Source organism: Somniosus microcephalus, chromosome 7 (assembly GCF_052327205.1).
Source record: "Somniosus microcephalus isolate GS21.2 chromosome 7, FLI_Smic_1.0, whole genome shotgun sequence".
Classification (NCBI taxonomy): domain Eukaryota; kingdom Metazoa; phylum Chordata; class Chondrichthyes; order Squaliformes; family Somniosidae; genus Somniosus; species Somniosus microcephalus.
Window position 1 is genome coordinate 165,963,841 of NC_140993.1, and position 144,179 is coordinate 166,108,019.

The 144,179-nt window shown below is 47.2% G+C and overlaps 1 protein-coding gene across 1 annotated transcript; it reads left to right on the forward strand.

The window, feature by feature from the left end:
* The first annotated feature begins 15,224 nt into the window (after window positions 1–15,224).
* Window positions 15,225–96,875, forward strand: LOC147114992 (peptidase inhibitor 15-like). The gene is made up of 5 exons (XM_085993186.1): window positions 15,225–15,504; window positions 71,558–71,676; window positions 75,984–76,116; window positions 76,217–76,332; window positions 90,895–96,875. Exons 1-5 carry the CDS (start codon window positions 15,235–15,237, stop codon window positions 91,028–91,030), a joined length of 774 nt encoding a protein of 257 aa, XP_085849312.1. The 5' UTR covers window positions 15,225–15,234; the 3' UTR covers window positions 91,031–96,875.
* The last annotated feature ends 47,304 nt before the right edge of the window (window positions 96,876–144,179 follow it).

Genomic DNA, 144,179 nt, shown 5'->3' on the forward strand with positions numbered 1-144,179 from the left:
TGACTTGGACGCCTACCCATTGCCACGCATTGATGATATGGTTAATAAACTGGCCGAATACAAAGTGTTCTCAACTTACGATTTAAAAAGTGCCTATCATCAGGTACCCTTGAAGGTCTCAGATAAGCAGTACACGGCCTTTGAGGCTAATGGACGGCTGTACCAATTTCGTCGCCTCCCATTCGGGGTTACGAATGGAGTGGCTGTCTTCCAACGGGCAATGGATGGCCTGGTTAAGCAGGAAAACTTAAGGGACACTTTTCCCTATCTTGATAACATTACTATTGCAGGTCACGATCAACAGGAACACGACGTCAACCTCCAAAAATTTCGGCATGCTCTCCATCACCGTAACTTAACTTTGAATGAATCTAAATCTGTTGAGTCGCAACCGACCATCAACATCCTTGGCTACTGCGTAAGCAATGGTATCATTAAGCCAGACCCAGAAAGACTTCGCCCGCTCCAAGAGCTCCCGTCACCTAAGAATCCGGCTTCTTTACGTCGGGCTCTCGGTCTGTTTGCATACTACGCTAAATGGATTCCTCATTTTTCAGACAAAATCCAACCCTTGCTGCATGCTAGATCATTTCCATTGGAAACAGCGGCTGTTGCAGCCTTTAACCTTCTCAAAAAACAGTTGGAGAAAGCGGCTCTTCACTCCATCGATGAGAATCTCCCTTTCATAGTCGAATATGATGCCTCGGAGGTGGCGATCTCGGCTACTCTAAATCAGGAAGGTCGTCCTGTAGCATTTATGTCCAGGACCTTACAAGGTGCCGAGCTACATTATCCTCTGGTTGAGAAGGAAGCCACAGCCATCATAGAGGCGGCACGGAAGTGGAACCATTTCCTAGCTCGCCAGCACTTTACGTTAATCACGGACCAGCGATCAGTCGCCTTCATGCTCGATAATCGAAAACGAACCAAAATTAAGAATAATAAAATACAGCTTTGGAGGATGGAACTGGCCTCTTTTGGTTACACCATTCACTATCGACCTGGCAAGGAGAATGTGGCCCCGGATACCCTCACACGAGCATTCTGCTCCACTATGTCGTCCTCTACTCTCATAGATGTCCATAATGGATTGTGTCATCCTGGCGTTACGCGCATGCTACATTTCGTACGATCACGGAATCTCCCTTTTTCTACTGGAGATGTAAAGAAAATGTGCTCAGAATGCCGGCTTTGTGCAGAATTAAAACCTCAGTTCTTCCGCCCCTCAGATGGTATGCTCATACACGCAACCCAACCGATGCAACGACTTAGCATCGATTTTAAGGGCCCAGTGCCCTCTTCAACTCGGAACACATATTTGCTCACCATGATTGATGAATATTCACGTTTTCCGTTTGCCTTCCCCTGCTCCAATATGCTGGCGTCCACAGTAATCTGCTGCCTTGAGCAGGTATTTTCTCTCTGTGGCATGGCGGCTTACATTCATTCGGATCGGGGTCCATCCTTTATGTCAAGGGAACTCAAGGACTACCTCTCAGAACAGGGAATTGCTACAAGCAAAACGACGCCATATCATCCCATCGGAAATGGGCAGGTAGAGAGGTATAACGGTATCATCTGGAATTCCATACATCTTGCTTTAAGATCTTGGGGCCTACCAAACCAGCAATGGGAAGCAGTGCTTCCGGATGCATTGCACTCTATACGGTCCCTTCTTTCTACAGCCACAAATACTACACCTCATGAGCTGTTCTTTGGATTCCAGCGTCGCTCATCTTATGGGACATCCCTCCCGTCATGGCTAACTACTCCTGGACCTGTACTACTCCGAAGATACGTTCAGACGTCTAAAAATGACCCTCTCGTAGACGAGGTCGAACTAACCGATGCCAACCCCACCTATGCATACATACGATATCCCGACGGCCGAGAATCTACCGTATCATTACGGGATCTGGCTCCCTGCCCACCAGGACCTAGTGGGACATCGAGTGATGGTATTTTACCAGGAGCCTCTTGGAACCTACCGGGTACCCCTCTCCAGGATCCTGATCTGACACCAACTAGCTTGGTGCCGGTAGAACCCCGTACTCAAAGTTGCGACCCTCCCAGTACCGCGCACCAAAGTACTGATCCGCCACAGACCAGCTGTGCACCTCCCTCTGAACAGAGACAGACCGACTCTGCACCTATTGGGGCTCGTACACGAAGCCATGATCTCCCCGACCCTTCACAGGGTAATCCAGGCCACACAGACTCTGACCAATGGCCAACAGCATGTAAGCGGACCAGTGACCCTCTACGGCGGGAACCCAAACGGGTGCGACTCTTCCTCATTCGGCGGCTGCGGAATAAAAGGAAGACCACAGCCTTCTAATTTCGCAGGAGGGAAGAATGTAATAATAATAAATAACTTCCGGTTGAAGTTATGTGCACATCATTTCCTGTGAACTGTGAACTGTGAACTATGAACTCTGTGCATACCTCACTTCCTGTGCATACGTCACTTCCTGTGTTTGGACTAGTATAAATACTGAACTGCTCAGTATGTAAAAGGGCTTCTCCTAGAGGCATGGTGAAGACCGCTCTTGTATATAGGATAATTATAAGTTGCTTAAAGCTTACTTTAAAGTTCCTTGATGTGTGAGACTTTTTATTACATCACTGTTTTTGCCACCAAAGTGGATAACCTCACATTTATCCACATTATAATGCATTTGCCATGTTTCTGCCCAATCACCCAACCTGTCCAAATCGTGCTGGAGTTTCACGACATCCTCCTCACAGCATACCCTCCCCCCCAGCTTTGTGTCATCTGCAAATTTGGAGATATTACATCCAATTCCCTCGTCCAGATCATTAATATATATTGTGAACAGCTGGGGTCCTAGGACCGATCCTTGCGGTACCCCACTAGTCACTGCCTGCCACTCAGAAAATGACCCGTTTATGCCAACTCTTTGCTTTCTGTCCGCCAACCAGTTCTCTATCCAAGTCAATACCTTGCCCCCAATCCCATGTGCCTTAATTTTGCACGCTAATCTCTTATGCGGGACCTTATCGAAAGCCTTCTGAAAGTCCAAATACACCACATCCACTGGTTCTCCCTTATCTATTTTACCAGTTACATCCTCAAAAAATTCCAGTAGATTAGTCAAGCATGATTTACCTTTTGTAAATCCATGTTGACTTTGTCCGATCCAGTCACTGCTTTCCAAGTGCTCTGCTATTACATCTTTTATAATGGACTCTAGCATTTTCCCCACTACCGATGTCAAGCTTACCGGTCTATAATTCCCCGCCTTTTCTCTACCACCTTTTTTGAATAGTGGGGTAACATTAGCTACCCGCCAATCCATGGGTTCTGTTCCAGAGTCTATCGAGTTCTGGAAGATGACCAGCAATGCATCTACTATTTCTAGGACCACTTCCTTAAGTACCCTGGGATGTAGATTATCAGGCCCTGGGGATTTATCGGCCTTCAGTCCCATCAATTTTCCTAACACCATTTCCCTACAAATACTGATTTCTTTCAGTTCCACCCTTTCATCAGACCCTATGTTCCCCGGCATCTCTGGGAGGTTATTTGTGTCCTCCTTTGTGAAGACAGAACCAAAATATGTATTTAGTTGGTATGCCATTTCTTTGTTCCCCATTATAAATTCCCCCGATTCTGACTGCAAGGGACCTACGCTTGACTTCACCAATCTTTTTCTCTTCACATATCTATAAAAGCTTTTACAGTCAGTTTTTATGTTCTCTGCAGCATCTCACTGTCAAGCCACTTACAACTTCACTTGGAAGAAGATGGCAGTGTAAACATATGGCTGAGCCTCAGCAAAGGGAGAGAGCCCGCAGATTTCCGAGGGGGCTCTTGAGGCACTGGTCATGGCCGTAGAGATGAGGTGGGCTGTCCTCCTCTGGCAGACTGGCAGGAAGCCCTCGCCACACACATCTCGAAGGCTCTGGCAGGAGATAGCCGCCTATGTGACAGCCAGCATTGTGGTCCACAGGTCGGCCATCCAGTGCTGAAAGAAGTTTAATGACATCACACAGCAGATCAAGGTGAGTGAAGGTTTCAGCAACTGCACCCCAAGCCTCGCACACTGCTCAATGCACCACACCCCCAGCACTCACCTACCAACAATCTCTACCTATCACCACTCCCACCTCGCAATCATAGCTTTACTTCACCCTCATAATCTTACCACTACAGCAACACTCACACCCACATCTCACACCTTGCACACACTGACAGCTATTCAACAATGACAGGCACATCACTCAAACACATTGCAGCACACACACTGACACACTTCCCTTTCTCTTGCAGGCCAAGATTGCACAAACCAGGAGGGAGCAGCGGCAGACAGGTGGGAGGCAAGCTGCCATAACAGGAGGGAGCAGCGGGAGACAGGCGGGGGTCAAGCTGCCATCCAGGACCTCACTGACCTGGAGGAGCGAGTGCTGCAGATCATTAGGCAGCGGATCGTGGAGGCCGTAGCAACTGGCAAGGTTGAAGCCCTTGGGGACAACATTCCTAATCCTTCTTTATACATCCCACTTCCCCCTCATCCCACAATCTCTTCTCACTTTCAAGCTGCTGATGCTGTATGCATGCCTCTCTTTCTCCCCCCACTGCTCCTCATAATCCGACTCTTGTACCTTTCTGCTTTCAGCTAATCCAGACCAAGCACCCAAGCAGCCTGATCCCAAGATGATGCAGGAGAGCGAGGGGGAAGAAGAAGAAGAAGATGCAGTGTCACTGCAGCTGTCACTCGCAGACACCAGCTCAGAAACTGGCACTGGGCGTACTTTAGCGTAGAAGCGGGATCTGCACAGGGTGAAGCACCAGGCATGAGTGGGCTGCAGCAAGGCGGGGGGAAAGGGTAACTTGGGGGCCAGCTCCCCAGAGGGCGAGTTCATGCACAAGTTCTGCTGCACAGGACTCAGATGAGAACCTTGATGGGGTGGCCTTCAGAAGAAGGGTGATGGGCAATGGAAAGCCTGCTAGCGAGCCTCTTGGCAATGTCAAGGAGCATGGAGGAGTCCGCCTCCAACATTGCACGGGGCTCTATGAGGAGCTTGGAGCCTAGAATTTCCAGGCTGGAAATGATGGAGAACTCCCGAAGAGAACATGTTGACCCAGCCATGATGCTGCGTGTAATGGACGATATCACGGCTGCCATTGCAGCACAGGTGGACGTGACCCAATGTCTTAGTGCTGCAGTGGAAGTGCAGACCGTTCTCATGCAGGCTCAGCTTGATGCCACCCAAGCTCAGACTGCTGCCATCGTGGCTGGGTTTACCAGTGTTGATCGGGGCTTGCAGGGTGTCGCAGCAGCCCAGCAATTTGTGCTCTAACAGATTGCTAGGAATGCTGAGGCACTGTCCCAGTGGAAATGGCAGTGGGTCAGTGGAACAGAACCCTGCTGTCCTTTCTCAGGATGACAGAGCGCCTGTTCCCACCACTGCCACTCCGCCATTGCCCTTGCCGCTGCCTGTCAGTCGGCCAGCCCAGACTGCTGTTGCCCATGCTGAGGTGGTGCAGTCTACAGCTGGGCCTTCTAGGGCCAGAGCTGCTCGAGGTCATCCTGCAAGGCCATTTGAAGTCTCTCCCATGGAAACTCAGCAGCCTTCTACCAGTCTTGCTGCAGCCACTGGGGGAGCACTTCAGAGGAGCACTAGTAGGGCAGGAAAGGGCACCTGAAAGACAGGTACTAAGGGATTGCACAAGAGTGATTAGTTCATATCGTAAGTGTAAATATGTGTTAATTGATTTTTGATAAATGTATTAATTTTGTTTGGAATCTTTTGTGGTTGGCCTCATTTCAGCTTTGTGCCCAGGAGGATGCTGTGATATTCCATGTTAGAGGGATGGTATGATGGGAATGTGGTGAGCAACGGGGATCTGGGGTTTCATTCATTGGAATCAGAGTCTGATGAGGTGTTTTTGGGCAGCCCATCTGGAAAGGGGATTGGCTGCTTGCCTCCTCCCTTCCTCCTCCTCCTCTCCCTCCTCCTCCTCCTGAGGTCATCCCGCAATCCCTGGTGGCAAGGGCTGGGCCCTCATGATGGCCAAGTTGTGGAGCATGCAACAGACCACCATAAAATGGGACACCCGCTCCGCCGAGTACTGGGGGGCTCCTCCCGAGCAGTCAAGGCACTGGAACCGTTGCTTCAGTAGCCCGATCGTCTGCTCAATGATGTTCCTGGTGGAAGCATGGCTCTCATCATAGGAGTGCTGGGCATGAGTGGTGGGGTTGCGGAGGGGAGTCGTGAGCCAGGTGCAGAGTGGATAGCCCTTGTCTCCGAGCAGCCACCCTCAAGTTTCATGTGGTGGCACACCAGATGAATCCAGGATGAAGGCATCATGGCTGCTGCCAGGATAGCGGGCATTGACCATTAGGAAGCGTTGGGTGTGGTTGCACACCAACTGCACATTAAGTGAGTGGTAGCTTTTGCAGTTACAGAAGACCTGAGGATTGTTATGCGGCGCCCACAAAGCCATCTGTGTCTGGTCAATGGCGCCCTGCACCATGGGGAAACCCGCTATCCTGGCAAAGTCACATGCACATTTGTCCTGCTTCTCTCTGTTCAGAGAGAAGACAATGTAGTCCCTTCTCCTGGAGTACAGAGCCTCAGTGACCTCCCAGATGCAGCGATGGATGGCAAACTGTGAGATGTTAGCTATGTCTCCTGCTGCAGACTGGAACGATCCGCTGGCGAAGAAATTGAGGGCCACGGTGACCTTGACTGCCACTGGCAGAGCTCATGTTCACTGTGCTCCAAGGCTGGAGATCTGGTTGCAGGAGGTGGCAGAGCTCTGTGACCACCTCCTTGGTGAAGCAGAGCCTCCTAATATACTGCTCCTCGCTTAAGTGGATATAAGAGAAGTGTTCTCGCAAGAACCCAGGTGGGTAAGAGCTCATGTTGTGAGCCCTCCTGGCACTCCTCCTCCTCCCTCTATGCACATCTTCTTGCCTTCTTTGCTGCCTCCGCTCCCTCTCCCTAAGATACTCAAGTGCGAGGGGGACTGCCAGTAGAGCCCCCATGACTGTGAGCAAGTGTTGTGAGCAGAAACCTTTGAATAAGAATGAAGACGTTCTCCAGTTGCCCCAACACCCCCTGTTACCTTAGAACCTTGAAAGAAGTTAATAAAGCTGCAGAAAGCTGCACAGAGCCAGTCAAACGACAGAAACAAGTCAGCTGCAAGTTGTTGCTGATGACCCCTTTAAATAACGCTGCTGGAGCCTCCTTCCTGCTTGTCAATGCTTGGTCAGCTTATTGCATTTAAGGCATGCCAGTAAGTGGAGCGCCAAAGTCGAATCTCACAGATTGGGCATCAAGTGAGTGTTGCACACTCACTGATGTCATGATCCACATAATCTACATATCCCTAGCGAGCGCAGACATCGGCAGCGCTGCCCGCCATCTGAAAATGGCAGCCACCGCGGGACCTGCTGGCAGCGGGTGGAAGGTCGGCGGCTACCATTTTTCCCTTGAACCTGGCGGTAACGCGTAGTGCTAAAACCCCGAATTTCTAGGCCACTATGTATTATCCCACGACACTGTGTCACCCATACTCTGACTGTGTGGCCTTCATTAGGATTCGTTTTGTACCTATGATGATTATGAACAGGGTTGAACCCTATTATTTTACTTGAAGACTTGAAATCTATTCAGTTTTAAAAATATCTGGGATTATTTGAATTTCCACAAAGTTATAGATTCATCAAAAATTAGAACCCATGGCACTATTTGAACAATAGTAGGGGATTTCTCCCAGTGTGCTGGCCAACACTTATCCCTCAGTCAACACCGCCAAAAACAAAGGCCTAGACATTGAATCATGCCTGAATTCGGTCACACTCTGGGTGGAGCTGCTGCTGTGCCTATAAAGGCCGGCGGGAGGACCACGCAAACTTACTCCGTGGCCTCATTTGTTTATTGCCACCAGCCGTGGCCCAAGAGGCAGCTCGCCAATCATGGGGAGCAAAACCGATCGACTGGGTCACCAGCCAAGGGCAGCAGGTAAGTTCGGGGGAGGAGCTGGCAAGGCAACGAGAAGGGGTATGAGTGTGGGTCGGCAGTGGATCACTGTTTTAATGTGGAGCACTTCTGCTCCTTCTGGCTCCACATTCGGGTAAGTATAAATATTTTTACTTACCCTGTTGGTGGCAGCCTGCGACGGTCCCGTTAGGGACGCCTGGTTTGGCTGCTGTATGCCTGTGAAAATTGACCACAACATGCATGGTGTAAGCTGTGCTCAGTCATGACTCAATTTTGGAAAGGAACCTGAAGCAGGCATTAAGTGCCCAATTTTCCAATTTCAGCCAGGCTCCCTGGGCGACAACAGAGTGCCGTAACCAATGTAATGTGCAGCGCACTTCCGGCGTGGACTAAGCCGGCTCACGCCGTATACCATATCAGATCCCCAAGCACCCATTTCACGCCCGGTGCGCAATCAAATTTCTAGGCCAGATTATCTGATCACTTATCTCATTGCTTTTTGCGGGATCTTACTGTGCGCAAATTAGCTGTTGCCTTTCCCTACATCATGAGAGTGACTATACTTCAAAAGTATTCCATTGGCTGTGACGTCATAATGAGATGGAAGGCGCTTTATAAATGTAAGGGGGGAGAATTTCCCTGGGTACTTTAGGCGCGAAAGAGCCTCTGAGGTGGTCAAGATGGGGTCTTAAGATGCAACGCCAGTTTAGCTTGCCTTTAGCGCAAGGCACTGTCTTGGTAAAAGAGTTAAGCGCGTGTTAGGAACGGCAAGCCGGAGGATCATTAAGGGGCTGTTTGACAATTAAATTGCCTGCTAGCACTCATTAAAGAGGCTACATGGCATTTTGGTGGGTAACGCTGCAATTAAAGACCCCTCCTAACAGTGACCAGCTGAACAGGAGTAAACAAGTCATTGCTGAGTATTTCGAGCGTTACTTAAAGCCATGCTCAGCTTTAACTGTTCGCTTGCTGACTGAGATCGACTGACTACACTGTGTTTGAAGAGGACTTGTGAGACACATTGGAAGACTTTCTGGGACTCTTTGTCAAGACTTCACCAACACCCGATCAACATTTTTCCCAGAAATTCTCTCAGAACCTCAGCTAAAAACAGTGAGCGCTGTGCTATCCTACCTTATTGGACACCTTATGGGAGTCACCAGGATTAAGGGGGTGCTTGGTCATGGGCATCTTGGTAAGGGTTCCCCTTGGTCTGGACGAGGGATGGTAGGAGGAGATGAGACACCAGCTGCTGCAGGAAGAGGGCCAGGAGGGCCAGGAGGGCCAGGAGTGCTCTCAGCAGGAGGCCCTATCCACTCAGGGTCTTCAGCAATGTTCCCGCTAAGCTGCGCAGCCGTGGTTTGGAGGTTCCGCGCAGGCCACTCACTGGTTTTTATATGGGAAAAAGCTCGCATGCGAGAACATTTGAATGGGTCGCGCAGCCAGTTCAAGGGCTCACACACCAAAAAAAGGGAACATTGGTCTTCAGAGAGCACTACTCCTACATTCACATGACCCAAAACCAGTGCATGAGGAGGCTGCACTTTGCCAAGGAGATCATCACAGAAATCTGTGGCCTTGTGGAAGGAAGACTCAGCCCTCACAGCACAGCCAGGACTGCATTGCCTCTGGCGGTCAAGGCCACAGTAGCACTTAACTTTTATGGAACCTTCCAGGCTGCCATTGGTGATATAAGTCACATATCACAATCCTCTGTGCACTTTTGCATAAGGGAGGACACTGGGGCTCTATATGCTTTCGGGAATGACTATATATCATTCCGTATTGCCAGAGAAGACCAGAGACAGAGAACTCTAGGATTCAACGGGATTGCAGGATTCCCCATGATCTAGGACCATTTACTGCAAACGTGGCCATGTGAGGCCCTCATTTAAACTCAGAGGTGTTCAGGAACAGGAAGGGATTCCATTTGCTCAATGTGCAGCTTGCCTGTGACCACCGGCAGCATATCATGCAGGTGAGTGCCTGCTATCCAGGGAGCTGTCACGATGCATTTATAATGAGACAGTCATCCACCCCACAGATCTATGAGCCCCAACGCAATGTGCATGGCTGGCTACTAGGTGACAAGGGATACCCTCTGATACCGTGGCTCATCACTCCCCTGAGAAAGCCCCAGACACCAGCTGAGCACTCATACAATGAGAGACACTCAGCCACCAGGAATATCATTGAGCAGACCATTGGAGTCCTCAAGCAGAGGTTTGGATGCCTTGACTGGTCACAAGGTCGGCCGAAAGGTCTCCAGATTTGTAGTGATTTGCTGCAGGCTCCATAATCTGGTGATCATGAGAGACCAGCCACTGCCACCAGCAATTGTGCCAGAGGGTAAAGCTCAGGAGCCACAAGAGGAGGAGGAGGAAGAGGAGTAGGAGGGGGACCAGGAGGAGGGTTCCAGGTAGACAGCATGCACCTGGGAGGGACACTCACTGCCATCTAATTGAGTGCTTTTAAGAGACCATCAGACTCCGGAGCACTGTTGCCACATGATGCACCTTCCATGACTGAGGATCCATCAGGAAGTCCATCATCTGCACTCAATCCTTTCCATCCCTTGCCCATGAAACCACAATAAAAAAGATGACCAAATCCACCACTACCCAATTACCATAATCAATCTTTATCTGCAGCACAATCAAACAATGGAAACATCACACAACTAACAAATATTACATTATTCACCCTGGTGCTTACCCTTACTGGTGATCTTGAAGTGCTCTTGTGTAATCTGGTGCTTCTATGAAGTGCAACCCAAGTGGCAATAGTAGGCGAGGTGGAGGCTGCTGAGATTCTGAAGAGGGCAGTTCAGATGTCCTCCTGCAATGTCCTCGAGAGGCTGTGGGCCGTGAAGACCCACCTCAGAATGCACCATCTCAGCATGGGCTTCAGCAGTCTGGGCCACTTGGCTGACAGGCAGCTGCAAGGGCAATGGTGGAGTGGCGGGGGAGGGAGCAGCAATGCTGGCATCCAGAGAGAAGCCAGTGGGTTCCTGCACCATGATTCACACGCTGCTACCTCGGGGCCTCTGCACAGCCCACCCAGTGACTTTGTCATTCCATGCAAGCTGTAATGACTGCATTGGAAGCTGCAGCCTCAGGCATCAGCCGTTGCATAATGTTGGGCTCCAGAGGTCTCTGGCTGGAATTGGTCAGCCTCTACATGCTGGAGAGGATGGGTTCCAGGCTCTGTGTCAAGCCATAGACCAAGGTAGAGGTGGACTCCTCCATCCCTCTAGCCATGATCTGTAAGCTTTCAGGCAGGCTCTCCATTGCACGAAGCATTTGGTTTGTCAAACCCATCAGCCTTCTTCTGAAGCTTGGACCTGTGAGGTCCTCATCTGACTCCTGTACAGCAGAACTAGTATGCGACCTTGCCCCCTGGAAAGGTGGCACCTGTGGTGTCCCTTCCACCTGGCATGCCTGCAGTCCACAAGTGCCCCCTTCTAACCTCGCCTCTAAGTTACATGTGATGCCAGTCTCTGAGCTGGTGCCTGTGACAGTGGTAGCGATTGATGCAGTGCCATCTTCCTCACTTTCCTCCTCCTCTTCCTCCGGGGTGGGGGTGTGGGAGGTGGCTGTTGCTCATCTTGCACTTGCTCGGGGGGGGGGGTGGTTGAGGGGAAGGGGGAGGTGAATTTTCTCCTGGGAGCCTGCAATGATAAAGCTGGAAGGATTAGGGTGCAGCGTGTGTAGCCACTATAGGAGGATGTGTGTGATGAGACCATATGGATCTTGGGAGTGAGGATAGCTTTGGAGGACTAGGGCTCAGGAATGTTTATGCATTGGTAAGGAAGCTGGAGTGACCACATACCTCTAGGTGATATGCACCCTGCTCTGCCTCTGGCCATGGTGCCTCCCACTCCCCTTCCAACCTCGGCCAGCATTGCCTCCTCAAGAGGAGTGATGTCATGCAGTCGTGGTTGACCTCCCCTGGTCAGGTCCTGCTGGTGCCTGTTATGTGCAACCTTGTCATGGAAGAGAAAGAGTGGTGATTGTGAATGAGTGTATTAACAGGTGTGTTTGTGTGTGTGATGCTTCATATGGTTGAAGAGCTGTGAGATGTGTTTGAGGTATGAGTAGTGCCTATGAAGGATGCAATAGTGTGGGGTATGTGCATGTTAATGTATAGTTAGATGGTGTGGATGCAATGTGTTAAAGTTGTGATGCTGGTGGTGGTGCAGTTATTGAGCAGTGGGTTTGTGAGATTGGCTCTTACCATGACCACTCGTGTCAAGTCATTAATTTTTTTGTGGCACTGGAGCCATGTCCTGGGGCCAGGGCTCCTGACTGTCACCTCCCCGGCGACCTCATTCCATCTGCTCGCATTAGCTGCCTCTGTGGTCTCCTTCCCCCATACGGGTAGAGGATATCTCTCTTACTCACTACCTCCTCCATCAGGACCTCTAGTGCCACATCCGAGAACCTGGGCACCCTCTCCCTCAGTCCCTGAGCCAGCATTCCACATTGGCTTCTCTCCCAACCAGCGTACTCCACACCCAAAAACTCCCATTCCTACTGGGAGAGGAGAGAAGCTGTATAACACTGGCGGCACACTATGTTACAGCTTGCCATGAACAGAGGGACAACCAGTAAACTAAGAAAAGAATATATATAAACAATGCGAATGTATATTTATACACTCAGGGATATACCTGTTTATACACTGTATGAATAGAACTGCGTTTATGTGCTAAACCATAAATGTATTTTGATGCTTTGGCAACATAAGATGTAACTTATCATGCCAATAAAGCGATTTGAATTGTGAATTGTGAATTGAGTGTGGCTACATATACACTGCTTGAGTGTTAAACCAGCAAATGTTGATTGCAGTGCCTGCAGGTATGTTCAAATCATGATAATCATCAATTAGCCCGAAAATTGCGTGCTAAATCCGCACTTTCAAACAGGTATTTCTTATTAGCACATTTAGTGCCTGTTTTCACCTTTTGGCCAAAATTGCCCCGTGTTTCTTTTTTATCGACACGACAGAGATCTGATCCCCTCACGTGTTTTTTTTTGACAATTTCAATCTTTCAACCAAAGTTTGAAAGACTGAGGTTTTCAATTACTAATATTTTAGGGAGTGACCAAAATCGACGCTCTGATCTCCAACGGTTGTCTAAAATGTTCTAGATTTTAATCATTTTTTATTGAGGTGGCGAATTAGGAGTCAAGAAAAACCTTGATTTGGAAATGTATTAATTGATCCCAAAAATTCAAGCAACACAATCGGAACAAAAGGTTCAGTGGTTTATTTGGACGAGTTTCAAAACTGGGGCTCTTGGATTTGGATAATGTGCAAGTTTACTAAACTTGTTCTATCCTGTGCAAGACTACGGGGAAAGAGCGGGGGAGTGGGACTAATTGGATAGCTCTTTGAAAGAGCCGGCACAGGCACGATGGGCCGAATGGCCTCCTGTACTGTATCATTCTATTCCTTTGCTGACTTTACTCAGCGAGTGCGAACATGAACATATGGAACATTTCCTGTGTGAAAATATAGTTTCTCAACTGCGCTTCGTGCGTCACTTTGCTCTTAGGGTTTTTTTTTATCTGACTTACAGCATGAAATATGACCCGCTTGAAGCTGTCGTTCTTTGGCAAAAATCAAAACTTGTAAACTGTGCGGTGAGCTGACAGTTACAGATCTAGCGCGCTTCTTAAATCGGAACGCTGCAAACCCTGGACCTTGGTTAGTTTGGCGAGTAATGTAATGTACATTCATGTGCATATTCACTCTTCTCCTGTGTGTGTGAAACACTGGATTTCATCCGGAACATGGGCTGGGAGTCTCCCACCGAGGCTTCAAAGCGCCTGTAAATGTAGATCTGTATTAAAAGTTTGTCATTCTTTTGTTGTTCCCGGAAATCCCTTGTATTGTTGCCGGAGTGATATATTACAGCGCACAACACATGTGGCATAAAGGGGGACGTGGGAAGTCGATGCAGAATTATTTTATACTCCGCGTGGTTTAAACTGTCATTTTAAAGAAAGATAAGAACTTTGTGCCCCGTTTTGCAACGCGGTTTGGTTTTGGCATCTCTTAACCTTCCACAGCACATCATTCAAAAACATTCGAGTAAAGACATCAGTCTAGCAGTCCGTTTCCTGTCACATCTGAAACCATCCAAAGCAGGTGCTGTCAAAGATGGACTTGTTTTCTATAAGTAATGAATGCGTTAAACGCAAACTTTGGAAATCGGGTTTCACCATCATTCTCCAGAGGAACTGTGCCAATCATTATTTAATTTCCAAAGATTTTAATTAAACATGGTTTTAATGCGTACGGATGAGTTTTGTGTGCGTTTAGACTTTCTATAAGACTTCTGCCGAATTCCCCCTCCCTCAAAACTGTATGCACTAGTTTGGACAATTTCCAAATTATCTGTGTTTAAAATATTGTTCAATGTGTCTGTAATCTGGAAAAAGGGAGGATCCTCGAAAATGGTATACGGTTCACGCTTTGTACTGACACCGAGTCCCGTGTCCTCCTCCCCCGCCAGCTCTCCAAATTACACACATATGTGGTTTGGAAAAGCTTATGATGACAGTCTGGCAACAGTGAAAAGAGCAACAACGAAGGCATTGGGTTTCCAAATGATAATGTACTGATTCAGGGGCCGTGAAGAGTTAAAGAGACACCATCATCAAGGAGAATGAGTTTGCCTTCCTGAAACGTTTTGCCGAATATAAAAGCCCAATAACTGTGACCTCAGACCAGCAGAAACCCCTCTCTCTTATAGGGTTCCTTCCACGCCACATCCCACATTACTGCAGGTCTTACCTCACTCCCATCGCAAGAGTAAAATACTTTTCAAGAATCCTTCCAGACGGACTTTGAAATTTGGAAGGACTCGACCTACATTTTTGCCAGTGACTGAATGCAAGAGGTGAGCTAAATTTATCGTTAGACTAAATATATTTCTAACACCAGAATAAGGGATTCGAAGAGCAGCCGTGTTTATCGAAATATGCATTGACCAGCAAGGAAATACGAATTAATCAGGTTATTTTAAAAGTGTTAAACAGTTATCTGAATGTTTCCATGTATTTGCTTTTGAAGAATAATATTGGAATGATATATAGTTAATGTATTCACTAATATAGGATGCGGGGTCCCCCCCCCCCCGCCCCGAATTGGGAGTTTGGAAGTTGCACCTTAATGTTAAACATTGTTCTTTATTCAGTATAACATCTGGTTTGCAGCGCACCGCTCTTCAAACTTCAACCGGGAATCATGAGGCTCTGCTCCACATTGAGTCTGATCAGATTACTGTGCGCTCTGCATGGAACAAGTGCATTTGTTTCAGCAAATGTCACCGAAACGCTCCTATCATCTAACTTCAGCGAGAAAGAATCGTCTTGGAGAAAATATCTGGGACCTGGGAATGTCCCTAAAGCCAGACGGAGGCGATATATCTCCCAGAATGACATGTCGGTTATTGTCGATTACCACAATAAGGTTCGCGGTCAAGTCAACCCACCTGCTGCAAATATGGAGTACATGGTGAGTTCATTGTCCCGTTTCTGAACATAATTCCCCCCCCCCCCCGCTGGAATGCATGTTCGCCAATCAGCAGTCATAGGCTGGTTTTAGTCAGAGGAGATGGTAACTAACACTTTTCTAACACAGATTCATAAATGTCTCAGCAGCTTCACACCCCCTACCGGAGAAACACGTTAAATAGCCAGAATATACAAGAAATGCAGAGTACTTCTTACTCTTCAGCGGTTTATTTAAAATTCCAAGGAATATGTCAAAAAGCGGAAGCTAAAGATTCACTGCAATACGGAAAATGAATTACTTTAATGCTCAAACTGGTTGGCCTAAGAATTCCGTTCGCTTCAATTAGTTCTATAAGGAGTTCTATATGAATGCAAATAAAATATTATTTGAAAAAAGAAACAATATTCCTACAGAAGGGCTTTTCAGGTCGAACGTTCTGAGGCTGCATACACTAACTTGGCCATTTTGTGGGATAAGGGATGCAGGAGATGCTTTTCTTGAAAAGTTATTCTAATATTTCACAGTACATCTGTCAGCTTGTCTCTAGGGCCACGGGCGGGCAGCAGTGACAGACTAACACCATTTAATATCACCTTGTAGAATGTAAGCTGTACTGATCAAAACAATATGAAGTGTTGGAAAATATAAACAGCCAACTCAAGCACTAAAACCTTTCTATTACCATTAATCACCTACTTTTCACTTTCAAATATATGCAATGTTGAGGAGATTAGTGGATCTGTATTCATGTTTCCCACAATATCAGTGGGTGATGTCCATTTTTGTTTGTCCTACAAAAAATAAGTAAAATGTATCTTCACTATAATTATCAATTTGAAAGGCACACCAATTGATGAAAAAGTGCTTTTTATTTCTTTTGAAGCACACATGGTAAGGTAAATCATGTTAAGAGAGATGCAAGAACTATAGAGTAGTGATAATGGGGGACTTCAACCATCCTAATATAGACTGGAATAGTAATAGTGTAAAGGGCAGGGAGGGTGAAGAATTTCTGAAGTGTGTTCAGGAGAGGTTTCTTGGTCAGTATGTTTCCAGCCCAATGAGGAAGGAGGCATTGCTGGATCTCGTTCTGGGGAATGAGGTAGGTCAAGTGGAGCAAGTGTCAGTCAGTAGGTAAGCATTTAGGGAACAGTGATCATAGTATCATAAGGTTTAGATTAGCCATGGAAAAGGACAGGGAGCAATCCAGAGTAAAAATACTTAATTGGAGGAAGGCCAATTTCAGTGGGATGAGAATGGATCTGGCCCGGGTAAATTGGAATCAAAGATTGGCAGGCAAAACTGTAGTGGAACAATGGGCTTTCTTTAAAGAGGAAATAGTTCAGGTACAGTCAAGGTACATTCCCACTAGGGGGAAAGGTAGGGCAACTAAAGCCAGAGTTCCCTGGATGACGAAAGAGATAGAGAGTATGATGAAGCAGAAAAAGAGTACATATGCCCGATATCAGGTTGAGAATACATCTGAGAATCAGGCTAAATATAGAAAGTTCAGAGGAGAAGTGAAAAAGAAAATAAGAGGGGCAAAGAGAGGGTATGAGAACAGAAAGGCAGCTAACACAAAAGGTAATTCAAAAGTCTTCTATAGGCATATAAATAGTAAAATGGTAGTAAGAGAAGGGGTAGGGCTGATTAATGACCAAAAAGGAGACCTGCGCATGGAGGCAGAGGGTATGGCTGAGGTACTAAATGAGTACTTCACCAAGTCTTCACTAAGGAAGAAGATGCTGCCATAGACATAGTGAAGGAGGAGGTAGAGGAGATACTGGATGGGATAAAAATTGATAAAGACAGGTACTAGAAAGGCTGGCTGTACTTAAAGTAGATAAGTCACCAGAACCAGATGCGATGCATCCTGGGACACTGAGGAAAGTGAAGGAAGAAATCGCGGAGGTACTGGCCATAATCTTCCAATCCTCCTTAGAAATGGGGGTGGGGCCAGAGGACTGGAGAATTGAAAATGTTACACCCTTGTTCAAAAAAGGGTGTAAAGATAAACCCAGCAACTACAGGCCAGTCAGTTTAACCTCGGTAGTGGGGAAGCTTTTAGAAACAATGATCAGGGAAAAAGTTAACAGTCACTTGGACAAGTGTGGATTAATTAAGGAAAGCCAGCATGGATTTGTTAAAGGCAAATTGGGTTTAACCAACTGGAACAAGTTTTTTGATGAGGTAACAGCAAGGGTTGATAAGGGCAATGCGGTTGATGTGGTGTACATGGTTTTCCAAAAGGCGTTCGACAAAGTGCCACATAATAGGCTTGCCAGCAAAGTTGATGCCCATGGAATAAAAGGGACAGTGGCAGCATGGATACGAAATTGGCTAAGTGATAGGAAACAGAGAGTAGTGGCGAACAGTTGTTTTTCGGACTGGAGGAAGGTATACAGGGGTGTTCCCCAGGGGTCGGTACTAGGACCACTGCTTTTCTTGATATATATTAATGACTTGGACGTGGGTGTACAGGACACAATTAAAACATTTGCAGATGACAAAAAAACTTGGAAGTATAGTGAACAGTGAGGAAGATAGTGATAGACCTCAAGATGACATAGATAGGCTGCTGGAATGGGCAGACATGTGGCAGATGAAATTTAACGCAGAAAAATGCGAAGTGATATGTTTTGGTAGAAAGAATGAGGAGAGGAAATATAAACTAAAGGGAACAATCCTAAAGTGGGTGCATGAACAGAGAGTCCAAGGGGTATATGTGCACAAATCGTTGAAGGTGGCAGGGCAGATTGAGAAGGCAGTTAAAAAAGCTTACAGGATTCTGGGCTTCATGAATAGAGATATAGGGCTGGATTTTGTCAATGGGGAGCTTTCTGAGGCGGGACTCCCACTTGTTGGGTTTTAGTCCCACCTCCATCGACCTGTGGCCAACCTATGCTATTTTCCCTTGATTGACCTTGTTAAGCCCGCCCAGCGGGCTTAGCAGGCCAATTAAGGGAAAGCCAGTTACAGGTGACATCAGTGAGTGCCGTTTTATCTGTCAAGAGCTTTTGACAGATGAAATGTCATCATTTGACACCTTTGTAAAGCTGTCAAACACTGACAATCTGTCTTCTAAGTTGTTTCTTTACTCAAGATTCAATTAGAAAGCCTTCCTGACCAGAAAGCAGAAGGCTGCAGCTTTTGACAGTTCAGCGGCCATTCTGCTTTCTGTGCCGGTGAGCTGAGGGACTCCCGAGACCTGAAGGGAGGAAGCCTGCAGGAAGAAATATAGGTAAGTAAAACTTATTAAAACACTTTACACACACCTCACACACTTACCTCTGCACAGATGCACCCATTACTCACCTGCACACCGGACATCTCGGCCCCTCCAACCCCCACAGACCGACGGCCCACCTCACTGACCCTGGTGAGGTTCGGAGCTGTCGGGAAGCCCACACTTCAGGGCTCAAAATAGGTATTGGCCAAAAAACTGCCTGTTAACTACCAATTAACAGGCAGTTAATTGGCATTAATCCCCTTCCCGCCTCGAGAAGGCGGGACCCGACGCGGGTCAGCTACCCGCCTCCTGGCAAATTCTGCCATTTTCCTGGCAGTCCCGCCTCCAAACTCGCCTCCCCAGGGCTGGCAAAATCCAGCCCAGTGAGTACAAAAGCATGGAAATTATGATGAACCTGTATAAAACACTGGTTTGGCCTCAACTGGAGTATTGTGTCCAATTCTGGGCACCGCGCTCCAGGAAGGATGTGAGGGCCTTAGAGAGGGTGCAGAAAAGATTTACGAGAATGATCCAGGGATGTTGAACTTCAGTTATGTGGATAGACTGGAGAAGCTGGGGTTGTTCTCCTTGGAACAGAGAAGATTGAGAGGAGATTTGATAGAGGTGTTCGAAATCATGAGGGGTCTGGACAGAGTAGATAGGTAGTTCCCATTGGCAGAGGGGTCACGAGACAGAGGTCACAGATTTAAGGTGATTGGCCACAGAACAAAAGGCGACTTAAGAAAAAACTTTTTTACTCAGCGAGTGGTTAGGACCTGGAATGCACTGCCTGAAAGGGTGGTGGAGGCAGACTCAATTACGGCTTTCAAAAGGGAGTTGGATAAGTACCTGAAAGAAAACATTTTGCAGGGCTATGGGGAAAGGGCGGGGGAGTGGGACTAGCTGAAGTGCCCTTGCAGAGAGCCGGCACAGACTCAATGGGTCAACTGGCCTTCTTCTGTGCTGTAATGATTCTATGATTCTATGATTCTAAAGTATATCATCGTGTCACTTACACTTGAATCATGATAGATGCAAAATGATAGCTGGTTCCTTTGGTTCATTATCCTTCCGAACACAAAAGAGTTTCCAACAGTTTCATGAAAATGGTGTGATTTTAAAATCAACCAAATAAAACAAATTAAGATTAGGGGAATAGGAGGTTGGCACACTTTCCTTTCATCTCTGGGACCTGGCTTCAGATCCAATCTAGACTGATGGGACGAAACTCTCCTGTCTCTGCTGGCTCTAAGGAACCTGTTTGAAATGGGTTTAGACAATCTCAACCCAATTCCGATTGGACAAAACTGATTCAAATTCAGCATACATTGGCAGCAAATTCACAATTTAGTCAGAAAGGCCATAATAAGAATTTGTGTTAGAATATTCAAATCCATACTGGTGGGGGTACTGGCCATTCTATGCCTAGCCAACAAGTACTTGAAATTCACACTGAGTGCTGAAATGGAAATTGTTCTGATCTCCAGCAGTAACGTTCCTCACTTTGAACACACCATTTAATTGAAAGAAAAGCATCAACTTTAACAATAACTTTTATTTTCTGCTGGAAGAGTGAACACTGATGACATCATAAATGAAGAGGAGAAGTTTCTGAGCAAGATGGGATGAGGGGCCAGACCTGTAACTGAAGCATCCTGGGCTTTTAAAGTTAATGAAGCACTCTTGCACCTCCAATCAGTCAATTCTGCAATCTGGTAGCCTACTACTGCAACAGCATGATTTTTTCCTATAAATTTATCATCCTTGCGGCCTCTCTAAGAAAGATTGCTGAATTGTGGGAAGTTCTGCATTGTCAGAGGTCATGGTTCACATTGGGACCAATGACATGGGTAGGAAGAGGGATGAGGTCCTGCAGCAAGAATTTAGGGAGCTAGGCAGCAGACTAAAGAGCAGGACCTCAAAGGTTGTAATCTCTGGATTACTCCTGGTGCCACGTGCTAGTGAGTATAGGAATAGGAGGATAGAGCAGATGAATGCGTGGCTAAAGAGTTGGTGCAGGAGGGAGGGTTTTAGTTTCCTTGATCACTGGGCCTGCTTCTGGGGAAGGTGGGACTTGTACAAGTCGGACGGGTTGCACCTGAACCAGAATGGGACAAATATCCTTGCGGGGAGGTTTGCTAGCACTGTTCGGGGGGGGTTTAAACTAACTTGGCAGGGGGATGGGATACAGAGTGGAGCTATAATAGGGGGTGATGTACAGCCAAATATAGAGGAAAAAATAAGTCAGACTGGAAGGCAGAGCAAATATGTAACAGCACAAGGGAGTAGGGCAAGGCTGGATGGCATTTATTTTAACGCAAGGAGTCTTACGAATAAGGTGGATGAACTGAAGTTGTTGATGAACACATGGGAGTATGATATTGTTGCTATCACGGAGGCATGGTTGAGGGAGGGGCAAGACTGGCAGCTCAATATTCTGGGGTATAGAATCTTCAGGCGAGACGGGGGGGGTAAAAGAGGAGGGGGTGTCGCAATATTAATTAAGGAGAAAATTACTGCTGTAAGGAGGGATGATATATTAACAGATTCCTCTAATGAGGCCATATGGGTTAAACTTAAAAACAAAAAGGGGGCCAGCACTTTGCTGGGAGTGTACTATAGGCTCCCAAACAGGCAGGGGGAGATAGAGGAACAGATATGTAGGCAAATCTCAGAGAAGTGTGCAAATAATAGGGTAATTATAGTGGGGGATTTCCACTTCCCCAATATTAACTGGGATAGTCAGAGTGTGAAAGGCTTAGAGGGTGCAGAATTCTTAAAGTGCATCCAGGAGAGCTTTTTGAGCCAGCATGTAGAAAGTCCTACAAGAGAGGGGGCGGTGCTGGACCTAATTCTAGGGAATGTGGCCGAGCAAGTGGTAGAAGTGTTAGTAGGTGAGCACTTTGGTGACAGTGACCATAATTCGGTGAGATTTAAGGTAGTCATGGAAAAGGACAAGGATGGACCGGAAATAAAGGTTCTAAATTGGGGGAAGGCCGATTTTAATATGATAAGGCAGGATCTGGCCAATGTGGGCTGGGATCAGCTACTTGAAGGAAAATCCACATCGGAGCAATGGGAGTCTTTCAGAAAGGAAATTGAGAGAGTACAATGGCAACATGTTCCCGTAAAGGTCAAGGGTGGGACCAACAAGCCCAGGGAACCTTGGATGTCAAGGGGTATACGAGGATGGATTAGGAAAAAAAGGGGGGCTTTTGGCAGATACAAAGGACTAAAGACAGAGGAAGCTCTAGAGGAGTATAAAAAATGCAGGGGGATACTTAAAAAAAGAAATTAGGAGAGCGAGGAGGGGCCATGAAATAACACTGGCGAGCAAAATAAAGGAAAATCCTAAGGTGTTTTATAAGTATATTAAGGGCAAGAGGATAACTAGGGAAAGAGTAGGGCCCATTAGGGACCAAAGTGGCAAACTGTGTAGAGCCAGAGGATGTAGGTGGGGTTTTAAATGAATTTTTTGCATCTGTGTTCACTATGGAGAAGGACGATGTGGACATAGAAATAGGGCAGGGGGACTGTGATATACTTGAACATATTAGCATCGAGAGGGAGGAGGTACTAGCGATTTTAGCAGGCTTAAAAGTGGATAAATCCCCAGGCCCGGACGAGATGTATCCCAGGCTACTATGTGAGGCAAAGGAGGAGATTGCAGGGGCTCTGACACAAATTTTCAGAACCTCTCTGGCCACAGGGGATGTGCCAGAGGACTGGAGAACAGCTAATGTAGTACCATTATTCAAAAAGGGTAGTAGGGATAAACCAGGCAATTACAGGCCAGTGAGCCTAACATCAGTGGTAGGGAAATTATTGGAAATAATTCTGAGGGACAGAATTGGTCTCTACTTGGAGAGGCAGCGATTAATTAGAAATAGCCAGCATGGCTTTGTCAAGGGAAGATCATGTCTGACCAATTTGATTGAATTTTTTGAGGGGGTGACTAGGTGTGTGGATGAGGGTAGTGCAGTGGATGTGGTTTACATGGATTTCAGTAAGGCTTTTGATAAAGTCCTGCATAGGAGATTGGTCAGGAAGGTAAGAGCCCATGGGATCCAGGGTGCCTTGGCACATTGGATCCAAAACTGGTTTAGTGGCAGAAGGCAGAGGGTGATGGTGGAAGGTTTTTTTTGTGACTGGAAGCCTGTGTCCAGTGGGGTACTGCAGGGATCGGTGCTGGGTCCCTTGCAGTTTGTGGTCTACATTAATGATTTGGATGTGAATGTAAAAGGTATGATCAGTAAGTTCGCAGATGACACGAAAATTGGTGGGGTGGTAAATAGCGAGGCGGGAAGTCTCAGGCTACAGGACGATATAGATGGGTTGGTCAGATGGGCGTAACAGTGGCAAATGGAATTTAACCCTGAAAAGTGTGAGGTGATGCATTTTAGACAGACTAACAAGGCAAGGGAATACACAATGAATGGTAAGACCCTAGGAAAGACAGAGGATCAGAGGGACCTTGGTGTGCATGTACATAGACCCCTGAAGGCAGCACAACAGGTGGATAAGGTGGTTAAAAAGGCATATGGGATACTTGCCTTCATTAGCCGAGGCATAGAATATAAGAGCAGGGAGGTTATGATGGAGCTGTACAAAACGCTGGTAAGGCCACAGCTGGAGTACTATGTGCAGTTCTGGTCGCCACACTATAGGAAGGATGTGATTGCTTTGGAGAGGGTGCAGAGGAGATGCACCAGGATGTTACCTGAGCTGGAGCGCTTCAGCTATGAAGAAAGACTGGACAGGCTGGGGTTGTTTTCCTTGGAGCAGAGAAGGCTGAGGGGGGACCTGATTGAGGTGTACAAAATTATGAGGGGCATAGATAGGGTGGATAGAAAGGAACTTTTCCCCTTAGTAGAGGGGTCAATAACAAGGGGGCATAGATTCAAGGTAAGGGGCAGGAGGTTTAGAGAGGATTTGAGGAAGAACTTTTTCACCCAGAGGGTGGTTGGAATCTGGAACTCACTGCCTGAAAGGGTGGTAGATACAGGAACCCTCACAACATTCAAGAAGCATTTGGATGAGCACTTGAAATGCCATAGCTTACAAGGCTACGGACCAAATGCTGGAAAATGGGATTAGATTAGATAGGGCTTGATGGCCGGCGCGGACGCGATGGACCGAAGGGCCTCTTTCTGTGCTGTATAACTCTATGACTCTATGTTTCCACCTTCTGGAACTGAACTGAAGCTTCCCGAACCCATTTCACATAGGACTCTTACAGCTGTCAGAGATCAGGCTTTTATCCAATCACTTTGTACTGGAGTCAAATCCAGATTGTAGAAGTGAAAGAATAGTATCCTAATCCATTGGGCCACCCAATTCTCCCAGGATACACTGATCCAACAATATTGACTCCTCTGTATTTTTCCCATTTTCATGTGCCCTGAATTTCCTCGAAGTTTGTCGCACCGTTGTTGCACCATAAAGTTACACCGCTTACCAGAAGAGGGGGTTGCATGCAAGTTTCCTGGATAAGTTAATTTACGATGCTGCTGTTGTATGCTCATTTTTATATGATGTGGTGCAAGTTTAGAGAAATTGCATTCGAAAAGTGTAGTGAGCAGTCTAGGCACCAGAAAACGTGAGTGTAAAGCAGCAGAGCCTCTGTAAAGACTTGGTGACAGGAAGGGGAGGCTGCAGAAATTGTTTCCTTGCTCCTTTGCATTTCATCCACTTAGGGCATCGCCGCCCCCCCCCCCTCATCTGAAGTGCCTTGTGCCAGAACAAAGGCCAGCAGTGCGCACAGGACATCACGACAGGGCAACATCTCTCTAAAGGACTGTGAATATTTCACAGGAAGACCTGCAAGCTCTCCTGGAAGAGGTGGAAGACAGGAGGGACAGACTGGGTGTGCCAGGCAGCAAGCCATCCAGGAGTGTTAGCCTTGGTGCTTGGAGGGATGTAGCTCAGTGTCAATGCCTTCGGTCTCGCCTCCACACACTGCTGGTCCTCCTCCATTAACATAAGAACATAACAAATAGGAGCAGGGTAGACCATTAGGCTCTTTGAGTCTGCTCCACCATTCAGTAAGATCATGGCTGATCTTCTACCTCAACTCCACTTTCCCACACTATCCCCATATCCCTTGATTCTCTTAGTATCCAAAATTCTATCAACCTCTGTCTTGAATATACTCAATGACTGAGCTTCCACTGTTTTCTGGGGTAAAGCACTCCAAAGATTCACAACCCTTTGTGTGAAGAAATTGCTCCTCATCTCAGTTATAAATGGCCGTCCCCTTATTCTGAGACTGTGACCCCTGGTTCTGGATTCCACAGCCAGGGCAAACATCCTCCCTGCATCTACCCTGCCAAGCTCCTTAATAATTTTATATGTTTCAATGAGATCACCTCTCATTCTTCTAAACTCTAGAGAATATAGGCCTAGTCTACTCAATCTCTCCTCATAGGACAATCCCCTCATACCAGGAATCAGTCTAGTGAACCTTTGTTGCCTTCCCATGAAGGCAAGTATATCCTTCCTTAGGTAAGGAGAACAAAACTCTACACAGTCGTCCAGGTGTGGTCTCACCAAGGTCCTATATAATTGTAATAAGACTTCTTTACTCTTATACTCCAATCCCTTTGTAATAAAGGCTAACATAACATGTGTTTTCCTAATTGCTTGCTGCACCTGCATGTTAACTTTTTGTCATTCATGTACAAGGACACCCAGGTCCCTGTAAATATCAACATTTCCCAATCTCTCACCATTTAAAAATATTCTGCTTTCTGTTTTTCCTACCAAAGTGGATAACTTCACAATTCTCCACATTATACTCCATCTGCCATGTTCTTGCCCACTCACATAACCTGTCTATATCCCTTTGCAGCCTCTTTGCATCCTCCTCAGAACTTACTTTCCCATCTAATTTTGTATCAGATGACATAGAGTTGTATGCCATGGGGGAATGCTTTGGTTCGGTGGGATGTTAAAATATTAAGAATCTGAATTCTGATCTCAACCCGCCTTCAACCCATCCACTTCCGGTTTAAAGTAGGCGGGATGTGGGGGGTGGGGGCTGGCGGGCAACCAATCTGCTCCCAGGAGGCGGGTTGGAAATTTAAATACTATAATGAGGCTGCATGCCTCATATTTATCCACCATTTTAAATTTAACCCTGGTCGGCCAAGTTTTCCAGGCCTCGGGAAACCTGGCAGATAAAGGGAGACGAGGACTGTTGGATCCAGGAGGTAAGTGCCTTTCTACTTACCTGAATCCAGACTTCCTGCTTCACCCACCCCTCGTGATCGGACACTCCACTGACCTATCCAATCTCCCCCCCGCCACCCCGACCCTTCCGTCTCCTCCACGTGGCCTCCAATCTCCCTGACCCTGGACTCAGATATTGTTTCTGGCCTCCGATCTGCCCCCACCCCAAACATGGATCCCAATCTTTCCTCTGGTCTCCGATCTTCCTCACCCCCTCCAGCCTTTCCGATCCCTCTTTCCCTCCTCTCCGCTCCCCGGCTGCGGCCTGGTGCCAAAGGCCTACCCACTTGACAGCCAAGCAGCCTTTCAATCTGGCTGGCTGTGGCTGGGAAATGGAGATAAAAATTGCCATTAAATTTGGCAGGACCTTCGGGAAACCCATTCTTCCAGGTTTCCCGACCTCAAAGCAGTCCCCACTCTCTCCCTGCCTTTGTATTAATATTTAGCCCCTTGTTTTGTTTATCTATTGCTCTCGCCTTTCCTGCCTTCCCTCCCGTCATTTTGTGATTCTGGAATAAATATAGTGGGATGAGTGTCTTTGGATCACCCCAATTCCTTAGAGTTAGTCCAGTGTGTTACATTTACATTCTAAGACTGCCAACACAAATTATGTTTCTTTAGAAACGAATGGACAACGAGATTGTTGAGGGAATCAGCTCAATTAATCAGTACAGATAGGCGTTCATTTTCTTTAAACCATTTTTTTGTACAAATCTGTATGTGGATGGAGGTGGGGGGATGGAACACTTTCTATCTTACATCCCAGTGTCAGCAGGGCTCATGTGATTTTCAAAGCTGTAGATATGTATAATGCTGGATTTTTCTTATATTCAGTTTCAGAAAGCAATGCAGTTCTACTGCTTAAATGTGGCCAGAACAGGTCTATTCTTAAGGAGGATGCAAATTCTATAATTCTTTTGCTTTTGATAAGCTTCATATAGCACTGGATTTTCTAAGTCTACTTGTTGGAACAGACTTGTTCTCCTATTGGATTGTAATATAAAATTAGAAATAACTGTTGTACATATTGGTGGATGAATGTTTCATGACATTCCTCTGCCCACTATTTTAATTGAGATAATTAACTCATTTAAAACAAACAGGTTAAAATAATGTACAAATAAATGTCCTATGCTAATATCACCAATGGTAATTACTAGCCTATAGTCTACAAATAACAATCTTTAACTCCTTATGTTAATGGAAAACAGGAGAATTGGAAATGTACAATGAGTATTAGTTGAATGAAAAGTAGTAACTGTGAAATATAAGCTGTTTGGTTTTGATTGGATTGGTTGAAGATTTCTAAGCATCATGCCATTGCCAATGATGACCATTCAACAGCAGCTGGCTTGCAGCTTTAGAAAATTACAGACCACCAACAAACGGATGGTGAAAAGGATGTCAGCCTTTCACCAGCATCATTTATAACCATTTCTAGCAGAGGTTTGAATGTTTACACAGGGAAGAGAAAACAGACTTTAGAGGTGACTGAGTGGAAAAGGTCACAGGAACAAGGAGAGAAATAGAAAGGGCAAAACATCAGATGCAAAGGAGGCAATAACTATTGAAATACAGAGATTTAAATAGCTACTGCTCCCATATCAATAAACACTGACCTATATATCAAGGATGATGATAACTACTGACTCTTCATTGTGAAAGCTAAGTTACAAAATGGTTTGTCCATTTAAGTCAAGATGGCTTTTAACTTTAACAGTAATAAAGGAGATTTTTTGTTTTTGTAACCATAGCATAACAGTGACAGTATTCTGAGTGTTTACATAATGATGAGATAGGTTTGTGCACTAATGAGTAAATTTATAGGGGGAGAAAATTGTGTGTTTAGCGCCACACATTAGTGGCATGAGATGGGTTAGGGTTACCGCTCTACCGCCAACTGATGGCAGTTCCAGTGGTGCACGTCATATCTGTGTTGCCGATAGTGCTGCCGCTAAACCCAATCACCGGGGACATTGCGACCATGGAGATCATGACGTCAATGAGTGTGCAATGCTCACTTGACGTCCGATCCCCCAATTTCGTTTTGGCCGTTGCAGTTACTGGCTAGAGAAAGCAACGACAGGTAAAGGTGGCATGCAGCAGCAGGAAGATGGCTGCAGCAACAATATTTAAAGGGATCATCACCAATCATTTGCACTTGACAGGGTTTTGCAGTTTGAGTGGCTATGCGCTACTTCCTGCAACTGCAAGAGTTTTCTATAGTTATTTCAAGGTTAGCTGGTATCAGGGAGTGTTTTGGCAAGTACAAAACTCCCTAATCATTTTTGACACGCTTCAAACTACAACAATTGCTAAAAGTCATGGGGGCTGTACTGGCAGTCGACTTCGCCCTCCAGGATCTATGGCGGAGGGAGCAGAGGCAGCAAGAAAGATAGGAACATGTGCACAGAGGGCAGAGGAGGGCCATCATGGCTCTCAACAGGAGGCCTTACCCACCTAGGGCCTTCCGACAGCTCTTCTCCTACCTTGAAGACCAGTGTATTAGGAGGCTCCACTTCACCAAGGAGGTGGTCACAGAACTCTGCCATCTCCTGCAACGAGACCTGCAGCCTCAGACCAGGGCAACCATGGCTCTCCCAGTGGCAGTCAAGGTCACCGTGGCCCTTAATTTCTTTGCCAGCAGATCCTTCCAGTCTGCAGCAGGAGATACATCTAACATCGTACAGTTCGCCCTCCATCACTGCATCCGGGAGGCCACAGAGGCTCTCTACACCAGGAGAAGGGACTACATTGGCTTCCCAATCACCAGAGAGAATCAGGATGAGCGTGCATGTGGCTTTGCCATGATAGCGTGCTTCCCCATGGTGCAGGATACCATCGACTGCATCCACGTGGCTTTGCAGGCACCACATAACAATCCTGAGATCTTCCATAACTGCAAAGGCAACCACTCACTTAATGTGCAGTTGGTGTGTGACTACACACAAAGAATCCTCAATGTCAATGCCCGCTATCATTGCAGCAGCCACGATGCCTTCATCCCGGTTTGCCAGCACTCTTCCAGCCACCATGTCAAGCTCGAGGGTGGCTGCTCGGAGACAAGGGCTATCCCCTCTCCACCTGGCTCATGACTTCCCTCTGCAACCCCAACACTCGTGCCCAACACTCATATAATGAGAGCCATGCCGCCATCAGGAACATTATCGAGCAGACCATTGGCCTACTGAAGCAATTCGGGAGGAGCTCTCCAGTACTCGGCTGAGCAGGTGTCCCATATTGTGGTGGTCTGGTTGGCTGCGGGTGGGAAACAGAGGTTTCAAATGCAAATCAGGCCCTGCCGTTAACTTCGGCAGGGCCTGTGGGAAACCTGTTCTCCTGGGTTTCCCGACCGCTTCCGAGCCCAACCACTCCCAACCTGCCAAAGTATTAAAATTCAGGCAAATATTATGAGAGGAGAAGGAAAAGCTATAAGAGAATGAGGATATTTAAAAATGTTAAGTAAGAAAACCAGGAAAATTAATAAGGGTCAACATAATCACGGTCAATGTAAGAATAGAAGAAGATAATGGAAAGTCAAGCGTGCTACACTGGAAAAGAGCAAAGTTTAGTGTGATGAAAGGGGAGCTGGCACAGACACAATGGACCAAATGGCCTCCTTCACTGCTACAAACTTCTATGGTTGTGTGGTTCTAAATTTACAATGCCCACTACTAGAGAGAAAGGCTTCCCAGTGGAAATATGAAGTTGGAAAATTACCCATGAAACATTCTGCTTCTTTTTCTCTCAGAAACTCCATTCTTCCTCCTCTTTTCCTTGGTGTGAAGAATTACAGGAAGAAAAAAAAATCATAAAATAATGACGCTTACTGAGCACCTATCTCCAAGTCTCACAATTATTGCCATGTCTTGCTTCCTCAGCAGCAGCCTCTTCACAAACTCTAGCTCCACCACACAGCTACTGACTTCAAACCTGCCTTTAAAAACATAATGGCCCACACAGAGAGCTCCCAGCATGCTCTGCTTCCACTTCTGCCTTTTCACTCTGTCCAACCCAAGGCTATCTGACCTGTATCTCAATACCTTCCTGACTGCAGCCATTCAGCGTGTTCCTGGACTGCCTAGCCTCAACTTCTTTACCCCTCTGTGCCCAACATGACCTGATTTGACCTATACTCATTCGCCTACCCATGGCTCTTGTCTGCAGAGCAGCTGTGTGGCCGATGCCCAAGTTTGATGCAGTCAAGAAATAAAAGTCTGTAAAAAATTCCAGGAAAGTATTTTCTTTGACTAAATTGGAACAACACAAGTTTAAATGTCAGGATTTTTCATTTAAAAATAATTAGAGTCTTTAAAAAGTAGATTGGCATATTTAGGATTCAATTCCATTACAAATACTTACTGTCAGATTCAGAACATAGAGTTTAATGATGCTTTAGAAAATAATTTGGTGAAAGATCTCAGATAATTCTTTATACTTAAATTACTTAATTGTTAAAGTATGAGTTTCAGGCTTAAAGGAACATGAGGCTTTTTTTGTTGAGAGACTAGAGAGAGGGCAAAGGCCCTGCTGAGTGTGAGAAGAGAAGGGATGTTGCTAAATGGTGGAAGAGAAGGACAGAGAATCTGTTGAGGGGGGTGGAGAGGGAGAGCTAAAGACACCTTGACAGGAGAAGGAGAGATAGCTTGTTGAAGGGGGAGAAAGACAAAAACAGACCTTGACTTAGAAAAGGGAGAACTCAGTGAGAGGAGGAAGGGAGGCCTTGCTGAGCAAGAATTGGGCGGGGGGTTGGGGGGTGGCGGTGGTGTGTGGGGGGAGTGGTGGGGTGGGGGGGGATGGTTGGGGGGGATGGTGTCGGGGGTGGGTGGTGCTGGGGGGTGGTGGGGTTGGGGGGTGGTGGTGGTGTGGGGGGGAGTGGTGGGGTGGGGTGTGATGGTTGGGGGGGATGGTGTCAGGGGTGGGTGGTGATGGGGGGTGGTGGGGTGGGGGGAGGGATGGTGGGGGTGTGTGGGGGGCTGGTGCGTGGGATAGGAGAGATTCTTTTGGATGAGAGACACCATGCTGAGCAGGGTAGAGACCATGTTGTGGGGAAGGGGCAGATGGTATTACTTTTTCCCCCCTTATGCCCATGAAAGAGAGAGAAAGGCCCTGTTGCAAAGGGGAGATTTTGAGAGAAACCCCGTTAAACAGCATTAAAGATGGCGAGAGTGGCCCTGTTCAATGGTTGGGAAAGAGGAAAGGGAGTGGATTGGGTGAGACGGGAAGTGACAGAGAACCTGTTCAAGGACAGAGAGAGATATCTTGTTGTGGGAGGCTAGAGTGATAAAGCCTCTTGCTGGGGAAGGAGGAGGAGAGAGAGATAACTGGTTGAAGGGGTGAGTGAGAGGGAGACCCTAAAACTGAAAGCACAATAGAAACAAAGCAATTGAATTGCTCAGGGGTTTCTGGGGCTTCTGTGGCTCTTCCACTGAAGTTAAGATAGACGATCAGAAGAACCTCTGTGGAAATTCACCCCATAGAGTTTCCATTACCCTCTGGTAATTGTGGTGCTAATTGGATGGACAGTAGCCAGAAATGGGTTGGACGTCTGTAGCGCTGGACCATCACCTACTTTAGCACCTGCCCAATTTTCCATCAACATTTCAGGTAGATGGTGGAAGCGCCTTCCCAATTACTAAGTTTTTTGGGGGCAAACTTATGTTTCTTAATAGATTTTGTATAATTTTAAGATGTTGTGAATGTGGGTTGTTCATGAGCTGCTCTATTGCAAAAAAATGTGGTATCAGGTGCTCATATTTTGCTGAATACTGATGAGCATTCAATGGGAGCTGTGTATCTGCAACTGTTTTTTTCTGTAAAGTTCCTTTATGAATATGTCTTTATACATCAGTATACACCACAGGCAGTAGACCAAGAGAGGCGACTACAAGAAAAGGTACTTCAGGATGTGAGCCACCTTTCTCGGTTAGGCCAGAATCTCAAGTGATGTGTAGGTAAATGTTAAACAAGCACAAAGTGTTGGATGTGTGTGAAAATTCAAAATGTGATTTTGTGAACAGCACCGGCTACACAATCCTAGTACATCGAATAGACTTTTATAACTCTGTGAGCCTCAGTGGGAGATATGGCAGTTAAAGGTCAGGCACCTATATTCTAGTTTGCAACACAAGAAACATTTGCTTTCGTTATGACAACAAATTCATCTATTTTTGAAGGACTCCCACAGCAGCACTGTGAGGTGGGGTATTAGTTTTTCCAAATCCAAGATTTTTGTAGTGTCCACGTGGAAAATGTATGGCTCTCAGATGACCTACTGACGAGGGACAGATCTTCAGGAATACGATGTGTTTCTAATCCATGGCCATACCAGAGCCTGTGAGGCCAAGTGTACAATTACTGGTGTAGTTGTGAACTTTCCAGGGTTTTCTTATGACTCATAGGAATACTCTCTGGCCAAATCTACATTGGCAGACAGATTTAACACACCCTCTTTTGGAGTCCACCCATCATCTTTTTTTAGCTACTCACTTCTGGCACTGTAAATGTGAAGCTGAAGCAGAGTGGGATGTGAGACTTTTCCATTGCTGTTGAACAGCATTTAGATGAATCTAGTCTTTTGCTTTGGATGCTCGTTTCCTTTGCCCCAATTCAGATGATTCAAATCTGGTTCAGTGAGAAAAACTGTTAGTTCCCCCAGTGGCTATGTTGGCAAGTGTATTACTGAGAATCATAGGGCTGGATTTTCATTGAGGAGGTGGGTAGGAGGCGGGACTACAACTTTTGGGGTTGTAGTCCCGCCTCCATCGAGTTCTAGCCAACCCACGTGATTTTGACTTGATTTGACCTTGTTGAGCCTGCCCAGCGGGCTCAGCAGGCCAATTAAGGGCCACCCGGCAACAGGTGACGTCACAGATTGAAATTTCATCTGTCAAGACCTTTTGACAGATGAAATATTAGTGTTTCACAGCTGTTTGAAGCTGTCAAGCACTGACAATCTGTATTCCAGGTTAATTCCTTCCTCTCGGGATGATTTAGATGTCTCCCCAGAACAGAAAGCAGAGGCTGCAGATTTTGACAGCTGGTGGCCATTCTGCTTTCTGTGCCGGTGAGATGAGGGACTCCCGAGACCTGAAGGAAGGAAGGCTGCAAAGATAAGTAAAACTTCTTTAAACACTTTAAACAGACCAAACACACTTACCTCTGCACTCATGCACCCATCACTCACCTGAACACCGGACATCTCCAACCCTCCAAGCCCTTCATCCTGACGGCCCACCTCGCTAACTTGGTGTGGTCTGGAGCCGTCAGGAATCCCACATTTCAACAATGAAAATAGGAATTAGGCTAAAAACTGCCTGTTAACTACCTGTTAACAGACAGTTAATTGACACTAATCCCCTTCCCGCCTAGGGGAGGCGGGTCCCAGTGCAGGGCGGGAACCCGCCTCCTTTGAAACTGGCATGGAGGCGGGTTGGGGGGGGTGGGATGGGGTCAGGACTCCCGATTTCGGGATTTTAAACCCCTACATGCCTCCAATCCTGACTCCATGGCCTAATGAAAATCCAGCCCAAATAATCTGACAGCACAGAAGGAGGCCGTTCGGCCAATCATACCCATGCCAGCTCTTTGAAAGAGCTGCCCAATTTAGTCCCACACCCCAGCTTTTTCCCATAACCCTGTAAATTAGTCCCCATCAAGTACATGTCCAATTGCCTTTGAAAAGTTCCTATGGAATCTGTTTCCACCACCCTATCAGGCAGTATGTTCCTGTTCTTAACATAAGATGCTAACATAAAAGGGAATCCAAATTCTATAGGCATTTTAACAGTAAAAGGGTTGACAGAGGAGCAGTGGGGCTGATTAGGGACTAAAATGGAGATCTATTGGTGGAGGCAGAAGGCATGACTGGGGTACTAAATGGTAATTTGCATCAGTGTTTTCCAAGAAAGAGGACTTTGTCAAAGCTATGGTAAACGAGGAGGTTGCCGGGATACTGGATGAGATAAAAATAGATAAAGAGAAGGTATTGGAAAGGCTGGCAGTACTTAAAGTGAATAATTCACCCGGTCTGGATGGGATGCATCCTAGGTTGCTGAGGGAAGTAAGGGTAGAAATTGCGGAGGTGCTGGTCACAATCTCCCAATTCTTCTTAGATACAGGGTGGTGCTAAAGGACTGGAGGATTGCAAATGTTACACACTTGTTCAAAAAAGGGGAGAAGGATAAACCTGGCAATTATAGGCAAGTCAGTTTAATGTCGGTGTTGGGGAAGCTGTTAGAAACAAAAATCTGAGAGAAAATTAACAGCCACTTGGACAAGCATGGACTAATAAAGGAGAGCCAGCATGGATTTGTTAAGGCAAATCATGTTTGAGTCGCTTGATTGCGTTTTTGATGAGGTAACAGAGATCCTTCCTAAAGTGTGCTGCCCAGAATTGCACACATTTCTCCAGCTGAGGCCTAACCTGTGATTTGCAAAGGTTTAGTATGACTCCCTTGTTTTTGTATTCAATGCCCTTATTTACAAAGCCAAGTATCCCATATGCTTTCTTAACCACCTTATCAACTTACCCTGCCACCATCAAAGATTTGTGAACATACCCGCTTGGTCCCTCTGCTCTTGCACCCCCTCAAAATAGTACCATTTAGATTATACTGCTTCTCCTTGTTGTTCCTCCCAAGGTGCATCACTTCACATTTTTCTGCATTAAATTGCATCTGCCTTGTGTCTTCCCATTTCACCAGTCTGTCTCTGCCCTCCTGAAGTCTGCTACTATCCTCCTCACTATTTACTATGTTGTCAAGTTTTGTATCATCCGCAAACTTCAAAATTGTACTCCCTATACTCAAGTCCAGGTCATTTATATATGATCAGAAAAGCAATGATCCTAATGTGGCCCCAGGGGGATCCTTCTGCATACTTCTCTCCAATTAATAAACCTTCTTTGTCTGTTTTATTTTAACCTCTGTTTCCTTTGTCAACCAGGGAGCTCTAGCTTTGGATGCCTCATCTTTCCTCCTTATGGGAATATAATTGGTTTGTAGCCAAACTATCTCCGCTTTGAAGGCCTGCCATTGCTCATTTACTGTTATCTTGGCCAATCTTTGTTTCCAGTCCACCTGTGCTAGATCCCTTCTCAAATCACTGAAATTTTCTCTCTTCCAGTTGGGTATTTTCACCTTTGGTTTTTCTTTGTCCCTTTCTGTAACTACTTTAAACCTAATTATATATCATCACTATTATCCAGACTTTCTCCCACTGAAACACACTCCACTTGCCCCACTTCATTCCCCAAAAGTAGATCCAGTGTGGTACTAAGTTGTACAGGTCAGGAAGGACACAGGTTTGGGCTGATTTAACTGATTTTAGTCAGAGCAGTGGTAGGCACTCTAGAATTCACTTCATTACGCCGGATTAGAGAAGGAAAACCAGGGTGAGCCAATAAATGTGGGTCCCTTACAGGCTGAGACAGGAGAAATTATAATGGGGAATAAGGAAATGGCAGAGAAATTAAACAAATACTTTGGTCTCGATTTTAATAGCCCTGAGGAGGTGGGTTTGGAGGCGGGCCTGTTGCGAAAATCGAGAAAAATGGCTTCAGCCACCCAACCCGCCTCCATCCTGCCCCCACCCGACTTTCGTGAGTGTCTGTTCAGCCGCTCCTAAACTGACCCAGCTGGAACCGGTGGGACAGGTAGTTAATAGTTATTTTGATAGTGGTTTCCCATTTTTGTGCTTCTGGCTCCTGTTTCCCATCTTGTCAGAAACAGGCCAGGTCCAAGGAGACGAGTTGCTGGAGGACATGAGTTGTAGTCATTGGTGGTGCACTTTGAAAGCATCCCTGAAACATGGCTGACATTCAAATGCAACATCTTTGCTGTTGTAGGTATGGGATAAGATTTTGCACATCTACTGACCTTGTGACTGTTCAAGGTGACACCCATCTGTAGTGTGGCATGAATGGAATAATTTCAGCTCACTTCGACTGTGTGCTTGCAAGCTTGTTGCCTCAAATGAAATCTATAGCAATTGGATGTGAAAAATTTATGTCCTCTCATCCTGGTCCTCATAATCGGAGGAGCAGCAGCCACGTGGCTCAGAGCAGATCTTCCTGGGAAGAGGAGGAGGAGGAGGATGAGGGGTGCCTTGCGGGCCCAATTGTGACCAATGCAGCATCCCACCAGTTCACTGTTGCCCGTCAACCAGGGTATGCACACTGCCATGCCACATTCTCATAAGCTTACTCTTCAACCATAGGTGGCTACCATATGGCTCTGTAATTGTAGGCGACATTAGTCCACCGTCATACATAATCTCTGCTATACCCGGTTATTTCCTATAACTTTCACCATCAGCATTACAAAACCAAGTCGGCCTAAGCCCTCAATGCACATTTGCCATTTCCCAGAACACATAGGCCACACAATCAACTGTTTGTCATAATTTTTCTTTACCACATGACAAAAGCATCACAAACCAATAACAGTCAGAAAAAAAATGAAACACCCATGTGAGTCCCCTTATGACTATATGGCATAGAAATTTGGTTGGTTGCGCCAGCGATTAGCGCCTAAAGAGACCGAGATTTGGGGTGTTACCCAACTTTCGGACGTGCGCAGTGATCCTAGCGCATCCTGCCATATTGAGTAGCCTGTTAGCGCCGGCGCGAAGTCTTTGCGCCCGCAAGTGGGCGCAGCCAGATAATGACGTCATTTCATTGTGCAACGCCTTTTTGGCGCCCCGTACCGGAAATTCAGTGGCGCCCCCCTCCGTTCCGCCTGGCGCTATTAGTGACAGTTTGATGGAACGTTACCAGGTCCTTCTCAGACTCGGGGGGCACTCTTTAAAGGGGACAGCACTAGTATAAAACCGGCAGCCATTTGGCCTGGCCATACTGCTCGCTGCTGGAGAGAGTTGCAGACCTTCAGTTACACAGTCTTGTTCTTATTGAGCCAGAGGAGCCTTGGGACCTTCAGCCCTGTCCAGAACAGTTGGATCCAGAAAGCTGACTGCGTCTTACTCGTCGGCCAGAATAATGGGAGCTGCTTTGGAGGGGAACATCATCCTGGCTGAACAACTGGCAAGGGCACAGAGATGGAGGGAGAGAGGGCCGGGATTGGCCAGAAGGAGGAGGGCCAATGGACGTCGCCAAATCCGACCATATGCTGCCAGGGTTTTCAGGCAGCAGGTCTCCTACCTTACCATGTCGGAGGAGCAGTGTCTGCGAAGGCTCAGATTTGGTAAGGATGTTGTCACTGAGCTGTGCCACCTGCTTGCTGGGGATCTGCAGCCGCGGATACGGTGCAGGACCTCTCTGTCGGTGGCCGTGAAAGTCACTGTTGCGCTCAACTTTTACGCCAGCGGATCGTTTCAGGCAGCAGCTGGGGACATATCAAATATCTTGTGGCGACACGCCACCATTGGACATAATCCGCTCACGGCGGCACGGACAGTTTACGCAGGCGCACTGCCGGCAGCAGCCGCCCCCAGCCGGGGGCCCTTTCCTCCGGCAACTTGTTTCCCGCAGGGACAGGCTGCCGGGAGCACTTCCTGTCTGGGGAGTATTTAAGTGGTTGCGCGGGCTTTTCAAGCTCTCTCTTTGCCATGATGTGAATTAAAGCAGTTGTGTTCCATCAGCTCTGGTCTCGACTCCCACGTTTGCCATGGTATCTCAACACTGGTGACCCCGACGCTCAGGACGAATCCTAAGCTAGCATGGCGGATACAAACGCAGTCACGGTTAAACTACCGGACTTTTGGGAGAACCTGGCCGAGGCCTGGTTCGTTCAAGCCGAGTCCAGATTCCGGCTGAGAAGCATCACAGTCGATGCCACGAAGTACGACTACCTAGTCGCCTTTCTCACCTACGCCACAGTCCCCAAGGTTTGGGCAGCGCTGCAGGATCCACCAGAGGAAGGCAAGTACGAACATCTGAAGGCCGCGCTTCTTAAAAAATTTCAGGCGCCCTCTTACCAGCGCAACTGCCAACTCCTCGACCTCCCAAGCCTTGGTGACGCTTCACCATCAGACCTGCTTTCCCACATGCTGTCCCTCTCGGACGACAAAAGCCCCGGCGCCCTCTTTCGCATGCTTTTCATTCGGCAGCTCCCCGCCAGCATCCGCCCGCTCATTGTGGAGTCTGGCTCCACGGACCTGAATGAGATAGCCGAAAAGGCCAACCGGCTGCTCTCCGCGCAGACCGCCCGCAACGTCGCGCCCGACCTCACAGCAACGACCACGCGGTCACCCCGGCCCACTAGGCCCGACCGCCCTTCCACTCCGGGTCACTGCTACTACCACACCCGTTTTGGCACTAGGGCCCAACGCTGCACGCCACCGTGCACTTTCAAATCCCCCCCCCGCACCGGCCCCCACGGTGGCCGCGGGGCAAAAGGGGCCCCTACTGTACGTCACCGATGACAGCACCAACCGCCGATTCCTGTGCGACACAGGAGCCCAGCACAGCATCACCCCTGCCTCCGCCCTCGAAATCCAACGCGGCGCACGGGGCATCACGCTGGCCGCAGCCAATGGCTCTGACATCCGCACATACGGCACCCGCATGGTCACGCTCGACCTCGCAGGCCGCCGCTACCGCTGGGAGTTCCTCACAGCCAAGGTCCTCTGCCCACTCATCGGCGCCGACTTCCTACGCACCCACGGCCTCCTTGTCGACATTCTGAGGCACCGCCTCGTCGACATCAACACTATGGCCCCCATCCCTGGCACATTCACCCCGGCCCGTTCGGCCGGCCTGACGACCGACTGCCTCGCCAGAGCCACGGACGACTACTCGGCACTACTAGCCAAGTTTCCCGCCCTCACTAACCCGACCTTTTCGGCCAAAGCCACCAAACACGGTGTGGAGCACTATATCCCCACCACCGGCCCCCCGTTCTCTGCCCACGCCCGCAGACTCAACCCGGCCAAGCTGGAAATCGCGCGGGCCGAGTTCACCACCATGGAGCAACTCGGCATCATCCGCCGCTCCAGCAGCCCTTGGGCCTCGCCCCTCCACATCGCCCCCAAGCCCGGCGGAGGCTGGCGCCCCTGCGGGGACTACCGCCGCCTCAACGACGCCACCACCCCCGACCGATACCCGGTGCCGCACATCCAGGACTTCTCGGCCCGACTGGCCGGACGAACCGTCTTCTCCAAGGTCGACCTGGTGCGCGGTTACCACCAAGTCCCCGTACACCCCGTGGACATCCCCAAAACGGCCGTCATCACACCATTCGGCCTGTTCGAGTTCCTGAGGATGCCCTTCGGCCTCAAGAATGCAGCCCAGGCTTTCCAGCGCCTTATGGACTCAGTCCTCCGGGACCTGAACTTCCTATTCGTCTATCTAGACGACATTCTCGTGGCCAGCTCCTCCAAACAGGAACACCTCGAACACCTTCGCATCCTGTTCGGGCGCCTAGCCCAACACGGGCTCATCCTCAGCCCGGCGAAGTGCCAAATCGGCCTAGCCGAGATCGATTTTCTCGGCCACCACATCACCCCTGCTGGGGCCATCCCCCTGCCCAACAAGGTGCAGGCCGTCCAGCAATTCTCCCGCCCCAAAACCATCAAGGGCCTCCAGGAGTTCCTCGGGATGGTGAACTTCTACAACAGGTTCATCCCCAGAGCTGCAGCCCTCATGAAGCCCCTATACGACTCCCTCCGAGGTAAATCCGGCAAGATGGCAGTAGCCTGGAACGCTGACACGTCAGCCGCCTTCGACGCCACCAAAAATGCGCTCGCCGACGCCGCCCTGCTCGCGCACCCGAGGGCCGATGCCCGGGTCGCGCTCACCACCGACGCCTCCGACCATGCGGTCGGAGCCGTGTTCGAGCAGTGGGTCAATGGCGCGTGGCAGCCACTTGCCTTCTACAGCCGCCAACTGCGCCCCCCGGAGGTCAAATACTCTACTTTCAACCGCGAGCTCCTTGCGCTCCACCTGTCGGTCCGCCATTTCAGGTTCCTCCTGGAGGGCCGCCCCTTTACCGCGTACGTGGACCACAAGCTGCTCACATACGCGATGGCCAAGAACACCGAACCCTGGTCCGCTAGGCAGCAACGCCAGCTCGCGGCCGTGTCCGAGTTTACCACGGACATCCAGCACGTCTTTGGTAGAGACAACGTTGTCGCCGACTGCCTTTCCCGTCCCGCCATCTGCGCGAATCACCTAGCGGTCGACTACGCGCAACTAGCAGCGGCCCAGCTCACGGACCCAGACCTCCTCTCGGCGGCTACCAGCCTGCCAGGGCTACGCCTAGCCAAGGTCACGCACGGGCCCGAAGCCACGGCAGTCACTTGCGACGTCTCACTCGGCCAACCCAGGCCGGTCGTCCCTGCAACCTGGCGCCGCCGCATCTTCGACGCGCTCCACGGGCTCTCCCATCCGGGTTCCCGCGCGTCCGTCAAACTCCTCTCCCAGCGCTTCGTCTGGCGCGGCCTCAGCAAAGATGTTCGGACTTGGGCCACCTCCTGCCTCGCCTGCCAACGGGCTAAGGTACAGCTCCACACAAAAGCACCCCTGGGAGACTTCGAGGTACCCAGCCGTCGCTTCGACCACGTACACGTCGACATCGTCGGTCCTCTGCCGCCATCGCAAGGCCAAACTTATCTCCTCACGATGGTCGACCGCTACACACGCTAGCCTGAGGCAGTGCCGCTGACCTCCACCACCACAGCCGACATCGCCAGGGCGTTCGTTAACACCTGGGTCGCGAGGTTCAGCGTACCGGCCGACATAACCTCCGACAAAGGCGCCCAGTTCACCTCCGAACTCTGGACGGCCACAGCACGCAACCTCGGGGTGACGCTCCACCGAACCACGGCGTACCACCCGCAGGCCAACGGGCTGTGTGAACACTTCCACAGGTCACTCAAGGCCTCACTCCACGCCAGCCTGCAGGACAGTACCTGGACTGACCGCCTACCGTGGGTGCTACTAGGCCTACGCACCGCGGTCAAGGAAGACCTCCAGTCCTCAGCAGCGGAGTTAGTCTACGGACAACCGCTGCGCATACCAGGCAAATTCTTCCCGGAGGCTACCACGCCTTGGTCGGCCGAACAGCAGCGGCTCAACTCTTTCTCTTCCGCTCAACAGTTCGCCCCACTTCTGGTCAACCGACACGGCGAACTCGCACCTCACGTCCCGCCAAACTTACAGCAGGCACGCTTCGTCTTCGTGCGACACGACGCGCACCGCGGACCCCTGCGACCCCCGTACGACGGACCGTATGAGGTACTACAAACCGGGGACAAGGTCTTCAAGCTGCGACTCGGCGACAGGGTCAAAAAAATCTCCATCGACCGACTCAAACCAGCACACACAGAACCAGGGGAACAGGTCCCCGTGGCCCGACCTCCAACTAGAGGCCGTCCCGCCAGCAAGCCAGCACAGCCGGCGGCGAACCGCCCGGTCCCACCAACTAGACCGGCGGCCACTCAGAGCCGCTCCGGCAGAACCATTAGACCACTGTCACGACTCATCCACTCCTCCTAAGCGGATTCTGGGGGGAGCTCTGTGGCTACACGCCACCATTGGACATAATCCGCTCACGGCAGCACGGACAGTTTACGCAGGCGCACTGCCGGCAGCAGCCGCCCCCAGCCGGGGACCCTTTCCTCCGGCAACTTGTTTCCCGCAGGGACAGGCTGCCGGGAGCACTTCCTGTCTGGGGAGTATTTAAGTGGTTGCGCGGGCTTTTCAAGCTCTCTCTTTGCCATGATGTGAATTAAAGCAGTTGTGTTCCATCAACTCTGGTCTTGACTCCCACGTTTGCCGCGGTATCTCAACAATCTCTCAATTTGCTGTGCATTGCTGCATCCGGCAAGTGACAGCTGCCCTCTACAAAAGGAGGTGCGAATTAATCACCTTCCCTGTGACCCTGGAGAAGCAGGGGGAGCGCGCACAGGGCTTCGCAGCTATTGCGGACTTCCCCATGGTGCAGGGGGCCATTGATTGCACACACATGGCTTTGCGGGCGCCATTACAGAATCCGGAGGAGTTCCGTAACCGAAAGGGGTTCCACTCCCTTAATGTGCAGCTGGTCTGTGATCACCGGCAGATGATCATGGCAGTGAACGCACAATTCCCTGGCAGCAGCCATGATGCATTCATCCTGCGGCAGACCTCAGTGGCTGACCTTTTTGAGGCCCCGGCTCACCCACGAGCCTGGCTTCTGGGCGACAAGGGCTATCCTCTCTGCCCATGGCTCATGACCCCGCTCCGTTTGCCCAGCACCCCGGCAGAAGAGCATTACAACAACAGCCATCAGGCCACCAGGAACATTGTGGAGCACACAATTGATGTGCTGAAGCAGCGTTTCCGTTGTCTAGACCATTCGGGGGGGCACCCTACAGTACTCGCCGGAGCATGTGGCGCGCATCGTTGTTGTCTGCTGCATGCTCCACAACCTGGCCATTCGACGCACCCAGCCAATGCCAGCCGACCCTCAAGGTCCAGCAGAGCAGGCGGACGAGGAGGAGGAGGAGGAGGAGCATGCGGGTGAGGAGGATTAGGAGGAGGAGGAGGAGGAAGATGGGAGGGCTCCAGAAACTGGAAGGGCCGTTCGTCAGAGGCTCATAAGGGCTCGGTTCTAGGCCCTTTGGACGGAATGGTGGCTGTGATTCGAACAGTGCCCTCCGGTTCGCTGTAAGCCTATGAAGGCCTCGATGATTGTAAATAGTGTACAGTTCGATTGTAAATAAAAAGTTTTCCTTATTTTAAAACAAGTGCTTCCTTCCAGCATGACAACGTCATGGTAACAGAAATCATAACTAACAAACTAACAGATAACTGTCTGGCAACCCGGCGAAACTAACCAAACCATAACAAACAAACACAGCAGGTGTGGACGACCTTAAATCCGGAAAAAGAGACGTCTTAGCACCTCCCTCTACTGGTGACCCCTTGATGGAGACCGACTCCTCTTACGAGGTCGGCCCCTTCCCTCCCTGCAGCTCCTCCGTAATTGGACCCCAGTGGCTGCGTCAAGGCTGGGGGACGCCTGCTGAGTGTCTGGAAGCGCTGAAGCCCCTGAGGGACGGCCTGGACGACCTCTGGGCTTGGAGGTCCCGCAAGCAGGCTGCTCCAACTGGGCATGTCTGCTAGCAGTCTGCCGCGCAGGTGGTGGCAGCTGCTCTGCTGATGTGCCAGCGGTGGCATCAGGACTGCTCACATGCAGAGAGAGGACAGCTGCACCGTGGTCAGCCGAAACACTAGCACTCTGACAGGGCCGCACAGGACCATACGCCACAATCGACTGCTCCACAGATTCATGGCCTGCTGTGGTGCTGCAAGGGCCTTGGGTGATCCTGCCTGATGCAGCTAGGGTGGCAGCAGAGAGTGTTCGTGTGGCCTCAATTTGCGTGTGGACGAGGCCAGCAAGTGACTGCGTGGCAGCAGTGAGGACCTGCGTGGCAGGTGCCAGTGCTTCAGAAAAGCCATGGACAGTCCTTTCCACTGCTTCGGACAAGGCCAGAACAGTCCTTTCCACTGCCTCGGACAAGGCCTGGACAGACCTTTCCACTGCCTCGGGCAAGGCCTGGACAGACCTTTCCACTGCCTCGGACAAGCCCTGGACAGACCTTTCCACTGCCTCAGACAAGCCCTGGACAGACCTTTCCATTGCTGGGCCGAAGCCCTGGACAGACCTTTCCATTGCTGGGCCGAAGCCCTGGACAGTCCTTTCCATTGCTGCCCCAAAGTCCAGTACACTCTTTGCCAGTGTGCCGATCGACTCAGGCATCCTCCCCAATGCAGCCATCAGCTCAGTGTGCCTGAGCCGAGCCTGGGCACTCATCTCGGCAAGGCTACGCACCTCCTCTGCACTCTGTGCAGCAGTCATGGTGGCCTGCCTCGCCCTCCGGGGAGACGGCCCCCGAGCGTCCCTAACCCCCGCGCGTTGCTGCTGGCCACTGGTTCCTGCAACTGGCTCCTCATCAGAGCTCACCCCCCCATCCCCTCAAGGAAACTACTATCCCCAGTCTCCAGATGCGGTGGCTCCCCTGAGGCTGGCATGGATGGTCCGGCTTCCTCCTGGTCGTCGCCTCCGGAGGCACTGGCACTGGCAGCTTGAGGGGCCGGCTCCCGAGCTGGTGATGCAGCATCTGAAAGCAGGGAGGCTGAAGAGTGGCTTTAGCAAAAGGACAGTTTGGCAGCAAGGGATGCAACAGTGCGGCAATGCTATGACATGGCTCCACATTGAGAAAGCATGCTGGCGGGGGAAACAACTGGAAGATGACAGCTCTAATAGTAGAGAACCTTACCATCGCTGTGGACAATGGGGTCGGCAGCTGCAGTGGTGACAGGGCCACTCAGGTGTCCTCCCACAATCTGGTGGACTCTCTCCTCGAGATCCGTCAGAGGCTCCAGTTGAGGACGGCCTCCTCCGGTGCGAAGCTGCACCTTGCGGTTTCTCGCCAGCTTGGCCTGCAGGGCAAAGGACGGGAAGTGATGTTACATGATGCCCTGAATTATGATCTCATGCCCCCATGGTGGAACAGCCCTTACATGATGCCCTGAGTCAAATGTGCATGTGTGTGACCAGAAAGGGCCATGGGTGCTTGCTGACAGATGGCCAGAGGGGGATAGCGCACCCTGTAGCCATAAAGTCAGGTGCTAATGGAGGGATGCATAAGTTTACATTAACTCCACTCACCCTCACGACCTGAGTGAGGTCGTTGAATTTCTTCCTGCACTGCACAGGGCTCCTGGTCACCATACTGCTGGAGTTGACCCTCTGAGAAACATCCCACCAAGCTCATCGGTAGTCCTTATGATTAGGCCTCCTGCCATTGTCGGGGTAGAGGACATCTTGCCGGCGCTCCACTGCGGCCACCAATTCCACCAGAGACTCATTGGTGAAGCGCTCTGCTCTCTGCCTCACCCTTTCCATATGCTCCAAGTTTTTTGCGCCAGAGAAGGGCCTGCGCCGATTTGCAGGCCCACAAGGTGCAGACTGTGGATGCTGGAGCTGCCTGACCCACCCCTTTAAGAGCTGGCTGGCGCCTGGAAGTCTCGTGGTCATGGGTAATTGAGAGCACCTGCGCTGCGGCTGGACACCCCGATATTGGGTTGCGCCGGCATGTTCGTGCCTTAGGTGCCCCGTGTAACGCCTGAACTCGCGCCTCAATCACCTTTGGGGCGCTGCAACCCAATATCGCACGAGGTGTCGATAAGTTACGTCTGGCTATAAAATTTGCGCTCCACCAATTCTAACGCCCCAAGCGGGGCTATACCCAATTTCTAGGCCTATGTGCTTAATCTTTCTCTTACGCGTGCTTCTACGTGGTGCTACCCCTGTGGCTTCAGCAGATGTAGAGGCACCTTGCTGACTAGGATACTGCGCCTGCTTACACGCCTTTGGCGGGCGTCCCCTGGGTTTGGGAGCCTGGGAGGGCTCTTCAGCAGTCTGCTCTTCCTGCAGCGGTGCGGGGGCTGAAATGGCCATCTCAGTTGTCTCTGCAAAGTGGGTCTCTGACCAAGGGCTCCGCAGTGGTATGGTCGTGTGAGCGCTTTGAGAAAAGCCCATGCTTCCTTCTGTCCTGCCAACAACATCCCTCTCATGGGTCAGCTGCACCTCAGTGCTGGCAAGTGGCCGGAGAACACCTTGCTACACATCAGGGGGGCCATGAGGACCCGTATCTGCACTGGCAGTCCTCATCAAAAGGATGTCCATGAAGCTCTGGTCTCTCTGCTCAATAGCTGCCCATCTCTCCTCCAGAGATGACAATCTATTTTGAACAGTCACCATGTTTTCCTGACTCTGGCGACTTATTTCCTCCATGGCGGTTGACATCCTATCCACGGAGGTTGCCACCCTATCCATGGTGGTGTGCCATGTGCCATTACCTCCACCACGGCAGTGCTGATGTTACAGATGGACTCTTCCATTATATCCACACTCGCATTAGCCCTGGAGGCAAACCCTTCCAGAGACTCCTGCACTTGTTCCTGTATTTCCCGTGATGCTCTTTTTCTGGATGGCCCCAGAGGCACAGCATCTACATGCAGCTCAGCAGAGTTAGGAAATTGCTGCTACCTCCACCGAGGACTCTCCACTGCTGTCACTGTCTCCACCATCTGCTGATGCTCACTTGTGCACTGTGATAGATCAGGTGGCAACACTACTCTAACTCGCAAGGGCCCCACCGAGGTGTGCATTGCTGCGCTGGTGCTGGGTGCGCTGAGTCCTGGTGATGCTGCTCCCTCAGAGGCTTCGGGTTCCTCTGAGGAGTTTTCCGGCTCTTCGTCCTGGATCATGGGGAGGGGGGTGCTCGATGGTCCTGTGGGAGAGTACAGGCATGATTTAGACATCTGATATTGATGTAGCAGACACAGCCTTTTGTGCACATGATACAAATTGATTCTCTATGAACATCATATGCCATTGCAGTCAATCACTAAATGTCAATGAGAGGGATGAAACTCTATTATGTCACCAGCTTCCTCAAGTGTGCCCGTCTCTCCACTTCCAGGTCCTTGCAACCTCCAACAATCTCGTGTGCAGCCTCCTCAGCACTTGTCAACATTGGTAGGGTTGATGTACCTCCTCCAGTCAGTGCTCTCTCCCTCTTATTGTGGGCTATCTTTTCCTGCAAGGAGGGACACAAGTGGTGTTTCAGCCACAGTGATGGAGTGAGTGTGAATAATCCCTACCATAGAACCTTTGAGGGAGACGAGGATGGGGTAAGGTGCCAAGAGGAAGCTAGCTCCCTGTGCGTTGTAAGTTGTTGTCACTGCATGACAGTGAGAGCGAGTCTAAGGGGTGCATAGGCAGGATGCTGAAATGATTCAGTGCAGAGACAGAGATGGATAGGTAAGGGTGCAAGGGAAGTAAGGGTAAGGTGGTATGTAGAGGAGGAGGCTTACAACGCAGAGTGCTGGTGATGAGAAGAGAAGGGAAGCAGATTGAAGGTAAGTGTGATGGGATACTCACTTTTGATGTTCGCACAAGATCATTAAACTCTTTTCGGCACTGGATCCATGAGCGTGAATAAATGGAACTTGCGTTGACCTCCTCAGCAATGCGCAGCCAGGCTGCCTTGGTCTGCTGAGGAGGCTTCCTCCGGCCATCAGGAGGGAAGAGAATTTCCCTGCACCCTCTGACAGCATACACAAGAGCATGGAGGGAGTCATCATTAAATCGAGGAGCTGCCTTGCCTCTGGAAGAAGTCATTGTGGTTGGAGCAATATCACTGAGTATCAGAATGCAGAAGAGAAAGGCTTAGGCTGAATGGCAGCTTTAAAACCAACTGCTATGATGACATCATCAGAGGCAGCCAGCTGACCCGATCACACTCATTGGACCGGCCAGCCCGCCTCATTGAAAACAACAAGCTGATTAAATTAGCATTAGCAGCTGATCCCGCCAGAAGCGGCTCTGGAACCTGCCCACCACGCAACCCGACTCCAACCTGCCTCGGAAATGAAAATCGAGCTCTTTGTGTCTGTCTTCATGGAAGAATATGCAGAAAACTTCCCAGAAATAGTGGAGAACCAAGGGTCTAGCGAGAATGAGGAACTGAAAGAAATTAGTATTGGTAAAAAAGTAGTACTGGAGAAATTAATGGGACTGAAAGCTGATAAATCCCCTGGACCTGATGGCCTACATCCTAGGGTTTTGAAAGAGGTGGCTATAGAGATAGTGGAAATGGTTGTCATTTTCCAAAATTCCATAGATTCTAGAACGGTTCTTGCGGATTGGAAGGTAGCAAATGTAACCTCACTATTTAAGAAAGGAGGGAGAGAACAGGGAACTACAGATCAGTTAGCCTGACATCAGTAGTAGGGAAAATGCTAGAATCTATTATTAAGGATGTGGTAACAGGGCAATTAGAAAATAATAATAGAATTGGGCAGAGTCAACATGGATTTATGAAAGGGAAATCGTGTTTGACAAATCTGTTAGAGTTCTTTGAGGTTGTAACTAGCGGAATAGATAAGGGGAAACCAGTGGATGTGGTGTATTTGGATTTTCAGAAGGCATTCGATAAGGTGCCATACAAGAGGTTATTAAACAAAATTAGGGCTCATGGGATTGGGGGTAATATACTAGCATGGATTGAGGATTGGTTAATGGACAGAAAACAAGTGAGTAGGAATAAACGGGTCATTTTCAGGTTGGCAGGCTGTAACTAGTGGGGTACCGCAAGGATCAGTGCTTGGGCCTCAGCTATTCACAATCTACATCAATGATTTGGATGAGGGGACCAAATGTAATATATCCAAGTTTGCTGATGATACAAAGCTGGGTGGGAATATAAGTTGTGAGGAGGATGCAAGGAGGCTTCAAGGGGATATAGACAGGCTAAGTGAATGGGCAAGAACATGGCAAATGGAATACAGTGTTTCTCCAATGTGAAGTTATCCACCTCAGTAGGAAAAATAGAAAAGCAGAGTATTTTTTAAATGGTGAGAGATTGGGAAATGTTGGTGTTCAGAGGGACCTGGGTGTCCTTGTACACAAATCACTGAAAGTTAACATGCAGGTACAGCAAGCACTTAGGAAAGCAAATGGTATGTTGGCCCATATTACAAAAGGATTTGAGTATAAGAGTAAAGACGTCTTATTGCAATTTTATATAGGGCCCTGATGAGACCACACCTGGAGTATTGTGTACAGTTTTGGTCTCCTTACCTAAGGAAGGATATACTTGCCATGGAGGGAGTGGAACGAAGGTTCACCAGACTGATTCCTGGGATTGGGGGATTGTCCTATGAGGAGAGATTGAGTAGACTAGGCCTATATTCTCTGGAGTTTAGAAGAATGAGAGGTGATCTCATAGAAACATACAAAATTCTTACAGGGCTTGACAGGGTAGATGCCGAGAGGCTGTTTCCCCTGGCTGGGGAGTCTAGAACCAGGGGTCACAGTCTCAGAATAAGGGTCGGCCATTTAGGACTGAGATGAGGAGAAATTCCTTCACTCAGAGGGTGGTGAATCTTTGGAATTCTCTACCTCAGAGGGCTGTGGAGGCTCAGTCGTTGAGTATATTCAAGACAGAGATTGATAGATTTTCAAATATTAAGGGAATCAAGATCAGCCATGATTTTATTGAATGGCAGAGCAGATTCGAAGGGCCAAATGGCCTACTCCTGCTCCTATTGGTTATGTTCTTATGCTCTTATGCCATTACTCCTGCTGCTAAGGCCTCAGTTGAATATTGGGTGAGCATTGCATTTTGCTCAGGCGTACTGCTCACACATGTTTGAATGGCCTGACAATACTCAGTGTCTATGCTTACACGTGAAGAGTGATCATCCATGGAACTGACCCCCCAGCATGAGTCAATGCTTTGAGAGGAAGAGGGGTATAATTGAAGGGAAAAAATTGCTGCACTACAATTGACCGTGAGCTGGGGAGGAGCAAACCTGTCATGACTCCTACTCTTGATTGCTATCCAGTAATCTCTGGTGGAAAGTGCCAAAGTATGGACATTGGGTGAGGACAAAATCTAGCTCAACTAAAATTCTCTCAATGTTAAATAACCTGCTGCTGACACTCAGGCCTAGGTATTCAGCTTGGGCAAAATTCCAAGTGGAATAATGTTGGTGTGCAATTCACATCCAACTGCTAAGAAGGGGGCTAATCCTGCTGTAAATGTCAGCATCAGCCTAGTTTATATAATCTTGGTGGTGGTGGTCTCTGTTTAAATGCTAACGATTTTGGGAGAAGTGGCATGGATGGAAACTTATGTGCTGCTGTAGGAAATAAAAATAGAAAATTTTGAAAATGTACAACGAGGTTGCCCAAAAGAGAAAGAGACAGGTTAATGTTTTGAGTCCGGCCCTTCATCAGAATACTCCTCTAGTTCTTAGCAATACTTTATTTTCTTTACCTTTTTTGTCCTCATGAAGGTGATAAATGTCAGTGCTGGCCAGCTACTCAGCATGAAATAGTCCTAGATCAAGCATTGCACTGATAGAAATGTATAGTGCTCCCACTGCACGTCCCCAGCAATGTACCTTAATCCAGGTTTGAGAACAGTACCCCTACCATAGCAATATTATTAGGATTTTCTACACAACCATCCTCATGCCCTTTCTGATTGTGATTACTGATTTATTGACAATTGTGTCGAATTCTGGGTGTTTTTTTGATGTGTACTGATGCCCTCTAGAAACTATTTTTGAGATTGCCAATGATTGCTGTGGAGAGGTTTCTGGCAGCTTTTCATGATAATGCAATTGCCTCATTGCAATTTTTAAACATTCCCACTTTTGATAGAACTCTTTCTACTTGTCACTTTGAGGTGACTTTAGCTATGTTCCAAACTGCACTGATTTAATACAATAGCTGCCTAGTGCCAGCTGGTCCTGTAACTGTAAATATCTTCAAGAATTATTTTGTATGCAAGTGCTAAAAAATGCTGGCAGTTTAGATGCATACTTCCTTAGAAAGAAAGAAAGAATTTGCATTTATATAGCCCCTTTCACAACCTCAAAATGTCCCAAAGCACTTCACAACCAATGAAGTACTTTTGAAATGTAATCACTGTTGTAATGCAGAGAAACATACATAACTCTTTCAGTCCTACCTTAACATATGCAGATCTGTTAATAGTTTTAGTATCGTGTTTTCTCGTGTCTGAGAATATGGGCATTTCTTGGTTGAGTTCTTTTAATTGAGAAACCAAGATGAAAAGTGAAGTTGTAGAACAGAAGACAGGGTAAGGTGACACTATACTTGGGGCTTAAATGCCTGAAAATTGTAGGACTGAGGGAGGTGAGAGATTCTACAATTTTGAGGACCTGGGAAAGAATAAGTTATAATGGGAGGTGGAAGATCAGTGAAGACCCATCTACATGTGAAAACAGGGTTTGTGCTAAAGTTATGAAAGCAGAGTGGTAGAAGAACATAAGAACATAAGAAATAAGAGCAGCAGTAGGTCTTATGGGCCCTCAAGTCTGCTCCACCTTCCAATAAGATCATGGCTGATCTACCTCAACTCCACATTCCCACCCTATGCCATATCCCTTGATTCCCTTAGTGTCTACAAATCTATCTATCTCAGCCTTGAATGCACTCAATGACTCAGCATCCACAGCCCTCTGAGGTAGAGAATTCCAAAGATTCACAGCCCTCTGAGTGAAAAAATGTCTCCTCATCTCAGTCCTAAATGGCCGACCCCTTATCCTGATACTTTGAACCCTAATTCTAGACTCTCCAGTCAGGGGAAAGAGTTTCTTAAAATCTCTCCTGTCAAACCTTCAAAGAATTTTATACATAAGACCTGAGGAAATTCCCTGTGTATAATTTTTGGATTGACCTGGGGTTTATAAAGAGTAAAGAATCATTAGGGAAGATTTCCTCTGTGCACTAGATGTACTTAAACCATGAACAGATTTATAAAGAGCATGTTTACAAATTCACTACACCTAATGCACAGAGGGGAAAGAAGTGTTGGTATAGAAGAGAAAAATAATCTTCTTAGAGGTAGCTTTAACAATGAAGTAGAGCTTAAAAATATACTTTTGTGTAAAAAATTGTAAAATCGTGTATAGTATAATTCGTTTGTGTACTAGTGGGTCACCTGTAGCACTGCATATGGTGAATTGGACCATATCTCATTCTTACTTGTCTTTATTGTCTTCATGTTGCTGTTTTTCTGTCTCTCCTGCTTCTGTATGTCCCTATTCACTCTGCTTCTCTTTCATTAAATTTCCTTTTCCTTACCTCTTTGTTCTCTTCTACATCTCTTGTTCTATGTTTTTTCTCTTGCTTCATTTTGGGTGGGAGGTGACAAGGTATGGTGGGGAAAGGATATACCACTAGCTACAGACCACATTATTGGTGGGGTCTCTGAGGGAAAATGTAGCTCCTTGTGACTCCTTCCCACCCTCTGCCCTCATCAGTCATGCTTTTCCCAATCCTTTATTCCATCATATCTCCATCCCTTTACTTTCAAACTAGCTCCTCCCCCATCCACCCAAACTATCACTCCCATTACTACCCTTACTACCATCACTACCCTAACTCTTCCCGGTTTCCTTCCTTCTCTTTGTTCCATTGTCACTCACCTCACCCTTAACCCTCCATCTACTCCTTCACTTCCACTCACTTCCCCAAGGCTAGATGGTGCAAGGCCCCCTCACCCTCAATTTGTTCCCCTCCTATGTTTTCCTCAAAAATGCTTTCCTTTCGAACATTCAACTTACTTGTGCTTTAAATTAGAATAGGAAGCACACTTTGCCTGCTCTCTGTATCTGCCTGTGTGCCTCCCTGTTTTTATCTCTCATTGTGTTAGCAATTAGAATCTCTATCACAAATAGATTTACATTTTGTTAGCAAAATACAAGTTAAATAATTAGAAGCTTTCTGTTGTCTTCACAATTCAGCTGTTTTTTGGAAAATAAACACATTTTTGAAAGAAAAGACAGTGGGCAGGATTTTCATTCAGGAGTCAGGTTGGAGGCAGGACTACAACTTTCGGGGTTGTAGTCCCGCCTCCATCGAGATGCAGCCAATCCATGCGATTTTAACTTGATTGACCTTGTTGAGGCCGCTGGGCGGGCTCAGCAGGCCAATTAAGGGCCACCCGGCAACAGGTGACGTCACAGACTGAAATTTCATCTGTCAAGAAGTTTTGATAGATGAAATATCAGCGTTTGAAAGCTGTTTGAAGCTGTCAAACACTGAGGCCTCGATTTGAACTCAGCTGCGGGCTATTGGCGTGTTCCCCGAATTTTGTGTTTCCCACACGAATCTAAATGGATGTGGGAGATTGATGCAATTTTAACTCAATTGGCCAATTGATTTCCAATGTGTGCGAAGCCTTTGCAAATGGGTTTCTCATGACTGAAAGTCCCCTCCGATGATGTCATCATTGCTGCTGCATTTAAGGTCCACAGCAAGCCTTGCTTCTGCAGACTGCCAAGCTTTCTCCATTTGAAGGCACAAGAACCTGCAGGAACAATGGCCAGCGGGAGGCCAAGAGCAGCTCCTAAGTTTGACGAGACAGCACTACAGGCATTGGTGGATGGGGCTAGGGCCCACAGGGAGGTCCTGTTCCCTTCATCAGGGAGGAAGAGGCCTTCCAGTCAGACCAAGGCTGTGTGGATACAGGTGGCTGGGGAGGTCAACTCCTTGGGGCTCACACGGCGCACCTGGATGCAGTGCAGGAAAAGATTCCATGACCTTCAATGCACTGGAAAAGTAAGTATGAAGTTCCCATCACCCTCAATCTGACCCCCATTGCCTTTCCTCACCAGCACAAAGCTTTAGCAATCTCTTCCTCCACATCCCACTTGACACTCACATCCATGCACCCTTACCCATTCCCTCTCTCTCTATGTTCACATTCACATAACTATTCCACCATGCAGCCCTCACACTCCCTATCACTCTGATGCTTTGAACACAACTGATAGCACACAGGGAGGGCCCTTGGTCTTGCAACCTCACTCCATCTTTGTCTCCTTCTAAGTATCTATGCTATGCAATCTCGACACTCACTCCTTCATTCTCACTCAAACTCCACTTGTCTCCCTCATTGCAGGAAAAGAGAGCTCACAATAAAAGGGAAAGAGCCAGGACAGGAGGAGGCCCACCATCATTAGCCCAGCTCACCCCCTGGGAGGAAGCCGTGCTGGAAATTGTCGGGGTTGAAAAAGATGCGCACATTGGGGACGGAAAGACGGGTGCATCACAGCAAGCTGGTGACAGAATAGTTTTCCATCTCTCTCATTGACATTGCATGAGTCGCTGATAATGATTCTGAAGCTCTAACAGATGGACTTATGATCATCTGCAATATGCAATGTGCATGTAACCTTGACCTCACATCTCTAACTCTTTCCTTTACTCCCCCACAGGACCATTGAGATCCCCCATCCCCACTGTCCAGGAGGAAGAGCCTGAGCTTCCAGACTCCTCAGAGAAATCTGCAACCTCTGAGGGCGCAGTGTCAGCAGAAATAAGCGCACCCAGCACCAGCGCAGACACTCACACCTCGGTGGGACCTTCGGGACATAGAGTAGTGTTGTCACCTGGTATATCACAGCTCACAAGTAAGCATCAGCAGATTGCGGAGACAGGGACAGCAGTGGAGAGTCCTCGTTGGAGGGTGCAGGATTCTGCCAGCTCGGCTCAGCTGCATGTCGACCCTCTGCCTCTGGGTCCATCCATAAGATCAGAGGTGATGGAACTCAATGCACAGATGCAGGAGTCTCTGGCAGGTTTTGTCTCTACAGTTGCTGCGAGTGTGGAGCAAATGGAGGAGTCCATAGCGAACATGAGCAGAGCCTTTGTGGAGTCATTGGCGCATGAACGCATCAACACGGAAAGGATGGCTACCTACGTGGAAATGATTGCTGCCTCCATGGTAAGGCTGGCTATGGTAGAGGAGAGGAGGGCTACGGTCATGGAGGAGGTTAGTCGCCAGGGTATGGAAAACATGGTGAGTGTTATAGAATGACATCTCTTGAGGAGCGATGGGCATCTACTGAACATAGAAACCAGACCTTCAGGGAAGTCCTTCTGAGTAGGACTGCCATTGCAGATACGGGTCCCCATGGCCCCCCTGATATGCAGCAAGGTGCTCTCCAGCCACTTGCAGGCGCGGAGGGGGAGCTGACCCATGAGAGGGAGGTTGGTGGCAGACCTCAAGGAAGTGCGGGTTTCTCTCCAGGCGCTCACACTTCCATGCCACTGCAGAGCCCTTGGTCAGAGCCCCACCGGAGTCCACACCCAACTGAGATAGACGTCTCAACCCCTGCACAGCCGCAGGAGCAGCAGACTGTTGACAAGCCCTCACAGGCTCGCCACCCCAGTGGATGCCCGCCAAAGGTGTCGAGACAGGAGCAGCAGAAAAGTGAGCAAGGGGCCTCCACATCTGCTGAAGCCACAGGGGAACCACAACATAGGAGCATGCGTGAGAGGAAAATAAAGCACAAATAGTCACAAGAGTAGTCATTTGGGTGAAATTTTATGTACTGTTAAAAAAAGCCATCAGATGAATTCTGTCAATAAAAAGTCTGATGGCTACTGCTGTATTTGTGGCGTGTGTCATTTCGCAAATGGGATTTTCACATTGAGGCTTAGGATTACTTGCAATTGTCAGTATCATGGTCAGAGTGCTAGGAATCTGCTGGTTCTTGGCCATTGTCGATGCTCAGGTAAGAAGCTGCGAGGCAAAAGTGCTTGATTGGCTAGGCTAAGCAATCAAGCCAGGATGAGTGTGTTCCTTGCATCCCGGGTAGCAATGTTCTGGCGTAATGCTGCGCTGGTTGTTGGTCCTCTACAGGATGGCCGTTTTCGCCCTCCTGCTCCTCCTCCACCTCCATCATCATCATCATCATCATCATCATCATCATCATCATCGTCCTCAGGAATCTGCAAGCCACGACGCTGTGCCATGTTGTGGAGTGCACAGCAAACCACGACAATTCTGGAGGCCCTGGCTGGTGAGTACTGTAGGGCTCCACCTGATATCCAGGCATCTGAAGTGCATCTTCAGCAAACCGATGGTTTGCTCGATAATGGATCTGGTGGAAATGTGGCTGGAGTTGTAGCACTCCTCAGCTTCGTTGGCTGGCCTCCACAACGGCATCATTAGCCAAGTCCTCAGGGGATAGCCCTTGTCTCCAAGAAGCCATCTGTGAAGTTGGTCTGGTGGCCTGAATAGCAGAGGCACACTAGACTGGTGCAGTATGAAGGAGTCATGGCAACTGCCAGGGTACATGGCACAAACATGCAAAATCTCCTCCTTGTGATCGCACACCAGCTGAACGTTAAGGGAGTGGAAGCCCTTGCGGTTGACAAAAATACCTGGATTGCGATGGGGTACCCTAAGGGCCACATGTGTGCAGTTAACGATGCCCTGCACCCTTGGAAAGTCTGCCAGATGAGCTAATCCAACCGCTCGCACCATCACATTTGCGCGATCCTTGGTGAAATGGATGTGATTGTGCGCGAGGGCAAAGAGGGCATTGGTTACCTGCGTGATGCGAGAGGGCTTTAAACTAATTAGTGGGGGGGAGGTTTCAAGAGAGCGAAAAATAAAAATGTCAGCGGAGAAGGCAATGGAGCAAAATAGCAGTGGGGAAATTAATAACCAGAGCGTGTCAGGAAGGGACAGAATATATCAAGATAAAGGTAAAGTAGTAAAGGGGGTAAAAGCAGGAATAAATTGTCACAAAACATATTTAAAAGTTCTTTATCTGAATGCACGCAGCATTCGTAACAAAATAGACGAGTTGACGGTACAAATAACTACACATGGGTATGATCTGGTGGCCATTGCAGAAACATGGCTGTGAGGTGACCATGACTGGGAACTAAACATCCAGGGGTATTTGACTATTAGGAAGGACAGATAGGAAGGAAGGGGAGGTGGGGTGGCTATGTTAATAAAGGATGGAATCACTGCAATAGTGAGAAATGATATTGGGTCAAAGGATCAGGATAGTGAAACAGTTTGGGTGGAGATAAGGAATAATAAGGGGAAAAAGTCACTAGTGGGTGTAGTCTATAGGCCTCCCAACAGTTGCAACTCTATTGGTCAGTGTATAAATCAGGAAATAGTTGGGGCTTGTAATAAGGGAACAGCTATAATCATGGGAGATTTTAACTTTCATATTGACTGGACAAATTAAATTAGGTAGGGCAGCCTTGAGGAAGAGTTCATAGAGTGCATTAGGGATGGGTTCCTTGAGCAGTATGTTACTGAACCAACCAGGGGGCAGGCAATCTTAGATCTGGTCCTGTGTAATGAGACAGGATTAATAAAAAATGTCCTAGTAAAGGATCCCCTTGGTATGAGTGACCATAACATGGTTGAATTCCAAATTCAGTTGCAGGGTGAGAGAGTTGGATCTCAAACCAGCGTACTAAGCTTAAATAAAGGAGACTATGAAGGTATGAGAGCAGAGTTGACTAAAGTGGACTGGGAAAATAGATTAAGGTGTAAGACGGTACAGGAGCAGTGGTGTACATTCAAGGAGATATTTCACAACTTTCAAGAAAAATATATTCCACTGAGGAAAAAGGGGCATAAAAGAAAAGACAGCCATCTGTGGCTAAGTAAAGTAATGAAGGATAGTATCCAGCTGAAAACAAGGGCATATAAAGTAGCCAAATCTAGTGGGAGGATAGAAGATTGGGAAGCATTTAAAAGCCAGCAAAGAATAACTAAAAGATTAATTAAGAAAGGGAAGATAGATTACGAAAGTAAACTAGCAAAAAATATAAAAACAGATAGCAAAAGTTTCTACAGTTATATTAAAAGAAAAAGGGTGGCTAAAGTGAATGTTGGTCCCTTAGAGGACGAGACCGGGAAATTAGTAGTAGGGAACATGGAGATGGCAAATACGCTGAACAAATATTTTGTATCAGTCTTTACAGTAGAGGACACTAAAAATATCCCAACACTGGACAAACAGGGGGCTATAGTGGGGGAGGAGCTAAACACGATTAAAATCACTAAGGAGATGGTACTCGGTAAGATAATGGGACTTAAGGCGGATAAATCCCCTGGACCTGATGGCTTAAATCCTACGGTCTTGAGAGGAGTAGCGGTAGGGATTGCGGATGCATTGGTGGTAATTTTCCAAAACTCCCTGGATTCAGGAAAGGTCCCAGCAGATTGGAAAACTGCTAATGTAATGCCCTTATTTAAAAAGGGAGGTAGACAAAAGGTTGGAATCTATAGACCAGTTAGCCTAACATCTGTGGTTGGTAAAATGTTGGAGTCCATTTTTAAGGAAGCAGTAACAGGACATTTGGATAAGCATAATTTAATCAGACAGAGTCAGCATGGTTTTATGAAGGGGAAGTCATGTTTGACAAATTTGCTCGAATTCTTTGAGGACATAACAAACGGGGTGGATAAAGGGGAACCAGTGGATGTGGTGTATTTGGACTTCCAAAAGGCATTTGACAAAGTGCCACACAAAAGATTACTGCACAAGATAAAAAATCACGGGATTGGGGGTAATATACTGGCATGGGTGGAAGATTGGCTATCTAACAGAAAACAGAGAGTTGGGATAAATTGTTCATTCTCGGGTTGGCAATCAGTAACTAGTGGTGTTCCGCAGGGGTCAGTGCTGGGACCCCAAATCTTTACAATCTATATTAACGATTTAGAGGAGGGGACCAAGTGCAACGTATCCAAGTTTGCCGACGATACAAAGATGGGAGGGAAAGCAGTGAGTGAGGAGGACATAAAAAACCTGCAAAAGGACATAGACAGGCTAAGTGAGTGGGCAGAAATTTGGCAGATGGAATATAATGTTGGAAAGTGTGAGGTTATGCACTTTGGCAGAAAAAATCAAAGAGCAGGTTATTATCTAAATGGAAAGAAACTGCAAAGTGCTACAGTACAAAGGGATCTGGGGGTCCTGGTGCATGAAACACAGAAGGTTAGTATGCAGGTACAGCAGGTGATCAGGAAGGCCAATGGAGTCTTGGCTTTTATTGCAAGGGGGATGGAGTATAAAAGCAGGGAAGTCTTGCTTCAGTTATACAGGGTACTGGTGAGGCCACACCTGGAATACTGCGTAAAGTCTTGACTTCCATATTTATGAAAAGATATACTTGCTCTCGAGGCAGTTCAGAGAAAGTTCACTCGGTTGATTCTGGAGATGAGGGGGTTGACTTATGAGGAAAGGTTGAGTAGGTTAGGCTTCTACCCATTAGAATTCAGCAGAATGAGAGGCGAGCTTATCGAAACATATAAGATTGTGAGGTGGCTTGATCGGGTGGATGCGGGGAGGATGTTTCCACTGATGGGTGAGACTAGAACTAGGGGGCATAATCTTAGAATAAGGGGCTGCCGTTTCAAAACTGAGATGAGGAGAAACTTCTTCACTCAGAGGGTAGTAAATCCATGGAATTTGCTACCTCAGAGAGCTGTGGACGCTGCGACATTAATTAAATTTGAAAAGGAAATAGACAGTTTCCTAGCTGATAAGGGAATTAAGGGTTATGGGGAGCGGGCAGGGAAGTGGACGTGAGTCTAGGTTCGGATCAGCCATGATCCTATTGAATGGAGGAGCAGGCCCGAGGGGCCGTATGGTCTACTCCTGCTCCTACTTCTTATGTTCTTATGTTCTTATGTGTGCGGCTGCCTGGGAAATGCCGCTGATGTCTGCTGATGATCCCTGGAATGAGCCTCTGGCAAAAAAGTTGAGTGCAGTGGTGACTTTGATGGCCACTGTTAAGGAGTATGCACCTGGTCCTCTGGGCAGCAGGTCTTGCTGTGGCATTGCGCAGATGTCAGTCACTACCTCTCGCGAAAGTCGGAGCCGCCTTTGGCACTGCTGCTCAGTCATGTTGAGGTAGCTGACCCTGTGTCTGTAGACCCTGTTTGGGGGGTATCTCCTGCGCCGACGGGCTTCCATGCACTGGCCACTTCTGGTCTGTGCTGCCTCAGGTGGGTGAGCAGCAGCCTGTTGCTCCTACTGCTGCTGGTGTTGTTGTTGCTGCTGTTGTTCCTGGTTCTGCTGCTGCTGTGCCTGGTGCTCGAGCTCCTCTCATGCGCAGAAGGGAAGGAAAAAAATGGCTGCCATGCTTCTGGCATATGCCTCCGTTGAGGAAGCGCTGAGTGAAGGTGGTGAGAGGGGTTTCCCAGGAGTTCACACTGGAGATGTGTGTGAGGCTCCAACCTTCCACAGGTGTGTTTAAGCCTGGTAAAAGTTGCCCCAAGCCTGAGACAAAAAATCCTGCCACCTGCAAATGATGGCTGATCAAATCTCCTCTTTAATGGTTGACCTGCAGCTGATAGTCAGCAAGCCAATAGTGCTCCCTCCAGGTTTCACAGTCGTGATTCCCACCAGGCGTGTTTTACGTGGGAAAAGGGTTAAAAGTGCAAAGGACTGTTAAAATGGCATTATAGAGGCCATTTAGTGGTGATTAAGAGCCTTAAAGACCAGTCCCGCCTGTTGGAAGCGGGACGGATTCAGGACCATCAGACACGCCTGAGTAAAAATGGCTCGGAGTCGGGAACCAGGCGGGGGGTTCCCGACCGCCAGTTTTTGTGATTTTAACCCCCCGCACGCGTCCAAGCCCGCCTCGACGGCTCAGTTAAAATCGAGGCCTGACAGTCTTACTTCTAACCTGAGTCCTTCTCCACAGACTCAGTTAGAAATCTCTCCTGCACAGTAAGCTGAAGGCTGTCACTTTTGACAGTTCGCAGCCATTCTGCTTTCTGTGCTGGTGAGATGAGGGACTCCCGGGACCTAAAGAAAGGAAGGCTGAAAAGGTAAGAAAAGGTAATTTAAACTTCTTTAATCACTTTAGACACACCAAACACACTTACCTTTGCACTCATGCACACATCACTCACCTGAACACCGACATCTCGACCCTTCCAAGTCCTTCAACCCAACGGCCCGTCTCTTCTAACTTGGCGTGGTTTGGAGGCGCGGGAATCCCATACTTCAAGCTTTAAAATAGGGATTAGGCTAAAAACTGCCTGTTAACTACCTGTTAACAGGCAGTTAATTGGCACTAATCCCTTCCCGCCTCGGGTAGGTGGGTTCCAGTTCGGGGCGGGTACCCGCCTCCTTTGAAACTGGCATGGAGGTGGGTTTGGGTGCGGGATGGGGTCGGGACCCTTGATTTTGGGATTTTAACCCCCCACACGCTTCCAATACTGACTCCATGGCCCAATGAAAATCCTGCCCAGTGTCTCTAAGCTTAATACACTTTCTGAAGTTTCTAAAACACAAAACAAATGCTACAACAGGTGTGTAATCAATACACTATCATTTTCTCTCCTCACATGCATGCACAGCCTCACTGTTTAAAAAACACGATAAGCTTTACATGAATTAAGCTTTTAAGATTTGTGCTCCATCTTTTCTTCAAGTAATTTTGAAAAAAAAACTGAGCAAAAACTACAGGAGGCAAAGAAAAACATTCCATCAGTTGATCTGTCTGAACAATACTGATGCATCCTGGGAAAATAGGTACATTCCATGTGCTCTGACTTTTGATTCAGCTGGCAAAATCACAGCTCTGGGCAAAAATATCACTTCCAAGACCAAGCTTTTGGGGCAATAAATGCATTGAAAAACACAACAGACAATGCAATGGAAAAATGTAATCATGTTATTTGAAGTGTGTAACTTTTTGATTGTTTTCACTCATTTAAAACCTTACTTGGACACTACAAATTTCAGCCTCTGAGTTCTCAAGATAGGCTAAAAGAGTTGGGACTCTACACCTTAGAGAAGCATGGACTTAGAGGTGATCTGATTGAGGTTTATAAGACAATGAAGGGAATAGGTTGTGTTCCAATTTGTTTCAATTAAATAGATTAGGGAGGACCAGGGGTCACAAATTGAAGTCGTATAAGGCCAGATCTAGGTTAGATATCAGGATGTGGTTCTTTTCCCAGAAAATAGTGGACCTGTGGAACAGGCTACCATCTCGTGCGATGGATGCTGATTTGCTGAATTCCTTCAAGTGAGAGCTGGACTTGTTTCTGGCTAGTGAGGAGATCACCTCTTACAGAAGGTAGGTACTGCAGGGAATTCAGGGCCAGAGTGATCTCCTGGACTCGTTTTGATCACCTAGATGGTTTGGAGAGGAATTTCCCAAGTTCTTTTCCCCAAATTGTCCTGGGTTTAAAAAAAATATTTTTGCCTCTCCCAGGAGATTACATGGTTTCAGGTGGGGTGGTGTGCATATATTGTGATACACAAGGTATCGCAATTGGGTGGTACAGGCTCGATGGACCAAAGGGTATTTACCTGACCATTGTTGTTCGTATGTAATTACTGAGAAAAAATGGCAGTAGACATTTTTCTCAGAAAGCATTGCAATTGATTTGTGATGAAAAGTTAAGGCAACACTGAGTCATGGCATGACAGGGATTTGTGACAGCCAACTGAGACAGCTAAGTGATGAATTAACACAGAGAAGTCTATTAGAGTGTCATCTATTGGCATCACATAGTAAGTGTAAAGAACGGCATCGGCAGCGGCATCGGCAGCGGGTGGAGGCGGAGCTGAGCGGCAGAGCAACTACAAGAGGCCCCAGAGGCTCAGGTAGGCCCCAGTGCGGCATTGGCAGCGGGTGGAGGCGGAGCAGCGCGGCAGAGCGACTACAAGAGGCCCCAGAGGCTCAGGTAGGCCCCAGTGCGGCATCGGCAGCGGGTGGAGGCGGAGCAGCGCAGCAGAGCGACTACAAGAGGCCCCAGAGGCTCAGGTAGGCCCCAGTGCGGCATCGGCAGCGGGTAGAGGCGGAGCTGAGCGGCAGAGCGACTACAAGAGGCCCCAGAGGCTCAGGTAGGCCCCAGTGCGGCATCGGCAGCGGGTGGAGGCGGAGCTGAGCGGCAGAGTGACTACAAGAGGCCCCAGAGGCTCAGGTAGGCCCCAGTGCGGCATCGGCAGCGGGTGGAGGCGGAGCTGAGCGGCAGAGCAACTACAAGAGGCCCCAGAGGCTCAGGTAGGCCCCAGTGCGGCATCGGCAGCGGGTGGAGACGGAGCAGCGCGGCAGAGCGACTACAAGAGGCCCCAGAGGCTCAGGTAGGCCCCAGTGCGGCATCGGCAGCGGGTGGAGGTGGAGCAGCGCGGCAGAGCGACTACAAGAGGCCCCAGAGGCTCAGGCAGGCGTACCAATCTCCAATCTCAGGGAAGGAGAGAGGTAAAAAGTATTCAAGTGTGACGTCACCACAAGGCGGGTAAGTGATTGGTTGGTAAGTATTTCTCCCTTTTTAAGCTTAAATCTCCTTGGTTTATAGTTTCTAAGGTGTGATATTCACCATCTAGAATCGAGGCAGAGGGTGTTTAAGAATAATATTAATAAATTTAATTAATTACATAGAATGGGAGATCAGGCGATGTGTTGCTGCTGCAATATGTGGGAGCTGGTGGACACCATTGATGCTCACGGTGATCACATTTGCAGTAAGTGTTGGCTGCTCGAGGAACTCCGGCTCCGGGTTGAAGAGCTGGAGACCGAGCTTCAAACACTGAGACACATCAGGGAGGGGGAGAGTTACCTGGACTCTGTGTATCAGGAGGTAGTCACACCAATTAGATTAATTAATTCAGATGTAGTCCATGGCCAGGGTCAGGATGGTGTGACTAGACGTGAGGCAGGTACGGGGATCCAGGAGGTAGTGTTGGAGGAGCCGCAGCCCTTGCACTTGTCCAACAGGTTCGAGGCCCTTACTCCCTGTGAGGATGGGAACAGGGACTGCGGGGAGGATGAGCAACCTGGCCACAGCACCGTGGAGCGAGGTGCCATTCAAGTGGGGGGAGTTAAAAGAAATGTTGTAGTGGTCGGGGATAGTATCGTTAGGGGGATAGATAGAGTTCTCTGCAGCCGAGAGTGAGAGTCCCGAAGGCTGTGTTGCCTGCCCGGTGCCAGGGTTAAGGACATCTCCTCTGGACTGGAGAGAAACTTGGAGTTGGAGGGGGAGGATCCAGTTGTCGTGGTCCATGTTGGTACCAATGACATAGATAGGACAAGGAAGGAGGTTCTGCTGAGGGAGTTTGAGCAGCTAGGGGCCAAATTAAAAAGCAGAACCACAAGGGTAATAATCTCTGGATCATTACCTGAGTCACGAGCGAATTTGGCTAGGACAAATAAAATAAGAGAGTTAAATGCGTGGCTCAAAGACTGGTGTGGGAGAAATGGGTTTTGCTTCCTGGGACACTGGCACCAGTACTGGGGCAGGAGGGAGCTGTTCCGTTGGGACGGGCTTCACTTGGCCAATGCTGGGACTAGAGTCCTGGCGGATCATATAACTAGGGCTGTAGAGAGGGCTTTAAACTAACTAGTCGGGGGGAGGTTCCTAGAGAGCAAATAATACAAATGACAACAGAGAAGGTCATAGACTTAGGTAGCAGTGGGGAAATTAAAAACCAGAGCATGTCAGGAAGGGGCAGAAGGTATGGAGTAAAAGGTAAAGTAATAAGAAGGGCAAAAGCAGGAACTAAGTGTCACAAAACATCTTTGAAAGTTCTCTATCTGAATGCACGTAGCATTCGTAACAAAATAGATGAGTTAATGGCACAAATAACTACATATGGGTATGATCTTGTGGCCATTACAGAAACATGGCTGCAGGGTGACAATGCCTGGGAATTAAACATACCAGGTTATTTAACGATCAGGAAGGACAGGCAGGAAGGAAGGGGAGGTGGGGTGGCTATGTTAATAAAGGAAGGAATCACTGTAATACAGAGAAATGATATTGGGTCAAAAGATCAGGACAATGAAAGAGTTTTGGGTGGAGGTAAGGAATAATAAGGGGGAAAAAAACACTAGTGGGCGTAGTCTATAGGCCTCCGAACTGTGGCAACTCTGTTGGATGGAGTATCAATCAGGAAATAGTTGAGGCTTGTAATAAGGGAACATCTATAATTATGGGGGATTTTAACTATCATATTAATTGGACAAATCAAATTGGGCAGGGCTGCCTTGAGGATGAGTTCATTGAATGTATTAGGGATGGGTTTCTTGAGCAGTATGTAACTGAACCGACCTTAGATCTGGTCCTGTGTAACGAGACATGATTAATTAAAAATGTCCTAGTAAAGGATCCCCTTGGAATGAGTGACCATAACATGGTTGAATTCCATATTCAATTAGAGGGTGAGAAGGTTGGATCTCAAACAAGCGTGCTAAGCTTGAATAAAGGAGACTATGAAGGTATGAGAGCGGAATTGAGTAGAGTGGATTGGGAAAATAGATTAAAGGGTAAGACGATACATGATCAGTGGTGTACATTTAAGGAGTTATTTTACAACTTCCAAAAAATATATATTCCACTGAGAAGAAAAGGGTGTAAAAGAAAAGACAGCCATCCGTGGCTAAGTAAAGAAATTAAGGATAGTATTCGACTAAAAACAAGGGCATATAAGGTAGCCAAATCTAGTGGGAGGATAGAGGATTGGGAAAACTTTAAAAGACAGCAAAAAATAACAAAAAGATTGATTAAGAAAGGGAAGATAGATTATGAAAGTAAATTAGCAAAAGATATAAAAACAGATAGTAAGAGGTTTATAGTTATATAAAAAGAAAAAGGGTGGCTAAAGTAAATGTTGGTCCCTTAGAGGATGAGACCGGGAAATTAATGGTGGGAAATATGGAGATGGCAAAAACACTGAATGAATATTTTACGTCAGTCTTTACAGTAGAAGATACTAAGAATATCCCAACACTGGACAAAGAGGGGGCTAAAGGGGGGGAGGAGCTAAACACGATCAAAATCACTAAGGAAGTGGTACTCGGTAAAATAATGGGACTCAAGGCGGATAAATCACCTGGACCTGATGGCTTACATCCTAGGGTCTTGAGGGAAGTGGCGGTAGGGATTGTGGATGCATTGGTAATAATTTTCCAAAACTCCCTGGACTCGGCAATGGTCCCGGCAGACTGGAAAACTGCTAATGTAACACCCTTATTTAAAAAGGGCAGTAGACAGAAGGCTGGAAACTATAGACCGGTTAGCCTAACATCTGTGGTAGGTAAAATTTTGGAGTCCATTATTAAGGAGACAGTAACAGGACATTTGGACAATCATAATTTAATAAGACAAAGTCAGCATGGTTTTATGAAGGGGAAGTCATGTTGGACAAATTTGCTGGAGTTCTTTGAGGAAGTAATGTATAGGGTGGATAAAGGGGAACCAGTGGACGTAGTGTATTTAGACTTCCAAAAGGCATTTGACAAGGTGCCACACAAAAGATTATTGCTTAAGATAAAAAATCACGGGATTGGGGGTAATATTCTGGCATGGATAGAGGATTGGCTATCTAACAGAAGGTAGAGAGTTGGGATAAATGGTTCATTCTCAGACTGGCAATCAGTAACTAGTGGTGTTCCGCAGGGGTCAGTGCTGGGTCCCCAACTCTTTACAATCTATATTAACGATTTGGAGGAGGGGACCGAGTGTAACATATCAAAGTTTGCAGATGATACTAAGATGGGGGGGAAAGTAGTGAGTGAGGAGGACATAAAAAACCTTCAAGGGGACATAGACAGGCTAAGTAAGTGGGCAGAGATTTGGCAGATGGAATACAATACTGGAAAGTGTGAGGTTATGCACTTTGGCAGGAAAAATCGTAGAGCAAGTTATTATCTTAATGGCAAGAAACTGGCAAGTGCTGAAGTACAAAGGGATCTGGGGGTCCTGGTGCACGAAACTCAAAAGGTTAGTATGCAGGTGCAGCAAGTGATTAAGAAGGCCAATGGAATGTTGGCTTTCATTGCTAGGGGGATGGAATATAAAAATAGGGAGGTATTGCTTCAATTGTACAAGGTATTGGTGAGACCGCACCTGGAATACTGCATACAGTTTTGGTGTCCATACTTAAGAAAGGACATACTTGCTGTTGAGTCAGTACAAAGAAGGTTCACTCGGTTAATCCTGGGGATGATGGGATGGACATATGAGGAGAGGTTGAGTAGATTGGGACTCTACTCATTGGAGTTCAGAAGAATGAGAGGCGATCTTATTGAAACATATAAGATTGTGAAGGGGTTGGATCGGGTGGATGCAGGGAAGATGTTCCCGATGATGGGTGAAACTAGAACTAGGGGGCATAGTCTTAGAATAAGGGGCTGCTCTTTCAAAACTGAGATGAGGAGGAACTACTTCACTCAGAGGGTGGTAGGTCCATGGAATATGCTGCCCCAAAAAGCTGTAGAAGCTACATCATTACATAAATTTAAAACAGAAATAATCAGTTTCCTAGAAGTAAAGGGAATTAAGGGTTACGGGGAGCGGGCAGTAATTTGGACATGAGTCTAGGTTCGGATCGGTCATGGCCCTGTGGGTAGCGGAGCAGGCCCAGGGGCCGTGTAGCCTGATCCTGCTCCTATTTCGTGTGTCTAATTCTGTTAGATTCAGGAGATGGTTCTGTGATAGTGGATTGGCGGTTAGGATCAGATCAGCCATGATCTTATTGAATGGCGGAGCAGGCTCGAGGGGCCGATTGGCCTACTCCTGCTCCTATTTCTTATGTTCTTATGTTCTTATGAACTTAAGATGGGATTCTCCATAGGAAAAAAGTTCATAGGACTTTGGAATGCATGATACACGTACCGATTTGAATACTTTTGTAGATATAAAATGCATCAAAGTTACATTAGATATTATTCTAAAACTTGTATATATGTGTTAGAAAAGAATGCACATTGGAGGAAGATTTCCTCAGGCCATCATGTGTTTGTGAGATATTAAACACTGTGGGAAGATTCCTCTGTTTGCTATTTCTCGTGAATTCCTAAAGATGTTCTTTAGAACATAAGAAATAGGAGCAGGAGCAGACCATTTGGCCCCTCGAGTCTGCTCCGCCATTTAATGAGATCATGGCTGATCCAATTTTGGCCTCAACTCCACTTTCCTGCCCACTCCCCATAACCCTTGAATCACCTGTTGCTCAAAAATTGTCTGTCTCAGCCTTGAATATATTCAGTGACTCAGCTTCCACAGCTCTCTGGGGTAAAGAAGTCCAAAGATTCACAACCCTCTGAGAGAAGAAATTCCTCCTCATCTCCATCTTAAATGGGTGACCCCTTATTCTGAGACTATGCCCCCTTGTTCTAGATTCCCTGACGAGGGGAAACATCCTCTCAGCAGCTACCCTGTCCAACCCCCTCAGAATCTTATTTGTTTCAATAAGATCACCTCTCATTCTTCTAAACTCCAATGAGTATAGGTCCAACCTGCTCAACCTTTCCTCATAAGACAACCCTTCCATCCCAGGAATCAACCTAGTGAACCTTCTCTGAATTGCCTCCAATGCAAGCATATCCCTCCTTAAATAATGGGACCAAAACTGTACACAGTACTCTAGGTGTGGTCTCACCAGCACCCTATACAGTTATAGCAAGACTTCCCTACTTTTATGCTCTATCCCCCTTGAAATAAAGGTCAACATTCCATTTACCTTCCTAATTATTTGCTGCACCTGCATGTTAACTTTTTGTGTTTCATTTACGAGGACACCCAGAGCCCTCTGTACCAATGCACTGTGTAGTCTTTATCCATTTAAATAATATTTTTCTTTTCTATTATTCCTACCAAAGTGGATAACTTCACATTTTCCCACATTATACTCCATCTGCCAAATTCTTGCCCACTCACTTAACCTGTCTATATCCCTTTGCAGACTCTTTGGGCTCGATTTTGCCAGGCCCGAGGAGGTGAGATTGGAGGCGTGTGAGGTGTTAAAATCGCCAAAAATGGCGGGCGGGCCCCATCCTGCCTCCGAGCAATTTTCCCAATGCGTGTCTTCTGACCCCGTTTCCATCCCACCTCCAAGAGGTGGGATAGGCCCTTAAGGCCCTTAACAACCACTTAATTGACTCTATAATCCCATTTTGAGAGGCCTTTCTGATTTTACCACTTTTTCCACATCCTGCACGTCTCCTTTGGAACACGCCAGTGAATCCTGGTGGCCTCACAAGTGGACTGCTTACTAACAGCTGCAGCTCCACCATTAAAAAGGAGTTTACATCAATTATCATTTGCAGGTGGCAGAACTTTGTTGTCTCAGGTCTGGGGGATCTTTTAGCAGGCATACCCATTGTTGCAGAAGTTTGGAGCCTGACACCCATCTCCAGTGTGACCTCCTGGGAAACCCCTCTCACCACCTTGACTGAGCGCGTCCTCAACTGAGGCATATACCAGAAGCATGGGCACCATTTATTTCCTATCCTCCTGGACATCAGATTCGGACGAAGACCAGCTGTGGCAGCAGCAGAACCATGAACAACAGCACCACCAACAGCAGCAGCAACAACAGGAGCGCCAAGCTACTGCTCACTCACCTGAAGCTGCACAGGCCAGAAGGCACCAGAGTGCGACCACATTGCTGCCCGAGGTGCAAGGGAGGCACTCATGTTGGCCAGATTTGCTTAGCCTGCACAATCAAACACTTTTGCCTCACACCTTCTTATCAGACCATCGACAATGACCAAGAACCTGCGGATTCCTATCACTCTAATCACCATACTGACAATTGTAAGTCGCTCTCAGCCCTCAATGTGGAAGTCCCATTAGTGAAATGACACACGCCACAACTGCAACAGTTTGCCATCGGAATTTTTTATGACAATAAACAACTTATGGCTTTACACCTAAGTGACTACCCTGGTGACTACTTGTGCATTATCATCCTCTTATGTGTGCTCCTACGTGGTGCTTCCCCTGTGTCTTCAGCAGATGTGGAGGCCCTTTGCTCACTTTCTTGCTGCTCCTGTCTCGACACCATTGGCGGGCATCCTCTGGAGGGCTCGGCAACAGTCTGCTGCTCCTGCGGCTGTGCAGGGGTTGAGATGCCGATCTCAGTTGGGTGGGGACTCTGGTGGGGCTCTGATCAAGGGCTCTGCAGTGGCATGGTCGTATGAGCGCTTGGAGAGGAGCCCCCACTTCCTTCTTGTATGCCACCAACATCCCTCTCATGGGTCAGCCCCACTTCAGAGCTAGCAAGTGGCGGGACAGCATCTTGCTGCACTGCAGGGGGGCCATGAGGACCCATTTCTGCACTGGAAGTCCTACTCCACAGGATTTGCATGAAGGTCTGGTTAGTTTGCTCAATAGCTGACCATCGCTCCTCAAGAGATGTCAGTCTATTCTGAACAATTACCATTTTTTCTATACCCTGGCAACTAAGCTCCACCATGGACGTAGCCATCCTCTCCTCTACCGTAGCCAGCCTCTCCTCTATGGTAACCAGCCTTACCATGGAGGTAGCCATCCTTTCCAAGGAGGTTGCCATCCTTTCCATGGTGATGCGTTCATGCGCCAACGCCTCCACAAAGGCTCTGCTCATGTTAGCGATGGACTCATCCATTCGCTCCACACTCGCAGCGACCCTGGAGACAAAACATGCCAGAGGCTCCTGCATCTGTTCCTGGAGTTCCGGCACCGCTCTCCTTCTGGATGGACCCGGAGGCACAGGGTCGACATGCAGCGGAGCCGAGCTGGGAGCGTCCTCTCCACTGTGACAAGGACTCTCCACTGCTGTCCCTGTCTCCACCATCTGCTGATGCTCACTTCTGAGCAGTGATACACCAGGTGACAACTCTACTCTGTGTCCCACCGAGGTGCGAGTGTCTGCGATGGTGCAGGGTGCACTTAATTCTGCTGATGGAGCGCCCTCAGAGGTTGCAGCTTCCTCTGAGGATTCTGGAAGCTCAGGCTCTTCCTCCTGGACAGTGGGGATGGGGGCTCTCGCTGGTCCTGTGGGGGAGTAAAGGAAAGAGTTAGAGATGTGAGGTAAAGGTTGCATGCACATTGAATTGTGCAGATGATGATAATCAATCTGTTAGAGCATCAGAATCATTATCAGTCACTCATGCAATGTCAATGAGAGAGATGCCAAACTATTCTGTCACCAGCTTGCTGTGATGCGCCCGTCTGTCCATCCCCCACTTGGGAATCCTCCTCGATCCTGGCAATTTCCAGGACCGCCTCCTCTGTGGTGGTGAGCTGGGCTGCTGAGGGTGGCCCTCCTCCTGTCCGCGCTCTTTCCCTCTTATTGTGGGCTCTCTTTCCCTGCAATGAGGGACACAGTGGAGTTTGAGTGAGAATGAAGGAGTGAGTGTAGAGAATCCAAAGCATAGATGCTTAGAAGGAGACAAAGGGCCCTCTGTGTGTGTTGTAAGTTGTTGTCATTGCATCACAGTGATAGGGAGTGTGAGGGCTGCATGATTGAATGGTTAAGTGAATGTGACCATAGAGAGAGGGAATGGATAAGGGTGCAGGGATATTAGTGTCAAGTGGGATGTGGAGGAAGAGGTTGGCAAAGCAGAGTGCTGGTGAGGAGAGGCGATGGGGATCAGATTGAGGGTGATACTCACTTTTCCTGTGCAGAGAAGGTCATGAAACCTCTTCCTGCACTGCAGCCAGGTTCTGCGGCACATAGAGATGGCATTGACCTCCCTGGCCACTTGCAGCCACACAGCTTTAGTTTGTTGTGGTGGCTTTTTTCTCCCTGAGGAATGGAAGAGCACCTCCTTATTAGATCTTGCTCCCTGCACCAGAGCTTGGAGGGAGGGCTCTTCAAATTGAGGTGCACATTTTTGCTTGCTGGTGGATATGGTTGGTAAATGAAGTCCTTCATACAATGTCCAAAGCGTTTTCAGTCTCCAGAAGAAGCAAGGCTGCTTGCAGGCCTTAAATCAAGCAGCGCTGATAACATCATCGGAGGTGATTTTCAGGATGGAAAGACTAATTGGGCCAGAGGTTCCCACACGCTGGAAATCAAGTGCCCAATTAGGGGAAAATTGCACTTTGTTCCCACTTCACATCGGAGTCGGGGTCCTGACATGAAAACCACCTGACATGTCCCAGTCCGACCCCAATGGCAAAATCCAGCCCAGAATGTCCTCCTCACAACTTGCTTTCCCACCTATCTTTACGATTAGAATGATTTAACTAGAAATAACAACCAAAAGAAATCTTCTTTCATCACCAAAACCCAGCAACCAGTGGGAACCTATCATTATGTAAAAAATGTTTATAAAAATGGGCAAAGTTATTTTTGCATATAATGAGCATGATTCTTCACTGGAAATTAGGACTGAAAATAAAATATTAAACATGAAAGCTATTTCATCAGAAGGGAATTGTTTATCATGTGTAGTTGGTGGAAAATGTATGGTATTCATCTTAATTTATAGGTTCATAATGTGAAGTGAATTATTTTGTTTTGTGTTAATATAGGTCTGGGATGAAAATCTAGCCAAGTCCGCCGAGTCTTGGGCTGCTATGTGTATATGGGACCATGGACCATCGTATTTACTGAGATTTCTTGGACAAAATCTATCAGTTCGCTCTGGACGGTGAATGCCTGCTTTTTAAATTATTTCTCCTGAAATGCAACTGAATGTTTTTTTACTTTTTATATGCAAGTTCATTTAATTCTTTTCTATATCCTGAGCCATACAGACCAGGAAGATCGCTGGTCCCAGTCCCATTCTGTGCTCCAGTTGCTGATCTCAGCCAAGGAGGTAGTAGGGCTCCACAATTGGCCTCAGTCCCTCGGAGCTAGAGAGGGGGAAAATCAACCAGGACTCTAGTCCTGATCTCTATCCAATGACAGCTACTGGTGTGTACATGCATGCCATGTGATGACAGGATCAGACTCGAATATGATCTTCGCTACGATTAAATAGCTTTCTAACACTCACGGTCGAGCATTTCACATGAAAGATGGCCATTTGGGTTAGATACCAGAAGGTGGCTGGCACACATGGAGCTGTATTCCAGCAAGAAACAGTGCCATTAGAGTAGAAAAAGAAGTAAAAAATTATAGCCCATATATTCCTGTATCAGAACGAGCAGATTGTGGCACTAAGGCAAATTGCCTCCCCCCAAAATTGTTCACATCTTATGTAATGCGGCACCCTGGCATCATATTCTTTTGTATTTTATTTCAAATTCCATCTTCATCTATGTAACCAGTTCACACTAATGTGACAGGTGATTTTTTACAAAGGGAGGGAAAAAATGAAACAGGTACAGGATCTGTTATTGATTTAGGTTTGTATATACTGTTGTGACTGCACCATGCAAACATGTCCAAACAAAAATATAAGGTTGTCAATGTGTAACCTTTATTTTTAATGTAAATTACGTGATCGTTGTTAATTTTAATATATTTAAGGCTCTAGGACATTGGCTAGCAGTCTTAATATGTCTGTTCTATTTGCAGTGGGACAAAAACAAAATCATCCAGAGCTACTTCCAAATTGATGTGCATGTGCACAGGCAGAGCAAATTAATAAACAAAGCCTGGGGGGTAGATGACTTAGAAGAAATTAATGGCCCAGAAATTAGGTTCAGGGGCTTGCCGCGCGTGTAAGCCCCCGATGTGCACTTACCCGGCGCGCCGACAGCTGAAGCCTGGGCCTGCTTGGAATTCCTGTCACTGGCCCGGTTCAGCTGTTGGCGAGCTGTGCTTGCCTGATCCAGCGACGTAGTTAGTTCGATGTGCCGGCTGGGATCAGGTGAGCACTGGGCAGCTAATCAGGGGAGGGGAAACTTCATTTATGAGTTTGATAGTAAGAACTTTCAAACTCATGAAAACTACGGGCGCCCAAAACACTACTTAAACTTTAAATAAAATTTTAAAAAACATCCCACTAATTAAATGAACTATAAATAACTTTAAAAAACTATTTTAAACAATTAATCAAATTTTTGAAAAAAATAATTTTTTAAGAAATCGGGTCTAAAACTACACTTACCTTACTGTAAAGTCCTTAAAAACAATAAAGCTGTGGAAAAAATGTTCTAATTTTAAATAATAGACCACTTACCTTAAAGAATCAAGTTCTTACGTCTCCTTTTTTCATTTCAAAAAGTTGAGGCCTTTACACACGGGCAAACCTGTCAAAAAGAAGGAAGTTCAACGCGTGCACGCAGAGTCCTGCGCGCACGCGTTGGACCTCTGAACCCCTGGGAGGAAATGCCGGTTTCCCGCGCATGCGCTGTGCATGCTGAAATCCGGCACTTCCAACGGGCCCGCGCGTGAGTACCCCGTCCGTACTCACGCGTTGGGACCGGAATTACTGGGCCAATATTTATAATGAATGGCCTGCACTGTCATTTCCTAATTGTCAACTTGACTCAATTGGTCATTCTCTTGCTTGAGTCAGAAGGTTGTAGGATGAAGGCCAACGCATGGATTTGAGCTAACACTCCAGTGTGGGATTGAGGGAGTGCTGCATTATCAACAACAACAACTTGTATTTATATAGGGTATCTCCCATTTTGGGGCGCTAATATCGGCCGGGCGCAAAGTTTAACGCCCGGCGCTAATTCTCGCTTCCGACTGTAAAATTCGCCTCTATCGCCCCAGGAGGTGGTTTGAGTGCCAAATCAGGCGCTGCACACCTCTCTTAAGGCGCAAACGTCTGGGAGCGAGGCGCTACCTCAGAACACTACCGAAGCTCATGTGATGTCAGTTACCGTGGAAACCAGACAAACTGGCACCATCCAGTTCTTAAAGGGGAGGGGCCATCTTGCTGACCAGCCACACCCTACTCACTGCAGCCTTGAATCTCGGCCTGGAGAGACCTCTAAAGCAAATGTGTTGGAAGCACTAATGCATAGGCCCAGTGAAAGAGCTGGGCACTTAGGAAGCTCAAAAGTGGTGCCGAGGGCCAAAACTCCTTAGGACAGCGTTAAATCTCTCCAGACGCCTCTCTCCCTCTCAACCTGCGTGTAACAAATTTTGTTGACAAGAAAAGGCAGGAAGCGCCTGTCTATAAATAGTGCTCCCTCAGCCCCTTCCCGACTTGAAAACTGACATCATGATCTGCAGGTGCAGGAGTTCATGGATGTAGTGTTTAACGCCTCTGCAAAATGACTGGTCAATTTTGTGAGCAGCGCTAAAACCGTCGCACTTAGGTGCTAAGTTCCTAGCGCCCTGTTAGTGCTCCCCACCGGAGGCGCTAACGGGAGGCGCTAGTCAACTGAATTTTTCCCCCATAGTGCCTTTAACATAGTAAAACATCCCAAGATGTTTCACAGGAGTGTTATAAAACAAAATGTGACACTGAGCCACATAAGGAGAAATTAGGGCAGGTGAACAAAGAGGAAGGTTTTAAGGAGCATCTTAAAGAAGGAAAGAAAGGTGGAGAAGTGGTGAGGTTCAGTGAGGGAATTCCAGAGCTTAGGGCCTTGGCAGCTGGAGGCACAGCCACCAATGGTTGAAGGATGTGCAAGAGGCCAGATATCTCTGAGGATTGTGGGGCTGGAGTAGATTACAGAGATAGGGAGGGGTAAGGCCAAGGAGGAATTTGAAAACAAGGATGAGAATTTTAAAATCAAGGCGTTGCTTAACCGAGAGCCATTGTAGGTGAGAGAGCACTGGGGGTGATGGGTACACGGGACTTGGTACGAGTTAGAACACGGGCAGCCGAGATTTGGATGAGCTCAAGTTTACGTAGGGTAGAACATGGGAGGCCAGACAGAAATGCGTTGGAATAGTCAAGTCTAGAGGTAACAAAGGCATGGATGAGGGTTTCAGCAGCAGATGAGTTGAGTCAGGGGCGGAGTCGGGCGATGTTACTGAGGTGGAAATAGACAGTCTTAGTTATGGCATGATATGTGCTAATAAGTGCATTTCAGGGTCAAATATGGCACCAAGGTTGCGAACAGTCTGGTTCAGCCTCAGATAGATGCTAGGGAGAGGGATGGAGTCGGTAGCTAGGGAACCTAGTTTGTGGCGGGGACCGAAGATGATGGATTCGGTCTTCCCAAAATTTAGTTGGAAGAAATTTCTGCTCATCCAGTACTGGATGTCGGATAAGCAGTCTGACAATTTAACGACAGTGGATGGGTCGAGAGAAGTGGTGCTGAGGTAGAGCTGGGTGTCATCAGCGTACATGTGGAAACTGACGCTGTGTTTTCGGATGATGTTACCGAGGGGCAGCATGTAGATGAGAAACAGGAAGGGGCCAAGGATGGATCCTTGGGGGACACCAGAGGTAACGATGCAGGAGCGGGAAGAGAGGCCATTACAGGTGATTCTCTGGTCATGATTAGATAAGAATGGAACCAGGCGTCCCACCCAGCTGTACGACAGTAGAAAGCTGTTGGAGGAGGATGGAGTGGGCAACTGTGTCAAAGGCTGCAGACAAGTCAAGAAGGATGAAGAGGGTCACAGTCACAAACGATGTAATTTGTGACTTTGCTAAGAGCCGTTTCATTATTGTGGGGGGGGGGGGCGGAAACCTGATTGGAGGGATTCAAACATGGAGTTCTGGGAAAGATCAGAGATTTAGTTGAAATGTTAAACCAGAGCTCTGTCTGTTCTAGTAGTTTAGGTGGATGTTAAAGATCCCAGGAGACTATTTGAAGAATAACAGAGTTACATTGGATTCCTGGTCAATATTCCTCTTTCAACCAACACCGCAAAACAGATTTAACTATTCATTCATCGCCGTGCTTGCTGTGGAATTTTGTTGTACATAGCAACAGGCACTGGACTTCAAAGTGATTTATTTTATGTGATGTGCTTTGAAATGTTTCTGAGAGACGTGATAAGATGCTATATAAATGGAAGTGTTTCTTTAATTATGACTTTGTTGCCTTTTAAACAGATATCTAACAGTTTGATAATGTTTATTATTCTGTGTAGTTATCGAAATATTCTACAACTAGTGAAACCTTGGTATGATGAAGTGAAGAACTATGGTTTTCCATATCCTCGTGACTGTAACCCCAGGTGTCCCCTGAAATGTTATGGACCAGTGTGCACACACTACACCCAGGTGCAAACCTTTATAATATTTCTTCTGGCTAATTTTTTAAGAAAAGGTTTTATGAAGTGATATTGTGTAATAACTGAAAACAATGCTTGTTATGCTTCAGATGGTTTGGGCAACATCCAACCGAATAGGCTGTGCAATCCATACCTGTCACAATATGCAAGTCTGGGGGTCAACATGGCGACGTGCTATTTACCTCGTATGCAACTATGCTCCAAAGTAGGTGCACAGATTCATTTCTACTAATTGCATTTTTTTTTATCCAGCCTCTAAATGAAAGTTGTAGGTAGTCACATTTTGATTCTTTATATGATGGTAGCTAACAAACTTCATTCTGCCGTAAGTTTTAACCTTCACTGCATGGAGGGTAATCTGGTGGAGAAATCAACGGAATGAAAGCTGGACAGGTTCTATAACGGGCGAGCAGCCCACTCTGCCAGATTACTGCATACGTGGTGAAGGCAAAAAATTACTCCTTTGTAATTGCACTTCATATCCTGATGTTAATTTGTTTGTTTGAATAATTTCTGCTGGGTCAGATGTTGCTACTACTGTATAGCATAATTGGTGTGAAGGCTAAGGTACAAAATGTTAGCATTCAGTCAACTTAGGATACTCTTTAGCAAGGTACCGGATATTTTAATTAAAAAACTAACAATCCGACATTTAGTGCTACACTTTGCTTTGTTCATAGTTGAGCCAGCCCATTTTACATCAGCACTTAACTCTCGATCACCAGTCGCAGAGACCTTGATGTAGATAGCTGCCTCTCCTCTCATTTGGACAGAATGATTTGTCGAGCAGAGGTTCCTAAATAAAGGGCACACAAAAACACTCTACATTTCATGTACTTAAGTCAATAAAGCATCATGAACAATATCAAAATCTATTTGACAATTATCTATAACTTGGCAATTGTATTAAACAATTAGTAGAATTAAATACATAAGCAAAATAATGCAGATGCAGGAAATCTGAAATAAAAAACAGAAAATGCTAGAAATACTCCGCAGGTCAGGCAGCATCTATGGCAGCATCAGATCGATGACCTTCTGTCAGAACTGAACAAAGTTAGAGATATAACAGGTTTTAAGCAAGTGAAGAGGCAGGAAAAGGGAGGAGGGGAGGAAAGAACAAGAGGGAAGGTCTGTGATAGGGCGGAAGGCTGCAGAGATTAAATGACAAAAGGGATAATGGTGCAAGACGAAAGGAGATGGTAATGGGACAAGTAAAGGAGCAAAAGATGGGTCTAGAGGAGGTGTAAATAGGAATAACAGAAACATTACCAACAGTTGCTGTCCAAAAAAATGGGAGCAGTGGTTATGATCTGAAATTGTTGAACTCACTGAGTCCAGAAGGCTGTAAAGTGCTTAAACGAAAGATGAGGTGCTGTTCCTCGAACTTACGTTGAGCTTCATTTCAACAATGTAGGAGGCCGAGGACAGAGAGGTCAGAGTGGGAGTGGAGTAGAGAATTAAAGTGACAGGTGACCGGAAGCTCGGAGTCACACCTGCGGACTGAACAGAGGTGTGCCGCAATCCAATCACCCAATCTGCGTTTGGTCTACCCAATGTATAGGAGACCGCATCATGAGCAGCGAATACAGTACACTAAATTGAAAGAAGTACAGGAAATGCTTGTTAAACGGCACCTAAATATCCGGAATTCTCCATTAACCGGCAAAATTCATATTCCAAAAACAACACCTCAATAACCGGAAATGTTGCCGAGTCCGAGTCTGAGTCTCCCACAGTGGACGAGTTAGTCAGTGGGGGTAGTTCTCCAAACTGCCACTACTCGGCTTCTTGGCGCTGTTGGAAGTCCGAACACCTCAATAACAGGAGTCTGACTCTCCCACGCTGCCGGTAGTCTCTTCCGATCCACCATTTTTCTGTGTGTCTCTCCATCTTTATCGTGAATTATCTCCCCCCATCTTACATTATAGAATTATGTTTGTTAAAAATAGCCTTGGTAGATAACCCTCTCCATCCCGGTCCCGTCAGTGCCGGATACCAAAGAGTTTCCTGTACAAGTAAATCGCTATATCACCTGGAAGGAGTGTTTAGGGCCCTGGATGGTGGGAAGGGAGGAAGTAAAAGAGCAGGTTTTGTATCTCTTGTGCTTGCACGGGAAGGGGAGAAGGGTGTTGGGGGTGATTGATGAGTGGACCAGGGCATCGCGGAGGGAGCGGTCTCTTCGGAATGCTGAAAGGGGAGGGGAGGGGAAGATGTGTTTGGTGGTGGAATCACGCTGGAGATGGCGGAAATGACGGAGGTTGGTCCGTTGAATGTGAAGGCTGGTGGGGTAGAAGGTGAGGACAAGGGGAACAATCTGGGAGTCAGGGGAAGGGGTGAGGGCAGAAGTGCAGGAAATGGAACAGACATGGTCGAGGGCCCTGTCAACCACGGTGGAGGGGATTCCTCGGTTGAGGAAAAAGGAAGACATTTCGGAAGCATTGGTGTGGAAGGTGACATCATCAGAACAGATGCGACAGAAACGGAGAAACTAGGGGAATGGAATAGAGTCCTTACAGGAAGCGGGGTGGGAGGAAATGTAGTCAAGGTAGCTGTGGGAGTCAGTGGACTTATAGTGAATATCAGTTGATAGCCTATCCCCATAAATGGAGACAGAGAAGTTGAGGAAGGGAAGGGAAGAGTCAGAGATGAACCATGTGAAGGCAAGGGAAGGGTGGAAATTGGAAGCAAAATGAATAAAATTTTCCAGTTCGGGGCAAGAGTGGGAAACGGTACTGATACAGTCATCAATGTACCAGAAAAAGAGGTGAGGAAGGGGACCTGAGTAGGACTGGAACAAAGAATGTTACACATATCCCACGAAAAGGCAGGCATAGCTAGGACCCATGCGGGTTCCCATAGCAACACCTTTAATTTGGAGGAAATGAGTGGAATCAAAAGAGAAGTTGTTCAATGTGAGGACAAATTCAGCCAGGCGGAGGAGGGTGGTGGTGGATGGGGCCTCTGCTCAAGGAAGGAGCAGAGCGCTCTCAGGCCATCCTGATGGGGGATGGAGGTGTAGAGGGATTGGGCATCCATAGTGAAAAGGAGATGGTTAGGGCCAGGAAATTGGAAAATGTTGATGTGGCGGTGGGCGTTGGAAGAGTCATGGATGTAGGTTGGAAGAGACTGGACAAGGGGAGAAAAATAAAGTTGAGGAAGGAAGAAATCAGTTCCATGGGGCATTCTGGAGGGGGAGGGTGAACAACCAGTTGTTGTGGTGCATATAGGTACCAACGATATAGGTAAAAAACAGGACGAGGTCCTAAAAGCTGAATATAGGGAGTTAGGAGGTAAATTAAAAAATAGGACTTCAAAGGTAGTAATCTCAGGATTGCTACCAGTGCCACGTGCTAGTCAGAGTAGAAATAGAAGGATATTTCAGATGAATACGTGGCTAGAGGAATGGTGCAAGGGGGAGGGATTCAAATTCCTGGGACATTGGAACCGGTTCTGGGGGAGGTGGGACCAGTACAAACTGGACAGTTTGCACCTGGGCGGGACTGGGACCAATGTCCTAGGGGGAGTGTTTGTTAGTGCTGTTGGGGAAGATTTAAACTAAAATGGCAGGGGGTTGGGAAGCTGTGCAGAGAGACAGAGGAAAGGGAAGCAAGGATAGAAACAAAAGACAGGAAGGAGAAAAGCAAAAGTGGAAGGCAGAGAAATCAAGGGTGTAAATCAAACAGGGCTACAGTAAATAATAATTCTAAAAGGACTGAGAGTGTTAAAAAAACAAGCCTGAAGGCTTTGTGACTTAATGCGAGGAGCATTCGTAATAAGGTGGATGAATTAGCTGCGCAAATAGATGTAAATGGATATGATGTCATTGGAATTACGGAGACATGGCTTCAGGGTGACCAAGGCTGGGAATTTAACATCCAGGGGTATTCAATATTCAGGAAGGACAGGCAAAAAGGAAAAGAAGGTGGGGTAGCATTACTGGTTAAAGAGGAGATTAACACAATAGTAAGGAAGGATATTAGCTCTGATGATGTGGAATCTGTATGGGTAGAGCTGAGAAATACCAATGGGCAGAAAACATTAGTGGGAGTTGTATGCAGACCCCCAAACAGTAATGCTGAAGTTGGGGATGGAATTAAACAGGAAATTAGAGATGCGTGCAATAAGGGCACAGCAGTTATCATTGGAAAGTGGCAAATGTGATACAATTGTTCAAGAAAGAGTATAAGAACAATCCTAGTAATACAGGCCAGTCAGTTTAATAAGAGTGACTTTAATCTACATATAGATTGGGCTAACCAAATTAGTAACAATACTTTGGAGGAGGAATTCCTAGAGTGTATACAGGATGGTTTCCTGGACTAATATGTCGAGGAACCAACTAAAGATCAGGCCATCTTAGACAGGGTATTATGTAACGAGAAAGGATTAATTAGCAATGTTGTTGTGCGAGGCTCCTTGGGGAGGAGCGATCCTAATATGATAGAATTCTTCATTAAGATGGAGAGTGAAGTAGTTGACTCAGAGACTAGGGTCTTGAACTTAAATAAAGGAAACAATGATGGTATGAGGCGCGAGTTGGCTAGGATGGATTGGGGAATGTTACTTAAAGGGTTGATGTTGGATAGGCAATGGCAAACATTTAAAGATCGCATGGATGAACTATAGACTTTGTTCATCCCTGTTTGGCATAAAAATAAAACAAAAAGGATGACTCAACTGTGGCTAACAAGGGAAATTAGGGATAGCATAAGATCCAAGGAGAGGACATATAAATTGGCCAGAAAAAGCAGCAAACCTGAGGATTGGGAGCAGTTTAGGATTCAGCAAAGGAGGACAAAGGGATTAATTAAGAGGGGGAAAATAGAATATGAGAGTAAGCTTTCAGGGAACATAAAAACTGACTATAAAAGCTTCTATAGATATGTGAAGAGAAAAAGATTGGTGAAGTCAAGTGTAGGTCCCTTGCAGTCAGAGTCAGGGGAATTTATAATGGGGAACAAAGAAATGGCAGACCAATTAAATACATACTTTGGTTCTGTTTTCACAAAGGAGGACACAAATAACCTCCCAGAGATGTCGGGGAACATAGGGTCTAATGAGAGGGAGGAATTGAATGAAATCAGTATTTGTAGGGAAATGGTGTTAGGGAAATTGACGGCATTGAAGGCCGATAAATCCCCAGGGCCTGATAATCTACATCCTAGGGTACTTAAGGAAGTGGCCCTAGAAATAGTAGATGCATTGCTGGTCATCTTCCAAAATTCTATAGACTCTGGAATAGTTCCCATGGATTGGAGGGTAGCTAATGTAACCCCACTATTTAAAAAAGGTGGTAGAGAGAAAATGGACCGGTAAGCCTGACATCGGTCGTGGGGAAAATGCTGGAGTCCATTATAAAAGATGTAATAGCAGAGCACTTGGAAAACAGTGACAGGATCGGACAAAGTCAACATGGATTTACAAAAGGTAAATCATGTTTGACTAATCTACTGGAATTTTTTGAGGATGTAACTGGTAGAATAGATAAGGGAGAACCAGTGGATGTGGTGTATTTGGACTTTCAGAAGGCTTTCGATAAGGTCCCGCATAAGAGATTGGCATGCAAAGTTAAAGCACATAGGATTGGGGGTAAGGTACTGACTTGGATAGAGAACTGGTTGGCAGACAGGAAGCAAAGAGTTGAAATAAACGGGTCTTTTTACGAGTGGCAGGCAGTGACTAGTGGGGTACTGCAGGGATCAGTGCTAGGACCCCAGCTATTCACAATATATATTTATGATCTAGACGAGGGAACTAGATGTAATATCTCCAAATTTGCAGATGACACAAAGCTGGGTGGACGTGTGTGCTGTGAGGAGGATGCGGAGAAACTTCATTATGATTTGGACAGGTTGGGTGATTGGGCAGATGCATAGCAGATGCAGTATAATGTGGATAAATGCGAGGTTATCCACGTTGGTGGCAAAACAGGAAGGCAGATTATTATCTGAATGGCAATAGATTGGGAAAAGGGGAATTGCAACGAGACCTGGGTGTCCTTGTGCACCAGTCGCTGAAGGTAAGCATGCAGGTGCAGCAGGTGGTTAAGAAGGCAAATGGTATGTTGGCCTTCATAGCGAGAGGATTCGAGTACAGGAGCAAGGATGTCTTGCTGCAGTTGTACAGGGCCTTGGTGAGACCACACCTTGAGTATTGTGTGCAGTTTTGGTCACCTTATCTGAGGAAGGATGTTCTTGCCATGGAGGGAGTGCAGCGAAGATTCACCAGACTGATACCTGGGATGGCAGGAATGACGTATGAAGAGAGATTGGGTCAATTAGGCTTATATTCACTAGCGTTTAGAAGAATGAGAGGGGATCTCATTGAAACTTATAAAATTCTAACAGGACTAGACAGACTAGCTGCAGGAAGGATGTTCCCGATTGCGGGGGAGTCCAGAACCAGGGGTCACAGTCTAAGGATAAGGGGTAAGCCATTTAGGACTGAGATGAGGAGGAATTTCTTCACCCAGAGAGTGGTGAACCTGTGGAATTCTCTACCACAGAAGGCAGTTGAAGCCAACTTATTAAATATATTCAAGAATGAGTTAGATATATTTCGTAAGTCTAAAGGGATCAAGGGATATGGGGAGAAAGCAGGGACAGGGTACTGAATTTGAATGATCAGCCATGATCTCATTAAATGGCAGAACAGGCTCGAGGGGCTGAATGGCCTACTCCTGCTCCTATCTTCTATGTTTCTATGTTTCTATGTTAAGAACAGGTTGAAACGATGAGTCTACTAGGGCAGCCGTTTGTTGATCTTGGGAATGAGGTAGAAATGGGCAGTGCGGGGTTGGGAGACTATGAGGTTGGAGGCCATGGAGGGAAGACCTCCAGAGGAGATGAGGTCAGTGACAGTCTTGGAAACGTTGGTTTGATGTTCAGCAGTGAGGTCATGATCTAGGGGGAGGTAGGAGGAGGTGTCAGAGAGTTGGTGTTCAGCTTCTGCTAGGTAGAGGTCAGTTCGCCAAACAACAAGAGCACCACCTTTTTTAGTAGGTTTGATAACAATGTTAGGGTTGGGTCTGCGAGAACGGAGTGCTGCAAGTTCAAAGGGATTAGATTAGAGTGAGTGAGAGGAATAGAGATATAGAGATGGCCAATGTCACACAGTTCCCAATGAAAAGAACTAGAGAGGATAAGAGGATAGTGGGAGGGGTCCAGGCAGACTGAGAATTCTGAAGATGGGAGAAAGGGTTCACTGTGCAAGGGGAAGACTCCTGGCCAAAGCAGTGTGCGCAAAGGTGAAGGCAATGGAAGAGCTCAGCAGTGAGCTGGGGCCATAAGGGGTTGAAGCTAAGGCCTTTGCTGAGGACTGATCATTTGGAATCAGAAAGGGGAAGGTCAGAGGGGATAGTGAAATCACAGCAAGGAATGAGATTGGAAATGGGATGGGGTCAGAGGAAAGTGACGCCTGAGGGCACTCCGCTTCTTCCTTGAACAGAGGCCCAACCAGTCCCCATCCACCACCACCCTCCTCCACCTGGCTGAACTTGTTTTCACATTGAACAACTTCTCCTTTGACTCCACTCACTTCCTCCAAATAAAAGGTGTTGCTATGGGAACCCACTTGGGTCCCAACTATGCTTGCCTTTTCGTGGGATATGTGGAACATTCTTTGTTCTAGTTCTACTCAGGTCCACTCCCTTACCTCTTTTTCCTGTACAATGATGACTGTATTAGCGCCATTTCCTGCTCTTGACTTGAGCTGGAAAATTTAATTTACATTGCTTCCAATTCAATACCATCACTCAGCTTCACATGGTCCATCTGTGACTCTTCCCTTCCTTTCCTCGATTTCTCTATCTCCATTTCTGGAGACCAATATTCACTATAAGCCCACTGACTCCCACAGCTACCTTGACTACATTTCCTCCCACCCTGCTTCATGTAAGGACTCAATTCCATTCTCCCTGTTTATCCGTCTCCGCCGCTGACGATGCCACCTTCCACACCAATGCTTCCGATATGTCTTCCTTTTTCCTCAACTGAGGATTTCCCTCTACCGTGGTTGACATGGCCCTCGACCTTATACTTTCCATTTCCCACACTTCTGCCCTCAACCCTTCCCCTCCCTCCCAGAACCACAATATCATTCCCCTTGACCTCCCTTCCACCCCACCAGCCTTCACATTCAACGGATCATCCTCTGCCAATTCTGCCACCTCCAGGCTGATCCCACCACCAAACACATCTTCCCCTTCCCTCCCCTTTCAACATTCCAAAGGAACTGCTCCCTCCGCGATACCCTGGTCCACTCTTCAATGACCCCCAACACCCCTCCCCTTCCTACGACATCTTCCCGTGTAAGCACCGGAGATGCAACACCTGCCCTTTTATCTCCTCCCTTCCCACCGTCCAGGGCCCCAAACACTCCTTCCAGGCAGTGGAAGGTGCCGTAGGAAGGGGAGGGGTGTTGGGGGTGATTGAAGAGTGGACCAGGGTGTCGCGGAGGGAGCCGTTCCTTCAGATGAAATGTATCTCAGACTGTTAAGAGAGGTAAGAGAGGAAATAGCAGAGGTTCGTACCATAATTTTTCAACCATCTCTGGCTACAGGTGTGGTGCCGGAGGAGTGGAGGACTGCTAATGTGGTACCGTTGTTTAAAAAGAGAGAAAGTGATAGACCGAGTAATTGGAGTCCACTCAGCCTAACCTCGGTGGTGGGGAAATTATAGGAAAAAATTCTGAGGGACAGGATAAATCTTCATTTGGAAAGACAGGGATTAATCAGGAACAGTCAGCATGGATTTGTTAAGGGAAGGTCGTGTCTGACTAACTTAATTGAATTTTTGGAGGAGTTAACAAGGAGGGTCGATGAGGGTAGTGTATTTGATGTAGTCTATATGGATTTTAGCAAGGCTTTTGATAAGGTCCCACATGGCAGACTTACGAGGATGTTGCCTGGGCTGGGAATTTTAGCTATGAGGAAAGATTGGATAAGCTGGGGTTGTTTTCTTTGGAACAGAGGAGGCTGAGGGAGACCTAATTGAGGTGTATAAAATTATGAGGGGCCTAGATAGAGTGGATTGGAAGGAACTATTTCCCTTAGCAGAGGGGTCGATAAACAGTGGGTATAGATTTAAAGTAATTGGTCAGAGGTTTAGAGGGGATTTGAGGACAAATGTTTTCACCAGAGGGTTGTGGGGGTCTGGAACTCACTGCCTGAAAGGATGGTAGAGGCAGAAACTCTCTTCACATTTAAAAAGTACTTGGATATGCACTTGAAGTGCTATAACCTATAAGGATAGGGACCAAGTGCTGGAAAGTGGGATTAGGGTGGATAGCTCTTTGTCGGCTGGTATGGACAAGATGGGCCAAATGGCCTCCTTCTGTGCTGTAAATTTCTATGATTCTATGATTCAGGTGAAGCAGTGATTAACTTATACTTCTTTCAATTTAAGAATACCATATTTGCTGTTCACGATGCGGTCTCCTCTACAGTGGGGAGACCAAACACAGATTGGGTGACCACTTTGCAGAACACCTCCATTCAGTCTGTAAGCGTGACCCCGAGCTTCCGGTCACCTGCCACTTTAATTCTCTGCTCCACTCCCACTCTGACCTCTCTGTCTTTGGCCTCCTACACTGTTCCAATGAAGCTCAATGTAAGCTCGAAGAACAACACTACATCTTAGGCACTTTACAGCCTTCTGGAATCAACATTGAGTTCAACAATTTCAGATCGTAACCTCTGCCCCCATTTTTTCGGATGGCAGTTGTTGATGATTCTGCTATTCCCATTTACACCGCATCTAGACCCATCTTTTGTTTCTTTACTTGTTCCATTACCATCTCCTTTTGCCTCGCACCATCATCCTTTATGTCTTTTAATCTCTGCAACCTTCCACCCTATCACAGACCTTCCCTTTTGTTCTTTCCTCCCCTCCTCCCTTTCCCTGCCTCTGCACTTGCTTAAAACTTGTTATATCTCTAACTTTTTTCAGTTCTGATGAAAAATCATCGACCTGAATCATTAACTCTGTTTCTCTCTCTCAACAGATGCTGCCTGACCAGTAGAATTAAATACGTTGCTGTGTGGCAGAACCACTGAATGACTCTGGCTAACTCTATATAATTCTCTTTAATGATGTTCTAACACCAGCCTAAACCTGTATCATTGTGTTAGGCATTACTGTGTTTTGTATATAGAGTTTGCATGTACGGGGCGTGGCCCCTTTAAGAGCGCGGGAAAACGCGGGCAAATGCGATGACGTCACGTCGCAAACCACGGGACTGCCCAGGCAGTCCTTGTGGCATCTCCGTTGAGTAAAGACCTGTTTGATTGTTCTCTTGCGTCGATCTCCGTTATTCGTAGGAATTCGTTAATTCCTACATTGGTGACCCCGTTTTTGTGAACGTTTTCACAAAAGAAGAGCACAGCATGGAAGCAAACGCCGTTTCGCTGAAGCTACCGTAGTTCTGGGAGCAGCAAGCGCCCTCGTGGTTTATTCAGGTCGAGGCCCAGTTCGCCCTGAGGAACATCGATGCGGATCAGACCAAGTATCTTTATGTGGTCTCCGCTCTCGACAGCTCTACCGCCTCTCGGATTGTCAGCCTCCTCGAAAACCCCCCAATGGAGCGCAAGTATGAAACCCTCAAAGCGCGGTTACTGCAGGTTTTTGGGCTCACGAAATCGGAGCGCGCCCATCAATTACTCGCTATGCCCGGGCTCAGGGACTCCAAGCCTTCAGAATTCATGAGCCAAATGCTCACACCCCTGGGCCCTGGCCAGATCTGAAGTTGAAGACTGCGCAACACTCGCTGCGGAGGCTGACAAAATTTTTGCTGTAACTCGGCAGTACTGCGCCGCCACGAGGCACCCATCCCCCGCAGACGCCGTCCCAGCTCGTCAGCCTGCTGGACTGTGTTTCTACCACGCGCAGTTCGGCGCGAAGGCGAAGCGTTGCCGCCCTCCCTGCAGTTTTCCCCAAAAACAACAACTAACACTGCGACCACCAAGGAACGGGTCTAACAGGCACCCCGCGGCCGCGATGACGATCGGCAACGCGGGAAAATTGCTGTTCATCACCGATACTCTCTCCGGTCGTCATTTTCTGTGCGACACCGGAGCGCAGTGCAGCATTTTACCCGCATCCGCCCTTGATGTGCAGACGGGGAATCACGGCCCCACCCTTGAAGCGGCCATTGGCAGAGCAATTCGGACCTTCGGCAGACGGCGAGTGGAGGTGTGCCTCGGGGGGCAATGTTTTCACTGGGATTTTGTTACGGCCAAAGTTTCCCAGCCCCTCCTCGGCGTGGATTTCCTGTGTGCCAACAGCCTCCTGGTTGACGTCAGGAACCGGCGGCTGATCAACGCGGCAACTTTTCATTCTCTTCCGTGTTAAGTTTTCATTCTCTTCCGTGTTCCTGACTCCTGATGAGTTCGCTCGCCTGCTCGGCGAATTCCCCGACCTGACACAACCCACGTTCCCCTCCACAGCCATGAAACATGGTATGGAACACCACATCACCACCAATGGCCCCCTGGTCTACGTGTGGGCCCGGCGCCTGGAACCTGGCAAGCTGGCGGTCGCAAAGGCGGAGTTCGCAACCATGGAACGGTTAGGGATTATTCGCCAGTCGATTAGTCCCTGGTCTTCACCCCTCCATATCGTCCCGAAGCCTGGCGGCAGATGGCGGCCATGCAGCGACTACCGACGCCTAAACGACGCCACCACTCCCGATCGGTACCCGATCCCCCATATCCAGGATTTCTCTGCCCATTTGGCAGGGAACACCGTGTTCTCTAAAGTCGACCTCGTCCGGGGCTACCACCAGGTCCCAGTTCATCCACAAGACGTCCAGAAGACCGCAGTCATCACCCCATTCGGCCTCTTCGAGTTTTTACGAATGCCGTTTGGGTTAAAGAACGCCGCCCAGGCTTTCCAATGCCTGATGGACTCCGTGCTGCGGGACCTCAAGCTCCTCTTCGTCTACCTGGATGACATTCTAATTGCCAGTCCTACTAAGGAAGAACATACCTGTCACCTACGCACCCTTTTTCGATGCCTCAGCCAACACGGCCTGATTATCAACCCGGCCAAGTGTCAGTTTGGCCTGCACCAAATTGACTTCCTGGGGCATCGCATTACCTCAGAGGGAGCGGTTCCTTTACCTTCGAAGGTAGAGGCGGTGACATCCTTTCCACGCCCGCAGAACATAAAGGCCCTGCAGGAATTCCTAGGCATGGTAAACTTTTACCACCGTTTCGTGCCTAAGGCGGCACTACTCATGCAGCCCCTGTATGAGGCCCTCAAGGGCAAGACTGGCAAGAACCCGCTAGACTGGACGGATGACATGGCCCGAGCGTTCACCGACACCAAAAGCACCTTAGCCAACGCGACTATGCTGGCGCACCCGCTGCCAGGAGCCACCATCGCCCTCACCACCGACGCGTCGGACTACGCAGTCGGTGCCGTGCAACAGCAGTGGGTGAACGGGATGTGGCAGCCGTTGGCATTCTTCAGCCGTCAACTACGGCAGAATGAGAGAGCATACAGCACGTTCGACCGGGAGTTGCTCGCCCTTTTTCTGGCCATCCGCCATTTTCGGTTCCTTCTGGAAGGACGTCCTTTCACCGCCTTTGTGGACCATAAGCCGCTGACCTTTGCAATGTCCAAGACCGCCGAACCGTGGTCAGCCCGACAGCAGCGTCAACTGACCTACATATCCGAATTCACCACAGATATACGGCACGTGGCCGGTAAGGACAACCTGGTGGCAGACTGCCTCTCCAGCGCGTTTGTCAATACGGTTCATTTGGGCATCGACTACGCCCTCATGGCAGCTGACCAAGCCTCAGACCTGGAAGTCCAAGCTTACAGAACGGTCATCACTGGCCTCCAGTTGGCTGACGTCAAGTTCCATTCGGCAGATACCACGCTGTTGTGTGACGTCTCCATACAGGATCCTTGCCCTGTCGTGCCGGTCGTCTGGCGCCGCAAAGTGTTCGACGCCATACATGGGTTGTCACACCCTGGAATGAAGGCCTCTCAGAAACTGATGTCAGCGAAATTTGTATGGCATGGCATGCATAAGGATGTTCGCGACTGGGCCAACACCTGCGTGGTTTGCCAAAAGGCCAAGGTACAGCACCACATCAAAGCTCTGTTGGCCGCCTTCACAGTTCCGGAGCGACGTTTTGACCATGTCAACGTAGACCTGGTAGGACCACTCCCACCCTCCCATGGTTTTTCACACATCCTGACCATGGTTGACCGCACCACCAGATGGCCAGAGGCGGTCCCCCTGTCATCCACTACTTCGGCGGACGTGGCCAGGGCATTCATTTCCTCCTGGATCGCCCGTTTCGGAGTGCCCGCAGATATTTCGTCGGACAGGGGACTGCAGTTTTCCTCCGAACTCTGGAATGCAGTGGCCCAAGGACTCGGTGTCAAATTACACCACACCACAGCCTACCACCCACAGGTGAGTGGCCTCCGCGAACGTTTCCACCACTCAATGAAAGCTGCCCTGAGGGCCAACCTCCAGGACGCTGGATGGGCAGACAAGCTACCGTGGGTCCTGTTGGGCCTTCGCACGGCCCCCAAAGAAGACCTTCACTCTTCATCAGCAGAACTCGTGTATGGTCAGCCGCTGCGAGTCCCAGGGGACTTCCTACCAACATCGACGGAGCCCTGGTCCGCGTCTGCCCAGCTTGCTAGTCACCAAGAGGCGGCCAGATGTTTCGCACCGGTGCCCACTTCGCACCACGGGCTGCAGAGGTCACACATTCCCACGGAGCTTCACAAAGCTGAATACGTTTTTATTCGCCATGACGCACATAGGGATCCGCTCAAGGCCCCATATACCGGTCCCTTCCGCGTGTTGGAAGCAGGGGACAAAACCTTCACGATAGATGTCGGTGGTAAACTGGACCACATTTCGGTCGACCGCTTAAAGCCAGCACAGTTGGACCTTGACCGCCCCGTCGAGACAGCACAACCGCCGAGACGGGGTCGGCCACCCATCGTGGTTACGGCAGACCAAGTGCGACCGCCCGCCAGACCGCCAGCCGCCCTGCAGCCTCCGCCTCGAGAGTACAGGAGTCGTTCTGACAGGCTCGTCAGACCCCCACACCGTTTGACTTTGTCCGTTAAAACGAATTCTGGGGGGGCGCGTGTGGCAGAACCACTGAATGACTCTGGCTAACTGTATATAATTCTCTTTAACGATGTTCTAACACCAGCCTAAACCTGTACCATTGTGTTAGGCATTACTGTGTTTTGCCTATAGAGTTTGCATGTACGGGGTGTGACCCCTTTAAGAGTGCGGGAAAACACGGGCAAACGCAATGACGTCACATCGCAAACCACGGGACTGCCCAGGCAGTCCTCGTGGCATCTCCGTTGAGTAAAGACCTGTTTGATTGTTCTCTTGCGTCGATCTCCGTTATTCGTAGGAATTCGTTAATTCTTACAGCTGCACACATAATAAAACATATAAGGGCCAGGTTTATGAAGGAATGCTCCCAGCACGGAGACCTGCCTGCTGGGATCTCCTATTGGGAAACTGAGGACATACTACAGGCTAGAGTTTCTGCTATGTCCTGTTGAAATTGAAGTGTATATCAGGAAACCATGGGCGGGATTCCCAATTGGTGCCCCAACCCACAATTTCCTGAAATGCACATCTAGCAGTTAAGGCCACTTCCCAGAAACTAGTATTCATTTAATTGGCCTTATATTCTTAAAGCATTCTGTTTAACCTCATTGCCAAAGCATTATCACAACCTCATAGTTTATTTTAATGTTTTCTTTAGGGGAAACTGGATTGGGGAAGCGCCATACAAAGTCGGAGTGCCATGCTCAGCCTGCCCACCCAGTTATGGAGGAGTCTGCAGCAACAATCAATGCTTCCCACGAGTAACCTCAAACTACCTATATTGGTTCAAGTGATCGGTTAGGTTTAAGGAATATGTTAGCAAAGTCGCATTAGGATTGCTCAACAGAGGTACTAGTCAGCTGAAGACACTTTGCAGAACATATGTTCATTAATATACCCATTATTATTACTGAAAATTTTGCCTTAAAGATATCATCTTACAAAACACTTAATATTATCATTGTACTGCTTTTAACTTTCACTGAGTTAGCTCTTATAGAAGTACAAATTTATTATAGCAACACAAGGCACTGTATGAAGAAAAACAGCATGATACTTCAGAATATTGCAACCTTTTTATTTACAGGTGAGAATAGAAAGCAGTTTACAGCAAGTTTTGTGCATGGATATGGTACAGTATTACTGAGTTGGACAAACAGTCCATTATTTATCCATAATGGGTATGTATCAGTTTGCACCTTGGTTACTGGTAAAACTAGCAGGACAGTTAGATGAGCTAAGGGACTTGCTTGTAGAAAACAGTAATTATAGTAAATTTAATCATCTCTGCTCTGAATAACTGTGGCAGTCTATTAAAGCTTCTCATGGTGCTAAACATTTTATTTTAAAAAACATTCCATAATTCAGGCATAACTGTAAGGTACTTAGCTAAGATATTAAAATATGGAAAAAATATCAAGCAATTGATAAGGGTGCTAGAGATCACTATGATCAATATTTTGATCACTTGCATATTTTCCTGTAACAATGGGAATTTATAAACTGTAGCTCTAAGCAGCTCAAACATACAAATACATCTGTAGTTTCAGGTAGCACATGAGCAGGCTCTTGTGCCAAAAACAAATTACTTACATTTCTACAACATTTACAGAGGATTCCACTCACTGTCATCTAACATTGTCTCTGACTGCATGATTACCTTTTTCCTCCCCTGACGTCACAAATCTTTATTTTTACTAGATCCTCATTGTTTTATTTCATATACAATGTGTTGCTAATTTTGACAATGCCATTTTTCCACTAAATGTCAACAACAAATGCATTTATATAGTTTCTTTAATGTAGTAAAACGTCCCAAGGCACTTCACAGGTCAATGTGCACTTTCATATAATAACAACTTTAATGCCAAACCAGTGCACAAATGTACACAACTCACTCTAAATGGAGATGATCATCAAAATTTCTGTGAAATCCCAGAGACAGAATTTGTGGAAGGTGACGCTTACAGCAAATGCTGTGGGTCGTTTTTGTGAGGAAGAGTCAGTCATATTGAAATCAAAGCTTGTATTCTCGCTTTGTGCTTATCATTCTTGGCTGCTTGGTTTTATCTTTAGAAATCCCAATCATAATTAAAATAAAGGAGAACAAAAAGTGGTTTGCAACATGTATAACATTCTTGTTAACATTCCCAGTTATCAGGGACATTACACATGGAAATAAATAAATCACAAACAATGACCACTTGAGCAGGCAAAGGCTGATTACTTAGGTATGTTCTCAGTTTGATGCAGGTTGCATTTATGTAACTTATACACAATGGCCTGGAGTTCCCGCTCGGTTGCGCTTTTTTTTGCGCAATTTGCCCAAAATCGGCGAAACCAGTGCAAAAGATAGCTGAAGTTTAAGCACAAATTACATTCAGCACAACTTGAGTTTCCGCACTGGTTTAAAAAATGCTAGAATCTGTCCATGCCCACAGATCGAAATAATCACCATTGTTACTTTCCACTAATCGCGCTCATTTGCAGGCCTTCGAGGAGGCTCCAAAAATGAAGCTGCTTTTAGGCAGAAGGACACTAATAGGCACGTTTTAAAAGCTTTTGAATATAATTTGTTTTTAATATACTAAGCAACTGACTACTGTGCACCAATATAACTGGCAAATGGTTCTGTATAGTTTTTTGAAGTCATTTTCAGTTATTTAAAACTGGGTTACTCACAAGTGGTGGACTAGACACTGATTAAAATGCCTATTTTTTGTGATAAGCCCATTTTCAGCTGTATTAATAAAACTGCACCAAGCTACCACTCATAAATATATCAAGGAATATTTTTTAAAGCAAATTTTTTTTAAAAATTACGTTCTGAAACGCTGCCCGATTGCGGTGTTTCATGGCAGATTTTGCATTCGGCGATATGCAAATGAGTTTGAGCAGCAACTTGAGAAAAAGAACACATCTCAAAACAAGGGCAATTTTGGGTGCGATTTGTGCCTGGATCGCCCATTGCGCACAAAGCGGAAACTCTATCCCAATGTATCTTGTTGCTGGCTGAGTAATTCCAGTCCTAATGAAGCATACAGGTTAAGCCCTTGTGAATGGGAATAACTGAAATTGTGCAATACTTATTTATCTGAATAGGTGATGCAAATTAGTGTGTTTTGGCAACGTGAGTATATTTGTGATTTTCTACACAAATGATATATTGAAGGATTTATTAAAGGCTAAGGTATTGTGAAAATTTTGATAATAACGCTTGATACATTTATGACATTATGGGCTAAATTTGAAAACAATTTTGTCTCCAGTGAGTAGCTGAGCCTGTAGATAACAGGCTCATTTTTAATGTGGAAGCAAGTCATTCTCGGTTCTGAAGGACTGCCTAAGAGAAGGAGATAACAGGAAGGCCCCAGGTTGGATCCACAGTTTGTGTTACGTTAGCTGATCTCGCTTGGGGCAACAGTTATAATTATCTTCACTATTACTAGGTAACGGAGGGAACATTGCTGGATGTGCGCATTTGTGGACATCAGGTGAGAACAAGAGCAGGCTGAGCTGTGAAGGCTCTTCCCTCTGCAGAAGATTAGCTTGACAATGATTACTGGTGAGGCTTATCCATGAATAATTGGCACCTGGAGGAGATACCAGTTTGCACGTTGTATTGTATTCCAGATGGGAGTCAATGCCTTCAGGAGAGGAGAAAGTTAGCAGACAAAATTGATGAGGAGAAAATTAAAAACTGCATTGTAACAGAAATGTCTTTGCTCTACATTTTCTTTCATGGCATGAATCATTTAACATTCCTCCATTTGCGGCAGTATATCGCCTTTGCTGTGCACCATGAAAGAGGGAGCAGAGACTAACTTAATGCAGTGAAAAACACTGACAAAACATTTTAAAATGAATCTGACAATGGTACAGTTGTGACAATTGTGGTGTAGAATCCTGCACTGTTCTGTGGAGTACTGACAATTTATAAAAGAAACACTCAGTAACAAATCCACTCACATGCGTTCAATTTTGAGGGATTAGGAATGAGTTTTTTTTTAAACTATCTTTATGTCTGGGGCAGGGATGAATAAAATGGGTGGAGCCTCTTGTGTTGCTTCATGTGAGGCCAATTCCTGTTTTTCTGGAATTTTTGTATGCAGATTCAAACGTGTTGGAAATCCACACAAATTAGCTTTTTAATATTTACTAGCACAAATTAGTACCACTGAATGGAATAAAACCAGGCAGGGTGTGTCAGCGCCTATACAAACTCCGTTGGAGAGTAATTATTTTGCCAATGTTTTGCTTTAAAACTACACGTTAGAAAAAAAATCATAAAAAATTTATAGGGGCAGCGAATAGGAAATGAGTGTGTTTGCTTGAAAGAACCTTCAGCTCTTTCATCTGGCTACTGCACACCTCAGGTTTAACTTTTGTTTATTTGAAGGACATACTTTTGTTGACAGTCACAGAACTAAGAGTTATTACTTACAGGTTTCATCCATTATATTTCACAGATACATTGGGGGGAATTTTAAACCCCCACCCTGCCCAGCTGAAACCGGGCATGGGGCAATTAGAATGGAATGGGAGAGTTGCCCACTGGCCTCCCAGCCTGATCCTGCCGACTGCAATTTTAAATAGCAAACACCAAGGATACCTGCCCAAAGCCGGCAGGTTCCTTATGTAAATATGCAGATTGAGTCCCAATGGTGCAATATTAACCCTAGGCCTGTGCGGGGAAGTCAAACTTGCCAGGCACAGGAGCCAGGCCAGAATAGGACCAGCAAGGTAGGTTTTTTAAACATTTTATTTTGGTTTCCTTGTGGGTCAGAAGTTGCAAGAGTGCAACACCCCCACCCCCTCCCACCCCCCCGGGCTCCACAAGGAACCTTGTGTCGCCACTGCTCTGTGTTTCCCTCCCCCGATCAGGATCACTTCCGACCCTTGGGTTTTTAAAGCCCCTGTATTTTCAAATTTAAACAGGGCATCTAAATAGAAAGGCATAATAAGGTACAATTCTATTTTTAAATACAAAATTTAAAAAGAATGCAAAATAGTCAGCATAGAAATTTTGAGTTAATCTACAAAAATATACATTTCACCCAGTTTACACAAAACTTAAATCAGCCTTAAAATTACGCCGTGTGATAGTATCATATGAGCGCTTAATGCATTTCACTACAATTCCTTCTCTGCTTTTTTAGCAGAGGTGACAACCAATTTATCTTAAACATGTTCATTTCTCTACTAAAATAACAAAATAATGCCAGAGTTGGAAATTACGGGTGCATTGGGGTCATTTTAAGCGAGTGGGCAATAAGGTGGCAGATGGAGTATAATGTGGGGAAATGTGAGGTTATTCACTTTGATAGTAAGAATAGAAAAACAGAATATTTTTTAAATGGTGAGAAACTATTAAATGTTGGTGTTCAGTGAGATTTAGATGCCCTCGTACAGGAAACACAGAGAGTTAGCATGCCGGTACAGCAAGCAATTAGGAAGGCAAATGGCATGTTGGCCTTTATTGTAAGGGGGTTGGAGTACAAGAATAAGGAAGTCTTGCTACAATTGTACGGTGCTTTGGCAAGACCACTCCTGGAGTACTGTGCACAGTTTTGGTCTCCTTATCTGAGGGAGGACATACTTGTCTTAGAGACTGTGCAACGAACGTTCAGTAAATTAATCCCTTGAATGAGAGCGTTGTCCTATGAGGAGAGATTGAGTAGATTGGGTCTATACTCTCTGGAGTTTAGAAGAATGAGAGGTGATCTCATCAAAACATATAAGATTCTGAGGGAGATTGACTGAGTAGATGCTGAGAGATTGTTTCCCTGGCTGGAGAGTCTGTAACTAGGGGGCATAGTCTCAGGATAAGGGGTCAGCCATTTAGGACTGAGATGAGGAGGCATTTCTTCATACAAAGGGTTGTAGATGCTGACTCGAGTATATTCAAGGCTGGCTTACATAGATTTTTGAACTCTAGGTGAATTAAGGGATATGGGGATCGGGCGGGAAAGTGAAGTTGAGGTCGAAGATCAGCCATGATCGTATTGAATGGCGGAGCAGGTTCGAGAGGCTATATAGCCTACTCCTGCTCCTAATTCTTAGGTTCTTATGTTCTTATTTAGCTTTTGGCGACAGAAAAAATTGTGAAAGGCGGCCAATCCGATATCTTCCCATTTACATTATCGCCAAAGTTAAAATTACCTTTGTATCTGTTATCTCACAGCATAATTTCAAAGCAATAGCCATAAGCAAGAAAATAGGGCCCGATACCGGTAGCATTAGTTAACTAACAAAACTGAGCTTATTCCAAAATGAAGTAAATTATCTGGCAACTGGTACTCTCATCTAAGCAATAAAAGCATATGTTGGTTAATTTTATTTCACTCTACATTGCATTGTACTGTACTGTACTGTACCAAACATACTAATATTATTAATTGTGTTTGTATTTAAAATATTTTTAAAGATGGGTACTTAAGCTGCAACACTGTATGTACATCATCCACCTTGAAATCCACATACTAATATCTATGGAAAAGCTGATTGTTGAAATATTAAAATAATGATCTTGTATTTCAACTGTTTTCCATGAGTGGTAAATAAAAGGTTATGAAAAATAGTTTTTAAAGTACTTTGCCTTACATAATCCAAAATGTATCAGTTATTGGTGAAGTGGAGGTGCACCTTTCGAAGGAGGCAGTGGGGAGCGAGTTACTGAGATAGCAGGCTTGCCAATGTCGTCCAAGCGCTGTCAGCCTCACCATTATTCTTATCACAAAATCTGACCTGTTATATTGCCCTGTCATTGTACAGTACGGCAATTTTCAGTAATTGAGATTTCTAATTCCAGATTTAAAGAAGTTATATATTTTGTAAATAGCATGATTTAATTTATCCATTGAATTGAATGTTGTTTCTTGTAATGCTTTCATTAAGGATTTTATTTCAATGTTTTGACTCAATAGCCTAAAAATTGGATGTGGCCATGAAACGGGCAGTGTTAAGGCCCAATAGGCGAGAAATTTGTGGGCTTTGCGCCGCTTCATAGCGCCCTTAAATGGCGCTAAATCGGTGGCTGCTGCTCTTTCACCAGCTGGTGGCGTGTCCCGCAGCGGCCGTCAATTTGGTCCCTACCTTTGCGCTGCCGGTAACTGGCAGCCCCATCCTGAACAAAATCAGTGTGCAATGCCGACTTAACATCACAAACGCGAACTTCGACCCTAGCGCTGAGAAGACAGAACTTGCTGCAAATACTCAGCAGGTCAGGCAACGTTCTTGGAGAGAGAAACAGAGCTCACGTCTCAAGTCGATGCTGCCTGACCAGCTGAGTATTTCCAGCATTTTATGTTGTCATTTCAGATTTACAGCATCCGCTCACAGAGTGAAGAGAAAGACACAGAAAAGGAGAAAGCCGAAGAGGAGATAGCAGAAAATGAGGAAGCAGACGGAAGGATGCATCCTAGACCAGCCATTTGTGGCCGGGATATCCGGGATGGAACCATTTGCCTGTGGTCCCAGTGACCACAACCCCAATTCCACTTTCAGCATTAGTCCCACACCTTACCTTCCATCTGTTACTGACCATCACAGTGTCCTCTTGGCCACGATGCTAAAATAAAAGCCACCACAAAGCAAACTTTTAAATCCAACTTTATACATCTATCCATCCAATGTGACATCAAGAAATCAACTCATCACCCGTATGCATTCTTTTAGTGACTCTTGTGTGTGCCTTTGCCTATCTGACTGATGTCATGCAGTGCTACCCCAGTGGCTGCAGCATGGCTGGTGGAAGGCTGCTGACTTTCAGTGGGGAGCAGCGGCAGACAGGTGGGGTGGGGGGGTGTCAAGCTGCCATCCAGGACCTCAGCCAGCTGGAGGACAGAGTGCTGGACATCATTGGGTGGCAGATCATAGAGCCCATGACAACCAGCGAGGTTGAATCCCTTGGGGATAATAATGGTATGCTCACTCCTAATCCTTCTTCTCACATCCTACTTCCCCCTCATCCCACAATCTCTTCTCACTTTCAAGCTGTTGATGCTGTATGCATGCATATCTTTCTTCCCCGCCCCTCCCCTCACCACAATGAAGAGATCGCAAAGTCGCTGTTTGAAGAATGGACTCAGTCGAGAATATTTTGTGGACTTTATGGGATTTTTCTGAGGGTATTTTCCCTGTGATGGGATCGCCCTGTGCAGATACGTGAAAAGCTGGTTTGTTAAAACTCCAAAGAATGCATGGCAGTTGGCCATGAGAAAAGAACTGTCAGTCATCCAGAATGTATGGGTTCGCCTGACAGTCCTGGAAAAAGGATGGGGGGGCATTGACAAGGGGGCTGAGGACCCTGAGGCACCCATTAAACTTGAACCTGTTGGAAAGCCACTCTAATATGCAAAAGCACGTCTCACCTCCATCTCAGAAGAGAAGCAGAACAATGAACCCACTAGCCTAGCCAGCCGAAGAGGAGCCAATTTTTCCCAACACAGAGACCGAGAGATGCCCCAGGCTTAGGGCCGTTGGTCCAATCATGGAATACTCATGGGTCTGATGATGGCCCATCACTAACTAAGCACTGGAGTGCTTAGAAACAAAAGGATTTTAAAGATTGGCGGGAAAGATAGGGGTAGCAAGACTCTTGTAAAGATAAATCCTTTTCCACCATTCTTTCTCTCTCTCGCTCTCACTCCACCAAGATCGACCAAACAAGAAGTACCAGAGGAAGAAGCCGCTGAGACTGAGAGCCACATACCCCTCACAGGGAATGGCCTCCGGGCAGTGACTTCCCACAGCTGAGCGGAGCGATCGAGACCGACTGTGTGTGGTGATAAGCATGGTCTTGAGCATCCCAAGCTGGTAACCAGATATCCCAGGTGAGCTGGGTGAGGTGTCAGGGGTCAGGGTTTTTCTCAGAAGTGAAGCTTTTGGGCTATTCCAGGGTAGGAGCTTCGTTTGGTTCAGCCAGGCGAAGGGGCTTATGTGACTGGGTAATTCATTGGTAGGGGTGGAGTTAGAGGCCACCATAGCAACAAGGGAATTACTGCATGTTATAGTCCCCAGTTGTGTATGTATGTTGTTTGTAACCTGGATCTTATTCTTCACAGAGACAGTGATTTTGTTTAGTAGTGCATGTTTTAGCCAGTGTATGTTAGACCAAATAAATATAAGTATGACTTTTCACTGAAGCATTCCTGTCCATGACTTATTCCATTTACACTCTGAATAAAAATTCCCAGGTATAGAACTTCCATAAGGTGGGGATGATTTGAACCGTCTGTCTAGCAACTGGGCTAGGATCAAAACCGCTTACGTCTCTTGGTGACCAGCGGCTGGCCCTGGGTTAAAGGAGTGTAAATCAGTCATGGACAGTGTAGGGGTTCGCAAAGTTCCCCTATTTTCCCTGAAGATTGAAAAATATTGGTCCACATCGTGGATGAAGAATCATGTGTTTTGAATTGCCCCTGGGCAGGACAGTGTTTTTAAAACATACCCAGAATCATGAAAAGCTGCATTGAGCAGAGCAGCACTTGGGCAACATCAGGATCTAAGACATTACATTTTATTAAAAATGGTACCTCTGAGTTTCGAACTGTGAATATTTCAAAGAGGTTTGAAAATGGCCATCAGAAAGTATGGCCAAATAGGCTTAAAAGAGCAGCTAGCAGCTTGGAGTATGTATGTGTGGGAGGAGCTAGCAGTGGCTGTGAGTAAGACCTGCCAATCAAAGGGAAGTTCCCTCCTAAGCAATCGATGTTGTTTATTGACATAAGGGATTAACCCACTTGAGACTAACTGCAAGGACAATCGATTGAAACTGCTTCTGTTTACACAGCAATTCAGCCATTCAATAGCCCTTACACACACAATGGAGATACTGAAGCCATGGAACGGACTTTTGAAAGGGAACAGTTTAAGAATTGAATGGGTTTTTGAATTACCCATTATTGGACAATAGGGCAGTTGCATTCCCTTTTGTTTTAGCCCAGGTGAGCTCTGGATGTGGGCGGGAACATTTTGGCCCCACAGTGCAGACACATTAACCCATTCCAACCACTTTGAATCAGCCAATCACAGCGTTTCTCTTGTATATTGGAACGTTGGGTGCGAATTTTGCAGACAGAAAAAACAGCAGGAGATCACCAGGGTATAAAGATAGCTCCTGAGAAGCTATCTCTCTCTTACTTCACTGGACCACAGGTGAGCAGGGTTTCTGACTCCTCAGCAAGGCAACCTAGTAAGGAGTTAGGGGTGGTAATTAAGGGGGTATTGCTAAGATTGTTAAATTAACATTGTAGCCACTTACCCCTCATTTTTGCCATTTGCCTTCCTCCGTTTATGCAATTTTACTGTAATTACTGTGTTCATGTGGTATAGTTTCTTTTAGTTAATAAAGCTTGATTTTTCTCTCATCCAGACCATTTGTCCATTTTAATATCATTTATTATAAGTCCTCTAGTCAGAACTGGAAGGTGGGGTAGCGATTTGAAACCGCTGTTTGGAAATTGGTTTACAGTGTAGCAGCAAAAGGCTGCCTGACCAGGTGAATTACCGTAAACCAGGTAAAAGATTGGAATTGGTCAGAGTGCAGGCAAAGGCTGCAGACCAGGTGAATTACCATAAACCAGGTAAAAGGTTGGACTTGGTCAGAGTGCAGGCAAAGGCTGCCTGACCAGGTAACAACAGCGCTTCTGGGGAAAGATCCCAAATGGAGGAAAGGATTTCTTCGTGTGTTTAAGCAGGTTAACGTCTCTAAGAAGTGGGTGCTAGGCTTGTTGCGTGCTGAGCCTCTGGTGAATGCAGTGACAGAATGGACGGAGGGCAAGGAGCATAGGTGCAGCATTGAAAAGGCGATATGGCTCATCTGTCTACAAAGACAAGTCCAACTGCTAGATAAGTACGTTGCTAAGTTAGCGGCCGAGCTCAGGGAGTCCGAGGCACAGTCAGACGCAAAGGCTGTAGTAGAGAGCAGGTTATGCATGGAGCTAAGGATGAGAAGCAGGGAAGAATAAGCCAGGAGGAAATGTACCATAACCATAAGGAGTTCCTGCAATGCCAGGTAACTGAGGCAAAGGGGAATGAGAGGGTAGTTAGGGAGGAGAATGCTCGCTTGTCAAGTGAGGTAAAGGTGCTGGGAGAGCAGTTGAAGGATATTCAGGTGGCATACAGAGTCGCCAGCGCTGGAGGGTTTGATACAGGTAATCATGATCCTTGCCAGGAGCAGATCTGGAATGTGACCTATGCTCTATCTAAGGCCAAAAGGATGGTCTGCTTGGTAGCTCCGGGAATGGCCCGGGTAGATGAGGAAGAGCAGAAGGGAGATAAGGAGGACTGTGAGGCAGAGGAGGATGCTTGACCACCGCCCGAAGTGCCGGGACCAGGACCCATGTGACCTTTCCGGCAGCGGAAATACGGTGCGCCTGTAGATGGTCAAGCACAAGGACCACTGCAGAGTGACTTCCTGGTCCCGTATACGACTCCCCAGCTGCAGGCAATGGTCTCTAACCTGACCAAACTGACCAGCAAAGGGGACCCATCTGTCAATTTTACGGATGTGGAGCAGGTGGGGGGGATCAATAATTGTAACGAAGCTGAGACAGCCAAATTACTTTTATTTTCCCTGGATAGTAGGTTGTACCAGTTGTTCTCAGTGGGTAGCAAGAGGGGGCAGGGTACGTTACAGGGGATAAAGGATGACATCCTAGAGGCTATGTGCCTCAATGATGGAAGTCCCTTCTCCCGAGTGGAAAGGACACTGCAGTCAGCTGGGGAGGCACTGCAGGCTTTAACGGACAGGCTTTGGCCCGTCTACCGGAGCACCTGTGCAGGGATGCCCGACCGGGCGCAGCTGCAGGGGGAGCCTAGGGCTCATTGGCTGAGGACCCTGGTGGCGAACAGCCTGCCTAGGATCAAGGCCAAAGTAGAGGAGTGGTTCGATTCCAGGGATCCCCAGACCACAGAAGAGAGTGTGATCTGGCAGTTAACTCTCTTTTAAGAATGGTAAGGGTGAGGATGACAAACCAAAGGGCAGAGTACACGAGTTACAGCCTAGTGGAGGCAACGTTAGAAGAGAGTGACACCAGGAAGGGGGTAGCTCAGAGAAGAAGCAGGGTTGTTATGGGTGCGGGAGTAAAGGGCACTGGAGGAAAGACTGCCCAGTCTCTGACAAAAGGAGCGGGAAAGGGAATCCTCCAGCGCCACTGCAGAAAGCCGCAGCTGTGGCAGGAAGCAGCACTGATCCGTTCGCGGTATTAGTGGCTGCTCTCCGCGCAGTCTTTCCGGCAGGGCAGAGCAGGGTGCACGCGGCAGTGGGCAGCGTACTCCCATCCGCCCAAACAATCCCGACCCATGACTCGGGGCTTCTCAGCCCGTTTACCTGTGCCCACTAAGTTATGATGCTTGGAAGAGACCGTGCGTGAAAATGGGGGTGGAGAAGGTGCAAGAGACCTATCTGCTGGACACTGGAGCTTCAAGCACCATTGTTTATGTGGATAACCCAACCACATCACCTCTATCGAGCGGGGTCCCATATAACTTAATAGGGTTCACCGGGAACGAACAGGCTGGGTCTTTCTCCATCCCACTAGCCATCGATCTGGGCACACTCCATATGGAGTGGAAATGTGTCCTGATGCGGTGGGAGCGGGAGGGAATAGGCATTTTGGGGGCAGACTTCATACTGGCCCACAAGATATTGGTGGATTTCCAGAATCACTGTCTTTGGGGGGCAGTATGCATGGTAAAGGAGAAGGAGGTGGTAGTTATACCAGAGAAGCAAGGCAAGGGAACTGTGTGTACGAAGAAGCCCAAGGGTAGTTATGACCTTGAACTTTTGGTCACTTCTACCCCAGCGGAGTACATAGCGGATGTGCGAGCCAACCTCACGACATTCGCTACACACAAGCACGACTGTGGGAGGGTAATAGGGGTGGAGGTCAGAGTAGAAGGTGACCCCATGGCCCGACCACAGAAACAGTACAACTTCCCCAGAGAGGCAGAGGCGGATGTAGAGACGGCATTGGGATCACTGGTTGAGCAGGGTGTGTTGCGACCCATAGCAACCCATGTGAACTCTCCGATTTGGCAGGTTAGGAAACCGGAAAATTCGTGGAGAGCCACTGCACACTATCGGGTTCTTAACAAGAACATCCCAGCCTGTGCCCCCACCATCGCAGCCGTAGCCGACCTGATCGGGAGTATCCCAGCATCTGCGAAAACATTCACGGTGCTGGACATTTCAAACGGATTCTGGTCTATCCCTCTCAAAAGGGCGGACCAGTATAAGTTCGCATTCACTTTCAAGGGTCAGCAGTACACACGGACCTGCCTTCCCCAAGGGTTTCATAACAGTCCTTCTATTTTCCACCAATGTATGGCCAACTGTTTAAAAGTGTTCAGCAGTCTGCAGTGGCTTGTGCAGTACGTGGATGACCTGCTTTTGTTCTCCAACGAGGGGGAGGAGCCTGGCCCACTGCTGGCTGAACTGCTGAGTCTGTTAAAGGAAGCTGGGTTCAAGGTTAATCCCAAGAAAGCACAGATTGGCCAGCAGGAAGTAAAATTCCTCGGGCTGACCGTGCATGCTGGGGAGAGGGCCATCGATGAGGCGAGGAGGAAGGCGGTACAGAAGCTACCTGCCCCAAACACGGTAACGGGGGTAAGATCCTTCCTGGGACTCACAGGGTACTGCAGGGATTTCATAGAGGACTATGCCACTACAGCAGCCCCTCTACTCCGGCTCCTCCACAAGGGAGTGGGCTGGGAGTGGGATGAGACTGCATGGCAGCTTTTCGTTGTCTGAAGAGAGATCTGCAGACTGCACCGGCTTTAGGAGCGATTGATGGGGGAAAGGAGTTCTTTTTGGAGGTAGCTGCCACAGGGGTCAAATTGAGCGCAGTGCTGCTCCAGGAGTGGCATGGCAAGCTGAGGCCTGTGGTATACTCATCAAGAATCGTCACAGATGTAGAGAGGGGGTACTCCAATTGTGAGAGGCACCTGCTTGCCACACATTGGGCTGTGAGGAGATCACAAATCTTCACGGGGGCGTCCCCGATAACTCTCTTAGCCCATCATACGCCCACTCAGATGCTTCTGGATGGAAGGATAAAGGACGGCACGGTAAGCAGTGCATGCATTGCTCGCTGGACTTTTTTGCTCTCTCAGATGAATTTGAGTGTGAAAGGCCCCTGTGAGCCCAAGCTCGCCGCAAATGTGATCTTCCCAGGAGCGGCCCACAAATGTTCTGTTGAAGGGGTATGGGACGTAGACATAGGGTTTCGGGCTGGGATCCATCTCACGGGCCGCGAGATCTATGTAGACGGGTCCAGTACAGTGGTGGCCGGGGAGCGACTCACTGGATGCGGGATTTTTGACCCAAAGGCAGGAATTGCCAAGGCCATTAAACTCCTGAGCACCATGAGCGCCCAGCACGCTGAACTGTCGGCGGTGGTGTATGTGGTTACCCACCCTGAAGAGTTCCCTACACCCTACACGATTTGCTCGGACAGCATGTTCACTTGCAATTTGTGTACAGAATATTGAGCCATTTGGTCTCATTGTGGGTTCACATCGGTAGATGGGAAACCCCTAGTAACCAAGCCATTGTTGCAACAGATCATAACATCGGTAGGAACCCAGGGGGATTTCTATATCCACAAAGTCAAAGCCCATTCTAAGGCAGAACCCCGTGCGGAGGGCAATCAGCAGGCCGACGTGCTGGCCAAAGAGGGTGCTTGAACGGGCATGTTTTGGGATCCATATGGGTCGAGACTGGTAGCAACGATCAGAGACAGAGGTGGGACCCAAGGAAGTGCAGGGGTAGCATTGGCCCTGGACCTAAAGATGGTCCAGGCACGGGATACCGCCCTAAATACTGTTCTGGAGATGCTGGCCAAGGGAGATAAGGTAGAGGGTCCATATGGAGTGGCAGGTATTACGGTAAAGGAAGGGATGGTTTTCAGAGGGAAACAGTGGGTAGTTCCGCAGCAGCACCGGAAAGAATTCCTTCAGTTGGCCCACGAGGGTCCAGGAGCGGGGCACCCCGGGCCGGAGACCACCTGGCAACGGGTGGAACAGGCAGCGTAGTGGCCGCAACTGAGGGAGGACGTCCACGACTTCTGCACGGATTGCTTGGTGTGTGCTGCAAACAACCCTGACCCCCAGAAAAGGAAGGTATCCATGGGACACACTAGGAGGGTGGAGGGACCATGGCAGTCCATACAGGTCGATTATATCGGACCGCTGCCCACCGCACAGGGGGGTTACAAGTACTGCCTGGTCCTGGTGGATGTGTTCTCTAAATGGGTAGAAGCCTTCCCATGCCGAACAGCCACAGTTTTGGGGACCGCAAGGATTCTAGTGAGAGAAGTGTTCTCTAGGTGGGGGCTACCACAGTATGTGGAGTCAGTTAGGGGAGTCACTTCACAGGGGCAGTCATGCAGGTGACTCTGAAGATGCTAGGTGTAGAGGGTAAATGGCACATCGCACACAACCCGCAGTCATCGGGGATTGTGGAGCGGATGAATAGGACCATCAAGGAAAGGTTGCAGAAGGAGACGGGAGACTCGCCTAGAAAATGGGTGGAGGTCTTGCCGTTAGTTCTGATGGGGGTCCGAGCCAGCCCGTCTAGACAGATCTATTGGCAGGCTGCCAGTAACATGGGGAAGCAACATCGTAGAAATTGTTTATTTCTTGAGCCTCAGAGACACCACGAGTGGAAGGTCGGAGATCAAGTAATGGTTAGAAACTTCGTCAGGGTAGGGACATTTGAACTGCTATACATGGGACCGTAGAGTATCGTGGATAGGGCAAGTCCGATGGTATATGCGGTCAAAGTGCCCCGACGCACTAAGCGGTTCCATATCAATCAGTGAAAGCTTTTCAACCCTGGGGAAAGAGCTGATAAGAGGAGGAAACAGCAGAGAATGGTGAGCTGCGCTACAGGTGTGGGTCTCCAGCCCCTAATCTGGGACTGTGAAGAGCCCACAGAGGGACCAGTCGTTCCGCCTGTAGGGGCAGGAGTGAGAAGGAGTGCCAGGATCCCATGGCCGAGGGTGCCGTGGATGCCTCCTTACACACTGGTGAATGAAGGAAGCCACAGTCGTAAGAGGCCCAGGGTCAAGGAGACCTAGTGTGGCCACCCGGAGACGAGTGGCGCTGTACATAACTTCTTTCTCTCTTGTCTGTTGCCTTAGCTTGTCTGTATAGTTTGGATTTACATGTATACTGTGGATACCAAATGTAATCATGTGTAGCTGGGTCTGGAAAGGTGAGGCATCACCCAAGGACAACGTTGCATTCTGTGTGTTTTCATGGAACGCCTAAGAACAAGATGAAGTCAGCCATGGTAGTCCTGATCATCATGATTGAAGCCAGCGTGAGTTAGAGGGGTGACACCGAGGAATCGGTTGTCTTCGGCTGCACCAGCAGAGACGGACCGACCGTGACCACTGGTGGTGGCTCGAAGGATGGGGCGAGCGTCTATCTCCACGAGGGAAGATGGCTTGGATGGCTTGAATTGAATTCCACCTGGTATTCCAGCCATGACAAGTTCACCTATGGTGAAGCGTCCATCTCATGCCCGAGAATAGGGGTTACCACCGCCCGGATTAGGGTAACAGAGGGTAAACGGGTGTGCCTTAGCTGTAGGGGACACATTCCACTGGGAATCTGGTGGTGGCTCAGGAAACTGAGCGTGGATACAGGGGACCAGACAGCTGACTGGGAAAGACTAAGTAGTGACACGTACTGGATGATAACGTTTTCTCAGGGAGGAGTGAATGTGTGTTGGGGTAAGTGGTGGGAATCCGAGGAAGGGATTTATGTGTGTATGTGGGGTCAGAAAAGATCTACCCAGCGGGTGTGGCGATCGTGTTTAGCAGGCGATGGCAGGAGGCCGGGGGTGGGAACGGTTGGGATTGGAGTGTGGATTCCTGTGTGATCCCAAAACACCCGAACACCATCAATGCCACAGAGCTCATCTCATACACCAGGAATCCCCCGCCCTAGAGCCCCGATGGTACAGACGACTGTAGATGGGTGTCCCACCACCACCAGGGGTCCAGGGAATGGGTTGGTGTTAATCCCTACTGAAAAGTGTTGTTTCAGAAAGTGCACTACGCCGTGCCATCCGTGATCCTGAACCTGACTGTAATGATCAGTAACATGTCATTCTAGAATGGTACACTAGATGGAGCTGTATGTTTAGTAAGGGGCTACCCACAAGGCAGTAGTCAAGATGGATGCCTGTACACTAGTCCACATGGCTGAATAAATGACTAGCTCAAGCTAGCTGTTCATAATGAAAACGTCTATTTATTATGAACATAACATGGTACCAAGACGTGGATGTTCATGTGAGTATGGTCACTGCTGCGCTGCCTGTGTCAGACACAAAATCAAAGCAAATAGCAGACGAAACAGTAAAAGATAGTGTTACAAACAGTAATAGAGAACATTCATCATGGTTGGCCAAAAGGTTCCTGTCCAAAGTACTATCACATCAGGTCAGAGTTAAGTGTCGCAAGTGGACTATTACTAAAACAGAACAGAATAGTCATTCCACAGGCTCTACATCAAGACATGCTCAAAAGGATTCATGAGGGACACCTCAGAATTGAAAAATGCAAAAGGAGAGCAGAAGGCACTGTTTATTGGCCTGGCATAAATAAGGACATTGAGAACATGATAGGCATATGTGAGACATGTCAGAAGCACCAAAACAAACAAGCAAAGGAACCAATGATCGTAGCTGACTTACCAACAGCACCATGGCAGAAGGTTGGTATGGACCTCTTTCATTTGAATGGTAAAGACTATCTAATAGTGATTGACTACTATTCTAACTATCCTGATATGGCGCTGCTCTCAAGCACATCAGCAAGCAATGTCATAATGCATGTTAAATCCATTTTCGCCAGACATGGAATTCCCAGGATTGCCGTTAGCGACAATGGTCCATGCTTCAACTGTAAGGAGTGGCAACGGTTTGCAGCACATTATGACTTTCAACACATCACATCCAGTCCTCTGTATGCTCAGTCAAATGGTAAGGCAGAGAAAGGTGTTCAAGTTCTCAAACAGCTACTGAAGAAAGTAACAGAAAGCAGGTCTGATCCTTGTCTCGCCCTGCTGAGCTACTGAGCCTCCCCTTTAGACTGTGGTTCTTCACCTGCTGAACTCCTAATGGGTCGAAAGTTGCGCACCACGCTACCCTGCTGTGCAAAAGAAAAGCAGAGTAAGGAACTGAGACAGAGACTTCAACTGTTAAAGCTGAAACAGAAATCACACTATGACAAGTCATCCAAAACTCTGAAACCATTGACAAGGGATGATGTTGTCAGGATTGAGGATCCAGATGCATGGAACAGGAAAGCTGCAGTTCTTAAGGAAGTAGGACCAAGGTCATACGCCGTTAGAACTGAGGAAGGACAGATTCTCAGGAGGAACCGCCATTCCCTCCTGAAAACACAAGAAACTATCCAAGAGCAAATCAATGACAATGCCGCAACTGAATCTTGTCACTCACCACCAGAACAATATAACACAAACACACATACAGGCTCTCATGAAAACACATCAGACTTACCTGTGCTGAGAAGATCCACACGTGAAGTAAAAAAGCCTGATAGACTTAATCTTTGAGTACAAAGAAAACTATAATAAAAGAATGAAAAGCTTAGAGTTCATAAAGTAAAGCTTTGAAAATGTGTTGACTGTTGTGAAGATGTTTATGTCGTTATGATTGATTGATATTGATTGATATTGATTTTGTTTAACCTCTAAGGAAGGGGATGTAATGATCAGTAACATGTCATTCTAGAATGGTACACTAGGTGGAGCTGTATGTTTAGTAAGGGGCTACCCACAAGGCAGTAGTCAAGATGGATGCCTGTACACTAGTCCACATGCCTGAATAAATGACTAGCTCAAGCTAGCTGTTCATAATGAAAACGTCTATTTATTTATGAACATAACACTGACTGAAGTCCATCTGCCTATGTGGTGTCCAAGGAAGATGGAGAAGCTTTATGAAGCTCTGTTAAAAGCGATGTTTCAGGAATTTTATGAAGTGGACTATGGAAATATAGAGAAAGAACAGCTATATAATCTGAATGTTGGGGAAAGTGTGGGGTCCGGGAGGCAGAGAAGAGGGACTTGGAACGATGTAGCCACAGCGTTCTGTACAGGAACGGGTATTGTTAATTGTATGGATGATGCACAACTCCAGATGCAGATCACTGGGTGAAAGAACCAACTGCGTAAGATTCTAGGGGAAGAGAATACAGTGGTGGGTTCAGAGCTTCATGAGGACCAGGCAATGACCGTTTATTTAAAGGAGGTCATTGCAGGGCTGGAGAGGCATGCAAAAACTGTTAATGATTTGATACGGGAGGACAGTAACACCTCGGAGCAGGCTGCACGGAATGAGGTGTGTGTGTTGTATGGAGCATGGTTGCTGGGCGAGGGCTGCAGTAACCTGGAGGACCTAAGGCAAGGTCGCATCCCTTCATAGTTAAGCAACAAGCATCTCTCTGCACTGCACCCGTAGAGCAATTCTTTGAGCCCATGCCAGCTTCGTTTAGCCTCTGAAGCCTACCCTGTCCCTGTAGATTGCGGGCGGTCCAACCATACAGTGATGGCAATTGTAGTGAGGATGCCAGTAATGGGAGGGTCATCCCGGCCAACACCGGTATACAGGGTTGATAATATCAGGGTCATTCGTGGAGGAGTACATGTTCATTTTAAAGCGGTCCCGTCGTATGTCATAAAGTGGGAGCATGCTATGACAGGCACTGACCTCTCCGGATGCCAGAGCCGGGGTGCACACGTAATACTGTGTCCCCAGCACTTGAATGCTTTTGCGCAACCAGAATGAGGTTTGCTTCTGCAGACATGGAACCTATCAATTGCACCATGGAAGTGATGGCACCAGATCACGTACCTCCACAGATAGCATACGTAGGGAGTGGGACATACTGTGACACCACAAGTGCGCTCCGCTACCGGTACAGCTAGGACATGTGGGGCAGGATTTTCATTGGGCCGTGGAGTCGGGATTGGAGGCATGTGGGGGGTTAAAAACCTGAAATCAGGGGTCCTGACCCCATCCCGCACCCAAACCCACCTCCATGCCAGTTTCAAAGGAGGCGGGAACCCGCCCCGCACTGGGACCCGCCTACCCAAGGCGGGAAGGGATTAGTGCCAATTAACTGCCTGTTAACAGGTAGTTAACAGGCAGTTTGTAGCCTAATCCCTATTTTTAAGGTTGAAGTGTGGGATTCCCGATGGCTCCAAACCATGACAAGTTAGAGGAGGCAGGCCGTCGGGTTGAAGGACTTGGAGGGGTCGAGATGTCAGTGTTCAGGTGAGTGATGTGTGCATGAGTGCAAAGGTAAGTGTGTTTGGTGTGTCTAAAGTGATTAAAGAAGTTCAAATTACCTTTTCTTACCTTTTCAGCCTTCCTTTCTTTCGGTCCCAGGAGTCCCTCATCTCACTGGCACAGAAAGCAGAATGGCTGCGAACTGTCAAAAGTGACAGCCTTCAGCTTACTGTGCAGGAGAGATTTCTAACTAAGTCTGTGGAGAAGGACTCAGGTTAGAAGTAAGACTGTCAGTGTTTGACAGCTTCAAACAGCTGTGAAACACTGATATTTCATCTGTCAAAAGCTCTTGACAGATGAAATTTCAGTCTGTGACATCACCTGTTGCCGGGTGGCCATTAATTGGCCTGCTGAGCCCGCTGGGTGGGCCCAACAAGGTCAATCAAGTTAAAATAGCGTGGATTGGCCGCATCTCGATGGAGGCGGGACTACAACCCCGAAAGTTGTAGTCCCGCCTCCAACCCGACTCCTGAATGGAAATCCTGCCCATGGTGTCTGGTGAACGAGAGCAATTTTTGCTTCAAACCCAAGGCTGAGGTTCAAGTGGCACAAGAGCGAATTATTCCCATCCCCGAATCCTTGACCATTCACCTCACTGTGAACAACACCTTCACGCGTCTCCAGGACTATGTGGAGTATTTCGGGTACCCGATTCCTTTTCTGCCGGAACACCTCACTGAGTTAATAAAGTCCGTTCAGCTCTCCCAGAAACATTTTTACACTTTTGAGCAAAAGACAGTAAAAGTGGGGGAGGAGATCAAGGGGATTGTCTCACCACCATGGTGGGTCATCGGTCTGAGTATAGAGATTCCTCCCTAGATCCGCATCTTTTTCCATGCATTAGTTATCATACAATTGTTGCTTGTAAGCTGCTTGTTTTACACCAGCTGCAGGCGATGGAGCCAGATGCTCCGAGCGCGGTGGCAAGGGGTGTTAGATCGATCCAGATCCAGGTGTACTTGATTTATGTTGATGGTGGTTTCTCCCTGCCAAAACTTGTAATGTACCAAAGTTCTTTAAGCAAGTGTATTGTACTCTGGTTATAGTTTGACACTCTGTATTGCGCGATGTGCACTGTTGCATTTTTGTAAAGTGTTACCACCTGTCAATGCTGTACTGTGTGATGTGCACGGTGACTTTTTGGTAATGTCCTGTGGATCTTATTAATGTTCTGTATTTTGACTTGAAGTTTGTCAGTGGGAAATGGAGCCCAGCCGTTTGAATGTGTTAAGAAGCCGTTTCGCTGATGTTTTGACTCGGTAGAAGGGAACTCTGGCATGCAGTAAGGGGTACAGTTCTGTGGTTTAAAATGTAAATTCAGGGAAACAGCTTCATTTGTGGGAGACTTTGGCTTTTGCTCTCTCGTCGAGTGATGCTTTGTGGAAAGAAAAGCATCAAACGGGGGACTGAAGAGATCGGGAAAGTCTCTGTTTGAAGAATGGACTCAGTCGAGAATATTTTGTGGACCTTTATGGGATTTTTCTGAGGGTATTTTCCCTGTGATGGGATCGCCCTGTGCAGATACGTGAAAAGCTGGTTTGTTAAAACTCCAGAGCACGCATGGCAGTTGGCTGTGACAAAAGAACTGTCAGTCATCCAGAATGTATGGGTTCGCCCGACAGCCCTGGAAAAAGGAAGGCTGCGGTGGGGGGGTGCATTGACGAGGGGGCTGAGGACCCTGAGGCACCTGTTAAACTTGAACCTATTTGAAAGCCACTTTAATATGCAAAAGCACTTCTCACCTCCATCTCAGAAGAGAAGCAGAATAATGAACCCAATAGCCTAGCCAGCCGAAGAGTAGCCAGTTTTTCCCAACACAAAGACCGAGAGAGGTCCCAGACTTAGGGCCATTAGTCCAATCACGGAATACTCATGGGTCTGATGATGGCCCATCATTAACTAAGCACTGGAGTGCTTAGAAACAAAAGGATTTTAAAGATTGGCGGGAAAGATAGTGGTAGCAAGACTGCTATAAAGATAGATCCTTTTCCACCATTCTCTCTTTCTCGCTCTCGCTCCACCAAGATCGACCTAACAAGAAGAAGTACTAGAGGAAGAAGCCGCTGAGACTGAGACCCGCATACCCCTCACAGGGAACGGCCTCCGGGCAGTGACTTCCCACAGCTGAGCGGAGCGAACGAGACCGACTGTGTGTGATGATAAGCATGGTCTCGAGTGTCCCAAGTCGGTAACCAGATATCCCAGGCGAGCTGGGTGAGGTGTCAGGGCTCAGGGTTTTTCTCAGAAGTGAAGTTTTTGGGCTATTCCAGGGTGGAAGCTTCATTTGGTTCAGCCAGGTGAAGGGGCTTATGTGACTGGGTAATTCGTTGGTAGGGGTGGAGTTAGAGGCCACCATAGCAACAAGGGAATTACTGCTTGTTATAGTCCCCAGGTGTATACTATATGTATGTTGTTTGTAACCTGGATCTTATTCTCCACAGAGACAGTGATTTTGTTTAGTAGTGCATGTTTTAGCCAGTGTACGTTAGACCAAATAAATATAAGTATGATTTTTCACTGAAGCATTCCTGTCCGTGACTTATTCCATTTACACTCTGAATATTAATTCCCGGGTATAGAACTTTTGTAAGGCGGGGGCGATTCAAATCGTCCGTCTAGCAATTGGGCTAGGATCAAAACCGCTTACAATAATCCAACTCTTGTGCCTTTCTGCTTTTAGCTAATCGAGACCAAGCACCTGACTAACCTATCCCCAAGGCGATGGTGGAGAGCAAAGGGGGAACGAAGAAGAAGACACAGCATCACTGCATCTGTCACTCACAGAAACCAGCTCAGAAACTGGCACTGCGCGTACTTTAGAGGCTAGTGTAGAAGTGGGATCTGCACAAGGTGAGGCACCAGGCACGAGTGGGCTGCAGCAAGGCCAGGGGGATAGAATATCTAGGGGGCCAGCTCCCTGGAGGGCGAGATCGCGCTCTACTTCTCTTGCACAGGACTCAGATGAGAACCTCGATGGGGCAGCCTTCAGAAGAAGGGTGATGAGCATGCATACCAAATTGCTAGGTTCAATGACAAGTCTGCCAGGGAGCCTCTTAGCAATGACAAGGAGAATGGAGGAGTCTACCTCTAACATTGCACGGGACTCTGTGCAGAGCTTGGAGAACCAAATTTCCAGGCTAGAAATGATGGAACACTCCCAAAGAGACCATGTCGACCCAGACATGATGGTGTGTGTGATGGGCGATATCGTGGCTGCCAACGTCTTAGTGCTGCAGCAGAAGCACAGACCGCACTCATGAAGTCTCATCTTGATGCCACCCAAGCTCAGACTTACAAATAGAGCTCACCGGATAACTGGTGTGGCAAATAGAAAAAAATCCCATAGCTAAGAGGTATGATTCTGCAGTTAAGGCTGAGCCATTCTCCTAGGGCAAAAGAAAAGAAGGTTGATGTGGCATTTATACTGCAGCTGCTAGCCTCAGTATGGGTTCCCTGCTTATATTGCCAGGCTGGAACAGCAATTCTCCTGCTCAGTCAAGAGCTCTGTGTATGTGCGGTTACGTGCATGTGCTGAGCTGCTCTCCCAGTGGTTAAGATTGAAATGTTTAGATATCATGGGTAGGAGCACCTGCACGGTCTAAACTTTTTAATTACCTGCAGATAGGTTTACAAACTCTCCAGGAGGTGCATGGGAGCACTTTTTAAACCAGGTGTGCAACACTCCATGCAGTGTCAAGCCCAAGCTGTGTGAGATGGCCTCCTTGGAGTGGCGGGAGAGGTGGGGCGGGGGACATAATTTTGACTTTGGGCTACAGTATAAATAAGGCGCTATCAATTCAGCCGCCTGTATACATCTCTCCCGGTCTTCATTTGAATCGGGAGGGATGTATAATGAGCGGCTGAATTAATATCGCCATTTTACATTATCACCCAAAGCAAAATTACTCCCGAGGTCTCATGCTACTCCTCTCTACACTGCTGATGTAAGAAAGAAAGAAGAAAGACCTGCAATAATATAGCGCCTTTCACGACCTCGAGACATCCTAAAGCGCTTTACAGCCAATGAAGTACTTTTTGGAGTGTAGTCATTGTTGTAATGTAGGAAACGCAGCAGCCAAAATGCGCACAGCAAGATCACACAAACAAAATAGTGCCATAGGATCTTTTATGTCCACCTGTGAGGACAGACGGTTTAACCTCTCATCCGAAAGATGGCACCTCCGACAGTGCAGCACTCTCTCAGTAATGCACTGAAGTGTCCGCCTCGGTTTTGTAAAGTTCTGTAATATAGCATCACTGCAAAACTCAAATTACTGTATAAACACATCCTTACTCCATATCTAATCATGTTATACTTGACTCAGCCTCTTTGATGGCGGTGGGTTCCCAAAATGGAGTGTACCATTCCTCAGCATGGATATCCCTCACCTTGATGTGTACAAAAATTCTCAAAACAGTTTTTGAAAAGGAAATAAAAATAAACTTTGAGTGTGTAATTTATGTGGATGAAGCAGGTTGGCTGCTCTGAATTGCAAGAGGAAAGCAAAGGAAAATACATTACGTTCGTTCTTAGGGGTAGACCTGTGACAGATTCCAAAGATTCCAGTGAACTAAATCATGCAAGTATCAACCATATATGGTATTTGTCTGGTGATGTGGTGCTTGGAGATGTTATTGCTTGCACTGAGTGGATTCTCTGGTATTATTGTATCTTTTTTGTCTGAGTTTCTGAGCAGCTGTGAACAACAGAGCAGCAGATTCTCTGCTTATACCCACTGCCACATAAAGTGGCATTATTTAGATTAATAAATTCATATTGATGTCCTACTTACAAACAAAACTGATAACTCACCTGTTCAGTCTCTATATATTAAAGAACACAACTGTCAAGGGTACTTGAGTTTTCGAGGACTAAGGAATAGGAACAGTGCGCGCAGATGCATCTGTCCATAAGATTATTTGTAGCAGTGACCACCACACAGTCATTGTGGAGACGAAGTCCCGTCTTCACACTGAGGACACCCTCCATCGTGCTGTATGGCACTACCACCGTGCTAAAGGGGATAGATTCAGAACAGATCGAGCAGCTCAAAACTGGGCATCCATGAGATGCTGTGGGCCATCAGCAGCAACAGAATTGTATTCCACCACAATCTGTAACCTCATGGCCCGGCATATCCCTCAATCTACCATTACAATCAAGCCAGGGGACCAACCCTGGTTCAATAAGAAGTGTAGAAGAGCGTGCCAGGAGCAGCACCAGGCGTACCTAAAAATGAGGTGCCAACCTGGGGAAGATGCAACACAGGACTACATGTATGCGAAACAGCAGAAGCAGCATGCTCTAGACAAGGCTAAGTGATCCCACAATCAACGGATCAGATCAAAGCTCTGCAGTCCTGCCACGTCCAGTCGTGAATGGTGGTGGACCATTAAACAACTAACGGGAGGAGGAAGCTCCATGAATATCCCCATCCTCAAATGATGGTGGAGCCCAGCATGAGTGCAAAAGACAAGGCTGAAGCGTTTGCAACCATCTTCCGCCAGAAGTGCCAAGCAGATGATCCATATCGGCCCACTCCTGAGTTCCCCACCATCAGAGAAGCCAGTCTTCAGCCAATTTGATTCACTCCACGTGATATCAAGAAAAGTCTGAGCACACTGGATACAGCAAAGGCTATGGGCCCCGACAACATCCCGGCTGTCGTGCTGAAGACTTGTGCTCCAGAACTAGCTGCGCCTCCAGCCAAGCTGCTCCAGTACAGCTATAAAACTGGCATCTAGCCGACAATGTGGAAAACTGCCCAGGTATGTTCTATCCACAAAAAGCAGGACAAATCTAATTCGGACAATTACTGGCCCATCAGTCTACTCTCAATCATCAGCAAAGTGATGGAAGATTTTATCGACAGTGCTATCAAGCGGCACTTAATCACCAATAACCTGCTCACTGATGCCCAGTTTGGGTTCCGCCAAGAATACTCAGCTCCTGAACTCAGTACAGCCTTAGTCCAAACATGGACAAAGGGGCTGAATTCCAGAGGTGAGGTGAGAGTGACTGCCCTCAACATCAAGGCAGCATTTGACCGAGTGTGGCATCAAGGAGCCCTAGTAAAACTGAAGTCAATGGGAATCGGGTGGAAACTCTCCACTGGATGGAGTAATACCCAACACAAAGGAAGATGGTTGAAGGTCAATCATCAAGCCCCAGGACATCACTGCAGGAGTTCCTCAGGGCAGTGTCCTAGGCCCAACCATCTTCAGCTGCTTCATCAATGACATTCCCTCCAACATAAGGTCAGAAATGGGGATGTTCGCTGATGACTGCACAGTGTTCAGTGCCATTCGCAACTCCTCAGATAATGAAGCAGTTCATGCCCGCATGCAACAAGACCTGGACGACGTTCAGGCTTGGGCTGATAAGTGGCAGGTAACATTTGCGACACACAAGTGCCAGGCAATGATTATCTCCAACAAGCGTGAGTCTAACCACTACCTCTTGACATTCAATGGTTTTCCCATCACCGAATCCCCCACCATCAACATTCTGGAGGGTCACCATTGACCAGAAACTGAACTGGGCCAGCCACATAAACACTGTGGCAACAAGAGCGGGTCAGAGGCTGGGTATTCTGTGGTGAGTGTCTCACCTCCTGACTCCCCAAAGCCTTTCCACCATCTACACAAGTCAGGAGTGTGATGGAATATTCTCCATTTGCCTGGATGAATGCAGATCCAACAATAGTCAAGAAGCTTGACACCATCCAGGACAAAGCAGCCCGCTTGATTGGCACCCCATCCACCACCTTAAACATTCACTCCCTCCACCACCGGCGTACCGTGACTGCAGTGTGTACCATCTACAAGATGCACTGTAGCAACTCGCCAAGGCTTCTTCGACAGCACCTCCCAAACCCAGAACCTCTACTACCTAAAAGGACAAGGGCAGCAGGCGCATGGGAACACCACCACCTCCAAGTACCCCTCCAAGTCACACACCATCCTGACTTGGAAGTATATCGCCGATCCTTCATTGTCGCTGGTTCAAAATCCTGGAACTCTCTCCCTAACAGCACTGTGGGAGTACCTTCACCACACTGACTGCAGCAGTTCAAGAAGGCGGCTCACCACCACCTTCTCAAGGGCAATTAGGGATGGGCAATAAATGCTGGCTTTGCCAGCGATGCCCACATCCCAGGAATTTGGGCCAACCCGAAATTGACCTTTAGGCTTAACTAACGTTTTTTGCGCATGCTGCCAGCGCCTGTCGTGCACTATAACAACAACTTGCATTTCTATAGCACCTTTAACATAGTAGCACATCCTAAGGCACTTCACTGGAGCAATTATCAAACAAAATTTGACACCAAGCGACATAAAGAGATATTAAGACAGATGACCAAAAGCTTGTTTAAAGAGGTAGGTTTTAAGGAATGTCTTAAAGGAGGAGCGAGAGGTAGAGAGGTGAGAGGTTTAAGGAGGGATGAATATTATTGGAGTGAGAGCAATGGGTAGAAAATAAGACAAAATTCTTTTTTAAAAGCGATGGTGGAATTTTCCCATTGCCGAGCATGCCGGTTTGGGCGTGGTTGGCAATAAAAGTCTCGGAAATTAACAGCGTGTCGGGAACCCACCATTACCCTGCAGCCTCGCGCATTTAACTTGGGTGGCTTTGATGGCGCGACACGGACCCTATCGGCAGAGGCAGGTGACCTCATTCAAGTCATTAACTGCTTGTTGAAAGACCCCTTAGAGGGTTTTTAACACCTGCTTTTGACTTTTACTGCAGGAGTGCAGGATGCACGGAGGTCGGGTGTCTCGCCTGTGAAGGGGAGGTGGCAGCTCAGTGGCTGTTGGTGAGTCCACTCATTGAGAGCTGGGAGAAGCAGATAAATACTCTCACATTACACCTCATTATTTGCCTCATGGAAAGGCTCTTCCTCACTCCATTTTGTCCGCAGATTTAAGCGTTAGCAGTTTGCAGGTCATTTCTGAAACCTCGGAATCCACTCTCACCACATTGCTACTCAGTATCAGAACATTGAGGGATTGGCCCTCTGATCTCCACTTTACCTGCCATCTACTACATCAGCATGGGTGCCACTTGTACTGTCTCACCTTGGTCCTCAGAATCGGACCAAGATGAGGCTCAACAGCAGCAGCAGCAGAAGCAACCACAACACCAGCCTTCTCCTCAACGACCTGATGCTCCACAGGAGAGAGGGGGCACCTCGGGGCTGCAGCGTGCTGGAGGTGATACCCACAACACAGGATATACAGGCAGAGGATGAGCTTTCTCAACCTGACTGAGTAGCAGTGCTTCAGGAGACTCAGGCTATCGAGCCAGGTCATCACAGACATTTGACACTTGCTGGAACAAGACCTGCTGCCCAGAGGACCTGGTGGACACTCCTTACCAGTGGCTGTCAATGTCACCACTGCTCTCAACTTCTTCACCTCAGGCTCCTTCCAGGGATCTGTAGCAGACATTTGCGGTGAAGGGATAATTACTAGTCCTAGCCCTTTTTGGGCTACCCCAGATCAGGCATATTCCCTAGACGTTCACCTTCAACAAAAGTTAGAGATAGCCGAATTCTCCTACTATGGGTTGCCATGCTTTATTTGTCAATTTTTTCTGCCTATTTGCTTCCCTTATCCTCTGATCAATTCGATGAATCTCCTCTGTTACTTCTTTTTTTACTCTAACTGTTGCTGTCGGGTCAAGGACTCAGAGTGTGTAGAGGCAATAAAAGAACTATGGGTAAGCGGTGTATGCATCTCAACCCCATACATCAGATAATATGGAGTTTTATGGGACACTGTCCCTGATGCAGATGTGGGCACGTTATTGAGTGATAGCTGCACCTGCGGAATGATGGTGGTCCACTTATTCCCCCTGATTCTCAACAGTTTGATCAATAGCTTTTTTACTTCCTGGTTTTTATGTTCCACCAGCCCCCCTAATTGCGGATGAAATGGCATGCTGTGCTCTAAGCCAATCCCCCTTTGTTCGCAGGCCCCTCTCGAGGGGGTGTCATGCAGACCGAATGTTTCGCTTGTTTGTCTGCAAGGCTGTTTCCTTTTGAGTGTACTCTCCCAGTGGTATGCCCGTTTACATGAATCACTTGACAATTCTTTTTCTCCATTCTTGAACAGAGAATATCTTCCCACAGTGTGGGTTTAATAAGGTCTGCTTTGTCTAAAGCATACCATAATGCTACGGTTTCAGCATATTGCGCTGTCTTATGGCCAAGGGGTATAGACAGTAATTCTTCTGGATAAAAAGAATAGGAATCTCGAAAAGTCTCTACTACTATTCCCATCCCAGCTATGGATTGTTGGGATGTCTCTTTTTTAATCGTCATTGACAATCCATCACAGTAAATAACTTGATGGTATTCTGTAAGCGGTCTCGTAGATATTTGTCTGATTCCCTCCGTATCATCATCCTCCATGATGGGGAGATGCTCTATCTTTGCACATTGATTTGGATGGCGTTGTAGATAAGGATAGCATTTATTAATGAGTTGCTCGAGGAGGTCTTTGCCTCCCCCCCTCTAGGCAAGTTTGATCAAGCTGTGTTCGAACATGTTTTTCCCTGTCATCCTGGTCTGTGGATGCTTTTAGAGGTCTGGTTAAAATTTTAAGGTAATGTTTCATGTCTAGTTGTCCAAAAATGAGGGAACAGCCAATCGTGGTACCAGTCCTACATCTAGGGTCACCGTGATTCCATATATAGTAATAGGTATCTTGTAAAAATTAATTATTTTGGTTTTGTCTTGTGTGAATCCCCCTAATGATTTTTTAAAATTGGGCTTCCCAAACCTGTCCACTTAGTTTTTATAATTGCATGATCTATTACAGTGTAATCAGCTCGCGTATCAAACAGGGCTTTCACTTGTGTGTTTGTGGGCAAGGTTGCCAAGGCATAGGGGAATTCAAGAGGCCCTGGCTGGGTGCCAGGCCTTCAATCCTGGGATTGTTCATCCTCAGGATCCTGAGCTTCATTTGCTGCCTTGTCTTTAATTATTTTAACTGATTTTTGTTCCTCCCTCTTGGGGGTTTCATGTTTTCCAGATCCCTGAGGGGGTTTGTCAGGCCGTTTATTATCTTTACGATCCTCCTGTTGAGGTGGACGTTGGTTCTGCTGGGAATCTTTTTGATCCCAATTTCGGTTTTCTCAGTACCCTCCCATGGCTCTTTGATAGTTTTGGCCAGTGTAAAAGCTGTCCCCATAGGTAGTCCACTGTCCTTCGCTTTCCTTTCAGGGTCTAGCCCCTCGTCTATCCCATCTTTCTGGGGAGAAATCTGTCTCATATTGTGGGCGAGTTGGGGGTGTAAACCTTCTGGAATATCCTCTTGGGGGTCCCGAGCTACAAGTTTGTGTCTGGGCGGGGTGGACTTGAGACTTGGGCCTACACAGGGTACCAAAGGTACCTTCTCCGGTTTTTTTATCCCTAGTTTCTGATCTCATTCTAGGTTTAGTTTGGGGTAGACCTAAGAGGTCATGATTTAATTGGATAATGCAATTGACATTATCCCATCTTTGTTGATTATCTCGATAATCGTTTAGAGCACCCTCACAGGCAAGTTTGAGGGCTGTATTTTGATATTGATTGACCAGGCAACCATGGACAATGTCCCAATTATCCTGTGTAAGTACTTTGCCTAATCTATAGGCAGCTACCAGCCCTTTAGTTATGGCTGTATTAGTGAGTATTTCCTTGATGGAACCCATTACATGCCCTCCCTGAGTTGCTGTGACAACGTAAGCGTATATTTGAATTCAATTGTTGCACTGGTTTAATGGGGGTATTAAGTCTGAACTTAGTATCATTTGCAGTAGTTGTCTCAGGTGTTGGGCATTCCAATCTTGGCAACAGGTTTCCAATTTATCAAGGTTAGTTAGAATCCAGCAGGTTTATTCCTGGCTGGTATTTCCTGGTCTACCACACATTGTGTAGATAGAGCTCAGGTTTACTTGACCTTGGGGCGCAATTTGTGGGTGCTGGGGTTGGTTTACTGAACCATTAATCATTGTGCCGCCAACATTTAGATAAGAGTGAGCTAGTGCCTGTCGGCATTGGTTATAACAGATTCTAAGCTGTCTATAGTTTTCTTGAAGATTGTTGTCATTTATTTCATCATGAGTTTGCCACCTTAACCAGAATCAATGGCCCCCAGGAGCATAGGCTGCTCCGGGTCCTGCTATTTGGCCATGGTTGCCACCACCTTGTTGGGCACTGTTCATTAGGCCTCCCAATTGTGCAGGTGTGCACCTTATCATTAAGGAGTTTAGTGGATTTGGAGTATGTGTTTGATTATCCCACAGGATATTCTGTATCACCTGGTTCTGTTGATCAACTTTAATCGTGCCATGAGTTCTAATGGCTCCTTCGGCATCAACGCCTTCTATTTCAAAAATTATCACTTGGTTTGTGGAGGTACAGGGATAGGACTATTTCCCCTAATAAAGCAATCATTTGAATTTTCTAATAAAAAGACTTGGCTAATTCCGACAGGGTTTGCCATTTCTTCAGGACCGAACCTTGGTTAGGGTTTAATATTTCGTGAGGACTTAACCTCGGTTAGGGTATAATATGAACTTTATAAGAAATTTCTAGACTTCAATGGTATATTGAGGGAGTTCTGATTTAAGTTCTACAAGGCCTGATCAGGATCTTGTCTTCTCTAGAGATAAAAATCTGGGTCTTAGTACCACTGTCAGTAAAACACTCCTTCTATACTTAACAATCTACAACATGGATATAGATATAAATATAAGTATAGGTTCTGTATCAACTCGTTAGCGCACATGTTGGGCACCAACTGAAGGGATAATTACTCGTCAGGCATATTCCCCAGACGTTCACCTTCAACTAAAGCTGAATTCTATAAGATGCTTAATTGGGTCTAAAGGTCCAGGCTATCTCTCTTTGAAAGAAAGGAACAACTTGAAGATGTTACCATCTTCCAGATAGCACTTTAATAAGCTTAACTAGACTGTAACCTTCCAGATATTATGAGGGTCCGGAATACTCCCCCAGAATCTGCAACTCCTCACCAAAGAGTGTACAGAAATTTAGTTCACGAGTTTGATACAGAAGTACTCTGTGAGAGAATTCTAAAGAAATATAAATTGATTAAAGAACTGACATGTAGTTAACAGCTGGATAACAGCAGTCGCAACATTAACAGTTCAAAAACAAATAGCTTACATTTCTTATCCTCAGAGATCCTTATTCTCAAATCTTAACTTTATACATTTTTACATTTCTTATTATTTCTAATCCAGAATATCCACCAAAATCAAATAAGGGTACCTTTTTGATCCCCGAGACTCGATGGGCTGGATTTTGTCAATGGGGAGCATTTGGAGGCGGGACTCCGGTTTTAGTCCCGCCTCCATCGACTTGTGGCCAACCCACGCTATTTTCCCTTGATTGACTTTGTTAAGCCCGCCCAGCGGGCTTAGCAGGCCAATTAAGGGACAGCCAGTTACAGGTGATGTCAGCGAGTGCCGTTTCATCTGTCAAGAGCTTTTGACAGATGAAATGTCATCGTTTGACAGCTCTGTGAAGCTGTCAAACACTGACAATCTGTCTTCTAAGTTGTGCCTTTACTCAAGACTCAATTAGAAAGCCTTCCTGACCAGAAAGCAGAAGGCTGCAGCTTTTGACAGTTCAGCGGCCATTCTACTTTCTGTGCCAGTGAGCTGAGGGACTCCCGAGACCTGAAGGGAGGAAGGGAGGAAGCCTGCAGGAAGAAGTAAAGGTAAGTAAAACTTATTAAAACACTTTACACACACCTCACACACTTACATCTGCACACATGCACCCATTACTCACCTGCACAGCGGACATCTCAGCCCCTCCGACCCCTGCAGACCGACGGCCCACCTTGCTGACCCTAGCGAGGTTCAGAGCCATCGGGAAGTCCACACTTCTGGGCTCAAAGTAGAGATTAGCCAAAAAACTGCCTGTTAACTACCTGTTAACAGGCAGGTAATTGGCATTAATCCCCTTCCTGCCTTAAGGAGGCGGGACCCGGCACGAGTCCACTACCCGCCACCTGGCAAGATAGCATGGGGGCGGGTTGGGCACCTGCCCCCAAATTCTGCCATTTTCCTGGCAGTCCCGCCTCCAAATCTGCCTCCCCAGGGCTGGCAAAAACCAGCCCAAAGAGTTAAAAACTTACAGAGCCTGCCTCTGAAGTTGAGAATCGCTTGCCCTTTCCAGTGACTTCTGACTTTCCATCTGAAAAGCTTTATTTTTATACCTTTTTTTATTGGTTTATCCTTTGAAGTTTTCTGCTGATGTAAGCTAATTATCTCTAGTCATCTTCCATTGAATTCTTTCTACTCTTATTGTCATTTCAGCTGCCAACTCTCAGAATCTTGTCTGTTGTTTAGGTGTTCAAAACGTATCATAAAAAACGGTTATAACTTATGTATCTATTCGATGCCAGTTTTATCAAAGGGCTTCCATTCAATTCTAAAATTAATTAGCTGTTTGGAAGCAGACGTCGTGACTCCTATGTGTTCCAAGTTCAACACAAACACAATGTGATTGCTTGGTGCATCTTTTGATTTCATATCTACAAAGTTTTCTGTTTGTATATTTTACAACATGTAAATTGAAAACACTTCAACCGAGTATTTACTTGTTTTCTAGCTATCTCAATGGTTATACCACAGATGTCATGTCTGCTTGTTTCATTTGATGTGATATTATGAAGGTATATGGTTGTTTAATGTTTTAAGTTTCTGTTTCCCGGAGTGTTAGTTTATAACACTTAAAACTGGGCAATGGTATTGGCCCAGAAATTCGGGTCTCCACGGGTGAGTATGCACAGGGTACTCACCCGTAGGCCCAATGGAAGTGCCGGTTTCCTGCATGCACTGCGCATGTGCCAGAAACCTGCACTTCCGTTCCCCTGAAAGAAGGGGTTTAGAGTTCGAACGCGTGTGCGGAGAGGCTGTTCCTGCGCATCGAACTTAGTTTTTTTTTACAGGTTTTCCCGGGGGAGGGGGGTAAGTCTGCAGAAGTTACACATTTAAAAAGCAGGCGTAAGGCCTGCTTTTTACAAGGTAAGTGGTGAATTAATTAAAATTAAGAACATAAGAACATAAGAAATAGGAGCAGGAGTAGGCCAATCGGCCCCTCGAGCCTGCTCCACCATTCAATAAGATCATGGCTGATCTGATCCTAACCTCAAATCTACTATCACTCTCCATCCCACCCGAACCCATGTCATCTCCCGGGAGAGGCGAAAAATCAGGTAAAAAACCCAATGGCAAATTTGGGAGAAAAAATCTGGGAAATTCCTCTCCGACCCATCTAGGCGATCGAAACTCGTCCAGGAGATCACTCTGTTCCTGTATTTCCTGCAGTACTTACCTTCTGTAAGAGGTGATCTCCACCCCAACCAGGAACAGGCCCAATTTACTCTTGAAGGACCCCAGCTGGCAGCCTGTTCCCGAGGTCTCCACTAATCCCTGTGAATAGAACCATCTCCTGAAATCTAACACAGAATTAGAACACAAGAAGTAGGAGCAGGAACAGGCTACACGGCCCCTGGGCCCGCTCCGCCACCCACAGGGCCATGACCAATCCGAACCTAGCCTCATGTCCGATTTCCTACCCGCTCCCCGTAACCCCTAATTCCCCTTACTTCTAGGAAACTGTCTATTTCTGTTTTAAATTTATTTAATGATGTAGCTTCCACAGCTCTCTGGGGCAGCAAATTCCACAGACCTACCACCCTCTGAGTGAAGAAGTTTCTCCTCATCTCAGTTTTGAAAGAGCAGCCCCTTATTCTAAGATTATGACCCCTAGTTCTAGTTTCACCCATCATTGGGACCATCCTCACCGCATTCACCCGATCAAGCCCCTTCACAATCTTATGTTTCAATAAGATCGCCTCTCATTCTTCTGAACTCCAATGAGTAGAGTCCCAATCTACTGAACCTCTCCTCATATGTCAACCCCCTCATCCCCGGGATTAACCGAGTGAACCTTCTTTGTACTGCCTCGAGAGCAAGTATGTCTTTTCTTAAGTATGGACACCAAAACCGTATGCAGTATTCCAGGTGTGGTCTCACCAATACCTTGTACAACTGCAGCAATACCTCCCTGTTTTTATATTCCATCCCCCTAGCAATAAAAGCCAACATTCCATTGGCCTTCTTGATCACCTGCTGCACCTGCATACTAACCTTTTGTGTTTCGTGCACCAGGACCCCCAGATCCCTTTGTACTGTAGTACTTTCCAGTTTCTTGCCATTAAGATAATAACTTGCTCTATGATTTTTCCTGCCAAAGTGCATAACCTCACACTTTCCAGTATTATATTCCATCTGCCAAATCTCTGCCCACTTACTTAGCCTGTCTATGTCCCTTTGCAGGTTTTTTATGTCCTCCTCACTCATTACTTTCCCTCCCATCTTTGTATCATCTGCAAACTTTGATATGTTACACTCAGTCCCTTCCTCCAAATCGTTAATATAGATTGTAAAGAGTTGGAGTCCTGCGGAACATCACTAGTTACTGATTGCCAGTCTGAGAATGAACCATTTATCCCAACTCTCTGCTTTCTATTAGATAACCAATCCTCCACCCATGCCAGAATATTACCCCCAATCCCGTGATTTTTTATCTTGAGCAATAATCTTTTATGTGGCACCTTGTCAAATGCCTTTTGGAAGTCTAAATACACTACGTCCACTGGGTCCCCTTTATCCACCCTGTATGTTACGTCCTCAAAGAACTCAAGCAAATTTGTCAAACATGACTTCCCCTTCGTAAAACCATGCTGACTTTGTCCTATTAAATTATGTTTATCCAAATGTCCCGTTACTGTCTCCTTAATAATGGACTCTAAAATTTTACCAACCACGGATGTTAGGCTAACTGGTCTATCATTTCCAGCCTTCTGCCGACTACCCTTTTTAAATAAGGGCGTTACATTAGCAGTTTTCCAATCTGCCGGGACCTTTGCTGAGTCCAGGGAGTTTTGGAACATTATTACCAATGCATCCACAATCCCTACCGCCACTTCCCTCAAGACCCTAGGATGTAAGCCATCAGGTCCAGGGGATTTATCCGCCTTAAGTCCCATTATTTTACCGAGTACCACTTCCTTAGTGATTTTAATCGTATTTAGCTCCTCCCCCCCAGAGCCCCCTGTTTGTCCAGTGTTGGGATAGTCTTAGTGTCCTCTACTGTAAAGACTGATACAAAATATTTGTTCAGCGTTTTTGCCATCTCCATGTTTCCCACCATTAATTTCCCAGTCTCATCCTCTAAGGGACCAACATTTACTTTAGCCACCCTTTTTCTTTTTATATAACTATAGAAACTATATTAAACATTTTTTTCCACAGGTTTATTATTTTTAAATACTTTAAAGCAAGGTAAGTTTATTTTTAGCCCTGTTAGAAAATAAAATTAATTTTTTCAAAAAATTAAATTATTGTTTATAATAGTTATTTCATGTAATTTATAGTTTATTTAAAAAACTTGATGTTTTTAAAAATTTATTTGAAGATTTAGTGATGTTTTGGGACCCGTAGTATTTCTAAGTTTTGACAGCTCTTCCTGTCAAATTTATGAATGGGCATTCCCTGCTCCGATTGGCTCCCCATGGCCCACGTGATCCCAGGAGACGCATTGAACTAACTGCGCCCCTGGGATATGCAAGCACTGCGCACTGGCAGTTGGAGCAGGCCCCGGATCAGAATTCCACGGGGGCCCACAACTCAATGGCCGGCGCGCAAGGTAAGTGCAAGTCCGGGGCTTACACCCGCGGGAAGCCCCCGACCCGAATTTCTGGGCCAATGTGTCTCTCCCAAACTGCAGACTTTCTGGAAACTCCAATGGTTTGCTTCATTAGGGCCATTGTTTTATTGCCAATAACCCATTCCCATTTCATAAGCTTGTATGGTGTTTACAACTTTTGTGTTAACAACTGATCTTATCTCAAAAGACTGTGTTCTGTTTGCAGCCTGTGTCGTTGAGGCTTTTAGATTTTTAAACCCCAGTTTATCATGTTTTAATAATATCAGAATTCCATTCATAGGATGGTGTATCTCTTGGAATATGGCTATTTCCTTTACAGTGGGATCTCGCAGTCAGCCGCCCATAGCTGCATCACCCAGATGACCGATGCCCTGTTTTTCAAGTCAGCCAATTATGTCAACTTTGCCATTGATGAGGCCAGTGTTACTGAGCGGGCGCTCGGCTTTGCTGCTCTGACTGACTTCCCACAGGTGCAGGACATCATCGATTGCACACATGTGGCCATCAAAGCACCCCCTCATCACCCAGGAGTATTTGTGAACTGCAAGGGCTTCCACTCCCTCAATGTGCAGCTCGTCTTCCACCATAAAAAGATCATCATGCATGTGTGCGCCAGATTCCCTGGCAGCTGTCAGAACTCTTTCATCCTGCACCAGTCCACCCTCCCTCAGCTCTTCACACCTCCAAACACGCTTACCAGCTGGCTGCATGGAGACAAGAGCTATCCACTGAAGACGTGGCTCATGACACCATTGAGGACGCCAAGTACTAAGGCCAAGGAGCATTATAATGAAAGCCACATGTCGACCAGATGTGTCATAGAGCAAACAATAGGCATGCTGAAGATACACTTCAGATGCCTTGACAGATCTGGAGGAGCATTTCAGTATGCTCCAGCAAGGGTCTCCAGAATCATTGTTATTTGCTGCAAGGATTGGAGCTGCAGGAGGAGCAAGGCTCAGAGCGCACAGCCTCTTTAGAGGAGGAGGAGGAGGAACCTGAGGTGGAGATGGCACCAGCAGTGTCGCACATTGTTGCTCAGGAGGCCCGGGTTAGCCTCATCATGGCCAGATTTACTTAACTTACTCCAACCCACCCATATGGTTGCCACATGCTGTACTATGTCCCCCCGCCCCCATAAAGTATCCCTACAATGAACAAGCCATTCCTCTCACCCAAACCCCCAGTCTTCAAGGTTATATAATGTCTCACCATTCACTCCAAGTGACAAAACCACTTCCAAGGTAGTTGGCAAAATTTGACAAGACTGGAAAGTGGTGCAAATACATTTATCTGTGTCATCAAAATAACTGAAGCTTATCACTAACATTTTTTTCATACATCCATGTGCATACCCATGTGCATCTAGTTTTATGTCATTTTTCATTTCCGAGTGCTTCTACGAGATGCAACCCCTGTGGCTTCAGCAGAGGTAGAGGCAGGCTGCTCACTTCTCTGCTGTGACTGGTTAGACACTTTTGGCGGACATCCTCTGGGTTTTGGAGCCTGTGATGGCCCCCTCAAAGCCTGCTCCTCCTGCAACTGTGCAGGGGCAGACTCGGCCATCGGGATCGAGGCAGCATGTAGGGCTCTGACTGAGGGGGAGGCTATGGGGAAGAAGTGGGAGCGCTTTGAGAAGAGTCGCCACTTCCATGTCTCCTCTCACCATCATCCCTCTCATGGGCCACCCACACTTCCCTGCTAGCAAGGAGCTGGAGAGCATTTTGCTGCACAGCAGTGGGGCGATGAACACCCAAGTCAACGTTTACATCCCTCCTAGAGAGGAGGTCTATGTGTGTCTGCCATCTGTTGTCCACCGCTAGCATGTGCTCATGTGACTGGCGCATTAGCTGCTCCATGCAGGTGGCCAGCCTTTCCATGGAACAGCACATTGTCGCCATCGCCTGCGACATGGTGCTGCTCATGTTGGAGATGGACTCCTCCATTCTCTGTATATTTGCATACATCATGGCTGCAAAAGCTGCCAGAGCCTCATGCAGTTGTTGCTGCCCCTCCAAGATCACCTTCTTTCTCGATGGCCCCCGAGGCTCAGCGCCTGCAGGCAGCTCAGCAGAGCTTGGAGCATCCTGCACCCTCCGGCGAGGAGTCTCCACACCTGTCCCTGTCAACATCTCCTGCTCTTGCTCTCTTGTGAAGTGTGAGCCACCAGGTGACAACTTACTCTATCTCGCACAGGACCCACCGAGGTGTACGTATCTGTGTTGGTGCTGGGTGTGCTTGGATCTGCTGTCGATGCACCCTCAGAGGCTGGAGATTCCTTTGAAGAGTTGTCTTCCTCCTCCGGCTGGACAGTGTTGGGGGGTGGGGGTGGGGGTACTTGTTGACCTGTGGGAGAGTAAAAAGGTGATTTAGAAGTGTGATATTAAGAATGGGTTACGTTACCATTATGCACATGATGAAAATTCACTGGCTGCCGACATCAGTCACCACATGAGTGACAGTTGTATGCCATGTGGCTGTATGAGCTGTAATTCTGTCCCCATTTGTTGGGATGTACCCCTCTCTCCATCTCCAACCGCCAGCAGCTCTGCAACGCCTGATATCTCCAGGGCCCCCTCCTCTGCTGGAGTCAGTTGCATGAATACTGGAGGGCCACTCCCGTACCTTCTGTGCTCTTTTCTCCTGCAAGGAGGGAAAAAAGAGAAGTTTGAGTGAGAGTGATGGAATGAATGTAAGGAATGGATGGGTTACATCTGTAGAGGGTGAGTATGAGGGAGTGGGGTGACAATGCTAAATGGCTTTCTTCTGGGGTGTTACTTGCTATGATTGCATTAGGATGAGGGTGAGTGTCAGGGGTGGGTAGTCATAGAGTCATAGAGTCATAGAGTCATAACAGCACAGAAGGAGGCCATTCGGCCATCGAGTCCGTGCTGGCTCTCTGTAGAGCAATCTGTAACGTCCGTGTGTAATTGAGACACGGACTGCAGGAGTTGGTTATAAAAGGTGTTTACTGAATGGAGACAAAACTGGAACTACTGTACAAAGTTACTGCACAGGCTTATATACCGGGGTGGTCACTACTGGTACTGCAGTATACAGGGGCTGCAGAATATAGTTCCTTCTTCAAAGTACATACACTACAATTCCTCCCCTTTTAGCTAAACAGTACATAACATTCAATTAATAATTAAATAACATATTTACAATTACAGTTGCTAGATACGTTAGCTGAAGTTAAGCAATTATAAATTCAGTCTTTGAGGAGGCTTCCTGATTCTGTCCGGATAACGCCTCTTTAGGGTATCAGGTTCTTCTGGCAAAGTTGATTCGGGATCAACGTCGTTGTTTGGTTCGTCTGCTTCCAATATCACCGATTCTGAGGTAGATGCAATAGGTACTTCGGTTTCATCACCAGGTGTATCGGATTGTGGTGTGGATTTGACGCTTTCCAGTGACTCTAGAATCTGGTCAGCATGGCGTCTTACAATGCTCTCTCCAACGTCCACGGTATACATTAGAGGTCCTTGCCGTGTGCGGATCGTTCCTGGCTGCCATTTCTCTGTGCGGTAGTCCCGGGCCAAAACTGGTTGACCTATCTTAAAACTCCTGGTTGGCCTTTCATTCATATTCTGAAACTGCCTGTTCTCCACATCTCTTCTGATGTTTGGCTTAACCAAATCCAAGCGGCATCTTAGTCTTCGATTGAAGAACATCATGGCTGGAGTTTGGTTGGTAACCGCATGTGTCGCATTCCGGTAGGCAAACAAGAAGTTATCCACCTTGTGTTGTAGGGGTATGTCTTCATTACACATTGCCTTGATAGCCTTCTTGAATGTTTGAACAAACCTCTCAGCCAATCCATTGGTGGCTGGATGATATGGGGCGGATGTGTAATGCTTAACACCATTGTTCTTTAAGAACCTCCGGAACTCTTCAGACACAAACTGTGGTCCATTGTCGGAGCAAATCTGTTCAGGCAGCCCATTTCTGGTGAATATGGTTCATAAGACTGTGATGGTTTTTTCTGTGGTGGTTGAGGACATTTTTATTACCTCTGGCCACTTTGAATGTGCATCCACCGCAATTAAAAACATCGAGTCCATAAAAGGACCAGCAAAATCAATGTGTACCCTTTGCCATGGAGATGAGGGCCACTCCCATGGATGTAGAGGGGCTTGTGGTGGGGCCTTTTGGACCTTCTGGCATCCTGTACAGCTCTTGGTCATCTCTTCGATTTCTCTATCGATTCCCGGCCACCACACAAATGCTCTGGCTAAGTTTTTCATTTTTACCCCTCCCAGATGACCCTCATGAAGCTCATTGAGCACTCTATCCTTCAATTTGGGTGGAATTACTACTCTGGATCCACACATCAAGGTTCCTCGGCACACTGACAGCTGTTCTCTTCTCGGCGAGAATGCTGGCAACAGTGGTTCGCCATGTGCTGGCCATCCCTTCACCGTTAAATCATAGACCCTGGAGAGTGTCGGGTCATTTCGTGTTTCCTTTTCTATGTTTGCATTCGTCACAGGTAGACATTCGACTATGGTCGAGTGGAATATCTCCACAGGATCCACTGCAGGTGCTTCTTCCACCGTCAGCAACGGTAGGCGCAACAATCCATCAGCATTCCCATGCTGTTCAGTTGCTTTGTACTCAATGTCATATTTGTGTGCCCCTAGGAAAAGGGACCACCTCTGTAGCCGTTGTGCTGTCATTATCGGGACGCCCTTCTTAGGGTTGAAAATGGAGACAAGAGGTTGATGATCAGTTAGTAGAGTAAATTTCTGTCCGTGCAGGTAGTGATTGAACTTCTTCACCCCCCACAGCAGGCTGAGGGCCTCTCTGTCAATCTGGGCATAGTTACGCTCGGCTGCAGTTAACGAGCGTGACGCAAAAGCTATCGGCCTCTCTGAACCATCAAGTAATTTATGTGACAGTACTGCTCCAACGCCGTAGGGAGACGCATCACATGCCAGTCTTATCGGTAGTGATGGGTTGTAGTGAGCCAATACTTCTCTAGAAGTGATCAGGCCTTTACACTTCTGAAAGGCCCGCTTACATTCATCGCTCCATTTCCATGCTACTCCAGTTTGTAGCAGGGCATTCAGTGGGTGCAGAATTGTGGACAAGTTCGGCAAAAACTTATGGTAGTAATTCACCAATCCAAGGAATGACCAAAGTTGCGACACATTTTCAGGTGCTGGAGCCTTAACTACCGCTTCAATTTTGTCAGGGGACTTATGTAACCCCTCTTCACCAATCACGTGGCCACAATACGATATTTGTTTCTTAAAAAACTCGCACTTGGGGCGATTGGCTCGGAGCCCATGTTCTCTTAGTCTAGTGAGCACCTGCTCTAGGTTGGCAAGGTGTTCACTGTCATTTTCACCTGTCACTAGGATGTCGTCCAAGTAACACTGAGTCCCCGGAATCCCTTGCAGGACTTGTTCCATCGCTCTTTGCCATATAGCCGGAGCTGATGCAACTCCGAATACCAGTCGATTATACTGGTAAAGACCTTTGTAATTGTTTATCGTGAGATATTTCCTAGAGGATTCGTCAACCTCCATCTGCAAATATGCTTGCGCTAGGTCAATTTTTGTAAAAGTTTCCCTCCAGATAGTGAGGCAAAAACATCTTCTATCCTCGGAAGAGGATACTGTACTGTGTGAAGGACTGGGTTCATAGTCACCTTGAAGTCCCCACAGATGCGAACCTTCCTTGGCTCCTCAGACTTATTGTTTAACGTTTTCTTCATGACAGGAACGATGTGTGTCGCCCACTCGCTCCAGTCTACCTTAGTTAGCACGCCTGCATTCTCCAGATTCTCCAGCTCTGCCTCGATGGCTGGGCAAATTGCATATGGTACCGGTCTTGCTTTGAAAAACTTGGGAATTGCATTCTCTTCTATTTTTATCGAGGCGGTTACGCCTTTAAGAGTTCCCAGTTCTTGTTGAAATACCTCTTTAGCGTTAGCCAAGATTTTTGACAAGCGTCCAGGTGTGACGTCGTCATCCTTTTTACCAGCCACCGTCAGTGCCTGAATGGAGTGCCAGTCTAAATTTATCTTTCTGATCCATTCACATCCCAATCACGGTGGTCCACCATCTTGCAGTATGTACAGATACAATTTCTGTATTTCCTTGCCGTTGTATTCGACAGGCACCCTTATTTTCCCTCTGGGGTATACTTTCTGCCCCGTATATGTCTTCAAGACAATGGATGTGTCTTTCAAGGGTATGTGTGAGAATAGCCACTCGTAGTCTCGTCGATTCATGATGGTCAGGGCTGATCCTGTATCCAATTCCATTTTGACTTGGGACCCTGCTATTGTGAGGGTGACCCAAATGGTTCGGTGATCCTCTTTTGTGATTATGTTGTGTAGTTTGAGACAGCTTAGTCTCTTGTTCACGGATTCACTATTGCTCTTCTGGTCTTCGGAACTACTGTCCGTCATCTTTTTTACTTTCCTGTACTTTTCCTTAGTAGTCTTTTTGTTGTCGTTGGTCTTCTTCCTGGACCTGCAAACTCGTGCAATGTGTCCCATCTTTCCGCATTGCCTGCATATTTTGTCCTTGGACCAGCAGTCCTTCTGGTCATGGGTTGTTCTGCCGCAGCAATAACATTTTTCAAATCCCCGTGTCATTTCATGGGTGCTGTTTTCCTGTGGCTTTTGCTGTATTTCTGCAGCTCCCCTTGCTGCTGCTTCGTATGATACTGCCATGCTGAAAGCCTTATCTAGCGTCAGCTCTTTCTCTGCGAGTAACCTCTTCTGGGTTCCTTCACTCAGGAGTCCACAGACAAATTTGTCCCGTAGGGTATCTGCCAGTCCTGCTCCGAACTGGCAGTGCTTTGATAGCTTGCGTAGTTCCGTGAGGTAATCAGCATTGCTCTCATCTTTATGCTGATTTCTCTTGTGGAATTTAAATATTTCTGCTATCAGCAGCGGTGTAGGATTTAGGTGTTCCTGTAGGATATCAACAATTTCGTTAAAACTCTTCGCCATTGGTTTGACTGGAGTGATCAGGTTCCGCAATAGGCCGTACGTTCTTGCGTCCATTAAGTTTAGTAGTACCGATGCCTTTTTCTCATCGGCTACTTCATTTGCCTTGCAATATACTTCAACTCTTTCCACATACGTGGTCCAGTCTTCTATTGCACTATCGAAGGCAGTGATATTGCCAGTCTTCGGCATCTTGGAGATCTAAGATGGCGCCTCCCGTGCTTTGCCTTCTTCCCCGATTGAACAAAATGGCACCTCCCGCGCTTTGCCTTCTTCCCCGCTGGATTAAGATGGCGCCTCCCGCGCTTTCTGTCTTTTCCGCTGCTGCTAGCGCTGTTGCTGGCGTTTTTATGCCTTGATGGCGACGCCCTATGGTCTTCGCGCACTTCCCCCCCGCGCTGCTGCCAACGCCGCTCTCCGCCATCCCCGTGGCAAACTGCAGCTCCTCGCGGTTTTCTGCACTTCTAATTTCTTTTATTTTAATTACTGTTCCCGTCGTCAGAGCAGACCCTATGGGACACTTTCCTCCCTCTTCTCAGGTCTGTACGCTTCCCGGCTTTGTAGCACCGGCCGTGCCCTGTGTGCTCCACCCTCTCTCTCTCTCTCCTCTTCCCGACAACGCTGCTCGGCCCCGTTGAAAAGCCACCCGATCGAGCTCTAGCCCGCTGCAGCCCAGGAAGGATCAGTGTACTACCTGCCACCAGCCCGATTAGCTGGAACACCATAGACTGGATAACCAAGCCCCGCTCTTGACAGCCTCTCCTGCAAACCTTCGAATTCGATGAATCAGAGGGCGGTTGCCCACGGTCGACGCCCGTTTCTTCTGTTTTTTTTTTCTTTTGGGATTTCTTCCTTCTGGCCTCGACCTCTAACAACTTCGCTTCAGGGATGGATCCCCGTGAGGTGGTGCAGAACTGTAGGTAAGTTCGGATCTGTTCGTCGCCAGTGTAACGTCCGTGTGTAATTGAGACACGGAGTGCAGGAGTTGGTTATAACAGGTGTTGACTGAATGGAGACAAAACTGGAACTATTATACAAAGTTACTACACAGGCTTATATACCGGGGTGGTCACTACTGGTACTGCAGTATACAGGGGCTGCAGAATATAGTTCCTTCTTCAAAGTACATATACTACACAATCCAGTCAGTCCCATTGCCCCGCTCTATCCCCGTAGCCCTGCAAGTTTATTTCCCTCAAGTGCCTATCCAGTCTCCCCTTGAAAACATTGGGTGTCTCCGCTTCCACCATTTCCGTCGGCAGTGAATTCCAGGACCTCACCACTCGCTGCGTAAAAAAGTTTTTCCTCACGTCCCCCCTGTATCTCTTTCCCAAAACCTTCAATCTGTGTCCCCTAGTCCTTGTACCATCAACTAGTGGGAACAGCCTTTCCCCGTCTAGCCTATCCAAACCCGTCATAATCTTGTACACCGCTATCAAATCACCCCTCAACCTGCTTTGCTCTAATGAAAACAAATCCAGCTTCTCCAACCTGTCCTTGTAGCTAAGATCCCCCATCCCCAGACCCATTCTGGTAAATCTCCTCTGCACCCTCTCAAGGGCCTTCACATCCTTCCTAAAGTGTGGTGACCACAACTGGACGCAATACTCCAGTTGTGGCCTAACCAGCCCTTTATAAAGGCTCAGCATAACTTCTCTACTTTTGTACTCAATACCCCTATTTATGAAGCCCAGGATCCCATATGCTTTGTTAACCACTCTCTCAATATGTCCTGCCACCTTCAGGGATCTATGCACATTAACTCCCAGGTCCCTTTGTCCCTGCACACTCTTTAAAACTATGCCATTAAGTGTATACTGCCTCTCCCTGTTCCTTTTGCCAAAATGCATCACCTCACACTTCTCTGTATTAAATTCCATCTGCCACTTGTCTGCCCATTCTGCTAGCCTTTCTATGTCCTGCTGCAGTCGATTGGTATCATCATCACTGTTTGCCACACCCCCAAGTTTGGTGTCATCGGTAAATTTAGAAATTCTACTCTGTATTCCAATATCCAGGTCATTTATATATATCAAAAAAGTTAGTCAGATGGGGATGTGAGTATGTACGTAGACAGAGAGGGATGGGTGGATGTGCAAAGTGGGTTGGTGTGAGGAGTAGGCTTGGAAATGCAGAGTGATGGGGGTGTGTTGACAGGCACATCAAGATGGGGCTGAGTGTTGCATTGCACTCACCTTTCCTGACCTGATGAGATCATTGAATCGTTTCCTGCACTGGATCCAGGTCCTACTGACCACATCCCTGCTGCTGACCTCCTCTGCAATCTTCAACCATGCCCTTTTGGTGTCTTTGGGAGGTCTCTTGCGCCTATCTGCAGGGAACAGGACCTCCCTGCATCCTCTCACTGCCTCCACCAGGATGCATCACTGAATCTGGGTGCAGCCCTCTGCCTTTGAGTATCCAACATTTATAGTTTTGAACAGTACTGAGACATTTCTATTTCACCTTGCACACTCCTCTAGCAACCTTCAAATGAGATGTGCGTAAGGTTGCTTTAAATATCGGCGCTGGAAATGAGTCATCGATGACGTCATCAGACCCGCTCCATTTAATTGGGCCGGGAAACACGCATGACTGCTTTAAGTGGTGCCATTAAGTTAAAGTCGCCCTGAGCAAAACATTCCCGACCCGCTACGTGGCCCGCATGCACCCGACCCAAATCCAAGGTGTAAATTCTAGCCTATAGGTCTGACTTTAGCCCTGCCTGCCCAGTGAAAATGGAGCGGGTGAGTGGTTAAAATGGCGGTCACGCGCTTACCGCTGCGTTCCTGATGCGTTCTTGCCTGCCACCATTTTAACTGCCAGAGTTTCAGCAGTGCCGGGGCCACCCACTGCAGGTAGTTGGGGGCCTCATTAATATTTAAATATCGGGGTCTGATGATGTAATTCGGAACTCGATACGATCTTAACTGCCGATCGTGTCAGTGACCCCCAATGCTAGAACCAGCAGTAAAAACTACCAACAGGAGAGCTCCTTCACCTGCCACTAAATCCAAAGCCTGCTTCTGAGTCACTATATCGAATCAGCTTGGATACTAGATTTGCAGAACAGTATACTGCGGATAGGAGTGGTATTATATTGATAGCAAAAACATACATCCAATCACAGTACAATGGATAGGAGATCAGCTTCAATTGTTACAAGTTAAAAATGTAAGAAGCAAAAGCCAACTCGAGCTCAAATATATGCCAAAAATATGTAAAGGTTTTAAAATCAAGCATTGTAGCTTATACAATAAAGAAAAACACCCTTTCATATAGAAGGTAGCGCATGTAACACAGCAACACTCAAAATGTCAAGCCAAGATGGCAGCCGAGACGGTCCGGTGCTAAGCGCGCTCTCCCTGCTTCGGGCGGCCCGCTCTCGCCGCTCGCTCCCGCAACCGGAGCGAAGTGTTCGGCGAGTCGGGCGGAGGCAGCGCAGCGCAACGAGCAGCAGCAGCAGCCACGACGACCCGCTAGAGCACGTCGGCCAGCAGCTCCTCGGCAGGAAGGCATTCCGACTGGGAGGTGGGGAGCCGAGCATGGTGGCCAGAGGCCGGACCATGAGCGGGAGAAGCAGGCCCTGGGCCGTCGGACCGTGGAGCCGGCGACGGTGAGGAGGAGGCCATGGCGACCGGAGCATTTACATCCCGATGATGTGTTTGGCGAGTAGGGTGGAGGCAGCACAGCGCAACAAGCAGCAGCAGCAGCCACGACGACCCGCTGCAGCACGTCGGCCGGCAGCTCCTTGGTGGGAAGCTCGCAGTCCAACTGGGAGGAGGGGAGCCGGGCATGGTGGCCAGAGGTCGGATCGTGAGCGGGAGAAACAGGCCACCACACGTGGAGCCGGCAACAGTGAGGAGGAGGCCACGGTGACGAGGAGGACGGAGCGGCTGAGGGACATCGTGCTCCCACTGCCACTGGATGCCATTGAATTGACTTTCTGAACACTGCGCTGTAAGAATAGCTGACGTGTCCCTATGGGAAGTAAGCATTCCATTGTACTTGTACTAGTGCTAGTTACATATGGCAAATAAAATTGAATTGAATTGAATTGAATTGAACCTGAACCCTTGCCTTTCAAACTTACAAATATTCCTATTTGTGAAACCCAAACTCTGTCACCAGTAACAGATTATATAAATGCATCATCACAAATACAATTGTATATATTTTTCATTTATAACCACCAATGATTAGCAGAACTAAATAAGGTTTGCTTCATGCGGTGATTGTGTTAGCACTATTTTAGAACCTTCTATGGCTGTCAGGACTCTGGAGTTTGGATTGTTTTGCCTCTGTGGCCACCTGGAGGACATTTTGAGCACTTCCAACAGCCAACCTAACCTAATTGATGTCATATTGGATGGATAGATGTATAAAGTTGGATTGGAAAGTTTTCTTTGTGGTGGCTTTTATTTCAGCATTGTGACCAAGAGGATGCTGTGATGATCAATAACAGAGAGAAGGTAAGATGTGGGACTAATGTTGAAAGGGGAATTGGGGTTGTGGTCACTGGTACCGCAGGTGGATGATACCATCCCGGATATCCTAGCCAGAAAGGGGCTATCTGGGATGCATCCTTCTTTCTGCTTCCTCCTCTTCTGTTTCCTCCTCTTCTGTGTCTTCCTCTTCCCTCTGCAAGCGAATGCTGTAAACCTGAAATATCAGCATAAAATGCTGGAAATACTCAGGGTCAGGCAACATCTTGACCTGAGACATGGGGGACGATTTTGCCGGTGCACAGGGGTCAGGTTTCGAGGCGGGACTGCTGGCAAAATCAAAAAGATTGGCAGCGGGTCCCAAACCCGCTTCCAACCCGCCTCCAATCAATCTTCCCGGGAGTCGGGTCCCCGATTTGCGCAGGGACCCGACTCCTAGCGGCGGGAAGAGGATTATAGCATCTTAACTGCTTGTTAACAGGTTGTTAACAGGTAGTTAAGAGGCATTTTCCAATTTTGACACTTCTACTGCGGGCTTCCCGACGTCGGGAAACCCCGCCAGGGTAAGTGTGGCGTGCTCTGGGTCTACTGTAATGTTTGTGTATAGATGACAGCTGCAGAAGTGGTGTGACACTGGTGAGTTGCAGAGGTAAGAAAATGTTGGGAAAGTCATTTTTAATGTGTTTAGAATTTTCTGTACGTGACAAACTTTGAAGTGTTTGTGTAGTCCCACCTCATTGGGAGAACTTCTTTCACCAGTGACAGATCGCTTCTGTAACCTCACCTGCAGCTGCCATCTGCTTTAGCCTAAGGAGAGAGTCACTGTAGAGCCTGGGGGCAAGGGCTCACCTTGGTACAATGATTGTCAGTGTTTGCAGCACCTCAATGCTGTCAAACACTGAAAAAATAATCTGTCAAAAAGAAATGGTGGTGGCCGTTTTAAGAAAACCGGCAGATGCCACGTCATCAACTGACGTCATCTGACAATCGCTTTCCCTTAATTGCCGGCAAGCCCGCGGGCTTAACAAGGCCAATTGATGCAAAATAGCATCTGTGCATCGGACGTCACTGGGGCAGGACTAGAACCCGAAAGGCAGCAGTCCCACCCCCAACACACCTCTTCAGGTAAGGTCCCAGCCATGAACTCTGTTTCTCTCTCCACAGATGTTGCCTGACCTGCTGATATTTACAGCATTTTCTGTCTTCTCAGAGGCCTTCCTTTACCATTCGAGGCCTTTCAAGCATCCAGCAGCACTCTCCGCACACTTAAAACACTTTTAACATTTATTGCAGCAAATCACTACTTCAATAAATAAATTTTAAAAATTCCAAAAGTTTAAATGCAAACTTACCTGAAAGATGTATGTATCCCTTTAAGAGGTGCTGACAGCACCTCTGCCAGTGTGCTTGCACACTAGATTTACCTGGCGTGCTTAGGACCCAGCGGTGTTGAAGTTCGCAGTGGTGACGTTAAGACAGTTAAGACGTCATCACTCTGCCATTTTTTTTCAGGGCGTTACTTAAGAACAGCAGCGCTACCTGGATGTAAAAAATGGAGAATGTCACGGGATCCGCCACCAGCTGGCGGAAGAGGGGCAGCCGCCGCTTTATTGACTTAACGCCACGCTAACGGGTGGCGCTAAAGTGGGAAATTTTTCCCACCTATTGTTCCTTTATATTAGATTGTATTGATTTCCATTGCAATCTACTACCCATGACTCAAACTTAGATCTTGAAATAGATTTTGCAATAATTTCAATTTATAAAAGCATAAATGAGTTTTATCTGAATGAATGAGTAATTCACAATAAAGTATGCATGAATTTTTTTCAAAATTACTTACATTAATAGCAGAAACCTAGCTCAAACACGGGGAGGAACGGGCACTTAATATTTCTGGCTACAATATATTCAGGAAAGATAGGCAAGGAAAGGAACCAATTACTTGCCAATCTTTGATTCCAATCCACCTGGGCCAGATCCCTTTACAACTCACTGAAATTAGCCCTCGTCCAGATGAGTATTTTTCACATTTGATTTTTCCTTGTCCTTTTCCATAAGAACTCTAAACCTAATGATATTGTGATCACTGTTTTCCAAATGCTCTCCCACTGAAATTGCTCCACTTGCCCCAATTCATTCCCCAGAACCTGATCCAGCACTGCTTCCTTCCTCATTGGGCTGGAAACATACTGATCAAGAAGGTTCTCTTGTATACATTTCAGGAATTCTTCTCCTTCTTTGCTCTTTACACTGTTATTTTCCCAATCCACATTAGGATAATTGAAGTCTCACATTATCACTAATCTAAAGTTCTTGCATCTTTCTGCAATTTGCCTTCAAATTTGCTCCTCTATCTCCTTCTCACTATTTGGTGGCTGAAAGTATACACCCAGCCAATCTTCCCTCTAAGCTGTGTAGCCCGGGACCGGCTTTTCCAATGTTAAGTTTCAGGCGAAAGCCTGCACATCTGCCAATGCACTTTATTATGGTTATGTTTATGTTAATGTATTACAAGCCAAATGTATGTTGAATGTTTAAATGTCTTAATCTAAATGTACACTCTCGGGAGCCGCAAGCCTACATTTTGTTGTACTGCACTTGTGCACTAACAATGACAATAAAGTTGATTATGATTATTATGGTTATGGGGAATGGGCCGTGCATCCCAAAAAATTAGGGGGAACATTGTACCCAGCAGTGTAATAGCTCCTCTATTGTTCCTCAATTCTAACCAAATAGATTCTGTCTTTGAACCCTCAAGTACATCATCCCTTTCTAGTGCTGTAACAGTATCTTTGATCAATACTGCCCCCTGCCCTCCTTTTTTCCTTGCCTATCTTTCCTGAATACATTGTAGCCAGGAATATTAAGTGCCCATTTCTCCCCTTGTTTGAGCCAGGTCTCAGTTATTGCCACTATATCATAATCCCATGTGGCTACTTGTGCTTGCAGTTCACCAACCTGATTTATCACACTCCATGCATTTATGCACATCTTAGTCTGCCTCACATTTCCCCCTGTCTGATCCATCCGATTTCTGAACTGCTCTTTATTCTAATGCTGTTTGTCTCTCCCAGTTCTCTGTGTACCTTGTATCTCCTCTCTAATGCTTCATCCTGGTCCCCAGCCAAATTAGTTTAAACCCTCCTCCAAAGAATTAGTTAACCTCACTGCGAGGACATTGGTCCCAGTCCTGTTGAGGTGCAACCCATCCTGAAGGGTTAATTACAGTCCTTGCCCTTTTGGGCTATTCCAGATCAGGCGTATTCCCCAGACGTTCACCTTCAACTGAAGTTAGAGATAGCCGAATTCCATAAGACACTTAAATGGGTCTAAAGGTTCAGGCTATCTCTCCCTAAAGGAAAGGAACGACTAAAGATGTTACCGTCCTCCGGATAGTACTTTTTAATAAGTTGAACTAGACTGTAACCTTCCGGATATTATGAGGGTCCGGAATAGCCCCCAGATTGTTGCAACTCCTTACAAAAGAGTGTACAGAATTTGTGGGTTCGCGAGTCGATACAGATTCACTCTTTGAGACAATTCTAGAAATATATAGTTTTATTTAAGAGCCGGCATTCAGTTAACATCTGTTGAATCAGTCGCAACATTACCAATTCAAAATACAATTAGCTTACATTTCTTATTTCTCAGAGATCCTTATTCTCAAATCTTTACTTCGTTATACTTCTTATTTCTTATTTCTAAATCCAGAACATTTCTTATTTCTAAATCCAGAACATCCACCAAAAATCAATACTTTAACTTCCCGAGACTCATAGTTAAAAACTTACTGAAATGCCTCTGGAAGGTTGAGAAACGCCCTGCCCGCTCAGCGTGTTCTGATGTTCTGTTAAAAAAGGTCTTATTTTTATACCCTTTTGGCTTTGGTTTCTTCTTTGATGTTCTCTGCTGATGTCAGCTAATTGTCTTTATTGATCCCTCTGTTTGAATGCTTTCTATGTTACTATCAATTCAACTATTCCATGCATAATTATTTCTCTACTTTTAGGTGTTCCAAAAACAATCATAAAAACAATGACAGCTATGGTTTCTGTTTGATGTCATTCTTACCGAAGATTCTTCATTCAATTCTTAATTTTGGCTTAACTGCTTTTATGCAGACATTGTGGGCTCGATTTTAACTCAGTCATCAGGCGGGATTTGAGGCGTGTGAGGGGTTAAAGTCACAAAACCTGGGGTCAGGACCCCCTCCGCATGGTTCCCGACACCTAGCCATTTTAATCCAGGTGTGTCTGATGGTCCCGAATCAGTCCCGCCTGCAACAGCACTCATTGGCCTTTATAATCCCATTTTAACAAACCCTTGCCTGTATAACCATTTTCCCATGTAAAACATGCCTGGTGGGGATCACGCCTGTGAAACCTGACGTGAACACTATTGGCTTGCTGACTATCAGCTGCAGGTCAACCATTAAAGAGGAGATTTGATCAGCCATTATTTGTAGGGGGCAGGACTTTGTTGTTTCAGGTCTGGGGCAACTTTTACCAGGCTTAACCACACCTGTGGAAGGTTGGAGCCTCATAAACTTCTCCAGTGTGACCTCCTGTGAAACCCCTCTCGCCAGCCTCACTCAGCGCTTCCTCAACTGAGGCATCCACTGTTGTGTATGTACCTTTAAGGGAATAACTGGTCTCAGACTGCAGTACCGGCAGTGACCACCCCTGTATAAAAGGCCCCAGCAGGCTTCTGTAGTTTCAGTTTCCAGGTTGTCTCCATTCAGTAAAGGCTTGTTATAATCAACTCCTGCAGCCCATGTCTCAATTATACATGGACATAATACTGCCGACGAGTAAGAAACGAACTTACCTGCAACTTGACAGCACCTCAGACGACGTTATTGAAGATCGAAGCCAGAAGAAAGAAAAAAAAATAATCCAAAGAAACTTGAGAAACGGGCGTCGACCGTGGGCAACCGCCCTCCAAATCATCGATTTGAAAAGTGCAGGAGAGACTGTCGAGAGCCAGGCATGGTCTCCAGTCTGTGGTTTCCCAGCTAATTGGGCTGGTGGCAGGTAGTGCACTGATCCTTCCTGGGCTGCGGCGGGCTAGAGCTCGATCGGGTGGCTCTGCAACGGGGCCGGGCAGCGAGTCGGGAAGCAAAGTGAGAGAGAGAGGGTGGCGCACACAGGGCGCGGCCGGTGCTTCGAAGCTGGGCAGCGTTCAGACCTAAGAAGAGGGGGGGAAGTGTCCCAGAGGGTCCGCTCCATGACGGGAACGGTTCTTAAATTAACGGAGCAAATATTGAAGCGCGATAGAAAAATAAAAATACCGCGGAGAGCAGCGTTGGCAGCAGCGGCAGTGGCGGGAAAGCATGGGTGGCGCCATCTTAACTCGGCGGGGAAGAAGGAAAAGATCGGGAGGCGCCATTTTGATCCATCGGGGGCGAAGGCAAAGCGCGGGAGGCGCCAT

Excerpts from the sequence above, each read along its gene's own strand:
- LOC147114992 (XM_085993186.1), top strand. The coding sequence starts at position 15,235 with ATGAGGCTCTGCTCCACATTGAGTCTGATCAGATTACTGTGCGCTCTG. Across the intron at positions 76,117-76,216 it reads TGTGCACACACTACACCCAG|ATGGTTTGGGCAACATCCAA; the intron begins GTGCAAACCTTT and ends GTTATGCTTCAG. Across the intron at positions 76,333-90,894 it reads GTATGCAACTATGCTCCAAA|GGGAAACTGGATTGGGGAAG; the intron begins GTAGGTGCACAG and ends TGTTTTCTTTAG.